The 144,179-nt window shown below is 45.9% G+C and overlaps 1 protein-coding gene across 1 annotated transcript; it reads right to left on the bottom strand.

Annotated features, from left to right (window-relative positions):
* Nucleotides 1-44,082: 44,082 nt before the first annotated feature.
* Nucleotides 44,083-122,038, bottom strand: AQP3 (aquaporin 3 (Gill blood group)). The gene is made up of 6 exons (XM_069217646.1): nt 121,840-122,038; nt 62,960-63,086; nt 60,031-60,168; nt 56,938-57,056; nt 54,466-54,683; nt 44,083-46,040 (listed from the first exon to the last, which is right to left on the bottom strand). The coding sequence occupies exons 1-6, from the start codon at nt 121,945-121,947 to the stop codon at nt 45,872-45,874; spliced, it is 879 nt and encodes a 292-aa protein (XP_069073747.1). The 5' UTR covers nt 121,948-122,038; the 3' UTR covers nt 44,083-45,871.
* Nucleotides 122,039-144,179: the final 22,141 nt, after the last annotated feature.

Genomic DNA, 144,179 nt, shown 5'->3' with positions numbered 1-144,179 from the left:
CTTCGTCCTCAGGATATTAGTCGATTCTCCATCAGCAAAGATAGGACAGGGCAAGTCTCAGCAGGACATAGTTAAGAATAGGGCTCTTCCCTCATAAAGAGGAGAAGCAAGTATCAGGAAAGAGCGAACTGAGGACGTTAAAAATATTAGAACAGCAAAGTCTCAAAAGTCTAATGGCAAGGAATGGTGAAGGATGGCGGGAATGTCCCAATAATGGCTGGCTTCTCCTTGAGTCGTGCGATTATTTTAAAACAGTCGGACTAGTCCTTAATTTTCCATTGGATCAATTTTGGTGCATCTTTATCTCTGTCCAATAATTCTCCACACACCTTACTAGAAGCTTCACCTAACACAGTTCTCATGCAGTCGATTGGCTCCTGTGATTGACGTCTTCATCGGGTGGAATTTCAGGTAAGAAAAGTTACACTTTACGCCCCAGTCAGTAGTTCCATTGTCTTCTCCTAGTCCAGGCGGCCTTGCACCTGTTGTGAATTACACTGTTGCATTCGGCAAGAATGTCTCCTTGAGCAAGTCGGGTCCCATGAGAACAAATTTACTACGGCTACACACACATATCTCTAGCTTCTGGAAAAGTACAGCTTCGTGTTCTTCAGGAAAGCAGCAAATTGCACGTTAGAAAAACACAGTTAATATGAGAACAGGCAACTAGGCCCAGACCCTCGCTAAGCTAAGGCCTAGTAATTTAGTTTAGCAAAACCCCTAATACATAACTCTTAAGGCTAATACAAAGTCATACATTAGTACATTATTAATTCATCATTAATCAGTTTCATTAATCATCGTATACATTGGTGGCCTCTCCATGTGGGCACATTTCAAATGCGTACATTATTTTCTATGTTAACATATTTTCTATGCAGCTTCATTACACATTATATTGCAAGCTTTTCATGTTAATATTAATTTTAAAGGTCACACTCCAACAGGGGCATGGGCCAATTCACTCATGCCAACCTCTCTTTCCACATATATTCTAAAGACCTCTCTGCAGGCAATGTAAAGCCACCACATCGAAGCACTTGCATTAGGAGAGGGTCAGCTGAGCAATTATTCCTCTCAGAAATGTTTCCTTGCAATGTAAAGGTACCAGACTGAGTAAGCATTAAAATGTTTGACATTGCACCTCGAGATCAGTCCGACCTCTTGTCAGATGCCAGTTCAGGTTTTTAAGCTGTGGGCTGATAGAATCCATTTTGGTTTTTAAAAAAACAATTGAGCTGCTGGTTTTCGACCTGTCTACAGATGCCGAATGTGTTACCAAGGAGACTTGTGTTTAATCATGTCTGGCATGAAAGGGAGAACTTTTCTCCATTAGCAAAGCTCCAAGAAGTCTTTTTGCACCACTGCTGCTATGTGGGAATTCATGCCCAGGTAAACCTTTTTTATGGGTCTGGAGGGATCCAGAGGATGAATCCTGTAAACTGTCAGGACCTTGGTGTTTGACTCATTTATTTTCATTTTGGTAATCCACCCCTAGTGGGAGGCACAGGACATAAACATGAAATGTCAAGAGCATTGTGAACGAAGCCACATAGCATCATAATCTAAGAACAGATCCACTACAAAGTAACAATTATAAGCAAATGCAAGAATAAGGCGATGATTATTTGGTATTTTTTTAAAACACAAAAGCAGATACAAATAGCAGGAGGTCCCTCCCTCATTTAAATATTCAGGGACAAGGACCTAAAATGAATCTTAGCAGAAAAGGACAAGGTCTGACCCAAAGCTAGGCCTGCATAGCGAAGATTATGAGCCCATACACACTAGTCGAGTGGTTCCCAACCTTTTGACTTCTGTGGACCCCCTCCTTATCCTTACTGGAACCGGGGGACCCCCCAGTGAATCAGTATTGGAATCCGGGGACCCCCCACTGAGTCATTACTTGAAGCCAGGGACCCAGGCCTATACATTGTTGATGATTTGAACTGCCAAACAATACACAAAAATACAGAAACAAGCATTCCATCAAACACATACACAAATGATGACACATTTTATTTAATTTACAAACAAATACATTTAAGGAAGTTTGGAGCTTCAATTGCAGCCACACATCACCCATAGTATATTCTGTCTGACACACCTGCACTGCTCCCACAAATCAATCTAAGGATACTAATTTAATTTTTTGTCTCTAATTTAAAATTCCTTGAAATTTACATTACGTTTTAACCACTTCAATGCGGGTGTCGGCCACTGGCCGACGCCCGCACTACCTCCCTGGTGCAGGTCACGACCAGTGGCCGACACTAGAGAGGGGGTTAATAAATCCTCGGTGCATCGCACACGAGGATTTTTTTTTTTTTTTTTTTGCCCCAGGGAGACACGGAAGCTCTTCCGTGTCTCCCCCCGCCCCTCACCCGCCCCTCACCCGCCCCTTTGTGACGTCAGCGCGCCGCGAGGCGCACTGACGTAACAAAGTTAATTTCCCCATCGGAGCAGGAAGCAGCCTTGCGGCCGCTTCCTGCTCCAATGGGGAAAGCGGCCTTCCCCACGTTCGGGAAGGCCTCGTAAGAAAGGGGAGAGTCTCCCCTTTCTTACGAGGCCTTCCTGAAAGTGTTTCCTGGCCCCCGATTGCAGCACAGCGGCGATCGGGGGCCAGGAAACCGTTTCAGGAAGGCCTCGTAAGAAAGGGGAGAGTCTCCCCTTTCTTACGAGGCCTTCTGAAAGTGTTTCCTGGCCCCCGATCGCAGCACAGCTGCGATCGGGGGCCAGGAAACACCACTAGACGCCAGGGATTTCACTTGGGGGGGTCCGCCCCCTCAGAAAACGGGCATCCCCCCCCCGGGGGCATATTTGTTTTTTAAAAAAGGTAGGTGCCCCCTGGGGGGGGGGGGAGGGGGCGCGATCGCGCCCCCCCCAGGGGCAACATTTTTTGTTTTTCAAAAAAAAAAAATACAAAAAAAAATGGACAGGGGGTCGCCCATGGGCAGGGCGACCCCTGTGGGGGCAATATTTTTTTAAGTTGTTGTAGGGTTTCCCTGGGGGCCATTTTGGCCCCCAAGGAAACCATACAACAACTAGAAAAAAATATATATATATATATATATATAGATCTATATATATAGATATATCTATATTTATAGATAGATCTATAGATATATATAGATATATGTATATATATATATATATATATATATATATATATATATAGATCTATCTATAGATATATTTATGTAGATAGATATATACAGGGAGTGCAGAATTATTAGGCAAATGAGTATTTTGACCACATCATCCTCTTTATGCATGTTGTCTTACTCCAAGCTGTATAGGCTCGAAAGCCTACTACCAATTAAGCATATTAGGTGATGTGCATCTCTGTAATGAGAAGGGGTGTGGTCTAATGACATCAACACCCTATATCAGGTGTGCATAATTATTAGGCAACTTCCTTTCCTTTGGCAAAATGGGTCAAAAGAAGGACTTGACAGGCTCAGAAAAGTCAAAAATAGTGAGATATCTTGCAGAGGGATGCAGCACTCTTAAAATTGCAAAGCTTCTGAAGCGTGATCATCGAACAATCAAGCGTTTCATTCAAAATAGTCAACAGGGTCGCAAGAAGCGTGTGGAAAAACCAAGGCGCAAAATAACTGCCCATGAACTGAGAAAAGTCAAGCGTGCAGCTGCCACGATGCCACTTGCCACCAGTTTGGCCATATTTCAGAGCTGCAACATCACTGGAGTGCCCAAAAGCACAAGGTGTGCAATACTCAGAGACATGGCCAAGGTAAGAAAGGCTGAAAGACGACCACCACTGAACAAGACACACAAGCTGAAACGTCAAGACTGGGCCAAGAAATATCTCAAGACTGATTTTTCTAAGGTTTTATGGACTGATGAAATGAGAGTGAGTCTTGATGGGCCAGATGGATGGGCCCGTGGCTGGATTGGTAAAGGGCAGAGAGCTCCAGTCCGACTCAGACGCCAGCAAGGTGGAGGTGGAGTACTGGTTTGGGCTGGTATCATCAAAGATGAGCTTGTGGGGCCTTTTCGGGTTGAGGATGGAGTCAAGCTCAACTCCCAGTCCTACTGCCAGTTCCTGGAAGACACCTTCTTCAAGCAGTTGTACAGGAAGAAGTCTGCATCCTTCAAGAAAAACATGATTTTCATGCAGGACAATGCTCCATCACACGCGTCCAAGTACTCCACAGCGTGGCTGGCAAGAAAGGGTATAAAAGAAGGAAATCTAATGACATGGCCTCCTTGTTCACCTGATCTGAACCCCATTGAGAACCTGTGGTCCATCATCAGATGTGAGATTTACAAGGAGGGAAAACAGTACACCTCTCTGAACAGTGTCTGGGAGGCTGTGGTTGCTGCTGCACGCAATGTTGATGGTGAACAGATCAAAACACTGACAGAATCCATGGATGGCAGGCTTTTGAGTGTCCTTGCAAAGAAAGGTGGCTATATTGGTCACTGATTTGTTTTTGTTTTGTTTTTGAATGTCAGAAATGTATATTTGTGAATGTTGAGATGTTATATTGGTTTCACTGGTAATAATAAATAATTGAACTGGGTATATATTTTTTTTTGTTAAGTTGCCTAATTATTTTGCACAGTGATAGTCACCTGCACACACAGATATCCCCCTAACATAGCTAAAACTAAAAACAAACTAAAAACTACTTCCAAAAATATTCAGCTTTGATATTAATGAGTTTTTTGGGTTCATTGAGAACATGGTTGTTGTTCAATAATAAAATTAATCCTCAAAAATACAACTTGCCTAATAATTCTGCACTCCCTGTATATAGAGATAGATCTATATATGTATATATATATATATATGTATATATATATATATATATATATCACTTTTGTCAATATGTGTGTGGTTTCCCTGGGGGCTGCGATCGGCCCCCAGAAAAACCAGACCCACATATAAAAGTGATATATATATATATATATATATATATATATATATTTATATATAGATTTGCCACCAGTTGTCTTGCAGTTGCAGCTTGCGTCTTCAAAGCAATGCACATACTTCAACTGACGCTTTTCAACTGTAGCTTTTAGGCAGCAATAAAAAAGTCAAGTAAGTATTGTGACTATGTTTCTGCTACAAAAGGGTCAGACTTGTCTAGTGGCAGTTTTAGTGCCATAAAGAAGCGCAGAAGGTTTATATGCCTACTGCAAAGAGCAAATCTGTATTTTATGTAAATAGCTGAGTACATTAGTAAAGTTAGCCATTACCTGCGCTATAATACAAATGAAATGTATGTGCGGGGTGGAGGGCGGCTATGGAGAGATGAAGGGCACTTTTGCTGGGTGGTAATGAGGGAATCCGAGGAGGAGGGAGTGGGAGCACCAATAATGATTGTTGGACTGGGCGCAGGAGGTGCTAATGACTGTGACGAATGGTATGTGACAAGGTGTTTTTTGAGTGTCTTGAAAGAACGTGCTGATTGAGGGAAGAAGCGCAGGTAAGGTGGCCTCTACTGTTGCACGTATCTCACACACACCATCGATTTTGTGACTGTCTACCTAGGCTAGTGTTTTAGAGCAACAGTTTAGCCAATAGCAGAGATGGCATCTTGATGGATGACTGCTGCCGGCACTCGGGTTATAGAGGACATCTCTGACATAGGATCAGAGACTGAGACATCAGATACTGAGACAGCATCTGAGGGATAGGACAATGGCGCAGACTCTGGGAGTGATTTTTCAGTCGGAGGAGTCCCATTCGATAACTCCTGTTCCAGTACATTATGAGGGAGGTGATGAGGACAGTCCTGCTGTCCCTTCGCAAGCAGTCTGTGCAACTGGTTAATAGTGGGTTAGCCCAACCCAGAGAGCAGGTGAATGCGGATGCAAGCAGAGAGAGAGAGAGACTGCTCCAATTTAGTTCAGCCCCAAATTCCACCGCCCGAATCGTATTGTGGAGACATAAAAATTATCTATCGCAAAACAAACTGGTTTTGTAAGGCAGGCACCTGTGTTTTTGGTCCTGGGTTCGGCGGCCATATAGAGAAACACACTAAACCCAAACATTTCTGGAAACTAGACATTCGGGGGAGGCCACAGAGGTGTGACTTGTGTGGATTCCCCAAAGTTTTCTTACCCAGAATACCCTGCAAAGCTGAAATGTTGAATAAAAACTCTATTTTTCTCGCATTTCTGTCACACAAACTACAGGAATATGCAGGGATCCACAAAATTCCTACCACCCAGTGATTCCTCACCTGTTCCGATAAAAACACTACCCCACTTGAGTGCCTACACCTAGTGCTTGCGTCAGGAATGGATCACCCCAGGGTCAACAGCTGCCTCATGTAAGGACCAACATTGACCGTTGTGGGATCTATTCCTGGCGCGGGCACTAGGCCTACCCACACAAGTGAGGTACCATTTTTATCGGGAGACTTGGGGGAATGCTGGGTGGAAGGAAATTTGTGGCTCCTCTCGGATTCCAGAACTTTCTGTCACCGAAATGAGAGGAAAAGGTGTTTTTTTGGTCAAATTTTGATGTTTGCAAAGGATTCTGGGTAACAGAACCTGGTCAGAGCCCCACAAGTCACCCCATGTTGGATTCCCCTGGGTTTCTAGTTTTCAAAAATGCGCTGGTTTACTAGGTTTCCCCAGGTGCCGGGTGAGCTAGAGGCCAAAATCCACAGGTAGGCACTGTTTTCTATGAAAACATTTGATGTGTCCACGTTGTGTTTTGGGGCATTTCCTGTTGCGGGCGCTAGGCCTACCCACACAAGTGAGGTATCATTTTTATCAGGAGACTTGGGGGAACGCTGGGTGGAAGGATATTTGTGGCTCCTCTCAGATTCCAGAACTTTCTGTCACCGAAATGTGAGGAAAATGTGTTATTTTAGCCACATTTTGAGGTTTGCAAAAGATTCTGTTTAACAGAAACCTGGTCGGAGCCCCACAAGTCACTCCATCTTGGATTCCCCTAGGTCTCTAGTTTTCAAAAATGCACAGGTTTGGTAGGTTTCCCTACGTGCCGGCTGAGCTAGAGGCCAAAATCTACAGGTAGGCACTTTGCAAAAAACATCTCTGTTTTCTGTCAAAAAATGGGATGTGTCCACGTTGTGTTTTGGGGCATTTCCTTTCGCGGGCGCTAGGCCTACCCACACAAGTGAGGTATCATTTTTATCAGGAGACTTGGGGGAACGCTGGGTGGAAGGAAATTCGTGGCTCCTCTCAGATTCCAGAACTTTCTGTCACTGAAATGTGAGGAAAACGTGTTTTTTTAGCCACGTTTTGAGGTTTGCAAAGGATTCTGGGTAACAGAACCTGGTCAGAGCCCCACAAGTCACCCCATCTTGGATTCCCCTAGGTCTCTAGTTTACAAAAATACACAGGTTTGGTAGGTTTCCCTATGTGCCGGCTGAGCTAGAGGCCAAAATCTACAGGTAGGCACTTTGCAAAAAACAGCTCTGTTTTCTGTTCAAAAATGGGATGTGTCCACATTGTTTTTTGGGGCATTTCCTGTCGCGGGCGCTAGTCCTACCCACACAAGTGAGGTATCATTTTTATCTGGAGGCTTGGGGGAACGCTGGGTGGAAGGAAATTTGTGGCTCCTCTCAGATTCCAGAACTTTCTGCCACTGAAATGTGAGGAAAACGTGTTTTTTTAGCCACGTTTTGAGGTTTGCAAAGGATTCTGGGTAACAGAACCTGGTCAGAGCCCCACAAGTCACCCCATCTTGGATTCCCCTAGGTCTCTCGTTTTAAAAAATGCACAGGTTTGGTAGGTTTCCCTATGTGCCGGCTGAGCTAGAGGCCAAAATCTACAGGTAGGCATTTTGCAAAAAACAGCTCTGTTTTCTGTCAAAAAATGGGATGTGTCCACGTTGTGTTTTGGGGCATTTCCTGTCGCGGGCGCTAGGCCTACCCACACAAGTGAGGTATCATTTTTATCGGGAGACTTGGGGGAACGCTGGGTGGAAGGAAATTTGTGGCTCCTCTCAGATTCCAGAACTTTCTGTCACCGAAATTAGAGGAAAACTTGTTTTTTTAGCCACATTTTGAGGTTTGCAAAGGATTCTGGATAACAGAACCTGGTCAGAGCCCCACAAGTCACCCCATCTTGGATTCCCCTAGGTCTCTAGTTTTCAAAAATGCACAGGGTTGGTAGGTTTCCCTAGGTGCCGGCTGAGCTAGAGGCCAAAATCCACAGCTAGGCACTTTGCAAAAAACAGCTCTGTTTTCTGTCAAAAAAATGGGATGTGTCCATGTTGTGTTTTGGGGCATTTCCTGTCGCGGGCGCTAGGCCTACCCGCACAAGTGAGGTATCATTTTTATCGGGAGACTTGGGGAACATAGAATAGCAAAACAAGTATTATTGCCCCTTATCTTTCTCTACATTTTTTCCTTCCTAATATAAGAGAGTGTGTAAAAAAAGACGTCTATTAGAGAAATGCCCTGCAATTCACATGCTAGTATGGGTACCCCGGAATTCAGAGATGTGCAAATAACCACTGCTCCTCAAAACCTTATCTTGAGCCCATTTTGGAAATGCAAAGGTTTTCTTGATACCTATTTTTCACTCTTCATATTTCAGCAAATGAATTGCTGTATACCCAGTATTGAATGAAAACCAACTGCAGGGTGCAGCTCATTTATTGGCTCTGGGTACCTAGGGTTCTTGATGAACCTACAAGCCCTTTATATCCCCGCAACCAGAAGAGTCCAGCAGACATAACGGTATATTGCTTTCAAAAATCTGACATCGCAGGAAAAAGTTACAGAATAAAACATAAAGAAAAATGGCTGTTGTTTTCAGCTCAATTTCAATATTTTTTTATTTCAGCTGTTATTTTCTGTAGGAAAACCTTGTATGATCTACACAAATGACCCCTTAGCTTTCCGGGATCCAGCATTGGTTTCACACCCATTCCTGTCACTAACTGGAAGGAGGCTGAAAACACCAAAAATAGTAAAAATGGGGTATGTCCCAGTAAAATGCAAAATTTGTGTTGAAAAATGTGGTTTTCTGATTCAAGTCTGCCCGTTCCTGAAAGGTGGGAAGATGGTGATTTTAGCACCAGAAACCCTTTGTTGATGGCATTTTCAGGGAAAAAACCGCAAGCCTTCTTCGGCAGCCCTTTTTTCCCATTTAAAAAAAAAAAATTACATTTTCACTGTATTTTGGCTAATTTCTTGGTCTCCTCCAGGGGAAACCACAAACTCTGGGTACCATCACAATCCCTAGGATGTTGAAAAAAAAGGAAACAAATTTGGCGTGGATAGCTTATTTGGACCAAAAGTTATGAAGGCCTAAGCGCGAACCACCTCAAATAGCCAAAAAAGGGCTCAGAACTGGGGGGGAGGAGAAAGGCCCAGCAGCTAAGAGGTTAAAAATTTCAATTGTAAATGTAGCCACTTTATTTATATATACTTTATTAATCTCTTAATATTAGTTAATTTTCTAAGCAGTCACGGGTGCCCTGAGGAGGCTTCACCGATCCCCCGGGGTCCCTGGACCACAGGTTTGGAACCACTGCACTAGTCAAATCAGTAGGGAGTGGAAGAGCAAAAGATTTGATACCTTTGAAAATAATACATGAGTAATGAGAGTGGCATCGGTAGGTGTAGTTGATAAGAAGTAATATAGACAGCATACTTAAGGACCAATAAATTCCATACAGAAGAATAGACTGATATGGGAGAAGAGCATATTGAGGAAATTCAGGGTAGAAAGAACAGGTGACTAAATAAGAAATGACTCAATGTTTGTGAAAGCAAAGGCGTGGGGAAGCAGAAGTATTTGCTGTCTGAAGATTAATGCAAAGTCAAAGATGATAGGGTTGAGGGCGGTGGCAGACACGTGGGCGTCTGCGGGGAGGTGTGCCAGGTGGTTGCTCCCTCTGGATTTAGGTACAGTCTGGTGTGCAGGCTCACAGTGCAGCGTAACACTACAGTCGCCCTAAAGTTACACTGCCTCAGGATGGATGACGTTAAAACTATATCCCCCCCTGAAAAAATGACCATCCCTGCCCCCCAAAACAAATTCTGCAGACCCTCATGGGTAGACGGCATACGAGATGCTGGAAGAAATAAAACAACAGAAGGAGTGGGGAAGGAATCATTGGTTTGAAAAAGACACATCTCAGTCGTAGCTGGTCTCAGTGGTGAAAATGGAAAGCCAGACCAGCATCAATAGCAGTGAAACAGAGAGAGAGAGACTGACACTGATGGAGCCAGCGAACGAAGGAAATGAAAACTAGATTTGAGTGCCGTCTGCATAGAAATGCACATGAAAAACAAAAAAAACATATAATGGATGGAAGAGGTAAAGAATAAATGACCAAGAACCCACTCCTTGCTGTAAACCAAACTGTAGTACAATGGAGCGGACATAAAACCTTTCCAGGTCACAAAAAAGAGACAACCAGCCAAGAGGCACGGCTTCAGCGTGCAACAACAGCATCAACAGCACCAACTCCAAGAGGCATGAGCTCAGCTGGTAGCATCAACATCAATACCAATACCAACAGCAATAGCAATAATAGTACAATCAAAGATAACAATTCATTGACAAAGTGCGAGAAAAAAAGGTTAAAGACAAAAAATGCTAAGGCAGACTATCCTATGAAGGAGTTGGAGTCAGCACCCCTTCTTAGGGGAGGAAATGACAGACAAAGAAAACAGCAAGGGCAATCCTCTGTCTGATATTTGAGAGAATATTACCCATAGGGGAGTAAGACATCGAGAATCCAAGGCCACTGGGGAGAGGGCCGGGGCCCAGGACAAGAGGAAGCATGTGAGGAACTTCGGCCGCCTCAATTAGCCTCCCCCGCTGACCAGGGAGTGGAAAGGGAAGTACACATAGACGCAGCCTGCCCGGTCAAGCAGGCAGAATTAAATGAACCACATGTCCATGACCATGGTGATAAATGGGGACTTCAATGTCCACCATCTGGGAATGGTGGTGGTCAATAACAGGAATAGTACACCTGCAGAAAGAGCACTTAGTACCTTCCTTCATGCCTATGATCTCATTTCAGCAGAGGCCTGGGCCAATGAATTACATCTGAAGGCACCAAGCATCCTCTCCTTTAATAACTGGGCTACCATTGACTACACCTACGAACATCAAGCAATGGATGTCAGATTTCGAGATTTGTAGCTATGAATCAAGTGATCATGCTATGTTCAGAGTAAAATTAAAGCTTCACATTAAGCATCGGAGGAAACCAAGGCCATTAGCCACACTTAGCCACACTAAGGACGTACAGGACAATAAACTGTTAAGGAGGATTAAATGGAATTTAGTTAACTCAGCAAAACTGGAGAAATGGATATTGACGAAGGGAAATTGGAGAAAAATAAATAATCCCATTCTTCCTATTCAGAGTTGGGGTACCTGGATAGCAGACTTGCACACTGCACTTCTAAGGGGTGCTCGGATGTCTACACACAAAAAGAACTGGAAGTCTGGGAGTATTCTAAAATATAATGATGCCTGAGGGACAGCTTAAGGCATGCAAAAAGGAGCCATCAAAAAATCGAGATACAAGAGAGTGGGAGGGCCTATAAGCAAGCCAACCGAGGCCACAAACATCTCACTTGGAAATTAAAACAAAGGTACATGGAGGAGGAATGGATCAAAGTATATGAGCTGTGCAAAAACAGCAAACAGAAGCAATTCTGGAAATATGTGGCCAAGTTAAAGAATGCTAAAATAGACAGGTGCAATTCAGCGACTGCGGAAGCTTGGCTCGCTCATGCAGTGAGAATATACACAATTTACCCAGAGGGACCGCGGCAAGGGATCAGTGAGACCCCACTGATAGACAGTGTAACACCAGGCGCAGGATACCCAAAGAATGGAGGATGTAAGGCGCAGGAAGAGCAGGATGTCACAAAAACTATAAAAAAGATAAGCAGGGATGGGGCACCTGAGCCCAAGGGCCTCCCTGGTGAGATGTTCAAAGAAGATGCAGCATAATGGGTGGTGATATTGTCTACTTTGTATACAGAATGTAGGATTCATGCAGATGTCCCGGACTCTTGGAGAGGCTCCTTGCTGCAGCGGATATACAAGAAAGGCAATAAAGTGGATCCAAAGAACTACAGGCTAATCGCCCTGTTAGATATAAAAAGGAAAGCATATGCCAGAACCTTCCTAAATGAGCTAAAAGACTAGGTCAAGGATAATGACATCCTACCCTTCTATCAAACTGTGGTTCGGAGAGGTGGTTCAACTATTGATAATATACTAGCCCTGACCTACATAGCACAGCAAGCGAATATCAAGAATAACCTACCGGTGTTCGCCTGTTTTGTGGACTATTTGGCGGCGTTCAATGGTGTGTCTAGACACAAACTATGGAAAAAAATTGAAAAGCTAGAAGATGCCTGACAAATCTCCTGAAGGTCATTATTGCTTTATACAGTAACACTTGTGTGAAAATAAAACTGGCCATGGATACGGTCTCCCAAAAGCTGGACATGCATCGAGGCTTAAAACAGGGCTGCCTCCTAGCCCCGACACTTTTTAATCTCTACACAGCTGACCTAGGCAAGGCCCTTCAAGGAGCCACCTTGGTTACCCAAAACTCGGTTCCCACAGATTGCATCTACTGCAGAACGCGGATGATCTGGGTATTTTTGTTCACACCAGAGTTGGCCTACGAAGGGACCTGGATGCCTTGAACCTATGTAATGAGGATCATGAGCTAGTAGCCAACGCATGCAAGACCAAAGGGCGGTATTTGGACAACACGTAAGAAAAGTTCTCCTTAGGTGGAGACTGGGCACTCAGACTATAGGAACAGTAAGAGCTTATACTATCTAGAGGCATGGATAATCTATACTGGTCAGGCAATAGCACAAGAGTAGAAGATGAAGGTCAAAACAGAAGCAACTATATATGCCCTATATAAATTACAGGTGAGATTATGTAGCCCAACCATGGTGCAGATCAGGAGAGTAATAAAATCCAAATTGCTTGCTGGCACACGGCACGATCAGAAAGTTTTCCCAGGTCAAATGGAGACAGCACTAGAAAAAGGTCAGTGCCAGGACTACAAATGCATCTTCTGCCTACTAAAATACACATGCAATTGCTTGATCCGCCTTGAGTTCGGACTGGTCTAGCAAACGTACGACTGCATGAGCACTCAGTTGAAATACTACAATCAGATACTTAAACCTCATACAAGATCATTAAAGGAAGTGCTGAAAGTAACATTCGAAGTGGGACTAAACCCCTAGAACAGCTACATGCAAGGAGTGGTGTCAAAATTGAATCTAGCAACAGCTAATTGGTCACTGGAGGAAGTGAATTATGGGGCAATAAAGAAAGCAGTAAATAAGCAAATATCTCAGCTATCGAGGGAAGAGGATATGGCCACATATAAGGGAAATGGAGGGCTGCTAGGCCTAATTGCCTCCTACAAGGCAATCTCATCCAGCCATATTTGAATAACGCACTGGGTAAGAAATGCCTGAAAGACATTCAATGGACCTGGACAGTGTAAATTCCAATTAAGGAACTGAAGCCAGGATGGAAATGCTTAATGACGGTAGTTGAATGCTGATTTTGCTATTATAGAGTGAAGTCCCTGCTACACCTTGTATGCTGCTGCCCTGCCTTTCTCCAACAAAGATGAATGTTTTTAAGGCCAATGTTCCTATAGCATGGGGTTAGGACATGGGCAGAGGCAGTTTCATGGTTCCTCGCCTGCGTAGTGCCCTCGGAGCTGGCCAAATTTGGAAGGTACATGAGAGCGGTTCGAACTGAGTTGATTAAGGCAAAAGGTTCCAACAGGTAAAAGTAAACATTAAAAAACTGAAAATGGCTCAAGCATGTTGGAAGTGGCATAGGAAGCCAGCCGCCAAGCGCAGGACACCCCGCTACCCCCACACCCCATGGGTGGGACAGCAAATATAGAGCACTTGTCCATAGCCAGGAAGTGCAGGCGTGTTGCCTGAACTTTGAACTTTGTGTTCCCATGCAGCGGGTGACAACTGGAAATGCTGAACATCTAGGAACCAAGCAAGTGATAAGTCATCCTTTGAACACTCGCACCCAAAATGTGCATATGGGTATTCGTTATCTAGAATAACGCACTGGGTAAGAAATGCCTGAAAGACATTCAATGGACCTGGACAGTGTAAATTCCAATTAAGGAACTGAAGCCAGGATGGAAATTGCACATTACTATCTCCATTGAAGTGGTGGGAGGGCGCGGAGATAGTTAAGCCAAATCATAAAGCTCACACATCTTTTATGCCACATCCAGCTACAGTGGTAAGGTCTGGGGTGGGTTTTATTACTGTGACTACATCGAAAGTGGTGGGATGGATCTCCCACGGCTACGCCAAATCACAAAGCACAAGCACTTTACACGTTAGGACCATCTGAACGCAGAAGGTGGTCTTCTGGGCCAGCGTTGTGTTTTTTAACTTGATTGTGATGGGACGCAGCCGTAAGATAGGAAACACAGATGCATTGGCGCGCTTTCTCATCTTCTCTTGTACTTTTAATCACAGAGATCTTTAACATCATCTGTTTGTACATGTGTGTATTTGCAATGCTTTTAAGCAATTATGCAATAAAAATGTTCATTCATTCATACTCTGAGTTATTATAAAGATAGGAAGAGAACCTTGAAAGAATGGAACCCTAAATCCCTAAAGAATGGACGGAAGAGATGGCTGATTGGTGGTATCAAAAGCGGCAGAAAGATCCATAAATACCAAAATAGAAGGGTTTGTTTTGAGATAAGTGGAAAATAGAATTAAAAACAGCATGACGGACAGTTTCGGAGAGTGGCGAGAACATACTGGAAGGCAGGCAAAAAGACTGTGAAGGGGAAATATATTGAGCACCAAATTGGGAACAATGCATTGAAAACATTTAGACAAATATAACAAAGAGAAATGGAAGAATAATTAGAAATAGGTGCAGGATCCAAAGAAATGTAATAAAAAGAACACTAACAGTGGTAGATTGGAATGAAGAGGGAAAAACACATGAGAAAGAGAGCTTCAACAGCAAAGTAAAATAAAGCAGAAGTAAGGGATAAACAATGCTGCTAAGAGTTGCAAATAAAGGATTATATCGACCGGCTCTGGGATTTGCCCGACAAATAAATTTGGAATTTTAAGATCAAAGACAAAAGTAGAATTTCAGAAAGACAAGCCAAATAACTAAATGATCCATTACCATTGTACATTATGGCTCTGCGTAAGAGAAAATTAAGCAAGACTGAGATCAATTTTGACATAAAGAAAACTCTTCAGTAGAGATTGAAGAGGAAAGAGAAGGACTAGGAGGCAAAGAATCCAGGAGACGATTTAGAGTTGAATAGAGATTACAAGCCTTAGGCTTATGATAGAGGAGTGCAAGACATCGACTATAGGCACCCCATCAATAAATGATGCACACAACTCAATAAGGAGAGCCACACCAATTTATGCACTTATTTTTCTATAAACTTAGGCACCATTTACAGGTTTAAAAAGTCGACACAGAGCAATTTGTGAAGCGGTAATGTTAACTTGTGAAGGAAAAGCATATACTGCAAACAGGTACTTCACAGCGACCTACAGGACCACACCAATGGGTCACCTCAGGCGGCACTGGGTCTGCTGGGTGCAGAGGTGCAGTTCAGCATCAAGTGCCCTGCTGAAGTCAATGGGTATGGGTCCAGTCAGTAAGAGGCTTCAGGTCGGGATTGGAAGGCCAGTCCGGACAAACCAGTGGGGGGGTTGAGATCTTGTGATGCTCGGGGATGTGTATTGGTTCTCTGAATACAAAAAAGGTTTTTTCAAATGTGGCCAATGTGGGGTCTGCAGGTGGGCATGTCATGGTAAGAAAGACTTTGGAAATATTGGCAATCCGATGTTTAAAATTGAATCCAACATCAATTGTAGTACGACCTTTGTGGTGTATATCATATTATGTAATTGTGAACAAATGTACATTGGGAGCACGATTCGCCCCCTCAGAGTAAGGATTAGTGAACATTTGAGGGCATTGAAAAAGGACGATAAACAGTATCGAATTGTACAACATATGAGGATATGTGAGAGACAAGGAGCAAGTAAAGTTTTCAGATTTTTGGGGATTGAGCATGTACCCAAAGATCCTCAGGGTGGTAACAGAGAATTGCATTTTAGGAGGAGGGAATTGCTATGGATCATGCGTCTCAGGGCAGTTGAGGATGGATTAAATATGGACCAGGAACTGGAGTACTTTTTGGGAAAATAAGATTGTTTATTTTAATTGGTTTTCACAATATAGTAGGGGTGCACAGCAATCTAAATATCAGCAGTAAGATTAATTTAATGTCTGAACTTTTGACATATGTGTTAATATGAACTATGAATTTGAACTTATATTCATGAACTATATGCACAATCATGGAGTTAAATGAATATGGAAGTTGACCACAAAATACATAATTTTAACAGATAACATACTCTATATCCAATGGGACACGGAGAGGGCGGTTGGCTCATAACAGTATTGGTGAATTTAGGCAATTATGGAGGTAGTTATTCATTTATTTTAATTTTTCCTTGTTATAGGTTGGGATTAGGAGACAACATTAGGTTATCTTGAGGAGAATAGTTAAGCTTGTAGCTGTTTCGACGATGTTAGATGTCACTATCATATTTCTGGCATATTGTGGAAATGGGGTGGCTATTGTTATGGTTGCTTTACAATATGGGGACCTTGTGAGGCATGAAATTAGTTAGGGTTCTTAAGTGTATGTTTTTGGATAATCTTGGCGTAGGGTTAACTAGTAATTACTTTTTCTTCTAAATAGTTATTATTCAGAATTTAAACAGGCATTTATGTACTGTCTTATAGTGTGTGAAATTGGTCCTAAATGTATGGGTTATCACAATCACTAGGCTAAGATGGCGGTGATGTTCTGTTTCATGATATAGGTGCCTGGAGGAATTAGCCCTATTTTTATGTCTACTATCCTTAAATGTGGGTCTATTCAAAGAGGGACTATTCCCTAGAACGGCATTACGGAAGCGTACTTGCGGCTCATTCCCCTTGTGGATAGGAGTTCACTGGTAGGCCCATATTTTATGATAATATCATGAGTTAGTAGATTATGGCATGAGGTTTTCTGTTTTTTTTTTTAATAGGTTACTAAGAAATTCAGTTAGTGACGAATTTGTGAAGAGATAATATTATCTTAAAATGCAAATGTTGTGATTATCAATGTGGAGCTATATGAATATCTGCAGTAGGTAACTGGTGGTTAGGCGACATGCTGTTAAGTTAGTAATGCTTCGTTATGAGTGGCATTAGGGGGCATCTTGTTTCAAATGTGACACATGAGTTAGCAATGTTGGTCATGCATGTGGGATAATGGCATTTTAATGGGTTTGCTTGCAGATACAGTTTCCTAATGGTTCAGATTTTGACTGTGGATTGTGGCAGTCATTACATCTGGGGTAAGGTTTCATATTTGTTGGTCAACCCCTGTTTTTTCAAGCCCTATTCAACAAGGTATTAAGATCATTTACTTATTTTGACAGTAATTTTGCATAACTTTGGAGATATGAGGAACTAAGGAATGGGAGATACTGGGTTCTTATACTGTTTTGGGACTTAAAAATAAACAGGTATTGTCCATTGGATATGAGGATGCTACTGTTTTCTGTATAAGCACTTGTGGTTAATGTCTATAGTGGTGGCATTTGGTTTATACATGTTTCACATATGTGTGGATGAGCGTTTTTGTAACTACACTTGTTTTACTGGGAATATTGTGTTGAATTTGTTCTGATGCATGAGATTCTGGATTTATATAAGCTTGTTCTATGTAGAGGTTTATATTTACATGTGTTAACCACAGTGGTGTTCACACGGATGATTTACTATGGACCAGTGGATTTATACATATGACAATGTACACTGATGCATGAACATTTATTGACAACAAAATGTTTGTATGTTTGGTCTCCATGTACACTGTCACTGGTAATAGGAACATATATGATTACTTATAGTAATGTACGATATTACTAAATTGTCTAAATAATATTTTCAGCCCTGATGTAGTCAGTGGGACACTTCCCAAGACGAAACATGTGTTGGCTGATTTGAATTGAAGAAATTGAATTTTAAATTGGAATCTGAATGTTACAAGACAATGGAATTGGACATTTAATGTGAAATAAACATCATCCTACATATGAACTACTCATTAAAAAAAGATAATGTCTCAGATTTATGTCTAGGCATGTGCCTTAACGTAATGTTGCTGCTGTTGACAGTCATTGATTGTTAATGTTTGGGGGTTGTGGGTGTGTTCCCCCTTAAGAGCACCGCCTCATAAGAGATTCGGATCACAATTATAATTATTGTTACTAAGGACTGTGTGATTGTGAGTGCCACTTTCCCCTAAGACCCACCTTCTGTGTTAAATTCTAAATAGTTTGGACTTGGGAACTTAACCAAAGGCCCTAAAAGTTAGTTTAAGCAATGTAGAAGAAATTGAAATTGGAAAAAAATTATTTTAACTAAAGTCAATTTTGGATTTCTGTTAGACCTGACAGCCTTAGAGTGGTCATCCCCCAACATTTTGCCTGCCTACCTACGCTTTTCTACTTTTCTGACACTGTTTTTGCTGGATTTCGGACTCTGCGCACTTTACCACTGCTAATCAGTGCTAAAGTGCATATGCTCTCTCCCTTAGACATGGTAACATTGGTTCATGCCCAAATGACATATTTGATCTACTTGTAAGTCCCTAGTAAAGGGCCCCACATGTGCCCAGGGCCTGCAGAGTAAATGCTACTAGTGGGCCTGCAGCACTGGTTGTGCCATCCATATAAGTAGCCACTTAACCATGTCTCAGACCTGCCATTGAATAACCTGTATGTGCAGTTTCACTTCGACCTGGCAGTTAGATGTACTTTCCAAGCCTTAAACTCCTCTTTTTCTACATTTAAGTCACCCCTAAGGTAGGCCCTAGGTAACCCATAGGACAGGGTGTGATGTAGGTAAAAGGCAGAACACATACCTGTGTGGTTTATATCCTGGTAGTGGAAAACTCCTAAATTTGTTTTCCACTACTGTGAGGCCTGCTTCGTTCATGGGCTAACATTAGGGCTACCGTCACATACTGTTTGAGTGGTAGATCCTGATCAGAGAGGGGTAAACAGGTGATGTTTAGTGTTAGAAATGGGGTCTTTGGTTGACAGTCAGGTTACCCCCTGTTCAAGCAAGACCCTCACTCTAGTCAGGGTAAAAGAGAATCACCCTCAGCTAGCCCCTGCTTACCCCCTTGGTAGCTTGGCAGAGCAGTAGGCTTAATTTCAGAGTGCTAGGTGTAAAGTATTTGTATTAACTCACACATTAACTTAATGGACACAGACAGGCAGAGTCACAGATGTGGTATAAGCAAGAAAATTTACACTTTCTAAAAGTGGCATTTTCAAACACACAATCTTAAAATCAACTTTACTAAAAGATGTATTTTTAAATTGTGAGCTCAGAGACCCCAAACTCCACATGTCCATCCGCTCACAAAGGGAATCTACACTTTAATCAGATTTAAAGGTAGCCCCCATGTTAACCTATGAGAGGGACAGGCCTTGCGACAGTGAAAACCAAATTTAGCAGTATTTCACTGTCAGGACATATAAAACACATTACTATTTGTCCTACCTTAACTATACACTGCACCCTGCCCTTGGGGCTACCTAGGGTCTACCTTAGGGGTGTCTGACATGTAAGAAAAGAGAAGGGTTAGGCCTGGCAAGTAGGTACACTTTCCAAGTTGAATTCACAGTTTAAACTGCACACACAGACACTGCAGTGGCAGGTCTGAGACATGATTACAGAGCTACTTATATGGGTGGCACAACCAGTGCTTCAGGCCCACTAGTAGCATTTGATTTACAGGCCCTGGGCACCTCCAGTGCATTTTACTAGGGACCTACTAGTAAATCAAATATGCTAATCATAGATAAACCAATCAACCATACAATTTACACAGAGAGCATATGCACTTTAGCACTGGTTAGCAGTGGTGAAGTGCCCAGAGTTCCAAAACCAACAGCAACAGGTCAGACAAAATAGGAGGAAGGAGGCAAAAAGATTGGGGATGACCCTGCATAAGCAAAAAAGTCCAACATTTAGTATGGCCAGAATAGTAATAGAAAATCCTGCTTATTGATGGGGTTGGATTTTGTATTACTATTTTAGAAATGCCACTTTTAGAAAGTGAATATTTCTCTGCACTTAAAATCCATCTGTGCCTTACAGCCTGTCTCCAATCCACGTCTGGGTTGGGCTGGTTGACAGCTCCCTTTTGCATTTCACCCAGACAACCACAAACACAGGATACTCAGTCACACCTGCACTCATCTGCATAATGAATGGGTCTTCCTGGGCTGGAAGGATGGAGGGGCCTGACACTTACATGTTAAAGGCTAGTGGCCTGCCCTCACACAATGGACTGCCAAACCCCCCACTGGGACCCTGGCAGACAGACCTGTACTGAAAGAGGACCTTGTGCACCTCAAAACCACTCTTTGAAGACTCCGACACTTCAAAGGCATTTTGGGGTATATAAACTGGGTCCCTGACCCCACCAAATCAGACTTCTGGACCAGATCCTGCAACCTGTCAAGAGGAGCTGCCTGGCTGCGCAAAGGACTCACCTGGACTGCTTTGCTGTGAAGGACTGCTGCCTTGCTGTTGCACTGCTGCCTTGCTGGCCTCTGACTTTGCTGAGAAGTGCTCCCCAAGAGCTTTGATTGAGCTTGCCTCCTGTTTCTGAAGTCTCAGGACCAAAAAGACTTCCTCTGTTAAAGGAAGCTCCTTGTGCGGCGAAAATTGACACACAGCCTGCCAGAAACGATGCGCAGCCTGCTCAGCGGCGAGAAAATCACTGCATCGCTGAACAAGTACGACGCAGCCCAGCTCCCAGAGTGGAGATTGACGTAGCTCCTGCGTTTCGACCGGAACTTCGACGCACAGCCATACCAGATTGCTGCACAGCTGAACCGGAACGACGCAGCCCGACTTCCTGACTGAAGAATCACTGCAGCACCTGCTGTGCAACACAAACAATGACGCATCGCACCTGGATCGACGCAGCACCTGTGACTTCATCCCACACACCCAGGATTTCCATGCATCGTCGCTGGGCATCAAAAGACTCCGCATTGCAGTAAGAATCCAAGACTGCACGCCGGAAATCGACGCAAAGCCCTTGCAGCGTGAGAAGAAACAACGCATTGTCTCTGCTGTGTCGGGGAATCCGATGCACACCTTCCTTTTTCCATGCATCTCCTCCTCTGTGGTCTCCGTGCGTGCAATGTTGACGCAGAACCAGGTACTTTGTGCACACAAGAGACAATTGTCGTTTTTTAAAGACTTGAGACTCTTCTTAACTTTGCAAAAGTGATTTTTTACCTTGTGCTTATTAAATCTTGATCGTTTTTTATCTTAATTTAATCAGATAAATATCTTAGATTTTTCAAAACCTGTGTGGTGTATTTTTGTGGTGTTTTCACTGTGTTATTGCATGATTTATTGCACAAATACTTTACACATTGCCTTTTAAGTTAAGCCTGACTACTCAGTGTCAAGATACCTGAGGGAAGGCCCTGGATAATTTGGATTGTGTGTGATTTACCCTGACTAGGATTGTGGTCCCTACTTGGACAAGGTGTATACCTCTGCCACATAGAGACCTAATTTCTAACAATTCCTTAGTGCAATCACTTATTAACCGAGTTGTACAACAAATGTCAACTCCTGTACCCAACGGCTGCCACCAATGTAGGAAGCTGGCTCTTTGTATAGTATACCAAATGAGGTATACTGTGCAAAGAGTCCAGGCAATCCCTAGTAAGTGGACGGGGGCTTACTCTAGCAATCCCAAGGTGCTCTCTTAAGGGGTAGTGTGGTAGGACAGCATTGGGCTTATCAGAGAGATGTAATGATGCACATGACTCAATAAGGTAATCCACATCAATTTATAAAAAATAACATTTATCTTTATATAAATGTATACACCAAAATCATCACGATCAAGTAAGTACGTTTTGAGATAGATATTCTTACTGGTTGAAAAAGTCTACACATTGCGATTTCTGAAGCAATACTGTTAACCTATGGAGGAAAAGCGCATACAGCAAACAGATACTTCACAGCAACTTACAGGACCAATCTTTCAGGTTTAAGGTTAGCATGCGGCAGGGTCCTAGGCCCCACCAATAGATCACCTCAGGCATCACTGGGGCAGCAGGGTGCAGAGGTGCACCACAGAAGTAAATGAGGATCTGTCCGATCAATAAGAGGCTGCAGTTCAGAACTGGAGAGCCAGTCTAGCTGAACCAACATGGGGGTTAAGATCTTGTGATGCTCGGGGATATGGGAACACCTTTGATCCTCTTCTCCTTGGGTGAGGGTGGCGGGTGTCCTGAAGCATCAGGTTTTTGTCACCAGAGGTGGTCGGTAGAGGGGGCTTGCAGAAGGAAGCTGAAGACTGGGACTGGGGATCCAGATTGGCTGAACCACCAAAAGGGCTCAGATCTCATGAGGATCGGGGACATGGGGACACGTGGTGCTTTCCTGTGTCAAGTTTTGGTGATCCAGAGTCCCCTTTGATGTGCCTGCAAAATGCAGGGGTGCAGTTCTGCGACTACACTGGAATTCCTGGTTCTTGGGTGAAGGCTGGCACTCCTCCCAGGCTTTTGGAGGCACAAACAATTGCAGGGCAAGTTGCCCTTGGCGCAATTGTCGAGGATAAATGGCAGGCTGGCAGGGTTGGCGCCAAGTCAGATGCTGGTCTTCTGTTTGTGCTTTTACATCTCTTCAGTGTCCTTCTTTTTTCAGGTCTGCAGGATCTGATTTCCTGGTACCAGGGGCTTCCCAAAATATTGGATTTAAGGGTGTTAGGGGAGTGTAGGGTACTACCCAATGGGCTACTTACCCCTGGGTGTCACTATGCCCCTTCATGACCAAACCCTGTTGCAGACTTCCTAGTTCTGCCATCACAAAGATGCCAGACTTTCAGATTTCATTACCACATTATGTAGCTCACCTTAGTGGTAGAACTAGCCTAAAGGTGGACACGCCTCTCTGACTACTAATTTTCCTGCCTGTCGAGGCATCAGATGGGCCCTGGTCAGCAGGGTCAGCATCCCCTCACCTCTGAGGGAAGCCAGATTTGCATACCAGAGACTGCTGGCTCTTTGAAGCCCCCCTCCCTTGGAATGCTAATCAGATCATCCTGGTGGATGCAACAGAGCAGGCTTTGTTCCTGACCACCTGAGTGGAGGGTCTCACCCCTGGGGGTCAGAAACTTGCCTATGGTGGCAGGCTGGTTATGACCAGTCCGTCATCACACTAGTTGCCGGTAGATTTACCAAAGGGCACCTCTAATGTGCCCTTTGGGTGAATGTATTAATAAATCCATCACTGGAATCAGTGGGGGTTTATTAATATGAGATGTTTGACACCAAACATCCCTGGTTTCTGTGAAGCCATCATTGAGCTGGGGTATTGACCAGTGTCCAGCACACATACTTAACAATGGCTTCCCTGATTACTAACGAATCGACAAAGGCATAATAGGAGCATATCTTGACTTGAAGATATGTCCATACACAAAATATAATGCTCCCTGCCTTTGGACTGGAAGGCCTGCTGTAGCAATGACTTACATATATTGCATGCAGTGTTACTGGGCTTGGCACACAGGCTGTGTGCCATGTGTTTTCACTTTAACTGCACCAAGACATGTAGCCTGCAATGGCAGATTGCATAATCTAGGCGAGGGGTCTCTTAGGGTGGCACAGTACATGCTGCAGCCCTTAGGGACCCTCTTTGTTACCACTGTCCTAGGTACCTGGGGTACCGTTTACTAGGGACTTACAGTGCTGCCAAAAGTATTGCTGTTTGGGGAATAATTGTACAGTTTAGGGAAAAAGATCTGGAACTAGGGACTGGATATCAGGTACTCAATGCACTTTATGTCACAATCACATCGATTACCAGGCAAAATGCGGGGTGAGCATGTCAAAAAGGGACACTTTCCTACAGTCGGTATCCAGGAGGGTACCTGATGGCCCTCATATGTTGAAGCTCCTGTTTTATCTGACACATACTCCTCGGCTCTCTGCTCCACTGTCTTTCTTTTGGATATTTGAGGGCTTATTTACAAGGCCCTGTGCACCACCGGAACGTCACTTTTAGTGACCTCCAGCGGTGCACACTGCAGGGCCATACCTACAAGGCCACGTAAAGCCACGCTGCGTGGCTTTTGATGGTCTTGTAGATAGGGACTGAGGCAACACAGTGCAAGTCGCTACATTACCTCACCCTGTGACAGGGAGGTGTGCCGTGCCATTGGTATTACGTTGGCATTCGCGCGTAACCCATGGCGTTTGAAACATTCCCAGATTTATGAGATTTCGTAAACCTGGGAATGCGTCAAAAGCCTACGCCTCCCCAGGGGAGGCGTAAGGGAGGTGCAAAGAGGAGAAATGCCTTTATTTCTCCTTGTTTTTTCTTTTTCTATGTCTGCTGCATTCTCCCTCCTTTGTGATTGGTTTTGTGCAGGAAGGTATCCTTTCCTGCCCAAAAAACAATCACCCCTGCAACGCAGACACCCTTGCACCATGATGCAAGGGTACCTGCGTTGGCGCATGGAAGCCCATTGTGATCCAGTGCAGGGAAAAAGGACAGGAGTGCACCGTAGCTCATAAATAACGGTGCATTCCTGCCATTTTCTTTTGATGCAGGGTAGCGCAGCAAGAATCCTTGCAGACTGCTCTGTGCCAGAACTTCATAAATGAGGCCCTTGGTTTTGAAGCTGAAAGTGTTGCTTGGTTGAAGTTACCAGACGATTAAATATGCTAAATTTAGCAGTTACGCAGAATATTTGTTCCTTGCCACAATAAGTCTTCACAGTGAGTTTTAAACTGTGTTTGTAGGCTCATGGATGAACTGGTGCTGTCTATGTAAGAATTGTGGAAAAGCAATAGTTTTCTATTTATTTGTATTTTCGCTGCTCTGCACAAGGTCAACACAAGGACTCTTTGGGAAAGATTTAGGAGCCCCTAGCGCCTCCTTGTGCCACATTAGTGTCATTTTTTGTACGATAATGTGGCCCAACAAGGTCAAAATCGCAGCCCCAAATTTACAAAGTTGCGCAATGCATGCAGTGCGCCACTTTGTAACCCTTTGCGCTACATTATACCTGCGCAAGGCAAATCTAAGAGATTTCTTTGTGTCATTTATTTTTTGCCATTATTAACGCCTGCTCAGAGCAGGCGTTAAAAGGAGCCACACCATTGTTTACAATGGGCCTTAATGGACTTTGCAGGATTTGCGTCAATGTTTTTGACGCAAATCCTGCAAAGCTCTGAGCTAGCGTCCATAATTTTGACGCTAGTTCCCTAACTACCGCCATGGTGAGCCGTATCTTAGATACAGTGCACACGTGGTGGTGGTAGTGGGACGCTAAGGGACGCAAGGAAAGTGGCACTGCACTGGGTGAAGAGTCACTTTCCTTAAATAAGCCCCTTAGTCTTTCCTTATTTTTGAACATGTTGCATGAACGTCACCCCCAAAAAACAATGAGTTTGCATAAATACTCATTGTCCTCCGGTGAATTGCTTATAGTTTTTCCTTCTGAATTTGTGTTGATGTTTGAATTACACAAAGTCAGCTTTCTGAAGAAAGTAAGTTACTTAAATTAAAAAGGCATTATTGATAATAAGTGAAAGACATCTAGAAGAGATACTTATCAGCTTATTCTGCCCCTCCTTTGGAGTCTTCAGTAAGCCTCCACTGACTATCAATGACAGGGTTAAAAGGCAATGAACAATGTTTGGTAGGAGTATGATTCTGGTTAAGGGAGTGAAGAGTTTGGGGCAAAGAATTAATTCAAGTATTGAGTATGAAACGTAATGTTTAAGTATGTGCCTTAGAGGTTTTGAAAAAACAGGTGCAAATATTCGCCGGTCAAACTGTCTATTCCCATTCCCCTTCTTCCCTGTTTTTCCAGTTGTGCAGTCTTGAACAGTACCCTTAGTGGTTGAACACTGAAAATTAGGGCAGTAGGTTGATCTACGTGTAGTTCTGAGAGTGAAGCGTTCCCACGAAACTTGGTACACCTGATTGCCCTGGATCCACCGGGTGTTACATCAGATGATTTAGCTAAAATGACAGGAGTCACAGAGAGAAAAACATGATTTGTGAAAAGAGTATGTCCAGTCCCATGTTTCCACCACTGCATTAACACATAGGTGAGACCACATTTAGGCAGTAGCTTCCTCGATTGCAGGAGTTAGTCAGTGGTCCTTGCCTTCTCTGGTAGATCTCCAACTGTGACCTTTTGCATCCTCCAGTATTTGGAAAAAACTGGTAATTAATAGCACGGCAGGTATAGGCCAAGAGTCCCACATACCTACATAGAGTTAGTGGTTTTATGTCTGTGGAAGTACCCACACTGGCAGTCATTGGAGCACAGACTCTTCGTGTGATAACACCTCCTGTAATTCCATTTGCCCCTCCATAATGATTTTAAGTGATGTGAAAACATTTGGAATTTTTATAAATCAGTGTTAACTTCATTTTCTTTGGAGACCCAGTACTTTTCCAGATAAACAGTATAAGGTAGCGTTTGATCAGTCTTATCTGGGAGGAGTGGCTGTATTCTGATCTATTCCACTGATTGAGACAGTTAACATATTATTGCACAATTTTTCAGCAATCAAAGAGGATAATGAGTTGTTAAGTTGGAAGCAAGGAAAGTAAGATCTGATAACCTATCTACCAACCTTTGATCCTCTGGCTGCTGAGGCAAACTAACCCGAAGAGAAAAGTGCCTCAAATTTTATAGAGGGTTAAAGGATGGGTTAAAATACCTGTTGCCTCAAATTGTGGTTCCTCCCATGTCTTGTCAGACTTGATAGATTTCTATTAAATCAAAGGTTGCAATAGCACAAAGGAGAAAAGGCAAGACAGAGACTAAATTGGTTATTTTTTGTGAGCATAAGGGTCCAATTTCAAAGGACCATGGATAGAGAAAAAGAAATTAAAGGTTAAGTCTATATTGTTAAAAGGGTGATTAATTCAATAAAACTGTAGTAAATATTCCAAAACAACTTCAGTAGCCTCAAGTTTGTATCCAAAAGTGCTGGGAAAAGACAAAACTCTATTATCGCTAAGATCCTATCATCAGGTCTAAGAAACAGGGTCTCACAGCAAATGGTGCAATCTATTCAGAAAGGGCAGTCACATGTAATTCTTTCGGCATAAATAGAGTTTGCAGAAAAGTAATTCTAATTCAAGTAATGGTAGACTGCAGGGCTACCAGTAATTTCATTAAGCAGACTTTCGCCAGATTGTGGAAGGTCCCTAATTGTCTCAACAATAAAAACAAACTGATCTGAGCTATTGATGAGCATAAGCTGACTTCTGGTCTTATAACACACCATATACAGTTAATGCATTTGAAAAATTCCTGGAAACCATTATGAAGAAGTTGAAGTTCACCTAATTGGCACACCTTATTTCCAAATCATTTTGAGGTGAGCGTGGTTACACTTACACAACCTCCAAAATTGATTGGCAAAGTGAAAAGATTTCTTAGCTATCAAAATATTGTCAAACTCATTGTCATTAAAAGGATAAAGGATGTGATGTAAGTCCAGAAAGACCTTCCAGCCAAAAAGATATTTAGATCCAATCACCACAACAGTATCAAGACTTTTGGAATGTGTTCAAAGCCAGTTCTCTTTCTCCACATCCGGAATTGGACTGTAGAATTGACTTACAACCTGGAGCAAAGATCCTGTGGAACTGGATTTATGATGTGACTGAACAAAACAATGAATATTTAAAAAGTACAACAGAGAAAATATTGCTAAAGGTTTTATTTGCCATTCCAGATCGCCTGCATACTCTTCATTGTTCTTTGTGCCTAAAAAAGGGGGAGGATTGTGCGAGTGTAGAGATGTGTGTGTATAAATTGTTGGGTGCTAAATTAGGTCACCATTAAAAAATACATCTCCTTTACCGCTGATATCCACATTACTAGCTCAAGTCAAAGTTACCAGGATTTATTCCAAATTGGATCTAAGGTGGGCCTGTAACTTAATCAAGTCAACTCAGAAGACCAATGTAGGACAGCCTTCAGTACCATATTTAGGTTATATGAGTATAACTTCTTGCCTTTCAGACAATGTAATGCTCCTGATGCATTTAAATTCTTCATTAATCTTGTTATGAAGGAGTTTATTAATTCATATGCTATGGTTTACTTGGATGATATACTTATCTTCTCTGTCTCCAAAGAAGAACATGTACAACAAGTCAGCAGTGGCAGCTGGTGACATTTGAAAGTGGTTGGGCACAAACATTGTGGATGTGTGTTGTGTCATGAGGGAAGCCCGATTGATTAAAAGGTAGCTGGAGGGGCTCTTGCTCCAAGAAAACTTTGAAACAAAAATAGCAAATATTAATTTAAGGTATATTTCAGAAAGTGACAATATTTATAAAGTGAGAATGTGAAGTCTTGAAATAATTAAACAAATAAAAAACTATCCCATATCTTACTGCATTCCTGCTTCCATCCATGCCATCAATTTAGCCTGCCTCAATATTATTAAACAGTTTGTTTGAACATAATTGCCCTATGGACATGTCACCCTTGATTTAGCAACACACAGGCTGCCTTTAAAGATGCAAGTTAAAGAGAAGTAGCTCACGAATGGCATTGTCACGCCCTACCAATTGCCTACCTTATAGAGTGGTCTACCTTGGACTGGAAGAATCCCCCATGGGCCCTTCACAGCTCAGCAGCTCTGCTGGAATCAAATGTTTGTTTTCTTTGTAGCGAAGCATAGACAACTTCAAACAAATGTGGGCCATGTCAAAGATTTAATTTCCATTAACATGATGATTCCATCATTCTTTTTAATTTATTACTGTTGCTGGCACAGTGCATTTGTTGCTTAAATCATTATCTGCACTGCAGTGCTGCTGCTCTCACGTTTACAGGGAGCAGCGTGACAAGCAGAGGGCTGGGTTGGAGGTTATTAGTGCCTAGAGGGCTGGGTTGGAGGTTATTAGTGCCTAGAGGGCTGGGTTGGAGGTTGGCGCTATGGATGACTCTCCTGCCCTATATTGGTAGAGTGAGAGGTATTAGTGCCTAGAGGGCTGGGTTAGAGCGAGACTGGTGCTATGGACGACTCACCCGTCTGCACCTGATGAAAGAGTGTCCGGAGTCAGTCTATGGGGTGCTGGAAGAGGGAGCAAGGAAGAAGAGAGGAGAGGGAGGAAGGAAAGGAGGGAGAGCGGAGGGATAGAGAGGAGGGAGAGAGCAGGGACAAGAGGAGGGAGAGAGCAGGAAAAGGAGGAGAAAGAAGAGGAGGAAGAGAGAAAGGAGACAGAAGGGAGAGGCCTGGTGTATAACACAAGGTTGACCTTGAGACAGTAATTATTAAATGTAATTGATTGGCATTTTTGCCTGTGCAATCTGCTTGTTAGAGGAAACCAGTCAGGTTTTGCCTAAAAAGTATAGGAAACGCCCAGGTTGGCCAAGCAGACGGACACAAAGCAGTGCTTAATTTGTGCTTGTTGTTTCTGGTGCTGAGCACCGGCACTTATTTTTGAGGGCCGGGGTTTATTCTTCTGCCTCAAGCATTTGCTGCGAGCAAAAGACACATTTGGGAAAGACAGAGGAAGAAAAAACGGAAAAGTGTCACAAAGGGAAAAATTAGAAAGCTACTAGAGTGAGCTCAAGGGGCAGGGAGTGGCTGTAAATGGATTGAACAGGCCCCAGATGGCTTCAGGACTACGCCGCCTCAGTATTCAACGTTCACACATTTAATTGCGGTAGTAGCGTGTTTAAGAGGCGGGCTTTGGGCACCAGCACCTTTTTACTTACAAATTCAGCACTGACACAAAGCTTCAAATTAAGAGACACGTTTGGCCAAGCAGACAACACAAAGCTTCAAGCTAAGAGAGAGGAGGCAGGGCATTGCAGAGCATCTGAATGAAAATGGCCTATGCTCTTCATCAGCGGTCTGGAATAAAAAAAAAATCACTTTCCATTAAGCTCTCTCAGTGCGAGTGTTTCACGCAAATGTTCACTAGATCAAGTTTCACTCTTCTAAATACCTCTTAAGTACGCATTGGGGACAGTTCACCAGCGCTGTACTTGGCTTTTCAGCCACTTCGGAGCATGTAAGCAAGCATCCTCGCCAAGGCAGCTGCCATCGCTAACCACATCAAGGCCCAGATCACACATGCTGAACCACTCTCAGGGCCAGATGTAGGTACAGAAAAATTTGCGAGTTGCAAATTGCGAGTCATACCGACTCGCAATTTGCAACTCGCAAAAGTGCATGCAGAAAGGTGTCTCTGACACCTTCTGCGACTCGCTATGGGGTCGCAAAGACCCACCTCATGAATATTAATGAGGTGGGTCGCATTTTGAGACCCCATAGCGAGTCCATGCACTCACAGGGGTGGTGGCCTGCTGAAGACAGCAGACCTCCATGTCTGTGACTGCTTTTTTAATAAAGCAGTTTGTTTTTTTCTTTTTGCAGCCCGTTTTCCTTAAAGGAAAATTAGTTGCAAAAAGAAAAACTTCCGAAGAGAAAAGTGCCTCAAATTTTATAGAGGGTTAAAGGATGGGTTAAAATACCTGTTGCCTCAAATTGTGGTTCCTCCCATGTCTTGTCAGACTTGATAGATTTCTATTAAATCAAAGGTTGCAATAGCACAAAGGAGAAAAGGCAAGACAGAGACTAAATTGGTTATTTTTTGTGAGCATAAGGGTCCAATTTCAAAGGACCATGGATAGAGAAAAAGAAATTAAAGGTTAAGTCTATATTGTTAAAAGGGTGATTAATTCAATAAAACTGTAGTAAATATTCCAAAACAACTTCAGTAGCCTCAAGTTTGTATCCAAAAGTGCTGGGAAAAGACAAAACTCTATTATCGCTAAGATCCTATCATCAGGTCTAAGAAACAGGGTCTCACAGCAAATGGTGCAATCTATTCAGAAAGGGCAGTCACATGTAATTCTTTCGGCATAAATAGAGTTTGCAGAAAAGTAATTCTAATTCAAGTAATGGTAGACTGCAGGGCTACCAGTAATTTCATTAAGCAGACTTTCGCCAGATTGTGGAAGGTCCCTAATTGTCTCAACAATAAAAACAAACTGATCTGAGCTATTGATGAGCATAAGCTGACTTCTGGTCTTATAACACACCATATACAGTTAATGCATTTGAAAAATTCCTGGAAACCATTATGAAGAAGTTGAAGTTCACCTAATTGGCACACCTTATTTCCAAATCATTTTGAGGTGAGCGTGGTTACACTTACACAACCTCCAAAATTGATTGGCAAAGTGAAAAGATTTCTTAGCTATCAAAATATTGTCAAACTCATTGTCATTAAAAGGATAAAGGATGTGATGTAAGTCCAGAAAGACCTTCCAGCCAAAAAGATATTTAGATCCAATCACCACAACAGTATCAAGACTTTTGGAATGTGTTCAAAGCCAGTTCTCTTTCTCCACATCCGGAATTGGACTGTAGAATTGACTTACAACCTGGAGCAAAGATCCTGTGGAACTGGATTTATGATGTGACTGAACAAAACAATGAATATTTAAAAAGTACAACAGAGAAAATATTGCTAAAGGTTTTATTTGCCATTCCAGATCGCCTGCATACTCTTCATTGTTCTTTGTGCCTAAAAAAGGGGGAGGATTGTGCGAGTGTAGAGATGTGTGTGTATAAATTGTTGCGTGCTAAATTAGGTCACCATTAAAAAATACATCTCCTTTACCGCTGATATCCACATTACTAGCTCAAGTCAAAGTTACCAGGATTTATTCCAAATTGGATCTAAGGTGGGCCTGTAACTTAATCAAGTCAACTCAGAAGACCAATGTAGGACAGCCTTCAGTACCATATTTAGGTTATATGAGTATAACTTCTTGCCTTTCAGACAATGTAATGCTCCTGATGCATTTAAATTCTTCATTAATCTTGTTATGAAGGAGTTTATTAATTCATATGCTATGGTTTACTTGGATGATATACTTATCTTCTCTGTCTCCAAAGAAGAACATGTACAACAAGTCAGCAGTGGCAGCTGGTGACATTTGAAAGTGGTTGGGCACAAACATTGTGGATGTGTGTTGTGTCATGAGGGAAGCCCGATTGATTAAAAGGTAGCTGGAGGGGCTCTTGCTCCAAGAAAACTTTGAAACAAAAATAGCAAATATTAATTTAAGGTATATTTCAGAAAGTGACAATATTTATAAAGTGAGAATGTGAAGTCTTGAAATAATTAAACAAATAAAAAACTATCCCATATCTTACTGCATTCCTGCTTCCATCCATGCCATCAATTTAGCCTGCCTCAATATTATTAAACAGTTTGTTTGAACATAATTGCCCTATGGACATGTCACCCTTGATTTAGCAACACACAGGCTGCCTTTAAAGATGCAAGTTAAAGAGAAGTAGCTCACGAATGGCATTGTCACGCCCTACCAATTGCCTACCTTATAGAGTGGTCTACCTTGGACTGGAAGAATCCCCCATGGGCCCTTCACAGCTCAGCAGCTCTGCTGGAATCAAATGTTTGTTTTCTTTGTAGCGAAGCATAGACAACTTCAAACAAATGTGGGCCATGTCAAAGATTTAATTTCCATTAACATGATGATTCCATCATTCTTTTTAATTTATTACTGTTGCTGGCACAGTGCATTTGTTGCTTAAATCATTATCTGCACTGCAGTGCTGCTGCTCTCACGTTTACAGGGAGCAGCGTGACAAGCAGAGGGCTGGGTTGGAGGTTATTAGTGCCTAGAGGGCTGGGTTGGAGGTTATTAGTGCCTAGAGGGCTGGGTTGGAGGTTGGCGCTATGGATGACTCTCCTGCCCTATATTGGTAGAGTGAGAGGTATTAGTGCCTAGAGGGCTGGGTTAGAGCGAGACTGGTGCTATGGACGACTCACCCGTCTGCACCTGATGAAAGAGTGTCCGGAGTCAGTCTATGGGGTGCTGGAAGAGGGAGCAAGGAAGAAGAGAGGAGAGGGAGGAAGGAAAGGAGGGAGAGCGGAGGGATAGAGAGGAGGGAGAGAGCAGGGACAAGAGGAGGGAGAGAGCAGGAAAAGGAGGAGAAAGAAGAGGAGGAAGAGAGAAAGGAGACAGAAGGGAGAGGCCTGGTGTATAACACAAGGTTGACCTTGAGACAGTAATTATTAAATGTAATTGATTGGCATTTTTGCCTGTGCAATCTGCTTGTTAGAGGAAACCAGTCAGGTTTTGCCTAAAAAGTATAGGAAACGCCCAGGTTGGCCAAGCAGACGGACACAAAGCAGTGCTTAATTTGTGCTTGTTGTTTCTGGTGCTGAGCACCGGCACTTATTTTTGAGGGCCGGGGTTTATTCTTCTGCCTCAAGCATTTGCTGCGAGCAAAAGACACATTTGGGAAAGACAGAGGAAGAAAAAACGGAAAAGTGTCACAAAGGGAAAAATTAGAAAGCTACTAGAGTGAGCTCAAGGGGCAGGGAGTGGCTGTAAATGGATTGAACAGGCCCCAGATGGCTTCAGGACTACGCCGCCTCAGTATTCAACGTTCACACATTTAATTGCGGTAGTAGCGTGTTTAAGAGGCGGGCTTTGGGCACCAGCACCTTTTTACTTACAAATTCAGCACTGACACAAAGCTTCAAATTAAGAGACACGTTTGGCCAAGCAGACAACACAAAGCTTCAAGCTAAGAGAGAGGAGGCAGGGCATTGCAGAGCATCTGAATGAAAATGGCCTATGCTCTTCATCAGCGGTCTGGAATAAAAAAAAAATCACTTTCCATTAAGCTCTCTCAGTGCGAGTGTTTCACGCAAATGTTCACTAGATCAAGTTTCACTCTTCTAAATACCTCTTAAGTACGCATTGGGGACAGTTCACCAGCGCTGTACTTGGCTTTTCAGCCACTTCGGAGCATGTAAGCAAGCATCCTCGCCAAGGCAGCTGCCATCGCTAACCACATCAAGGCCCAGATCACACATGCTGAACCACTCTCAGGGCCAGATGTAGGTACAGAAAAATTTGCGAGTTGCAAATTGCGAGTCATACCGACTCGCAATTTGCAACTCGCAAAAGTGCATGCAGAAAGGTGTCTCTGACACCTTCTGCGACTCGCTATGGGGTCGCAAAGACCCACCTCATGAATATTAATGAGGTGGGTCGCATTTTGAGACCCCATAGCGAGTCCATGCACTCACAGGGGTGGTGGCCTGCTGAAGACAGCAGACCTCCATGTCTGTGACTGCTTTTTTAATAAAGCAGTTTGTTTTTTTCTTTTTGCAGCCCGTTTTCCTTAAAGGAAAATTAGTTGCAAAAAGAAAAACTTCCGAAACCATTTGGTTTCGGTTTTTTCAGAGTAGGCAGTGGCCCTATGCCATTTTTTTCGGCATTCACAAAGGGGAAGGGATCCCATGAGGACCCCTTCCCTTTCGCGAATATGTTACCACCCACTTCAAGTGGGTGGTAACTGCGAGTTGGTTTGCAACCGCATTCGTGGTCACAAAGCAACTCAGCATGGCGATGCGGTCGCATATAGGAAGGGAATAGGAAGGGAACCTATTTGCGAGTCGCATCCTCAAATTGCGAGTCAGTACAGACTCGCAATTTGAGGTTGTGCATCGCGATCGGCCTTTTGCATGCCGCAAACTGCGTTTTCGCAGTTTGCGGCATGCAGAAGGCTTCCTACATCTGCCCCTCGGTCCGTTGTTTGCCAGTAGGGATTCAGATCGCTCTATGCACTCGGCTCAGTGCTTAATTTGTGCTTGTTGTTTCTGGTGCTGAGCACCGGCACTTATTTTTGAGGGCCGAGGCTTATTCTTCTGCCTCAAGCATTTGCTGCGAGCAAAAGATACATAATGGAAAGACAGAGGAAGAGAAAAGCGAAAAAGCGTCATAAAGGAAGAAAGCAGAAAGCGGCAAGAGTGAACTGAAAGGGCAGGGAGTGTCTGTAAATAGAATTAAGAAGCCCGAGATGGCTTCAGGATTACGCCGCCTCAGTATTCCGTGTTCACACATTTAATTGCAGCAGCCGCGTGTTTAAGAGAAGGACTTTGAGCACCAGCACGTTTTTATTTACAAATTAAGCACTGACACGGCTGCTTCGGAAAACGGGTGCTGGCCAATACAGTGTACAGTGGTATCATCCCCTCCATAGGTTAGAGGTGGTCATCTGCTCCGGCTCAGGTGTCCTGCGCACAGGAGGTCAGCCTCAGGCTTACCGTCCATTTTCGAAGAAAGTGAAGTCTGCTTCCCCCATCCTTGAGGTTGTTCTGCTGCCAGCTGAGCCAGTCTCTGATAGATGTACGAAGCGCTGTGGGGTCAGTGGGTACACACTCTGCGTCCGTGAGAATGCTGTGCCCTGGTTCTGTGTTTCCCCAGGATGCTTGAAGACTTGTAGGTGACAGCCTCACTACAGCTCCCACTCTTCCAGGACTCACCTCTTGTGCTGTGCACTGAGCATGCCCACTCCCGCGCTGCCTCCCTTATGGGCTAGTCTTGGCCTCCTCGTATCTCTTAAGCAAATCTGAATGCTGCTTCCATGTTGTTTACATTAGAAAACAGCATGCAAGCTGCACCAAGGTTGACAGGAGCAGGCAAAACCAGCGCTCCTAAGGAGACAGGTGAGGCTGTCTCTGAAATCCCCAGCTCACTAATAGTGCAGAGATAGAAGAGGCCCCATGTGCGCATGTCAGGTTGGCTGTAGAAAGACACCTGTCCAACCTGACATGCGCACTAACACTGCAGTTAAGTGCAGAGTGGCAACTGGTGTCTGCTGTTAATAATTAAGTCCCACCTCTTCTCGCATAGCTCACGCTCATCATGATTAAAAGGCATCCGCCTGTGTGCACCCAAACAGGTCGGCGGCAGTGGGAAAAATACTCAAATTATGTAACATTTCCAATACAGAAGCCCCTTGGGGGGGGGCAAAAAACACAGGGGGCAACGCTCCTATGCCCTTATAGAAGTACCGCCTGTGCACATCAGAGAAATTCACACTCTGTTGTGTCATAATAACCTATATGCTAAACTGGAAAAATGTGGCTTTTATGCAAAATAAGTTGAATTACTTGGGTTTCTTCTTTCTCCTGAGGGTACACAAATGAATCAATAAAAAGCAGAAGCTGTGTTGCAGTGGAATGCACCCAGAAGTGATAAAGAGATACAAAGTTTTCTCGGATTCACCAATATCTACTGGAGGTTCATACAAAACTTTCTGCAATTTTAGTCCGCCAGGTTGGTACAAAAGCGGGTCACATTTGCAAGGAATGTAGAAGTAGAAAAAGCTTTTCAGGAGTTAAAAGAAGCATTTACTCAAGCTCCTACACTGCAACATCCTAACATCTCTAAACTTTTCATGGTAGAGGCTGATGGGTCACTAGTGCCCACCTGGGGTGTCTTGTCTCAGAAAGATGTACACACCAGAGAATTGCATCTAGTAACATATTTTTCCAGAAAACATTTACCCACAAAAAGAAAGTACAAACTTTTGGATCAAGAACTCTTAGCCTTCGAAACTGGTTCAGAGGAATGATGGCACTATCTACTAGGAGCTAAACACAGAGTCGCTATATTAACCAACCATGGAAATCTTCCGTTTTTGAAGTCTGCTAAGGTTCTATCAGAATGACAACTGAGATTGGCTCATTTCTTCGGAGATTATGATTATCACCCTGCTTGCAACAAGGGTAAAACAGATGCCCTATCTTGTTTTAGATCTGAAGAGGTAAACCGTGATAAAACATAGACAGCAGTCAATATTTTCCCTACAGATTGTTTTACAGCAAGTGCAAATCCAGATCCTGTGGAATTAATAAGAAAAGCACACTACAATTTGCTTTTACCTACTAAAGAATTGCAAGGACTAGTCTTAAAGAGGTGTCACTCCAATCCATTAGCAGGACATCGTGTAGAAAATAAGACAACAGAATTGTTGCAGAGATATTTTGGTTTGCCAACAATGGTTTAAGATGCAAAAAGGTTTATTCCAACTTCTACGGTCTGTGCTCAGGAGAAAGGGTCTATCAGGATCAAGTGTCTACCGCTCCAGTACCTGGGTATTTACAACCTCTTCCTCCTAGCACTTGGCAAACTATTTCAATGGATTATATTGTAAAGTTACTCCTTTTTGAAGATGCTTACACAATACTAGTGGTGGACCACTTTTCTAAAATGTCTAATTTTGTCCCTTTAAAGAAGCTACTGAAGGCATCTATCTTAGCCATCATCTTTTTGCAATAAATAGTCTGGTTGCATGGAATAGCCAATGTTATTATCTGTGACAGTGGAACACAATATGTTTCTCGGTTTTGGCAAATATTATGTAGTAAAATTGGTGTGGATGCTCTGGTGCCTTTCAATTATCACCCGTAAATGGAAGAACAAACAGAATGAGTAAATCAATTCTTCGAACAGTATCTCCGATGTCAATTGCTGCAGATGTCTAAAGAGTGGGTAGGCTTTCTGTGGATGGCTGATTTCACATGCAATAATGCTACTCACTCATTGGCCAAATATTCAGCATTTGTCTGCAATTATGGGTACCTGCCTCGAATGACAGAGTTCACAGGAAAAGAAAGGTTTTGAGTGCCAGTACTTAAGGGCAACAAAGAACGAGTTAACAGGATCCATAAAAAACAGAGAATGTAACCATTGCCAAAGATACAAAATGAATGCAGACCAGCATTTAACAAAAGCATCTAAATATTCATCAGGTGATTAAGTTTGGGTTTCTACTCATTTCATCAAGCTGAAAGGAATGTATAGGTTTAAACCTAAGTACCTTGGACCTTTTTTGATGGGAAAGGTAATAAATCAGCAGAGTGAAATTAAACTTCCTTCCAATATGGGAATCTATTCATTATTTTATGTCAATTTAGTTAAGAAGGCCGTTGATGGGACACAGTTAACAAACGTACCCCACTTGTAGTTATACAGGGATAGCCAGAATTTAAGATTCAACACATATTACACTCTAAAAGGTTTAAAGGAAAATGTTTGTATTCAGTGTATTTAGGAATATCGTCCAGAGCAAAGATCTTGGGAGCCTATCAGTCATATTAATGTACTGCTTTGACAACAACAGTTTCACCAATAAACTCTTTGAAGTCCATACCAATAGGTAAGGAGAGCCTTGGAAGGGGTGCACTGTCATAAGGAGCAGGGGACCACGTAATACTTAATGTGCCATTTAGTATTGCCTGGACTGGTCCTGTAGAGGCTGGGTCTTGTTGCCCTTTCCTCCTGAGGGTTTCCCCTTTTAGAGCAGAGGTGTGGTTCACGGGAGGACACAGCAACAATGTGGAAGAGGGTATTTTGGTTGTTGTATGTCAGAGCTCCCTGTTTAATCTGACACATACTCCTCGGCTCTCCTCAACCCTGTCTGGACCCATTATTTTGGGTATTGGATTTGAGGCCGAGTGTATTGATTGGATGAGGTTACTAGCAGATTACTAGCAGATTAAGTACCCTGAAGTCATCACATATGCATTCAAATATTTGTGGCCTGCCACAACAAGTGTTCACCTTAAGTTTTAAACTGTGGTGTTTGTTGGGTCATTGACACATTGGTGCTCTGTGTGCGATAACTGTGAAAGAGCAGTCTCAGGCCCTCATTACAACCCTGGCGGTCGGTGTTAAAGCAGCGTTAATACCACCAACGGGCCTGCGGTAAAATAAATGGGATTTGGACCTTAGCGGTAAGCGCCATCCAAGACCGCCACTTTAACACACCGACTGCCAGGGTGGTAACGGCCGCTGGGCTGGAGACTTCAGTCTCCAGCCCGGCGGCCCCCACAATCCGACCCTCGGGATAACAACCCAGCATACCGCCATTGGTTTTCGTGCCAAACTTACCTCCACGAAAACCATGGCGGTAGGCACTATGAGTGCCAGGGAATTCCTTCCCTGGCACTGATAGTGGTCTCCCCCACCTCCCTCCCCTACCCCAGAGTCCTCCCCCGCTCTCCTGCCCCCGCACATATACACACCCACACGTGCACCCGGATACACACATGCACACATGCATACCCACCACCACCCACGCATGCACACGTACATATCAACACACCACAACACACTACAACACACACCAACATGCCTTGTCACACACATGCATTCACAACACTCACAATCACTCATTCACGCACGCATTCAACGCGACTCACACCTGCTTCACGCATTCCAAAACATACACACACACCCTCCCCACATACACACAATACCCCTGCACCCCACTCTCATATTGGAGAACCCGAATTACCTGCTTCAGGGGGTCCTCCAGCTGGAGACGGTCTGCGGCGCTGCTGTCAGCAGCAGTATCCGCCAGCAAAACACCGCCAGGCCGTATCATTGGTCATGATACGGTCGGCGGTGTTTTGTTGGTATGGCGGTGCTGCTGTCAGCAGCGCCGCCTTACTGCCATCCGCCGCCATGACCGTCTGCGGTGTTTCGCCATCATTCTAGTAGTATACCATTGGCGGTCATGATACGCGTAGACGGCTGGTAGCCACGGTGGTATGTTGGCGGCCGTCGCCGTGGCGGTAGGCGGTAGTTATTGCCAATGCTGTAATGAGGGCCTCAGTCTTTTTCTGTTTCTCAGTATTTTTAGGTTGAGCACTCAAACAATTTTCTATCTGTTGTAAGTATTCTGAGGGCTTTTAACCACGCCCATCTCACGCTCATCACTTTCAGTCGTTAGTGGGCTTGCCTTTCAAAAATCCCTTGATGTCATTGGTAAATGCTTTACATATTGCAGACTGACCCTGTTTCATGTATTAATATATGATTGCCAATATACTGCGGTGTAGGTGGGAAATTTTTTCTTTTGTCTTACCCCTTGGTGCACCATGGCAGCCATGGCGCTCACAGCGCAAAACAGCAGCGCAAGCTTCATCAGCGATATTGAAGAGCTGGTCACATGTTCACCCTGTTTCCTAGTCAGAGTCATTTATTTTGGCTCTCCCCTTTCACGCTCCATAGCTTTCACAAAAACACTTGTAATTGATAAATGCTTTACGTTAACAACACAGAAATCCTCAAAGCGGCTCTCGGGCTGTGTACTACAATATTCACTGCACTCGGGGAACTCGCTCTATATTGCTTTGCTAGCATACTTTTACAAAACATTTTTGCTCATAACGCAGCCTGTGGAGGTTCTAGGACAATGGGACCCTCACCAAAACGTTCACAACAACGTGCTCTTTCTGTCTACATCATCTCTGGGTCCCCACACGGGGTTAGTGGGGACCCATAATTAATAATCCCTCCCACCATTCAGTGTCCGTTTAAGCTCTCTCATGGCTGGAACTTTTGTTTTACAGCTGAGAGTAGTTCGTGTTTTAGGGACCTTGTTTGTAATATCATTGTAGTAGGCCTGCCAGCCCTGAAAACGTGCAATGCACTACACTCTCTAGGGGTTAAATATATGCTTGTACTGCATTATTATCTGCCAGTCTGTTGTCATGTTATGCCCTCTAGGGGCTAACTATATGGTTACATGACCATGTTTTTTATTAATGCTATTTTTATTGTGATGCCCTCTAGAGGCTGTTCTAAGCATTACAGTTATACTACAGTATTAGCAATTCTCAGAAACTCGTCCCATATTGCTTTGCAGGGCATTCTTTTTTAAAAACATTTATGTCACTAACTCAGCCTGTGGTGGTCCTGGGACAATGAGACTATCACCAAAACCTTCAGCACTTTCTGTCTAGGTCAATTCTCGGTCCCCAAACTAGGTTAGTGGGGCCCTTAAAATAATAACCCCTCCTACTATTTAGTGTCTTTTTAAGGTCTCTCATGGCTGGAACTTTCGTTTTACAGCTGAGAGTAGTCTGTGTTTTAAGGGTCTTGTTTGTAATATCATTATAGTAGGCCTGCTAGTCTTGAAAATGTGTAATGCACTACATCCTATGGGGGCTAAATATATGGTTGCTCTGCATTATTTTCTGCCATTCTTTTTTTATGTGGTTATGCCCTCTAGGGGCTAACTATTTGGTTGCAAGATCATGTTTCTTAGAAATGCTATTTTTATTGTGGTGTCCTCTAGGGTCTCTACTGAGCATTACAGTCAATATACTATAATATTCGCAGCATTCTGAAACTTGCCTCATAATGCTTTGAAGGGCATTCCTTTTACAAAACATTTTTGATCATAACTCAGTCTATGGTGGTCCAATGGGACCACCTTCAAAATGTATTCACCAACGTGCTCTTTCTGTCTAGATCATCTCTGGGTCCGTGGGGATCCCAAAATAATGACCCATCCCACCAATCAGTGTATTTGTAAGCTCTCTTGTGGCTGGAACATTTGTTTTGTAGCTGGGAGTAGTTTATATTTTAAGGGTCTTTTTTTAAATAAATTCCAGTAGGCCTACTAGTCCTTTAGTTATATGCAGGGCCACTGGAATTATGTGGCACAAAGGACCAAAATATGTGACAGGGTTGACCAATCAATGCAGCAAAAGAATTCCAGTTTTAAATATACAATGCCAAGAGCGCCAACTCAAGTATATGCAAGACCTATTGCATTGAAAATGTTTGCTGCCCCTCTGTTGAGTAAGAGAGTGGTTAGCAAGGTCCTCACAGAGACTCTTTGCCTTTATTTTGAGAAGGTTGTATGAGCGTCACACACAAAAGGCGGTGGGTTTGAGTAATTACGCATTACACTGTTGAAGTGTTTAGTGTTTTTCCTTCCGAATTTTTGTTGATCTTTAAATGTCAGTATTCTGAAGAAGGTAAATTGTTTAAAACAGAGAAATCAGTATAAACGAGTCAAAGACACCTAGGAAAGATATCCCTCAGCGTATTCTGCTCCAGTCAAGAATCTTCAGTAATCTTGCACTGACTACCAATTACAGTTGAAAAGACAGGTGCCAGTGTTTGGTAGGTTTATGATCCTAGTTCGGGGGAGGGCAAAGAATTAATCCAACTAGTGAGTATTAAAACTCATGTTTATGTATGTGTCTCACAGGTTTTGAAGCTCCAGACAGTGCATGTAATCAGCTGTTGAGCTCTGGGGTATATTTAAAAAGAGTGGCACTGCACAAAGTGGACCGCTACTTTTCTTGCGCTCCTTAGCGCCCCCCTAATGCCACCATGTGTGGGTCGTATTTAAAATACACCGCACCATGGCGGTAGCTAGGGGACTAGCATCAGAATTTTTTACGCTAACTTGGAGCTTTGCAGGATTAGCGTAAAAAATGTTGACACTAATCCTGCAAAGCTCATTGAGGCCCATTGTAAACAATGGTGTGTCCCCTTTTAGAGCCTGCTCTGAGCAGGAGTTAAAAGTGCCGAAAAAAGTGACGCAAAGAAATCTGTGTCACTTTTTGATACAAAAGCGGCGCAAACTTACAAAATATAATTATTTTGTGTAAGTTTGCGCTGCTTTTGCGTAACAAATTACGCAAATGCTGCACAAAAATAGTATAAATATGGGCCTGAGAGATTCAGAATTGTCATGCTAAATATAAATACAACATAATTTTGCATAATATCTCATTCAAATACCAGCTCCTGGTCCTTCCATGATATTAAAGCATGAGCAAAGGGCATATATTTTTCTTTGAGAAATGTCACACCTTGTGCACTACTGTCTCCATATATATAAGGGGTGGATTCTTAAAACCCACTGAGGAAACGTTGGAATTTTCCTTTCATAAGATTTCTCGTAAAATAATTGTTGAATTTTCAGTGAGTTGCAAGGGATCCCGGAAATACTCCCAGGTATCTACGCTGGTCATAGATCTTAAGGATGTGCCCTGACCTGCACAGGAGAGGGAAGGCATCATGATTTGTAGCCTAGACAGCAATAGTCACCCATAGGTAATAGTGCGCATGAAAGGAATACACGTCCCATCTCATTTTCACAATTTGTTATTATGATTGTGTCTCTTCCAGATTATGCAGACACAGGAACTCAATTACTGTTCATCGTACGCTAATAAAGACGCACACACAGCTCGCCTTATTTACAGCGACATTCCCTGATGCAGTACCTAGTAGGACCCTTCAACCCTCTCACTGACTGCATGACAAAGGGAGGAAAACTATCTACACATCACAACCAATCAATGCCTCTCTTCCTTGCTTTGCTTAGGGTCTAGGGCAGCTCAATCTATCCTAACTGCATCCCACTAGTGTCTCCACACATTTCTTGGAGGATGCTCATAACAAGCAGAAAGGTAGTATGAGGGAGCCTGTGATCTGTATTTTGGTCTAATACACCTGTCACCCATGAGAGGCCCCCAAAAAGAGATGTGCCTGGAGTCCTTATATGGGAAGGTAGTGGCTGGCTTTTTGGTGGCGGCCAGGCTACTCACTGGACCTTACCCTATCTCACTCACTGAAGGGTTAGTCCAACCAAGCGGTGGCCAGTAGCTTCTTGCCCAACTACTGCTACGTAGAGGTTGTTGGTCGAGGCTTCCCTTCAACTTCCTTTAATCCTCTGGACCTCTTGAACATGGAGTGGGGACCGCGGGGTCCAGGGCAGTCTTTCTGCTCATGGCAGGGACCTAGTCTTGCGCATTTTACAGCTCTTGGGACATCAATCTGTCCTCCATAGAGAAATATTCATGCTTAGATCCAGTTGAAGAAGATATTTCTGCCACTGGCTTCTCTAAGGTATATTTTTTTTAACTTCCAGCACACACTCATACACTTCTCTCAACTCAAACACTCCTCTGCAGATATTCAGCCAATCATACACCTGCTGGTGCTGTCACTCATCCCGACTCTTCAGCGGGGCACTCCATCACCTCATACTCCCTTCCTGGAAAAGTTAACATGTTGCTGTTCTGTTCCCGGCTCGCCACAGCGGCTGCCCAGAGCCTTGCACAAACACTGCACGCCATACACATTGAAGAGATGCTAGCACTTGGCCATAACAGATTAGATGTGAAACATAGTAGATGCAGAACCAGCAAAAGCAGGTTTCAATGGAAAGGACACTTCATAGCGATGAAGTAAGATACAAGAGGCGGATGTAAGACTCACGCAAGCTGATAAAAGAAATCATAACAATGTTTCACTTTTGTAATAAAATTTATTTTTTATAAAAATGAGGCAAGAATAAACATATTCCATAGTCTGCCTGAAATATTTATAGGCCTATGGAAAATCGACCTACGACTGCAGACTAGCTGAAGCATATCTATTTAATAGGGATTCCAGGCTATCTGAAGCATGGGTAACCCAAGCGCCCTTAACAGTGTATCGCCCTGAGCCAGGCTGATCGCCAAGGGCACGAATGGTTGAAACACATACGTACAACTACCTGTGAGCATGCCGTAAAAAAACATTGATGTTGCTCCTAGTCACTGTCATACTATACATAGCAGTAGTATTTCCATATCATCAGTCCCATTACTTTATGGACATAAAACGTCATTAGGCATTTACATAAGAGCAGCCCCTATAATGAATGCTTCAATGGTGTATTCACAACTTCTGCACAACTTCTGTAGGTTTTGCAGTGTTGCGCCATTGAGAGAGATGCTACACCAGTAACACAGGAAAGCCAGCCCACGCTACCAGACCGACCACAAATATGGTCCATGAAGCTGCAAGCAGCACAAAGTGCCTGCTGGTCATCTCAACAACTAGCAGCTCGGTCCGCAGACTGCGGAAGCTTGTGTCTTTGTGATAACTTGAGAGATATCTCTGCGTCCGGTCACTAATTTATGATCCCAAATTTCTAGCAGTGTGGTGTCATTTGTGTTGTAAAAAAAACATGAATATACAATTTACACAGCCTAAGACAAGCTGGTCCTAGTGCCATAGGTAATATGTCAGTCTAACGCATTTAATACAATATGGCGTTCAGGCTTATTTACAAAGCTGCCAGGCCTCTGCAAGCACTTCTAACTAGATTGACGCTAAAGCAATATCTTGATAAATATAATGCTTTCTGATATAGCTCCTTGTTTAGAGTTTAGCGGACAGGATGCACTGTCACAAATATGGCGGATATCCCTTCCACCATATTTCAAGTGCATTGTAGCCGTTGGCTTGTAATACACGGAGTATCCAATCCGACAAACTCTAAATAAGGACTATAATCATGAAGGGTGGCGGAAGAGCTGAAACCATCAAAGGCACTCTGAGTGATAAGCTTAGATTATGCACGTAAACCTTTTGGTCTAGCAGCGGCTGGTGGCTACTGTGCTACTGAACGTCAAAGTCCGTAACAAGCGAGATTCAAGCAATCACATGAACTTTGGATGGGCAGGTGATTGCTTTTTGTCTGAAGGGGCTTCTAGGTCACTCTTCGATCCCCTGTCGGTCACTATGTACCGATCCGGAGTATACCATCAGAAAGTCTAAGCTGATGCTATTCAGTGTATTATGATCAGCTTTCAAGGTCAGTCCCTCACAGTCCGGCACGTGTTAGAATCTCAACTTCCTCTTACAGCTAACAAGAATTTTCACGGAAAATAAAGGAATTTTGAAGTTGAAGTTCTTATGCAACCTGAAGGGACACATGACCTGTGTCTATAGTAGGGATAGTGTGTCTAACAGCTAGTCAGGAAGCAACAAGGCTTCACAAGAAGAGAAATTACAAAGATAGTGCTAACATAGGTACATCAGACGCTGCAACAATACTTGTTTTGGAAGAAAATGACCTGGTGTCTTTGTGGGTAAAACAGAAGACTGGAAGAAAAGGCTTGCACACAGTTCTTGGAAGCATCAGGCTTAAGGAACAAAACTAGAATATGCCACAATGTTGAACAAGACTGTGATTCAGCGTCTTCCTGATTGTCGGCTGATGCGGTGCTGTGTATACTAAGAGTCCAGACGGCAACTGTTGGCCACTCAGATCCTCTCCTTGTGCTTGACGTTGGCCAACTTGACATTTTCCTGCTCGGTGGACTGGGGCACAGGCAGAATATGGAACCCGATCATTAGCTGGTAGACCAAAATGCCGGCGATTGATCCAAGTAAGGGGGACACAATTGGCACCCACCACCACTGTCCGCCGGCCCTGCAGGAAAGACAAAAGATGTCAAACTGAGACATTTCAGGCTCTCTGGCTACATGTTTTCTATTAAGCACAAGCTACAGTAATGATGAATAAAGTTGATGCACTCAAAAATTAATTTGTCAATGCTGGCACCATGAAAATGTAGGGTCAGCATGAGAAATGTATATTGTCTTGAAGTCACATAAATAACTGTTAAAAGGTGATTATAGCTGTCTACCTGCTAAGATGATATAGTAAAGAATGTTAGGAAGTAAGTAAAAATAATTCAACTTCTGTTAAAAACTTTAGCTAGGTGTATGTTAAGTTTATGATGCAAAGGTTAGTACCCAATGACATTCACCAGTTATAGTTAGCTATGAAACCATACCACTCCCAATTTACTGCTCATAACATAACATTTATGCTATAAAGTACATCTTTGGTGACACCCCACATAATGTGGACTTTAACATTATAGATACAGTCTCTGATGTCTCATCACAAATGATGTAACACGATAGTGGTAGGTGCAGCACCACAGGTAAGTTACCAGATGTCCTTGCAGACAGTCTATATTGAAGAACAGTTGCAGTACCAGAGGGAGGAGATAGATGTCCTCACACTTTGATTAGAAGGATGAAGGTTTAAGTACCACTAAGCATTATAAAATGTCCTTGCAGTTTGTATATGGAGAGGAAAGTCTGCATTATTTCTGACATTCAATGGGTCCTCGCAGTTATTACATGTGCTCTTCTGAGCTATCCCAATTATGATTAGCAATATGAATTACATAAGTGCTTATGTTTACACTCTCAAATATGATGGTTCTTCCTAAACAAATGGCAGAGATGCTTTGGAAGTAAAATGGCACAATTGGCCATATAATGCACCACTTTAAGGGAACATGACAAGACATCTGGGGCACTTTTGTGGAATATATTGGTATTTTCTGCAGTTGATTTACCATTTATGGTTTGTGAAAGCCTTCCTTGGACCTACATTATCCTTGAGAATATCAAGTAGCAATTGATGAAGCTGCAGCCATAAACTGCATCCCATCGCTGCAGAGGAGTCTAGGCGTTTCTACAGCCCTTCTCCCTAGATGTAGCTACTTTGAGGACGTTTGCAAATTTTCAGAGGCACTTGAGGTTTGCCTGTTCATTTAATAACTTTGTTTACTTTTCCTCTATTGAATAATTGTGAGAATATTTGTTAACGGTCAGTGGAATTTTAGTATTTTATGTGAGTATAACAAATCTGGCAAATAGTATGTTATTGAACACATCACGTATGTCTCCAGTGATGTCATTGATGATGCAATTTATGATGCCATGTGCGAGGTCATGAGCAGTGCATGGTAGTATTGTGACTGCATATTTTAGGTTGTTCCGAACCATTACACCACTTAATGGGCGTTTTTTTTATTTTTTATGTTTGATGGTATATTTTACTTTGCAATCAACCGATTGAACATCTCTTCAAGGGTGATATACAATGTCGCTCACCAGGTGAGGCCGGTAGGTACATACATGGTCTTGAGGCATGCATTCTGCCTTGTACCTCTGCCCTCAGTAACTACGAGGCATGTCCTGCAGCTGCAGCTAACAATCACTGGACACAGAAAGGTAGCCTTGCATGGCTTAGTAAATCTGATTTGAGATTTGTGGCGTAAACCCTTTGACATACCTATGCCCTGGTACATGGCCACTGCCCTCAGCACCAGCTGGACATGTTCTGTGTGCTGAGTTATTTGTTGTATCATTTTCCAGTGATTCTCGAAGAGTATTTACTGAAAATACAACATGTGACTCCCCCCCCCATAAACCTATGCATCCCGCACACACTTCAACATTCAAGTTAGACGCTCTTTGTTTTTTTTTTTAATGTTTTTACTATATGGAGCCAAAATTACAAGTGTGCAAAAATGGGTCGCCTGATGTTTGTACCAGTACAAACTAGTGATGGGAGTAGGAAATAGCCAATGGCCATGCCCTGTGTGCACTGGAGTGCAACATTGAGGTCAGGATTAGGTCTTGGCCTAGTGGTATACGGCAAAGAGAAACTCAACCTGGTGTACCATGTGAACTGCACAAATTCCGCCCCTCTGGCAAGTAGTGTAGTCCTCTCCAGGGGAGTTTAGTCATGGTGTGGATATGCTCTGTCAACCGTTTTCACTGCATGGTATCATAATGAGATTATCCAGGTTTTTGTGGGGGGTTCTCAACCAATGGCATTGCCATATTTGGTTTTATTATGTCTCGCAGATGCTGGGATATGATTCAGCAAACTTCCACTATGGGATTTTGAGTGGTATACACAAATGTTGGGCCCCACCCCCATCACATCTCCTCCCTGGAACAAGCTTCCCCGGATCCCACAGACGTGTATGCACATTTTTGTGCTTTTGTGGTGCACACTCGTCAAAAAGTGTCTAAATAAAGTGCTTCCTATGGAACGCTGAACTAAACCGTAACTTTACAGCTACTATCAACGCCTTTTTGAAAATATATGTATATCGTTATTTATATATTATATATTTCTATATTATTTCTATATGTAAATATTATTGTTCAGTCATATTCACATACGAAAGGTGTTTTAATGCTTAGAATTTCATAGTTCTCCATTGAATTTGATTTTGGAAAGGTTTGTGGTTGTTGATAAAGAGGTAAAAAAGAACTAGCGGTACGGGAAACTGTGTGCCTGTTATTTAAATTTAGTTAAGAATTTTTGCTCAAGGATCAGTAATCACTACCAAATGTGGAGCAGAAGTTAGTTCATTAATCAAAATTAAATTATTTTTTAACTGGTGAAAACTAGTCCAGTGTTTTTAAATAATAACTCAAAAAGATCAAAGAGGGAGGGACATCATGACGCCCACAAGGTGGATGAGTGACAGAGCGAGGAATCTGATTGGCACAAAATAACTCATTCCCGATTCGCTAAAGTAATAGCTCAGGTCATTAACTTAAGAAGTCAGGATATTGTGCTCTAATATTTATGTTACTGCAATAGCCCATATGCCTCTGAAAAATACAGTTTTGGGCATCAGGAATTGAGAACCTTTTCTCCAAGATTTAATGGTTATAAAGCGAGCTTTGAGGGCTTTTTACTGGGGTTCTGGGACCTAACAGCAAGAAGTTGGTCTTTTTTGGACACTTTATTTAATTCGCGAAGTCGACGGACCTCCAAAAAGTCTGCATACCTAAAGACAGAGCAAACACTAAAGAAACATGCCCTATCTCCTCTAGATACAGGTATAGGCCATGCCTAACCTATATTGGGAGAGAGGCAATGAAGGGATGCACCATAGGTGGTGTTCTTTAGTCAGTGTCAGCTGGGCATAAACATAGGCCATGCCTAGTAGTTACTACAAGCAGGGCTACTCAATGCAGGGCATGGGCAATGACTAAGCCATGTCCCCACTGCTTAGAGGGCACTGTAGGCAGGTTTAATAGCTGCAGACTGTAGCGCATGCCCTGCGCCCAGTGAGCACTGCAAGCAATGTTGGAAGACGCAAAGCATTGACAAATGCCATCCCCAATGCCCAACGACTACGAGCCCCAAGTGAGTGCCAGGCGCACTGAGTATCATGGACAAGGCTACAGGGCACAGAGCTGAAGGACATGCCCTGTAACCAGTGGTACTGTATGCAAGAATAATATGCACTGGACATAGATGAAGGCTGCAGGCTGTCTCCTGTGAGTAGAGAGGTTGTAGCCAAAGTTTAGCCTTCCAAACCATAGAAATTCAGCAAAAAACACTTGGCTAAATGAACATTATGCTAGGTTGCAAAGATCACAAACCGGTGCTTAATTTGTAAATAAAAACGTGCAGGTGCCCAAAGCCCTCCTCTTAAACACGCGGCTGCTGCAATTAAATGTGCGAACATGGAATACTGAGGCAGCGTAATCTTGAAGCCATCTCGGGCCTCTTCAATCCATTTACAGCCATTCCCTGCCCCTCCAGTTCTCTTGCAGCTTTCTGTTTTCTCCCATAGTAACGCATTTTCGTTTTTCTCTTCCTCCATCTGTCCCATATGTGTCTTTTGCTCGCAGTAAGTGCGTGAGGCAGAAAACTAACCGCCGGCCCTCTAAAATAAGTGCTGGTGCTCCGCACCGGAAACAACAAGCACAAATTAAGCACTGTCACAAACACAAAAATGCCCTAAATGAAAATCAGCTGAAGGAACGTTATTGCTACAATTCAAAACCTAAAAAGTATTAAAAGCACAGAGTTTTGTGTGGCGACTCCATCACTGTATCTACAACTGATGGCGTTGACAGCATCACTAGTGACTTCATCCAGGATACTTTATTTCAAAATCCTAACTTATGAATTTCCAACCTCTATTAGAACCCTTATCACTTTCAAAAAAGCACCCCAGACTGACTGCAGTGATTAGTAGCTACTGAATATCGAGACTATGAATATCACGATAGAAAAATATCATGGCCAAAATATCAAAGACCAAAATGTGGAGGAAGAATAGATTTACTAGTCCTAACTCCACATCAACTTACTTTGAAGATATATGTATACATATATATTCATTGAAAAAAACAAAGGCTACATGGACGTTATAGTTAGGTTGACGTTCTACCCACGCAAAGTCATAGAAATTCAGCAGTTATACTTATTTTAAGAAACCATAACTCGTGGCCTAAAGTTACTTTACGACACAACTTATAGTTTCTTCAGATAACTATAACTATCAGAATAAATATAACTGCTGAATTTCTTTGGATTTGTGTGGGTAAAAAATCAACCTAACTATAACGTCCCTGTAATCTCAGATCCACGGATCCTTTGCGCAGTTACACTGGGCGCCGCGCTGATCGCCATGGTGGATTCCCGGATCTGCCCAAAAAAATGTTTGGGCAATTTCTTGCCCGGGGTCTCTCAGGAACCCCTCCATCTGTCCTATGGGATAGGGATACCTGTATCCTGACCCTTTACCTGTTTTCCCACTGTATTATTCTCTCCCCTGGCAGAAGCAAGAAAGAGAGTGGTGGCCGCAACTTTCCTTTCAGGTTGCAGCCAGCCAATCAGGGCCTTGCTTTTTCCGAGGATCTTTCCAGTGGATCCACAAAGGATCCACAGCCCTAGATATCTATATTTTATTTCCTTTAATCCCTCTGAAACTACTGAACAGATTTACACCAAATTACAAAAAAGGCTCTTTCTAGACCAAGATCTACCTTTCTGCCAAATTTGGAGTAATTCTGTTCAGTGGTTCAGGCTGTAGCTGTGTCTAAAAATTCCCATAGACATTGCATGGGGAAAAACTGTTTTGGGACCCCCCTTTTTCTTGGCCCCCACTTGACAAATTACCACAAAATTTCTAGACAGTAGGTAAAGTAACTAGTACACTACTTTTGAAAATTTCGTGAAAATCACTCAAACGGCACCAAAGTTATCAGGAAAACAAAAAAACGCTTTCTTTATGGGAAAAGTTGGTCCAAACTATAACTACCTACTGGCTATTATATATATATATAATAAATACATAGACAAAGCGTTCTTTGTTTTCCTAATAACTTTGGCGCCGTTTGAATGATCTTCATGAAATGCTTAAAACCTTTGCTAGAAAAACAGACAATAGAGGTAAGCAAATCTAGAGTGTCGCTGGTGTTTCAGGGTGCTCCTTACTGGAGCTGCTCTCCACCTAAACTTGGGAACTACCCAGAGTTCTCTCTTCTGTTTTGCATAATGTATGCGTCACTCTAACCCTGAAAGGGTTTTGTTTTGACTTATAATAGGTGCCCTCTTGTGTCTGGACAAAGCTAAACCTCTCTAAAGAGATATAATGACACTGAAACAGGTGTGAGGGGTTGCTTTTGCTTATTCCATGATGAAAGATTTTGCTGTACAAATGGCAAAAGACTTTGTTGCTTTCTTGCTCTGCATGCATGACACTGCCAATCCTAGGCTTAAAAACTTTGCTAGAAAAACAGACATTTGAGGTGAGCAAATCTCGAATGCTGCTGGTGTTGCAGGGTGCTCCTTACTGGAGCTGCTCTCCACCTAAACTTGGGAACTACCCAGAGTTCTCTCTTCTGTTTTGCATATATATATATATACATATATATATATATATATAGTCAAGGTACATTTATGTGGAGGTAGGTTCAAAAAATCTATGCTTACTTATCTTTCTATATTTTGGATTCAGTATTTTGGCCTTGATATGTGCATAACTCGATATTCTAATTTCGATATTCAGTTATACCCTATGTAAGGATTTATGCAGAAGTGAAATTTGATTTGTAAAGTTTGGGACCAAAATCTGTGTCCGAAGATACAGTATGCTTAATAAGATAGGAATATTAAACTCAGTTCGACTTTTCATGACTCTCCTGAAAGTTCAAACTTCGAGCAGCAATTCTTCTTCATTAAATTAAGCATCACACATTACAGAGCTTATTTTTAGCCACACCCTTTTGTGCGTCATGCAAAACAGGCACCCCAGTGATGCGCAGTCAAAATTAATTGTTCAGTTTTGTAATTGAAAATGTGTTTTCCTCTGGTAGGTGATGTGTGAGTACTTTTATTGCAAATGTGTTCATTGTGAACGAGTTTGGGCAAGAGTCGAAATACCAAATAGTCTATGTAAGTGGAGCCTGGGGCATGAACCGCACCTGCGCTTCACTCCTGCACATGCCAGTACGCGCCAAGAAGCCCAACAAATTATAGGCGAGTCTGGAAGCCAGTGAAATCATGTCAAACAGTAGCTGTTGGGGCATCTCACCTACTGAGAGGCCGAAGGCTTACCAACTCTTCTTTGGATGCCAAAACTATTCATGCACTCCTCTGGGTTGACTTCACTCATTGTTCAGCAATCATCCTTTATGACATTCAAGCTCAAGGAGTGGCCAATGTTGACAATTAAAGTCAAGTTCTAGCCAAGGGCTGAAAGGCCACCTTAAGCTTAATAATGATTGGAACCCCTTCTACTCAAAGCACAAAGTAACATTCTCAACTCAGAGATGTGATGCCCTGAGAGTCTTGGGTACGTTGACATAAAAAAATTTACTTTAGGGCGTTCAACTGATTTAATATTCTGACAGTGATGCTACGCCTAGTGACACGCAAACTTTACAAAGTTGACTTTGAATTCTTCACTAATTTATAAGATTTTTTTTTTAAAATAGCCTCTTCCCTGCAAAGGATTCCATTTGTTGACTGAGGCAATCATGGTCATGTTCAGTCCACAAGCCCAAGACACTGTCCAGCTCCAAGTCAAGGGAAACGGATGATTTAGCAGTTTATCTTTGGGGTTTGGAGGTTTGTGGCGGTGGCAGTTGTTTGTTCAGTGCCTATTATGTCGAAATTGTGCAAAACTCAGGAGTTCCTTTAGATAAAGAATCAGAACAATCCTCTTGTCTCCCTCCGCCCATGCCATGGAAGACGATTAGGAAAACAAAATAAAAATCACCGCCTTTATTACGGGTAGCCACACCCACCTTCTTAGAAGCATTTGTCCCACCTTCAACCCCTATCAAAGCCCTAGTAATTACATCACTGTTGTAAAACCCACTTCTTCTGGTCCCCATCAACTCTCACTCCTTTTCCTAACCTTAAATGTCAACTTGCACTCCCACGTGCCTGACTCCAGACGCAAATCCAGACCTACGTTGCCACTAAAACGGACTGGCTTAAAAACTGAGCTTTCTACAAAGTCTACCGGATACATAAGTATCCAACCCTACATCCTCAACCTCCCACTATACACCCTACATCTAAAGAATGTAGTGCTTCCGTATTCCCCAAAGAGGCTTCTTCAATCGTGCAATCAGAACTCAGTGGCGACTCTACATGGAAAGTTGTTAAGACAAGGAGGACACTCTTTCAAGTATTTGGGGCCTAAGCTGTGCTACTCGTTGCTCCCCAGGCTAAGACTCTGTATCTCTATAGAGAGAAGCATTTGAAAACTTGGCTATTTTAACCTGGCCGGTTTTGCGTTGTTTTGTTATGCTAGCACTGGGAAGCTCTTTGGGGCAGCCATTCGCTTTATAAATCATCAATAACATAACATCCATCAAGAACTCACCATACCAGCATTTCTACGTACCATCTTCTGGTTTGGATAATTCTTATTTTCTTCTCCACTCACTTGGAATGCTTCATCATTCACCACTAAGCATTCTTGTGCCTACCTTCATGATGGTACTCAAGAAGCATCTCTTTCACACATGACTACTCCACGACCTTCCAATCATGACCATTCCTAATCCCCTTGTGCTTGCTTACCACTGTTGTGTATGTCACCACGTACTGACCCACTACCAGGATAATTTTCCTCTGTCATCTTGTTTAAATTTACTCCTTCCTTTAATCTCCTTACAAGCAGCTTGATTGTCCACTGTGGAACATGTCTCATCATAGGGCTCATCAAGGAACACATGCATGGTGAAGCCAAAGATATGGTAAGGTTCACACTTACGAGAAAACTTCAGTGCCCCAACCCGCGATGGCCGTGAACAGGCGTGGCCCAAAGTCCCTGGCCGGGTTGACAGCGTATCCTGAGTTGAAGCCCATGGACAGTCCAATGACAAGCACCACGAACCCAACGGTGAATGCCTCCAGACCACGGGGGATTGGGTTGTTGTTCGGGTCCACGATGGCGAGGACACAGACGATCAGGGCTGCGGTGCCGATGAACTGAGAAGAGGAAAGAGTAGGGCGTGAGAAACAAGTGTGTACGCACATATCATTAAAAGCACCAATTCTTATCATCTCACACAAACTACTTCCCACTGCTGCTACACTGTTTCAATCAAACTGCTACCTACTGTAGAGTAGCCAGCTAGACCAACACCGCAAAACACAGCAGCGAGACATGGGATGGGGTTTCCAGGACAAAGACTGCATTGAAATGTCAGAAGGCAGCTGGCAAGGAGACTGGGCCGGGGAGACAAGGCCATGTGCTCAGTTAGTCGGTTTATCAGGGAGCTAATGTGACACTCTGAAGAAGTCGACTTGTCAGGACTTAAGGTTATCACAAGGTAGGCCAGATAGAGACGTCAGGAAGGCAGGCTGTATGAATGGTGGCCTACAGTGGCTCGTGTGCGCCTTGTTTTAGATACTATGGACTCCAATGGCAGGTTCCATCAGTTCAGGGACTGGGTTTCAATGAGGAGGTAAAGGCAGACATTGAGACCAGCCTAAGATGCAGCTCAAGGTCGTCTACAGGGCAGTAAGAATCCCATACTGAAGAGACACCAGCAAGGATGTGGATGAACATTATTTATTGAGATTGACAGAAGGCGCACAACTGTACACTTACCTGTTTGGAAGGTGGATTAAATGAAACCTAACTACAGACAGGTTGAGCCAAAGTTTCATCACAGGGAGAGCAGGAATGTTTTTCAGACACCTCCTATACTTTTTGGAGTTCTCTAAAGTGACATTCGCTGTTCCCTTTCATTATATGCATCTTTCCTTTCTTTGAGGAAAGTGACATTAAAAAGTCGAATGGGCTTGAGACAACTTTGCTAGGTATTTTAAAATGCACTTCGAGAAAAGCACAGTACTGCGAAGACTGAGGCGTGGTTAAGGCATTATGCTTGAAAGCTGCAGAGACATTCAGGAGCGTCGGGTACTAGGCTTGACTGCAGGTGTGATCCTCGGCATCTCTGTGTCTCCAAAGACCACAAACTGCAGGTGTGGGGGGCCTTTTCTATATTGCCCCCCACCCCACCACTTACCTTCTCTGTAATTACTCTTACATTTCTTCCAGATACACAAATTCTGTTTTTAAATTCATACACATTATGTATCTTTCAAGTTCACTTCACAATGTTGAGAAAGTTACATACAATATAAAACACTTTCAAACTCGACTGTGTTAGTATTAAACTACAATCTGAATTTTCCTTTTCATTTCTCATTGGCTTACAGCACATTTCTTGAGAGTTGTCACCACTCTTGAGTTGGGAAGTGTCAGAGTCTGTAACAGTGGGAGCTCTAAAAAAAACTCTCTCTGGCTCCATTATAGAATCCATGTAACCCGGAAGTCGAAAGGCAGGCCCGCTTCATGCATGATAGAAAAGCTACCGGTAGGAATACTGAGGCTCAACCAATCATCACACGGAAATTTACTACCGTGCGGACTGATAAATTAAAAAGTGTAACAAAACACGGACAGGGACAGCACACTTGGTAAGACGAGTCATATTTTTCTCTAGAAGGTGTTAATTAATAATTATTGCCACGTGCTCAATGTTTAACAGTGGTTAATGCTAGCTTATTGAACATACTGATTGTATGACACAATCTCAGCTTTCTATGAAAGGTTGTTAATTATGCTTACGCTATGCACTCATTATGAATGGTCTGGTAAATTGGACTGGACTTTCCCCACCCAGGAGTTCCAACCCTAGAAGAGACTGTAGATCCTGAAGTGGAAAAAATCTGGCCCTTTATGAGTTGGGCCCTGAGGCTCCACTAAACCCCCGGTAATTCCTCATTTTAGGCCAGACTTTCACCCAGAAACGTAAACTGTTTTCAGCAGGTGAAATCTCCAAGTGAAAGTTAAGAGATCTGTGATATTCCTGCGGAACTAATAATTCTGATGGGACAGGTGACTCTTGTCAGTGGTGTCAATGGAATTTAGAGGCCACTTCTAAGGTGAAATTAGCTCTCCTCACTTCTCACTTAGGGCCCAAAACTGTGGGACAGGCAATCGCCAGCCATTAACGCCCTCTGTAGGGGACTAACAATGCTTAGTTAAAGTATTATTCGGAAGCCTCAAAACTAATTTTTATTACAAATGTAATAAACATGTTTTACCTAAACAATTGTTGTTTTTTTTAGAATGGATAGGATTAAAAATGGTGGCCAGTTGTCTGAGAAGATGCCTCTTAGAGTTCTGAGAACTTTCGTGTTACTCCAAAGCGGTTACTCACTGCCTCACCTGGTCAAAGAACCCGTTAAGGAGTGTCAGATGTTCCGTCGGATAGGTCGCAAATATTCCAGCCGTACCATTGGGCCCCATGACGAAGAGCTGTTCTGAAGCAAAGGCCCAAATAGCATCTGAAATTTAAATAGAACTTGTATCAGACATGTTCCATCTGCCACATAATTCAACCGCAACGTTAATGCAGACTTCAAGGAACAGAGACATGTAGGAATGGATTGTGTAGCCCATCTCTAAGTGTGTGTTTATGTATGGAGATCTGTACAGTGTGAACCTAACTAGAGAGCAGTTCATTGCTGAGCATAAGTGGGGAACCTGATGTAAAATGCATGATTGTTTAACAGGAGGCAGCATAATCATGGCTACTGATACTTATTGTATAGTTCTCATGTTGACCGGGATGTTGACCAAGATCCTGGGAACATAGATGGGGAGGGAGAGTCTTCTGGTTTTCTCTTTTCTGCCGTTTTATGTTTCAATTTTGGTAATGTTCTGGCTTCTAGAGTGGTGCTGTCTGAATGAGCCGGTAAATTTCTTGGCCAGATATTCCGTGGTGCTGTTTCTGGTGGCCTTGTGTGTGATGGAGGTGGTATTGAAGATGATGTTGGCTTCAAGGAGTACCAGTGTTGGAGGGCTAAATTCGGACTTATTCAGGCTTTTGATGGGAAATGCTGCAGCATTCAGGATAACTGTGATGGAGGTCAGGGTGTCGTCAGGGAGAACAAAAAATGTGTTACCTCCATCCAGATGTGAGTGGCCTAAGGCTTGGACAGTTACTCTAATGTTGCTTTCAGGGAGTAAAGGTTTCACTTTCTTTAGGGAGGTAGGTTGATGACATCCTGTCTTTGTTTTTATAGTGATTTGTGTTTTTGAAGAAGAGGCTGGTTTCAAAGGTCAACCCAAATTGTTCCTATTGCATGAGTGAGCGGGAGCTGAAGCATCCCATGGTCATTCTGGAGAGCCAGACTTGAATTTGTGATTGTTTGTGGCTGTGGGCAGAATAGAGGAATCCTCTTGTGGTCACACTGAGTTTTAGCTGGGCACTGGACATACAGTTCTGGATGAGACCGTGACAAAAACGGAGTCACTGAGAGGTGTGAGCAGTGGAGATTTTCAGGTAGAGTTGGTGTGCTGCCAATGCACTGATGTACCTTAAGGCTGACGTCAGTGTGTGAAACTCTAAAATGTTCCTTGTAGAGGTTGTTGATGATGGGAGTAAGGCTGGAGCCCTGGGACGCTCTGCAGCATACTGGTAGTTTCTGGGATCATGGGGTTCCCATCTTGATAAATTGGTGATGGTTGGCAAGGTGGGAAGTGAATGGCTCCAGGACCGTGTTGAAGAAACCAGTGTGTATTTCTAATTTATGGATCCATACTCGCCCGTGGACTGTCAATGACTGAAGAGAGGTTTAGTAGGATCAGAAAGCAGAGGTCATTCGTTTTGCACATAGGATGGGCGTCATCGACTATCTTAAGATTGGCAGTCTTGTTACTGCAGGACAGTAGCCATGGAAGAAGCTTGTTAATCTGCTTTAGAAGTAAATGGACAATGTCTTCTCAATTATTTTGCTGCTTATTGGGAGGTGCATGGGTGGTTGACAATATAGTCTGGGTTCATGGTAAACCTCTTCAGCTGAGGAGGATTTATCCTGCTTTGAGGCCATGTAAGAAGGTTCTTTGACTGAACAAGCATTGCCAGCATTGAGCAGGAATGGGATGACACCACTGTTGAATGTTTTCATGACCGGTGAGGGTAGAATGTTGTCTTCATAGAGGGTGATCTTGAGAGAGCTGAGGATGCTGCAGAGGTCAGTGTACAATAGGGGGTCTTGCACAATTCGGCACTGGTTTGAGGGAGTATTGAAGGTAGGGTGGATATCTGTTGAGTACTGCGGAAGTGGTTTTTGCCCTTGTTTATATCCTTGTTGAAAAAGTGATTGATTGCATTGCACTTGTCAATCAAATGTCAGAATGAAATCTCCGATAGAGAATTGACTTGGTGCTTTACTGCTTTAAAGAGTGCTTTGCTTCTACTAGAGGCTTTAATGGTGGTGTTTTTTTTAGAATTGGCCTTTGTAAGAGAAGTAGAATTAAGTTTCTTGAGTAGAAGGTCATCAGGAGGATTGACAGATAACTGCAGAGCCATCTGTCAACTGGGAAGCTGAGTTACTGTGTGTGTATCTAAGTAACCGGAACCAGAGTTTAGATACCTAGGTACAGAAAGTTGTATTTCACATTACTAGAAACGGTGTGCAATATTGGACTCAAAATTAAACAGCCAACTAAAAAACGCACACAGACATAGAACTGATGTTAATGTAATATCATGTGAAAGCCCTGGATTCTAATTGTGGTCCTATTGACCCACACATCATTTATTTTCGTGAGGATGGGCAAGCACAAGATTGATCAAGTGGTGCAGGGTGGCTGTGAAAAGAATTTGTAATTTCTCTGGTGCACCGCACTGAGGGTGATACAGTGGTGTTTGACACATTTTCAATGCGTGGGTGAGAGTTAAGCAGTGGTGTGTTTGAAATGAAATTATCTGAATATAAATTAAGTCAGCTTCATCTGACTGCGGTTTGATGAAGCATACCTTGGCAAAAATCCACCAAACCAGTAGACAAAGTAAATAAAGTTACCACAACAAGTTATTTCTATCAAGTGAAGGGGAAAATAGTTATAAAAATGTAAGTTTTGGGGTAAGGTAAGGCTAGGTGTCGGGATAAGGTGTAGGTTTAGAGTAAGGAAGGATTAGGATTGGGTTAAGGGTTACAGTGAGGGTTAAGATAAATGTTATGGTTAGGAAAATGGAAGAGTTTGTAAAGGGTTAGCATTAGGGTTAACTGACGGGTAAAGGAATATATATGTTTAGGATGAGACTAGGAATAGCAGAAAAGCACTGTGGTTAAGGTGAGGAGGACCTCTGTGCAGGGGAGTCATTGCCAAAGACATTGCATGTTAATTAAAACAAAGTTGTGGTTGATTTGTGATTATGGATTCTCTATTTAGGTAGGTTGGTGTCATTAAGTGTCATTAACCGAGTACTTTCATAGTCCAAGTGACAATAGTAATACTTCACTCACTTACCATAGTACAAGCCGTAGACAATGCCAGCGCCAAGAAAAGCGCCGAGAGTTTGCGCCAATGTGTAAACGGGGAATTTGATCCACGGTTCTCGTGCCAGGAAACATAAAGCAAATGTCACTGCCGGATTCAGATGGCCACCTGCGGAACAAAACAACACGATGAGGCATTGTGCCAAAGAACTCATAACGTAGAAATCTGTTTATTACTTGATTTTGTGCCCCTGGGTGATAGGGACCCTGGCTGGGTTCCAATTTTCTTTAAATGTGTTATGGTTCGTAAATGTTCTGTCCTGTGCACCAATCACTGAGCATTAATAGTATGTTCAGAGGAGGCACTGATTGGGCAGTGTTAGGGCCCTGGGTTCATCTTTACAAATGTACACATTGATGGATATGACAAGCACATGAATGAGACATATGCTGTAAGCTGCAGAACAGGAGTTCAAACCCTGGCGATGAGAACATAGCTTTACATTTTAGTAAGGTAAGTACATCTAGTGCCATTAAATGTGGTGCTCTAACCAGCAGTTATTTCGAGTAATTGGAAACTGCAGTGATTTGAGATCAAGCACTATTTACAACAAGCACTAGCAAAGTCAGCAGGTCTGTCTATACTACTCATGGAAATGCTTTTTCATTGATGGTTGAGTTTTGTTTTATGGTTGTTTGGGTGTGTGAATTAATGTGAGAATGGGTAGTTGGAGGAGTGAATACATGAAGGGATGGATGAGTCAATAAAGGCATTGATATTTAACGGATGAGTGCATAGATGCATAGCTGAAAAAGAGAGTGGATGGATGGATGAATTATAATGCATCAAAGTGCTGTACAGTGCGAATGAATTTGAACCCTGCAGCGGGAATATGAACAATGCACCTGGATGGTATGGCTTAGAGCCCCAGCACAGGCAGAATACACATAGGCCCTCATTCCGACCCTGGCGGTTTGAAACCGCCAGGGTGGAGGGCAACGGAAGCACCGCCAACAGGCTGGCGGTGCTTCCAGGGCTATTCTGACCGCGGCGGTAAAGCCGCGGTCAGAAAAGGGGAACCGGCGGTTTCCCGCCGGTTTTCCCTTGGCCCAGGGAATCCTCCATGGCGGCGTTGCTTGCAGCGCCGCCATGGGGATTCCGACCCCCTTCCCGCCAGCCTGTTCTTGGCGGTAAAACCCGCCAGGAACAGGATGGCGGGAACGGGTGTCGTGGGGCCCCTGGGGGCCCCTGCACTGCCCATGCCACTGGCATGGGCAGTGCAGGGCCCCCCTAATAGGGCCCCACCATGATTTACACTGTCTGCTATGCAGACAGTGAAAATCGCGACGGGTGCTACTGCACCCGTCGCACCCCTGCAACTCCGCCGGCTCCATTCGGAGCCGGCTTCCTCGTTGCAGGGGCTTTCCCGCTGGGCTGGCGGGCGATCTTCTGGAGATCGCCCGCCGGCCCAGCAGGAAAGTCAAAATGACCCCTGCGGTCATTTGACCGCGGTGCGGTCTTTGGGCGGTTTCCGCCCGGCGGGCGGCGCCCGCCGCCCGCCAGACTCGGAATGAGCCCCATAATGTCTCTGCCAGCTTGATGTTGGGTGATTTGTCTCACTCTGTCAGGTTGATGTTGAGAGGGGTTTGTTGTTTCAGGGTGACAATACCAGTATTTGCTTTTCTCTGTAAAGCTGGTCTTGAGGTCATCTATCTAATTGTGTCGGACCGAAATTGAGGGATGTGTGTCACTCTTCCAGGGTGATGTGGGGGGGCCGTCGCACTCTGTCAGGCTGATGTTGGTGATTTGACTAACTCTTAGATTTATGTTGGGGGCAGGTGGTCCCATTCTGTTGAGGTATCTGCTTTGCCAATTGCACCCTCATATGATCCAACTATTAATACTGTAGACACTCAGAGATGGGCCGCCCAAAAGAGTCTGGAAGGCAGGGCCTGCTTTGGGGGTGAGATGGGTTCAGGGATATAAACCTCATCAAGGCCATTTAACAATGCACACTAAGGCCCATATTTATACTTTTTTAGTGCGGCATTTGCGCCGCTTTTTGACACAAAAATGGCGCAAACTTTCAAAATACAATTGTATTTTGCAAGTTTGTCCCGTTTTTGCGTCAAAAAATGACGTAAATACGGCGCTAAAAAAGTATAAATATGGGCCTAAGTTATTATCTCATTGACAAATACATGATTTGCTGCTGAAGAGAAATAATACTCTTGGGTACTGTGCCTGAGAAAGTATCGCAATATTTTAAAAGGTGCTCTTCAGAATACCCTGTAAAACTGATACTTTTGTAGGCAATATACTTTCGAGTTTATGTTGAAAAGTAAATAACTTTATCCATTAATGAACAATATCTTGTAGAAGGCAGGCCTTGCTTGTGCAAAGACCTCCTTACCTTCAGGAAACTCCTCAAGACCTGGCTGTTCGGGCAGTAGCGGCACCTTCCCCCCCCCCCCTCCACCCCCAGAGCCTTGAGACCTTCACAGGTGAGTAGTGTGCTTTACAAATTCCTGATTGATTGACTGATTGAGTACCCTTCCGCTTGGTGCTCTTTGCAGCTGTTATGAAAAGCTTTTGCAGAGTTGTTCTTATCTCCAAGCCCGGACCTAAAATTGTCTTATAAACTGGCACACCCTAGAGTGCAATAGCAGTGATTAATGCCAGAAAAACTGTGTGCGTCAATTACCATAATTATTAATTGTCCACAGTGTTATTAAAATATGAAAAAGAATACTTTTTTGTTTTAAAAAAAATCACATATGCATTCTGAAATGCTTAGAATCGGAGGGCCGTATGTACGAACACATTTTCCCATTGACACAGAATGGGAAAAACCCTTGGCTACATCTGGCCCGGAACTCTCACAAATTTGACATGTGTGATTGTTTATAGTGCCACACGGGCACAGATACCTGAATATGTACGTGAACAAAGCACACACCTGACACCTGCCCTGAGATAAGAATCCCAAGCATGACGGCGAAGCCGAAGGCCATGTTTACGGTCATGAACTGTCCGTGGGTGCCCTTGCTGAGGACGACCTGCGCCACCGACCCGCAGCCGAACATCTGAAAGGCAAAGGGAGAAAGGCAAAGTGTTAGAAAGCGCCTTGAAGCCCATCTTATGTTCAACGAAAGAGCATGTGCAGCTATGAACGCAAGCATGTTGGCAGCCTCACCTGGATGCTACAGGGAAGCACATGAGCGTCCCACGCCCTTTGCAAAGGGTGGACGAGGGACATTTTCCTGGCGCGCCTAGAAGCCACTGTAGAAATCCTGATTCAATCTATTGGGGCCTGGTTTGGGGTTTTATGGTAATGAAAATTCTACAATTTTCTGGATAAAGTGCAAATATTGGCCGATAAACCATCACCGGAATTTTTTCTCCCACAGAGATAGTCTGACTCTGAGGCAATATATTGCACCAAGGGATTCTGATCTTTAATTTCCATCAAATGTGGTCTTGAGAGAGGGAGTGAGTCAGATCCGGTTAATTTAAAATAATATCAACATAGGCAGTCCTAATACAAGCAGGGGAAATAGCCCCCTACTCCGGCCTGCTGGCTGTTTATAAAACACAGCCATAATTGGGGTGCAGTGGGGCCCCCAGACCCTTGGGCGTTAGTACCACTGCACTTTCAGCACCTGGCACCGTTAAGTAGCAAGTAAAAGCAGATGGTGGAAATGTGTATGTTCAGAGCCTGCTTTTATTCAGTGGGGATTCCTGAAGAACACAGGAGAAGATGGGAGTTTGCAAGTTAACCAAATGGTGGTGATGTTGCTGTGATTCCTGCAGAGATGAATGTCTCACACTCATTGGCAGGACTGTGTGCTTTCTTAGGGGAGGCAGTAAAAATGGTTCCACAAAATACCAGTGGATTTCTCCTCCATCCCACTAGACACGTAACCGTCCCACTGAGCGCCCCACAGGTGATGGACAGAGAAGGTGCCCTTATGTCAGTGCACTGTATCATTTTACATTGCACACTGACATATATTTACACCACCGTCCACATATTCACAAGTTGAGGCACGCACAGTGAGATGATGTATTCTGCTCAGAATCACACAATCATCCAAATGTCAAAGCTGTGATTACAACTGACATCTACCAGGTTCCAACTATGACGTTCCGCCCCTAGGCCACATCCTCCTTTTTAATGTTTATCTGCCTACTTTGGTGGTTTGCGTGAATACACGTCTTGCAGTCACTTCATCGCATTAAATTGTTTTACTCAAACTAGCGAGTCTTTATTTTTCTTTTTTTGGTTTTTGTTGTTTTTTCTTTACATGGGAACTGTATGCATATTGTTCCACTAGGAACGCTGAAATGGTTAACTTGTGTACTCAGTTAAATGGCGTCTAATGTGGTTCTGAGACTCCATTCATTTCTGATTTCTTGAGATTCTCAGTCACATGCGGCCATCAGAGGACATTCTTCAGGACATAGGGTTTCAGCATCTGGGCCACCCATTATACAAAAACTCAAAAATGTTCTAGTTTTTAGATGAATGAATTCCTTTTTGTTTCCACATACTGCAAAATACTGGCATTAAAGCGTCGACGTCCTACGATTTTCCACACTGCAAAGGCAAGACAAATTTAATTAGTTTTCCTCACCCTTGCCAACATCCCATGACATTAAAAATGTCTCTAGAAGATCTGTTATAAGAGACTTTATTGCACTGACAGCGGTTTGAAAGCCTCACAGTCCTCACAATGTTGTGAAAGCAGGAACCGTGGTTTACTCAAATTTCTTAATCTCACTGGCATATTATTTTCGAATTAATATAAGCATATGAATGAGAGTTTATTGGGTAGTTGGATTACTTGCCATTTGCAGTGCTTTGAAGCAACAGAATAGCAGTAAGAGGCGCTATAGAAGAATACACTTTTATTGACATTATTAGTATGTGCTATGATCATTTGCAGGGTGCTTCTGCTGGTAGTATGGCCTCTTAGTGTTTTGAGGTGTCTGACAAGTGTGTTTCAGCATGGGTCTGCTTGGTGGGCAGTCAGGATCCCAATGTTTCAGGGAGTGTGGAGTGCTGCAGATATACGGATTGGTAGTGATTGGTGGTGTGTCCTATTTCGTCTTTGAGTGATGCATCTTTGCTTGCATGGGTTCACTGTGGTCTTATAGAGAGCCACTGTGTGGTCCCGATGTGTCTGTGCTTGCTCGGAGTGCTACCATCTGTGCCATGTGTGTTTTTTTGTTTGGGTGATTGAACTGTGTCTGGGTGGCGGACTGTTTAGCAATGTTCCATATGGTTTGGGACTTTCTTGTTGAGAAGAGTCAGCATCATGCTGTACCAGTGTGTCTGACTTGATGCAATCATTGACTGGTATTTCGGTGTGGTTGGTGGCTTTGTCTGTGATCTCTGTATTGGGCTCAGTTGCTTGCCTGGTTTCATTCTGCTCTTCTAAAGGGCAACTGTGGCCAGTTCTGTCTAATCTATCTTTGATTGTTGTATCCTTCTGTTGGGTGGTTTTGTGTCTGGGTGGGTAGGCTGTGCGATGTATGTTGGTGATGGTTGTCCAATGTATGATAGGTTGTACTGATGGGAAGCATCACATGGTGGTGATTTAACTAACGATAACTATTGGTAACATAGCTTGTAGGCAAGGGCGCAATGTATGCCAACCACTCAAGGACCGTGTACAGAAGTGGGTAAAAAAGGGGTGGGTATGGTCTTTGGTTGAGGCTTGGGGGTCAGAAGAACTAGATTGTCCTCTGTGGTGGGTTAGGGCCCCCTGAAGAACAGAGCCTTCAACGAGTTAGAAAGTGTAGGCGCCAAAGGGCCAAGCCTCACATGTGGTGGGATGGCACTAACACAATTGGGCCCGAATTTAAGAAAAGTGGTGCAGCATCCAATGCAGCACCACTTTTCATGCACCCCTTAGCAACTCCCTACCACCACCATATGTGCGTCGTATTTAATATACAGCACACCATCGCGCAGGGTAGGGGAAATAGTGTCAAACATTTTTGACGCTATTAATGTACTGTACAGGATTAGCACGAAAATGTTGGCGCTAATCCTGCAGAGTACACAGGAGCCCATTGAAAACCAGCGTATGCCCCCTTTTAACACTAGCTCTGTGCAGGCGTTAAAAATACCCACTAAAAATGGTGCAGTTGAATCTCTTAGATTCCATTGTGCCATTTTTGCAGTCCCCCTAACAGGGGAATGCCCCCCTTGCATATATTATGCCTGGCGCAGGCATAATGTGGAGCAAGGGGATAAAAAGTGGCGCAATGCATGCATTGCTTCACTTTGTAAATATGGCGTGGTGAAGTTGGCCTCGTTGGGCCACATTAGCATCATAAGAATGACGCTAGTGTGGCACAAGGAAGCACTGGGCCCTCTTAAATCTGGGCCCTGGCGTGTAGGTTGGAATGTCGTGTTTCTTTGGTGGAAGGCTTTGGAGCTAAGTAAGGCTGCGAGATTGACCTGGCAACCGTGCTCACCATGCAAGGGAACTTAGCAGACAGTGCTGGGTGTTATGGCATATCAGCAGCAGGTTGCAGCTGAGGGTGGCACCAGCAGAGGGCACCAAATTCCAGACTGAAGCATCAGATGTGACCCTATTGCCAGAGGAAGACACCACAGCTATGGCGTCTGAAATATGTGCACTGGCCTCTCTCTGCCTTGCTCTCGTGTCCCCCAGTGCTCCACAGTCCTTCCTTTGTATCTGCTTTGTTTTCAGTGTATATCCTGAAAGTCTGTTCTGTTTTAAAAAGACACGAGTTTCTGCACCTTACACAAGAAAGAATGTGGGACAGAAACACATCCGGGATCCGTGGAGGCGGATATAGCCATGTTTACCAGTTTTCTGGCTCTTTTCCCGCAGCGTTTAGTGTGGAGCTGGCCAAGCACGGGGCAGCTCTTTGTTTTCAGAACTGGTTCCACCAGTGCACACATAACATGGCGGGAAAAAACTGCAGTGTTTGACCAAGTATTCGATCAATAGCAAGTGGTCTGAGACCCAAAGCTGGAGAGACGTGCCGCTGCACCAGCAGAGGAATACAGAAGTGATGGGTGGGATGTGTAAATTAATCTCAGTCACTGGCAATTACTCTGGGCTGCATTCCAGTCCATCGCTTTATTGCCCACTGATCTATTACAAACAGAGACCAAGTTTACGCAAATCATGCTTGGGTCTGCTCCATCTCAAATGCCAGGCCACATGCCTTCCGAAAGAAACAAAAGCAGCCCCACTCAGTGCCAGCAGGCCCCACTGCTGCCATGTTTGCTGAAGAGCACAGCGCACATCCACGTGCGTGGTTGTGCGTCGCACAGGGCAGCCTATCTAGAGCACAAGCATAGGGGGAAATAGCAGCAGGACGCCAGCCTTAATAGAGGTGGCTCAGCAGGGCCAGGTTTAGGACGGTGCGAGTGGTGAGGCCGCAATGGGTGCTGACCTGGATTGGGGGGCGCTGACCCTTCATTTTAGACCCTAGACCAGTGGTCTCCAAACTTTTTAATGCCGCAGCCCCCCCAGTTGAAAAATCAAAATCATTGGGCCCCCCCTCAGAATTTTTCACAATTGTTCTATAAAAATGGCAATGTTCAAATATGTCTACACCTATTTAAACATTGCATTTAAGTACTGTTACCTTTTTAAAAATGCAATAACAAGCTTCTGCTTACAACAAAGGTATGTTATCTGTATAATGCTTCTTTTGGCCAGTGTCTGGTGCCCCCCTGTGATCACTTGATGCCCCCTAAGGGGGCCCGCCCCCGAGTTTGAAGACCTCTGCCCTACATGTACCTCATCAGTGCTTAGTTTGTGCTTGTGGTTTCTGGTGCAGAGCACCAGCACTTAATTTTGAGATCTTACACTTATTTTTCTGCCTCAAGCATTTACTGTGATCAAAAGACATCTGAGCAAGACAGAGTAAGAGGAAAACGAAAGAGCATCACAGAGGAAGAAAGCACAAAACTGTTTGAGTGAGCTGAAGGGGCCCGCAGTGGCTTTCAACAGATTAACCCCTTCTGTGCCGCGGACGTAGTGGTTACGTCCTGCGGCACAGTGCTGCTGTGCCGAGGACGTAACCACTACGTCCTCGGCACACAGCCCAGAGGGAGCGCTCTCGCTCCCTCTGTGGGGTTCCCCCCCACCCCCCCAAGTCAGGGATGGAAGGGGAAGCCCTTCCCCTCCCACCCCCGACCCCCCCCAACCCCCCCTGTGACGTCAGCGCGCGAGCGCGCGCTGATTAGTCACAGGGTCTCCCCCATCGCGCTGGAAGCAGAGCTTCCAGCGCGATTGAAAAAGAAATGCTTTTGCATTTCTTTTTCAATCCCATGGGGGAGGCCCCGAGAGGCTTCAAAGGGAAGGAAATGTATTTCCTTCCCTTTGAAGTCTCTCACAGGTTTCAAAAGCTGGATTGCTTGCAATCCTGCTTTTGAAACCCCACTAGACACCAGGGATTTTTTTTTTTTCTTGAAATTGGCAAAAGGGAGCGACCCCTTGGGCAAGGGTCGCTCCCAGGGGGGCATTTTTTTAGGAAGGCCTTTTCTGCACCCCCTGGGGGCAGATTGGCCTATTATTAGGCCGATCTGCCCCCAGGGGGGGCAGAAACCTCTAGGCACCAGGGACCTTTTTTTTTTTTTTTTTTTTTTTTGTGATGAATTCTTTTTTTTTAGGTGGGGAGCGATCCCTTAGGCAAGGGTCGCTCCCCTACGGGGCAATATATATTTAGGCCATTTCTGCCCCCCTTGGGGGCAGATTGGCCTATTTTGATAAGGCCAATCTGCCCCCAAGGGGGGCAGAAACCATTAGACACCAGGGAGTTTGTTTTTGCGCGCGAATGTCACGCAACAAAGCGACCCCTTTGGCAAGGGTCGCTCCCAGGGGGGGCAATTTTTTGGGAAGGCCTTTTCTGCCCCCCCTGGGGGAAGATCGGCCTATTATTAGGCCGATCTGCCCCCAGGGGGGGAAGAAACCTCTAGGCGCCAGGGCAAATTTTTTTTTTGTGTTTTTTTTTTTTGTTCTTTTTTTTTTTTTAGAGATGGGGAGCGACCCATCAGGCAAGGGTCGCTCCCCTGGGGGGCAAATTGTATTTAGACCATTTCTGCCCCCCTGGGGGCAGATTGGCCGATTTTAGGTCAATCTGCCCCCAAGGGGGCAGAAACCACTAGGCACCGGGGATTTGTTTTTTGGCGCCAATGTCACGCAGGGGGAGCGACCCCGTAGGCAAGGGTCGCTCCCGGGGGGGGGGGGTTTTGGGGCAAATTTATTTTAGGCCATTTCTGCCCCCCCGGGGGACAGATCGGCCTATTATTAGGCCGAACTGCCCCCGGGGGGGGCAGAACACTCTAGGCGCCAGGGCAATTTTTTTTTTTTTTTTTTTTTTTTTTGTTGTTTCTTTTTTTAGAGATGGGGAGCGACCCATCAGGCAAGGGTCGCTCCCCTGGGGGGGCAAATTGTATTTAGACCATTTCTGCCCCCCTGGGGGCAGATTGGCCAATTTTAGGTCAATCTGCCCCCAAGGGGGCAGAAACCACAAGGCACCGGGGATTTGTTTTTTGGCGCCAATGTCACGCAGGGGGAGCGACCCCGTAGGCAAGGGTCGCTCCCGGGGGGGGGGGGGTGTGCCGGTTGGGGGGGCAAATTTATTTTAGGCCATTTCTGCCCCCCCGGGGGACAGATCGGCCTATTATTAGGCCGAACAGCCCCCGGGGGGGGGCAGAACACTCTAGGCGCCAGGGCAATTTTTTTTTTTGGTTTTTTTTTTTGTTGTTTCTTTTTTTAGAGATGGGGAGCGACCCATCAGGCAAGGGTCGCTCCCCTGGGGGGGCAAATTGTATTTAGACCATTTCTGCCCCCCTGGGGGCAGATTGGCCAATTTTAGGTCAATCTGCCCCCAAGGGGGCAGAAACCACAAGGCACCGGGGATTTGTTTTTTGGCGCCAATGTCACGCAGGGGGAGCGACCCCGTAGGCAAGGGTCGCTCCCGGGGGGGGGGGGGGGTGTGCCGGTTGGGGGGGCAAATTTATTTTAGGCCATTTCTGCCCCCCCGGGGGACAGATCGGCCTATTATTAGGCCGAACTGCCCCCGGGGGGGGGGGCAGAACACTCTAGGCGCCAGGGCAATTTTTTTTTTGTGTTTTTTTTTTTTGTTGTTTCTTTTTTTAGAGATGGGGAGCGACCCATCAGGCAAGGGTCGCTCCCCTGGGGGGGCAAATTGTATTTAGACCATTTCTGCCCCCCTGGGGGCAGATTGGCCAATTTTAGGTCAATCTGCCCCCTAGGGGGCAGAAACCACTAGGCACCGGGGATTTGTTTTTTGGCGCCAATGTCACGCAGGGGGAGCGACCCCGTAGGCAAGGGTCGCTCCCGGGGGGGGGGGTGGAGGTTGGGGGGGCAAATTTATTTTAGGCCATTTCTGCCCCCCCGGGGGACAGATCGGCCTATTATTAGGCCGAACTGCCCCCGGGGGTGGGCAGAACACTCTAGGCGCCAGGGCAATTTTTTTTTTGTGTTTTTTTTTTTTGTTGTTTCTTTTTTTAGAGATGGGGAGCGACCCATCAGGCAAGGGTCGCTCCCCTGGGGGGGCAAATTGTATTTAGACCATTTCTGCCCCCCTGGGGGCAGATTGGCCAATTTTAGGTCAATCTGCCCCCAAGGGGGCAGAAACCACTAGGCACCGGGGATTTGTTTTTTGGCGCCAATGTCACGCAGGGGGAGCGACCCCGTAGGCAAGGGTCGCTCCCGGGGGGGCGGTGGGGGTTAGGGGGCAAATTTATTTTAGGCCATTTCTGCCCCCCCGGGGGACAGATCGGCCTATTATTAGGCCGAACTGCCCCCGGGGGGGGGGGCCGAACACTCTAGGCGCCAGGGCAATTTTTTTTTTGTGTTTTTTTTTTTGTTGTTTCTTTTTTTAGAGATGGGGAGCGACCCATCAGGCAAGGGTCGCTCCCCTGGGGGGGCAAATTGTATTTAGACCATTTCTGCCCCCCTGGGGGCAGATTGGCCAATTTTAGGTCAATCTGCCCCCAAGGGGGCAGAAACCACTAGGCACCGGGGATTTGTTTTTTGGCGCCAATGTCACGCAGGGGGAGCGACCCCGTAGGCAAGGGTCGCTCCCGGGGGGGGGATGGGGGTTGGGGGGGCAAATTTATTTTAGGCCATTTCTGCCCCCCCGGGGGACAGATCGGCCTATTATTAGGCCGAACTGCCCCTGGGGGGGGGGGGGCAGAACACTCTAGGCACCAGGGCAATTTTTTTTTTTGTGTTTTTTTTTTTTGTTGTTTCTTTTTTTAGAGATGGGGAGCGACCCATCAGGCAAGGGTCGCTCCCCTGGGGGGGCAAATTGTATTTAGACCATTTCTGCCCCCCTGGGGGCAGATTGGCAAATTTTAGGTCAATCTGCCCCCAAGGGGGCAGAAACCACTAGGCACCGGGGATTTGTTTTTTGGCGCCAATGTCACGCAGGGGGAGCGACCCCGTAGGCAAGGGTCGCTCCCGGGGGGGTGGTGGGGGTTGGGGGGGCAAATTTATTTTAGGCCATTTCTGCCCCCCCGGGGGACAGATCGGCCTATTATTAGGCCGAACTGCCCCCGGGGGGGGGGGGGGAGCAGAAACCTCTAGGCGCCAGGGGAATTTTTCTTTTTTTTCTTTGTTTTTTTTTTTTAGAGATGGGGAGCGACCCATCAGGCAAAAGTCGCTCCCCTGGGGGACAAATTGTATTTAGGCCATTTCTGCCCCCCTTGGGGGCAGATTGGCTGAGTTTAGGTCAACCTGCCCCCAAGGGGGCAGAAACCACTAGGCACCGGGGATTTGTTTTTTGGTGCCAATGTCACGCAGGGGGAGCGACCCCGTAGGCAAGGGTCGCTCCCGGCGGGGGAGGGTGGGGGTTGGGGGGGCAAATTTATTTTAGGGCATTTCTGCCCCCCCCCCCTGGGGCCGGCTGAGCTACAGGCCAAACAACACCTCTGTTTTCTGTGAAAAATATGTTGTGTCCACGTTGTGTTTTGGGCCATTTCCTTTTGTGGGCGCTAGGCCTACCCACAGAAGTGATGTACCATTTTTATCGAGAGACTTAGGGGAACGCTGGGTGGAAGGAAATTTGTGGCTCCTCTCAGATTCCAGAACTTTCTGTCACCGAAATGAGAGGAAAAAGTGTTTTTTTGGCCAAATTTTTATGTTTGCAAAGGATTCTGGGTAACATAACCTGGTCAGAGCCCCGCAAGTCACCCCATCTTGGATTCCCCTGGGTTTCTAGTTTTCAAAAATGCACTGGTTTGCTAGGTTTCCTCAGGTGTCGGCTGAGCTACAGGCCAAAATCCACAGGTAGGCACTGCTTTTTATAAAAAAATGTGATGTGTCCACGTTGTGTTTTGGGCCCTTTCCTTTCGTGGGCGCTAGTCCTACCCACACAAGTGAGGTATCATTTTTATCGGGAGACTTGGGGGAACGCTGGGTAGAAGGAAATTTGTGGCTCCTCTCAGATTCCAGAACTTTCTGCCACAGAAATGTGAGTAACATGTGTATTTTTAGCCACATTTTGAGGTTTGCAAAGGATTCTGGGTAACAGAACCTGGTCCGAGCCCCACAAGTCACCCCTCCTTGGATTCCCCTAGGTCTCTAGTTTTCAGAAATGCACAGGTTTGGTAGGTTTCCCTAGGTGCCGGCTGAGCTAGAGGCCAAAATCTACAGGTAGGCACTTTGCAAAAAACACCTCTGTTTTTTTCCAAAATTTAGGATGTGTCCACGTTGCGCTTTGGGGTGTTTCCTGTCGCCGGCGCTAGGCCTACCCACGCAAGTGAGGTATCATTTTTATCGGGAGACTTGGGGGAACGCTGGGTGGAAGGAAATTTGTAGCTCCTCTCAGATTCCAGAACTTTCTGCCACAGAAATGTGAGGGACATGTGTTTTTTTAGCCAAATTTTGAGGTTTGCAAAGGATTCTGGGTAACAGAACCTGGTCCGAGCCACACAAGTCACCCCTCCTTGGATTCCCCTAGGTCTCTAGTTTTCAGAAATGTACAGGTTTGGTAGGTTTCCCTAGGTGCCGGCTGAGCTAGAGGCCAAAATCTACAGGTAGTCACTTTGCTAAAAACAGCTCTGTTTTCTGTGATATGTCCACGTTGTGTTTTGGGGCATATCCTGTCGCGGGCGCTAGGCCTACCCACACAAGTGAGGTATCATTTTTATCGGGAGACGTGGGGGAACGCTGGGTGGAAGGAAATTTGTGGCTCCTCTCAGATTCCAGAACTTTCTGCCACAGAAATGTGAGGAACATGTGTTTTTTTAGCCAAATTTTGAGATTTGCAAAGGATTCTGGGTAACAGAACCTGGTCCGAGCCCCGCAAGTCACCCCTCCTTGGATTCCCCTAGGTCTCTAGTTTTCAGAAATGCACAGGTTTGGTAGGTTTCCCTAGGTGGCGGCTGAGCTAGAGGCCAAAATCTACAGGTAGTCACTTTGCTAAAAACAGCTCTGTTTTCTGTGATATGTCCACGTTGTGTTTTGGGGCATATCCTGTCGCGGGCGCTAGGCCTACCCACACAAGTGAGGTATCATTTTTATCGGGAGACTTGGGGGAACGCTGGGTAGAAGGAAATTTGTGGCTCCTCTCAGATTCCAGAACTTTCTGCCACAGAAATGTGAGTAACATGTGTATTTTTAGCCAAATTTTGAGGTTTGCAAAGGATTCTGGGTAACAGAACCTGGTCCGAGCCCCGCAAGTCACCCCTCCTTGGATTCCCCTAGGTCTCTAGTTTTCAGAAATGCACAGGTTTGGTAGGTTTCCCTAGGTGCCGGCTGAGCTAGAGGCCAAAATCTACAGGTAGGCACTTTGCAAAAAACACCTCTGTTTTTTTCCAAAATTTAGGATGTGTCCACGTTGCGCTTTGGGGTGTTTCCTGTCGCCGGCGCTAGGCCTACCCACGCAAGTGAGGTATCATTTTTATCGGGAGACTTGGGGGAACGCTGGGTGGAAGGAAATTTGTAGCTCCTCTCAGATTCCAGAACTTTCTGCCACAGAAATGTGAGGGACATGTGTTTTTTTAGCCAAATTTTGAGGTTTGCAAAGGATTCTGGGTAACAGAACCTGGTCCGAGCCACACAAGTCACCCCTCCTTGGATTCCCCTATGTCTCTAGTTTTCAGAAATGTACAGGTTTGGTAGGTTTCCCTAGGTGCCGGCTGAGCTAGAGGCCAAAATCTACAGGTAGTCACTTTGCTAAAAACAGCTCTGTTTTCTGTGATATGTCCACGTTGTGTTTTGGGGCATATCCTGTCGCGGGCACTAGGCCTACCCACACAAGTGAGGTATCATTTTTATCAGGAGACGTGGGGGAACGCTGGGTGGAAGGAAATTTGTGGCTCCTCTCAGATTCCAGAACTTTCTGCCACAGAAATGTGAGGAACATGTGTTTTTTTAGCCAAATTTTGAGATTTGCAAAGGATTCTGGGTAACAGAACCTGGTCCGAGCCCCGCAAGTCACCCCTCCTTGGATTCCCCTAGGTCTCTAGTTTTCAGAAATGCACAGGTTTGGTAGGTTTCCCTAGGTGGCGGCTGAGCTAGAGGCCAAAATCTACAGGTAGTCACTTTGCTAAAAACAGCTCTGTTTTCTGTGATATGTCCACGTTGTGTTTTGGGGCATATCCTGTCGCGGGCGCTAGGCCTACCCACACAAGTGAGGTATCATTTTTATCGGGAGACGTGGGGGAACGCTGGGTGGAAGGAAATTTGTGGCTCCTCTCAGATTCCAGAACTTTCTGCCACAGAAATGTGAGGAACATGTGTTTTTTTAGCCAAATTTTGAGGTTTGCAAAGGATTCTGGGTAACAGAACCTGGTCCGAGCCCCGCAAGTCACCCCTCCTTGGATTCCCCTAGGTCTCTAGTTTTCAGAAATGCACAGGTTTGGTAGGTTTCCCTAGGTGGCGGCTGAGCTAGAGGCCAAAATCTACAGGTAGTCACTTTGCTAAAAACAGCTCTGTTTTCTGTGATATGTCCACGTTGTGTTTTGGGGCATATCCTGTCGCGGGCGCTAGGCCTACCCACACAAGTGAGGTATCATTTTTATCGGGAGACGTGGGGGAACGCTGGGTTGAAGGAAATTTGTGGCTCCTCTCAGATTCCAGAACTTTCTGCCACAGAAATGTGAGGGACATGTGTTTTTTTAGCCAAATTTTGAGGTTTGCAAAGGATTCTGGGTAACAGAACCTGGTCCGAGCCACACAAGTCACCCCTCCTTGGATTCCCCTATGTCTCTAGTTTTCAGAAATGTACAGGTTTGGTAGGTTTCCCTAGGTGCCGGCTGAGCTAGAGGCCAAAATCTACAGGTAGTCACTTTGCTAAAAACAGCTCTGTTTTCTGTGATATGTCCACGTTGTGTTTTGGGGCATATCCTGTCGCGGGCACTAGGCCTACCCACACAAGTGAGGTATCATTTTTATCAGGAGACGTGGGGGAACGCTGGGTGGAAGGAAATTTGTGGCTCCTCTCAGATTCCAGAACTTTCTGCCACAGAAATGTGAGGAACATGTGTTTTTTTAGCCAAATTTTGAGATTTGCAAAGGATTCTGGGTAACAGAACCTGGTCCGAGCCCCGCAAGTCACCCCTCCTTGGATTCCCCTAGGTCTCTAGTTTTCAGAAATGCACAGGTTTGGTAGGTTTCCCTAGGTGGCGGCTGAGCTAGAGGCCAAAATCTACAGGTAGTCACTTTGCTAAAAACAGCTCTGTTTTCTGTGATATGTCCACGTTGTGTTTTGGGGCATATCCTGTCGCGGGCGCTAGGCCTACCCACACAAGTGAGGTATCATTTTTATCGGGAGACGTGGGGGAACGCTGGGTGGAAGGAAATTTGTGGCTCCTCTCAGATTCCAGAACTTTCTGCCACAGAAATGTGAGGAACATGTGTTTTTTTAGCCAAATTTTGAGGTTTGCAAAGGATTCTGGGTAACAGAACCTGGTCCGAGCCCCGCAAGTCACCCCTCCTTGGATTCCCCTAGGTCTCTAGTTTTCAGAAATGCACAGGTTTGGTAGGTTTCCCTAGGTGGCGGCTGAGCTAGAGGCCAAAATCTACAGGTAGTCACTTTGCTAAAAACAGCTCTGTTTTCTGTGATATGTCCACGTTGTGTTTTGGGGCATATCCTGTCGCGGGCGCTAGGCCTACCCACACAAGTGAGGTATCATTTTTATCGGGAGACGTGGGGGAACGCTGGGTTGAAGGAAATTTGTGGCTCCTCTCAGATTCCAGAACTTTCTGCCACAGAAATGTGAGGAACATGTGTTTTTTTAGCCAAATTTTTAGATTTGCAAAGGATTCTGGGTAACAGAACCTGGTCCGAGCCCCGCAAGTCACCCCTCCTTGGATTCCCCTAGGTCTCTAGTTTTCAGAAATGCACAGGTTTGGTAGGTTTCCCTAGGTGGCGGCTGAGCTAGAGGCCAAAATCTACAGGTAGTCACTTTGCTAAAAACAGCTCTGTTTTCTGTGATATGTCCACGTTGTGTTTTGGGGCATATCCTGTCGCGGGCGCTAGGCCTACCCACACAAGTGAGGTATCATTTTTATCGGGAGACGTGGGGGAACGCTGGGTGGAAGGAAATTTGTGGCTCCTCTCAGATTCCAGAACTTTCTGCCACAGAAATGTGAGGAACATGTGTTTTTTTAGCCAAATTTTGAGATTTGCAAAGGATTCTGGGTAACAGAACCTGGTCCGAGCCCCGCAAGTCACCCCTCCTTGGATTCCCCTAGGTCTCTAGTTTTCAGAAATGCACAGGTTTGGTAGGTTTCCCTAGGTGGCGGCTGAGCTAGAGGCCAAAATCTACAGGTAGTCACTTTGCTAAAAACAGCTCTGTTTTCTGTGATATGTCCACGTTGTGTTTTGGGGCATATCCTGTCGCGGGCGCTAGGCCTACCCACACAAGTGAGGTATCATTTTTATCGGGAGACGTGGGGGAACGCTGGGTGGAAGGAAATTTGTGGCTCCTCTCAGATTCCAGAACTTTCTGCCACAGAAATGTGAGGAACATGTGTTTTTTTAGCCAAATTTTGAGGTTTGCAAAGGATTCTGGGTAACAGAACCTGGTCCGAGCCCCGCAAGTCACCCCTCCTTGGATTCCCCTAGGTCTCTAGTTTTCAGAAATGCACAGGTTTGGTAGGTTTCCCTAGGTGGCGGCTGAGCTAGAGGCCAAAATCTACAGGTAGTCACTTTGCTAAAAACAGCTCTGTTTTCTGTGATATGTCCACGTTGTGTTTTGGGGCATATCCTGTCGCGGGCGCTAGGCCTACCCACACAAGTGAGGTATCATTTTTATCGGGAGACGTGGGGGAACGCTGGGTTGAAGGAAATTTGTGGCTCCTCTCAGATTCCAGAACTTTCTGCCACAGAAATGTGAGGGACATGTGTTTTTTTAGCCAAATTTTGAGGTTTGCAAAGGATTCTGGGTAACAGAACCTGGTCCGAGCCACACAAGTCACCCCTCCTTGGATTCCCCTATGTCTCTAGTTTTCAGAAATGTACAGGTTTGGTAGGTTTCCCTAGGTGCCGGCTGAGCTAGAGGCCAAAATCTACAGGTAGTCACTTTGCTAAAAACAGCTCTGTTTTCTGTGATATGTCCACGTTGTGTTTTGGGGCATATCCTGTCGCGGGCACTAGGCCTACCCACACAAGTGAGGTATCATTTTTATCAGGAGACGTGGGGGAACGCTGGGTGGAAGGAAATTTGTGGCTCCTCTCAGATTCCAGAACTTTCTGCCACAGAAATGTGAGGAACATGTGTTTTTTTAGCCAAATTTTGAGATTTGCAAAGGATTCTGGGTAACAGAACCTGGTCCGAGCCCCGCAAGTCACCCCTCCTTGGATTCCCCTAGGTCTCTAGTTTTCAGAAATGCACAGGTTTGGTAGGTTTCCCTAGGTGGCGGCTGAGCTAGAGGCCAAAATCTACAGGTAGTCACTTTGCTAAAAACAGCTCTGTTTTCTGTGATATGTCCACGTTGTGTTTTGGGGCATATCCTGTCGCGGGCGCTAGGCCTACCCACACAAGTGAGGTATCATTTTTATCGGGAGACGTGGGGGAACGCTGGGTGGAAGGAAATTTGTGGCTCCTCTCAGATTCCAGAACTTTCTGCCACAGAAATGTGAGGAACATGTGTTTTTTTAGCCAAATTTTGAGGTTTGCAAAGGATTCTGGGTAACAGAACCTGGTCCGAGCCCCGCAAGTCACCCCTCCTTGGATTCCCCTAGGTCTCTAGTTTTCAGAAATGCACAGGTTTGGTAGGTTTCCCTAGGTGGCGGCTGAGCTAGAGGCCAAAATCTACAGGTAGTCACTTTGCTAAAAACAGCTCTGTTTTCTGTGATATGTCCACGTTGTGTTTTGGGGCATATCCTGTCGCGGGCGCTAGGCCTACCCACACAAGTGAGGTATCATTTTTATCGGGAGACGTGGGGGAACGCTGGGTTGAAGGAAATTTGTGGCTCCTCTCAGATTCCAGAACTTTCTGCCACAGAAATGTGAGGAACATGTGTTTTTTTAGCCAAATTTTTAGATTTGCAAAGGATTCTGGGTAACAGAACCTGGTCCGAGCCCCGCAAGTCACCCCTCCTTGGATTCCCCTAGGTCTCTAGTTTTCAGAAATGCACAGGTTTGGTAGGTTTCCCTAGGTGGCGGCTGAGCTAGAGGCCAAAATCTACAGGTAGTCACTTTGCTAAAAACAGCTCTGTTTTCTGTGATATGTCCACGTTGTGTTTTGGGGCATATCCTGTCGCGGGCGCTAGGCCTACCCACACAAGTGAGGTATCATTTTTATCGGGAGACGTGGGGGAACGCTGGGTGGAAGGAAATTTGTGGCTCCTCTCAGATTCCAGAACTTTCTGCCACAGAAATGTGAGGAACATGTGTTTTTTTAGCGAAATTTTGAGGTTTGCAAAGGATTCTGGGTAACAGAACCTGGTCCGAGCCCCGCAAGTCACCCCTCCTTGGATTCCCCTAGGTCTCTAGTTTTCAGAAATGCACAGGTTTGGTAGGTTTCCCTAGGTGGCGGCTGAGCTAGAGGCCAAAATCTACAGGTAGTCACTTTGCTAAAAACAGCTCTGTTTTCTGTGATATGTCCACGTTGTGTTTTGGGGTATATCCTGTCGCGGGCGCTAGGCCTACCCACACAAGTGAGGTATCATTTTTATCGGGAGACGTGGGGGAACGCTGGGTGGAAGGAAATTTGTGGCTCCTCTCAGATTCCAGAACTTTCTGCCACAGAAATGTGAGGAACATGTGTTTTTTTAGCCAAATTTTGAGGTTTGCAAAGGATTCTGGGTAACAGAACCTGGTCCGAGCCACACAAGTCACCCCTCCTTGGATTCCCCTAGGTCTCTAGTTTTCAGAAATGCACAGGTTTGGTAGGTTTCCCTAGGTGGCGGCTGAGCTAGAGGCCAAAATCTACAGGTAGTCACTTTGCTAAAAACAGCTCTGTTTTCTGTGATATGTCCACGTTGTGTTTTGGGGCATATCCTGTCGCGGGCGCTAGGCCTACCCACACAAGTGAGGTATCATTTTTATCGGGAGACTTGGGGGAACGCTGGGTAGAAGGAAATTTGTGGCTCCTCTCAGATTCCAGAACTTTCTGCCACAGAAATGTGAGTAACATGTGTATTTTTAGCCAAATTTTGAGGTTTGCAAAGGATTCTGGGTAACAGAACCTGGTCCGAGCCCCGCAAGTCACCCCTCCTTGGATTCCCCTAGGTCTCTAGTTTTCAGAAATGCACAGGTTTGGTAGGTTTCCCTAGGTGCCGGCTGAGCTAGAGGCCAAAATCTACAGGTAGGCACTTTGCAAAAAACACCTCTGTTTTTTTCCAAAATTTAGGATGTGTCCACGTTGCGCTTTGGGGTGTTTCCTGTCGCCGGCGCTAGGCCTACCCACGCAAGTGAGGTATCATTTTTATCGGGAGACTTGGGGGAACGCTGGGTGGAAGGAAATTTGTAGCTCCTCTCAGATTCCAGAACTTTCTGCCACAGAAATGTGAGGGACATGTGTTTTTTTAGCCAAATTTTGAGGTTTGCAAAGGATTCTGGGTAACAGAACCTGGTCCGAGCCACACAAGTCACCCCTCCTTGGATTCCCCTAGGTCTCTAGTTTTCAGAAATGTACAGGTTTGGTAGGTTTCCCTAGGTGCCGGCTGAGCTAGAGGCCAAAATCTACAGGTAGTCACTTTGCTAAAAACAGCTCTGTTTTCTGTGATATGTCCACGTTGTGTTTTGGGGCATATCCTGTCGCGGGCACTAGGCCTACCCACACAAGTGAGGTATCATTTTTATCAGGAGACGTGGGGGAACGCTGGGTGGAAGGAAATTTGTGGCTCCTCTCAGATTCCAGAACTTTCTGCCACAGAAATGTGAGGAACATGTGTTTTTTTAGCCAAATTTTGAGATTTGCAAAGGATTCTGGGTAACAGAACCTGGTCCGAGCCCCGCAAGTCACCCCTCCTTGGATTCCCCTAGGTCTCTAGTTTTCAGAAATGCACAGGTTTGGTAGGTTTCCCTAGGTGGCGGCTGAGCTAGAGGCCAAAATCTACAGGTAGTCACTTTGCTAAAAACAGCTCTGTTTTCTGTGATATGTCCACGTTGTGTTTTGGGGCATATCCTGTCGCGGGCGCTAGGCCTACCCACACAAGTGAGGTATCATTTTTATCGGGAGACGTGGGGGAACGCTGGGTGGAAGGAAATTTGTGGCTCCTCTCAGATTCCAGAACTTTCTGCCACAGAAATGTGAGGAACATGTGTTTTTTTAGCCAAATTTTGAGGTTTGCAAAGGATTCTGGGTAACAGAACCTGGTCCGAGCCCCGCAAGTCACCCCTCCTTGGATTCCCCTAGGTCTCTAGTTTTCAGAAATGCACAGGTTTGGTAGGTTTCCCTAGGTGGCGGCTGAGCTAGAGGCCAAAATCTACAGGTAGTCACTTTGCTAAAAACAGCTCTGTTTTCTGTGATATGTCCACGTTGTGTTTTGGGGCATATCCTGTCGCGGGCGCTAGGCCTACCCACACAAGTGAGGTATCATTTTTATCGGGAGACGTGGGGGAACGCTGGGTTGAAGGAAATTTGTGGCTCCTCTCAGATTCCAGAACTTTCTGCCACAGAAATGTGAGGAACATGTGTTTTTTTAGCCAAATTTTTAGATTTGCAAAGGATTCTGGGTAACAGAACCTGGTCCGAGCCCCGCAAGTCACCCCTCCTTGGATTCCCCTAGGTCTCTAGTTTTCAGAAATGCACAGGTTTGGTAGGTTTCCCTAGGTGGCGGCTGAGCTAGAGGCCAAAATCTACAGGTAGTCACTTTGCTAAAAACAGCTCTGTTTTCTGTGATATGTCCACGTTGTGTTTTGGGGCATATCCTGTCGCGGGCGCTAGGCCTACCCACACAAGTGAGGTATCATTTTTATCGGGAGACATGGGGGAACGCTGGGTGGAAGGAAATTTGTGGCTCCTCTCAGATTCCAGAACTTTCTGCCACAGAAATGTGAGGAACATGTGTTTTTTTAGCCAAATTTTGAGGTTTGCAAAGGATTCTGGGTAACAGAACCTGGTCCGAGCCCCGCAAGTCACCCCTCCTTGGATTCCCCTAGGTCTCTAGTTTTCAGAAATGCACAGGTTTGGTAGGTTTCCCTAGGTGGCGGCTGAGCTAGAGGCCAAAATCTACAGGTAGTCACTTTGCTAAAAACAGCTCTGTTTTCTGTGATATGTCCACGTTGTGTTTTGGGGCATATCCTGTCGCGGGCGCTAGGCCTACCCACACAAGTGAGGTATCATTTTTATCGGGAGACGTGGGGGAACGCTGGGTGGAAGGAAATTTGTGGCTCCTCTCAGATTCCAGAACTTTCTGCCACAGAAATGTGAGGAACATGTGTTTTTTTAGCCAAATTTTGAGGTTTGCAAAGGATTCTGGGTAACAGAACCTGGTCCGAGCCCCGCAAGTCACCCCTCCTTGGATTCCCCTAGGTCTCTAGTTTTCAGAAATGCACAGGTTTGGTAGGTTTCCCTAGGTGGCGGCTGAGCTAGAGGCCAAAATCTACAGGTAGTCACTTTGCTAAAAACAGCTCTGTTTTCTGTGATATGTCCACGTTGTGTTTTGGGGCATATCCTGTCGCGGGCGCTAGGCCTACCCACACAAGTGAGGTATCATTTTTATCGGGAGACGTGGGGGAACGCTGGGTGGAAGGAAATTTGTGGCTCCTCTCAGATTCCAGAACTTTCTGCCACAGAAATGTGAGGAACATGTGTTTTTTTAGCCAAATTTTGAGATTTGCAAAGGATTCTGGGTAACAGAACCTGGTCCGAGCCCCGCAAGTCACCCCTCCTTGGATTCCCCTAGGTCTCTAGTTTTCAGAAATGCACAGGTTTGGTAGGTTTCCCTAGGTGGCGGCTGAGCTAGAGGCCAAAATCTACAGGTAGTCACTTTGCTAAAAACAGCTCTGTTTTCTGTGATATGTCCACGTTGTGTTTTGGGGCATATCCTGTTGCGGGCGCTAGGCCTACCCACACAAGTGAGGTATCATTTTTATCGGGAGACATGGGGGAACGCTGGGTGCAAGGAAATTTGTGGCTCCTCTCAGATTCCAGAACTTTCTGCCACAGAAATGTGAGGAACATGTGTTTTTTTAGCCAAATTTTGAGGTTTGCAAAGGATTCTGGGTAACAGAACCTGGTCCGAGCCCCGCAAGTCACCCCTCCTTGGATTCCCCTAGGTCTCTAGTTTTCAGAAATGCACAGGTTTGGTAGGTTTCCCTAGGTGGCGGCTGAGCTAGAGGCCAAAATCTACAGGTAGTCACTTTGCTAAAAACAGCTCTGTTTTCTGTGATATGTCCACGTTGTGTTTTGGGGCATATCCTGTCGCGGGCGCTAGGCCTACCCACACAAGTGAGGTATCATTTTTATCGGGAGACGTGGGGGAACGCTGGGTGGAAGGAAATTTGTGGCTCCTCTCAGATTCCAGAACTTTCTGCCACAGAAATGTGAGGAACATGTGTTTTTTTAGCGAAATTTTGAGGTTTGCAAAGGATTCTGGGTAACAGAACCTGGTCCGAGCCCCGCAAGTCACCCCTCCTTGGATTCCCCTAGGTCTCTAGTTTTCAGAAATGCACAGGTTTGGTAGGTTTCCCTAGGTGGCGGCTGAGCTAGAGGCCAAAATCTACAGGTAGTCACTTTGCTAAAAACAGCTCTGTTTTCTGTGATATGTCCACGTTGTGTTTTGGGGTATATCCTGTCGCGGGCGCTAGGCCTACCCACACAAGTGAGGTATCATTTTTATCGGGAGACGTGGGGGAACGCTGGGTGGAAGGAAATTTGTGGCTCCTCTCAGATTCCAGAACTTTCTGCCACAGAAATGTGAGGAACATGTGTTTTTTTAGCCAAATTTTGAGGTTTGCAAAGGATTCTGGGTAACAGAACCTGGTCCGAGCCACACAAGTCACCCCTCCTTGGATTCCCCTAGGTCTCTAGTTTTCAGAAATGCACAGGTTTGGTAGGTTTCCCTAGGTGGCGGCTGAGCTAGAGGCCAAAATCTACAGGTAGTCACTTTGCTAAAAACAGCTCTGTTTTCTGTGATGTGTCCACGTTGTGTTTTGGGGCATATCCTGTCGCGGGTGCTAGGCCTACCCACACAAGTGAGGTATCATTTTTATCGGGAGACGTGGGGGAACGCTGGGTGGAAGGAAATTTGTGGCTCCTCTCAGATTCCATAACTTTCTGCCACAGAAATGTGAGGAACATGTGTTTTTTTAGCCAAATTTTGAGGTTTGCAAAGGATTCTGGGTAACAGAACCTGGTCCGAGCCACACAAGTCACCCCTCCTTGGATTCCCCTAGGTCTCTAGTTTTCAGAAATGCACAGGTTTGGTAGGTTTCCCTAGGTGGCGGCTGAGCTAGAGGCCAAAATCTACAGGTAGTCACTTTGCTAAAAACAGCTCTGTTTTCTGTGATGTGTCCATGTTGTGTTTTGGGGCATATCCTGTCGCGGGTGCTAGGCCTACCCACACAAGTGAGGTACCATTTTTATCGGGAGACTTGGGGGAACATAGATTAGCAAAACAAGTACTATTGCCCCTTGTCTTTCTCTACATTTTTTCCTTCCAAATATAGGAGTGTGTGTAAAAAAGACATCTATTTGAGAAATTCCCTGTAATTCACGTGCTACTATGGTCACCCCGGAATTCAGAGATGTGCAAATAGCCACTGCTCCTCAACACCTTATCTTGTGCCCTTTTTGGAAATGCAAAGGTTTTCTTGATAGCAATTTTTTACTCCTTATATTTCAGCAAATGAATTGCTGTATACCCGGTATAGAATGAAAACGCACTGCAGGGTGCAGCTCATTTATTGGCTCTGGGTTCCTCGGGTTCTTGATGAACCTACAAGCCCTATATATCCCCGCAACCAGAGGAGTCCAGCAGACGTAACGGTATATTGCTTTCGATAATCTGACATTGCAGGGAAAAGTTACAGAGTAAAACGTAGAGAAAAATTGATGGTTTTTTCACCTCAATTTCAATATTTTTCTTTTTCAGCTGTTATTTTCTGTAGGAAACCTTTGTAGGGTCTACACAAATGACCCCTTGCTGAATTCAGAATTTTGTCTACTTTTCAGAAATGTTTAGGTTTCTGGGATCCAGCATTGGTTTCATGACCATTCCTGTCACTGACTGGAAGGAGGCTGAAAGCACAAAAAATTGCACAAATGGGGTATGCCCCAGTAAAATGCCAAAATTGTGTTGAAAAATTGGGTTTTCTGATTCAAGTCTGCCTGTTCCTGAAAGCTGGGAAGCTGCTGAGTTTAGCACCGCAAACCCTTTGTTGATGCCATTTTCAGAGGAAAAACCACAAGCCTTCTTCTGCAGCCACTTTTTCCAATTTTTTTGAAAAAAACGAAATTTTCACTGTATTTTGGCCAATTTCTTGGCCTCCTTCAAGGGAACCCACAAAGTCTGGGTACCTCTAGAATCCCTAGGATGTTGGAAAAAAAGGACGCAAATTTGGCTTGGTTAGCTTATGTGGACAAAAAGTTATGAGGGCCTAAGCGCGAACTGCCCCAAATAGGCAAAAAAAGGCCCGGCACAGGAGGGGGAAAAGGCCTGGCAGCGAAGGGGTTAAAGAGGCCCGAGACGGCTTCTGGTTTACGCTGCCTCAGTATTCCGTGTTCGCACATTTAATTGCAGCAGCCGCATGTTTAAGAGGAGGGCTTTGGGCACCAGCACGTTTTTATTTACAAATTAAGCACTGGACCTCAATTAACTGTGTGTTGGATCTTTTATGCCTTAGAGGAGAGAATGAGTCAAGGATAAGAGTCACTCATGTCTGTAGTCACTCTATAAAGGAATTACTTTCTGCACCAAACCCATGAGCAAAAAAGGAACACAGTTGCTAGCGGGGCGCTGGGTTTAGCAATAACATAGGAAACTTGCGATTTAAAAGCACCTGCTGAAAAGTTCCTTGTGCGTCCAGCCTTCAAGAAGCAAGTAGAGTGTCAAGATATCTCTTGTGATTAATGTTCCTGCTAGGGAGAGAGATGGGAGTTTTGTCAAGCAGCAGCTTTGACTCGCATTAAAGTAGCGTAGAGGGTTTTTGCGCCTGCTGCAAAGAACAAAACCATATTTTATCTGGATGCATGAGTGGATTAGTAACCCTAGCCTTTGCAAGCACTTTAAAACAAATGAATATATGTGGAAGGGGGGCTATGGAGAGTTGAGGGGCACATTTAAGGGTGGTAGTGGGGAAATCCGAGGAGGTGGTTATGGAGTGGGGGGGGGGGTGCCAAAAAAGACTGTTGCACAGGGCGACGCCAGCGCTAAAGCCGGCCCTGTGGCTCTGCATTGTGTTTTCCCCTTGTACAACAATGCACACAAAATGCAGTTGCTGCACTTTGGTTGTGTGAGAATTGAGTGAATGTGCCCCAGAAAGCTGCTAAGCTGGACTGATCTATAACCCCCTGCAGTACTATCAAACCCGCACTCTAGGCAGGGTTGGTTTCGAACACAGCAATTATAGTGAAACAACTATTAGAAATGAGTCAATTCAATCTACAATGTGTCCGTCAACTCTAGATTTTTGTTGGCGTACCTGCCCGTCAGTCTGTATGAATAATGACATTCCAGAGGCTTCATGGGTGGGTAGGCAATTCTCTTAGGCTATGTTTTGGAGATCTGAGGGTCAGGGGTCATCACTAAGCCCTCCCCCCCCCAAAAAAAAGCATACTTCTACAGGGTGGGACAAAGTAGCTAAACTTGCAGGAGTCTGTAATCTATAAATATCTTTGTGCTGAGTAAGCACATGTCGCCCCTGGGTGGCGGGGTCTGTTCAACTTCATCAGGGCGCTGGCCTTCCATTCCCCAACGAATGAAAAGCGAGTGGGGTCGCTTCCCTGGCTCAGATGAGGCGCAAGTGCTAAAGGGATAGCACGGCGTGTTGGTTAATATTGGTGGTGCAAATGGTCGGGTGCACTGCCGCACTTTGCGCGGTGCCCACAGGCTTTTATTAAGGTACGTGAAAGGACGCAAAGCTTTGCGTCACTCAAGCGCATCCTCTGAACGTTAGTAAATAACCCCCATGTATGTGGATGGGGCGAGAAGTGCATGCCTCTCCTCAAAACCATGTCAAACAAGTGATAGCAAAGCCAATGAGTCAGCATGGGAAGCTTTTGGCTTTGTCAATAGATGGGGATGATTTTTATAATGCTGTACAAGGGGACTTCTTTTTGTGTGTAAGTGTACTTTGTGCAGCGGCTGAATAACATCACTCACACAGAGGAAAGCCAATGGATGAAGTGGGCGGGCCCTGTGCCCTGTGTCTTGTGATGGGCGGAACAAACATGTAAATGACACGCTGACAGACCAATAGATGGAGAGAGCAGGCTTAAAGCCCCTATAAGTAAGTGTGTCATTTATTTTTTATTATAATAAAAAGTTCTTGGCTAACATCAGATCTATAACTGACTTTAGAATGCAAAATTATTAACATAAGGATTTGTCTATTGCAAAGCTTGCAACCTCTACCTGCCAATCAAATTGGCCGCTTTATGATGCCAGGTGACATAACTGTTCACAAATAATTTTCTGTTGTGTATTGAGGTCTAAGGTGCATGTACAAACAGGTAAAAGCAACAAAGGTTCTCCGGTAAACAGGTGAGATTCTTTCTCAAAGTTAGAGTTTACTGATGAGTTAGCACTAACACTCCACACCGCCCACAGACATAGAAGTAGGACTGACACTATCAGCATTATTAGGAACAGAGAAACAGTTGCACTAGTAAGTTCCACGGGAAAACAAGACACGAAGAAAGTTTTGCAGAAAGTTTTCCAAATTTGGCAGCTCTTTGTATATTCACTTCTAATGGGCTGGATGGTCTGTTTCTTCATGGGAAGCATGGCTGCTTAAGTGTACATCCTGCACAGCTTACAGTTCCTTCTTTGTAGCATAAATTGCTTTTAGGACCATTCCTGCCTTTGTTTCAGAACTGCAAAGGCAGGGAGGTGGACTTTACCTACAGACTGGTGGTGTTAGCAGGTAAACCCCATGTATGGTGTGACAGATGTCCAAAAACTGCAACTGTCTCTGCAAATCCGGCACATCTGATTGTCTTACCCAATAGCAATTGGAATCATGTCTGTCCCCCAACCTCAGCTTTTAACTGACAGAACTGCAGGGTGCACATAGTACGACTCACACCACATTCTGCAGTCCTGCATCCACATCACATTCTCAGACACAAAACTAGGAAAGCTTTTCATGCAGCAAAACAAAACAATAGTGGGTGGGATGCTTGCATTAATCTCAGCTTTTGGTATTCACTCTAAGTGGCATTCCAATCTATTGTTTTTTGCTCACTGCCACACTTCTGTGATGGGAAAGCACAGACATGGGTCAGTGCCTCCCTGTGCCATTGACCGTAAGCTACACCTCACTGATGAGAGTCAAGAAGGCTGAAACCGGTCTGTAATTGACTATTCTCCTGGATAATTGCAACTGGAGTGGACTGTGAGCTCATTTGCATAAGGTTGGTCCTTGTCTGCAGTTGCAGAGTGAATGAAATCTTAAATGTGTACCATAGAATTACGAGTGGCTGAGACTCATTTAGTCAATTTACCCATCACTTTTATGTCTGTACAGATCACACACAGACGTAGTGGTACTGCATCCTCGCCGTTCCCCTGTCCCTTCATTTTAGATCCTACACATACCTCAGTTAACTGTGTGTTGGATCTTTTGTCGGCTTAGAGCAGAGAATGAGTCAAGGATAAGAGTCACTCACGCCTGTAGTCACTCCTTATAGTAATTCATTTCTGCTCTAAGCCCATGAGCAAAAAAAGGAACACAGTGGCTAGTGTTGTTTCTGGGGTGCGGATGGACATTCGGGTACACTTTTATTCCATCCGGGAGTTGGTTCATTAAGTCATTATTTCTTACTGGTGTTGGTTGCAGTTGTCATTTTTATTCTCCTTTGTTTGTTGCTCTTGGAGTGTGTGGTTGGTGTGTGTCTGTGTGTGTATTTATCCTCATAAACACCAATAGGATCCATTTCTTAACCAGTCATTTGCCCTCTCAACCATGGAAAACAGCAATGTGTATGTACGGCCCACAAAAAAAGAGAAAGAACTGGTTACCTAAGGATATGTCTGGGGCTTGTGGGCTGCATTACAGCCTCAGTGATCCTAGTGAAAAACACAACAGTAGTAACATTAATTTCTACTCATTCAACAACGACCGGTGTAGAGCTCAGGTCATACCTTACCTCCTGGACGTCTTACCTCACCTTGTTTGTGCAAACACATTTTTGGCACATGTGGACCAGTTGCACTTAGTGGCTGAGGGCTCGGCGGGGACCCACCCGTGCTCACGCCTAATGCAGACAGGGAGTACGTCTGGGGCCTAACCTCAACTATCTGGAGAAGCTCCAGATAACAGCATTTCAGAGCCTGAGTGTGTGCAGGCCAGATGGAACAAAACAACACTTTATGAATTAACAGACTGAGAGTGGGTCTAATGGTGTTGATGGAAACATTTATGTCTCTGGAGAGCTGCACTTAATTTGAAGCCTTCACAAAGCCAAAAGGTCCTGCCTATAAGACCTATTGGCTTTGCCAGTGTTTTTAGCCATGCTGCACAGCATAGTGGTTCTGGCACAGTATAGTTAAAAAAGGAGCAAAGATGCAGCCAACCAGTAATTTTGCAGGCAAAAATGACACAAGTGTTTTTTTCTTTATATTTACTGATCTGAGGGTGGGTGGGTGGGGGAGAAAAGCACATGGGTGAGAGTGCAACATGCAGGGAGAGGAGAAGCACAGGAGGCAGACATCTGTAAAACACATGCACTCTCATGGAGTGCTTAAATAAAAAGAAAAAACAAGCAGTGGAAGCATATAAGTTCCTCTTTCAAAGAGATGGTAAGGAGACTATGGCCCTCATCACAACTTCAAAAGCCGCGGGGTGACAAAATACCGCCAGTGGTGGCAGTCTTAAGACCACCCTAATACGACTGATCTGACTTCTGCCCGAAATCGGGTGGAAATCCGCGTCCAGTCGTGCTGGCAGTCGGTGGTGCAGAGGCGGTACCACCACCAGTACCGCCACGCCAAAAAGAAACCACACACCGTATTACAACACGTAATGCAGGGGGAGGGGAAGTGTTTGTGGGTGCATGTCTGTGTGTGTGAGTGATTGTGTGTGGACGGGGGAGGGTGTGAGTGTGTGAGTGGATGGGAGTGCGTGTATGTGGTGCAGGGGGTGTGGGAATGTATGCGCATGAGGGGAGTGAATGTATGTATGCGCATGGGGGAAGGGGGTATGTGTGTGAATGTATGTATGTGTGCATGTGGGAGTGAATGTATGTGCATGGGGGAGGGGTGTGTGTGTGAATGTATGTATGTGCATGGGGGAGTGAATGCGTGCATGAGTGCGGTGTTTGTGTATATTTGTCAGTGTGAATGGGTGTGTATGTTGCGTTTGCGTGGGTGAGTGGGGGGTGTTTGTGTGTAGAAGTGTGTGAGTGCATGTCTGCGGGTATGTGGATGTGTGAGGGAAAGCAATACCCATCTAGTGGAAGAATTATTCAATGTGAAACCAGAAAACCTGGGGTCACTCCCAGCTTCCCCACTTGACTAAATTGTGTGATCCTAGGCGATTTTTTTGTTTCACATTGCCTCCTTTTTCTTTATTATCACTTACAAGAGCACCTTTAAATGAATGAGTTTGTGATGTGTGCTGTACAAACCTTCTCGTGTGTTTGATTTTATAAACTCTACTGTTGATCCAAGTAGAATGACAAGCTAGGCCACCCAGAGAGTGCATATAACAAATTGCTTGCCTCTTGGTTCACTGGTGGCATTGTTAGCAGGGTAGGGGGAGGTGGAATGTTTCTAAGTTCATGATTGAAAACTATCACTTCTAATAAATGCCTCTCACTGCAGTGAAATACTCTGATTTGCTTAGGTTACAACAAATCTGCATGTTGATAAAATACACTTTTTGAATTTTGAAGAGACTATTATATTTTCACAAGTTACTATGTTTTTAAGGAGCATTTTCCTACAGATAAATGGTGCTGGACACCTTCTTTTCCTTTAGTTAATGTGCAAAGAGGTGTACACAGTATTTGTGAATCCCTGATCTGTTGAAATTGTGTCCCTTTTTGAAAGCTTTCCCTGAGTAGAGCTTTCAGAGCACAAGAACCTGAGCTGGGACACAGCCTCCCTCCCAGTTTCCACTCAAGATCATCTGAAACGTAAAAAACTTCTCAAAGTCCAGCTGTTCCCATAAGTGCATGTGGTGTCTCTGAAGATCAACATCATTAGTGCTATGGAGCCCTGAATATGACTGCACTAAACTAATTAATTAACTAATGCTATAAGACTCAAAGAAAATATATTGTGATGACTTTATATCTCTTTACAAAGCAGGTGGCTTACTGCAAAAAACACAGGCCAATATTTATACTTTTTTTGCGCTGCAGTTGCAACACTTTTTGACGCAAAAACGGCATAAACTTGCAAAATACTATTGTATTTTGTAAGTTTGCGCCGTTTTTGCGTCAAAAAGCTGTGCAGATGCGGCGCTAAAAAGGTATAAATATGGGCCACAATATTTACTGGCTGAGCGCATAGTTGCAATGCCATGGAAGTCGACTGAAGCTTGTCTGGTGACCAGATGGCAAAGAGAGGTCCTGCGATGGGCCAGAAGCGAGAGGGTGGCATTACATGGACAAGGGTCTGGAAAGACCAGGTTGCACTACTGTGGGGTAAAGTATTACAAGCATTCACTAGAACATGGAATTAGTGACAAATCACGGATTTTTTGTGGTGCTCTAGTGGGGCCATATTGTCAACATGAGACTGATGTTTGACCAATGGTCAAATGAGGGCAGGTGGGAGTGACTTTACTTTGAGCCAAGAGTAACTGCACTGAGGAACACCACAAACGTTGGGCCATTACTTTACCTGGGCACGCTGTTAGTAATAGTATGTTAGCTACGAGTCACTTGACTTTCTGTAATAGTTAAAATAGAGTTTGACGCACACACAAGTGTCCGGATACCCTATCGGGTGATTAGCTGCGCTTTATAAATCCTGATTGATTGAGAGTATGGTTTATTTACTATTTTATAAGTGTGTTCTACAGAAGGGGAGATAAATCACACATTGGTGGGATCTGTGCTGCTTTCGTGGCTGTGATGCATGCACTTTACAACTGTTATAAACATCAAACTAATAAACGTTTAAAAAACAGCATGGGCACGAAACATAGGAGTGCAGAGCCTAAATCCACTTAACATGAATGCATTTTGCTTTGTCTTGCATATAGTGTTGTTTTTTCAGTAAATGGGTCTGAGAGTAACTTTATCAAAGGCAATATTTACACATTATGAAATCTGATGTGTTAGCCAAGCAATTGGATTGCTCCGTGGTGCAAGGGTGTCTGCATTGGCACTAGGCAGCAGACAGTGCGTCAGCAGACGAAGAGCGCATGAGCGCGCCATATCTTCGTAGATTCGGCGCATTTCCGCCCTCTCCAAATAACGCGGTGCATGTTGTCTTGCTGCGATGCGCTGCATCAAATAATGATAATTCTGGCCCTTAAGCTCCACATGCATGAAAAATAATAAATGAATGTGTCTCTTCTAATGTACCTGGTGCTCAGGTAAAGCGCTCCAATATCTGCTGGTCGAGTTCGCGATATATAAACCTGCAAACGAAAAATCTCTTGCATGCAGTTTAAAAGATTCCAGGGCCAGCTGCCTGACCGCTAAACGCTTCCCAGTAAGGGGGGTCAGTGTTGTAGGGCGTTAGCTCCACCCCCTCGAGCCCCCAACTCCTGGGGGTGGGGGGCTGTGCCCAGGAGGCCTGCTCATCCAACCAAGAGCAGCACAACAATGGACGTCGGCCCGGCTTTACGTCACATCAAAGCGCTCTGGAGCTTATATTGGGGCTGACAATATAGGGCAGTGACCTCACCGAGCCTTTGGGCGTTTCTAATCGGGTCAGCGAGGGGAAGAGACTGTGTGTGGGGGTCACTGAGGTCCGACAGACACACTTCAAAGCCAGTCACCGAGTGTGGCAAAACTGGGGGGGGGGGGGGGCAGGTGGCCTTGGGAGAGCAGAGGGCTGCGAGAGTCTTTTTAAGGCATGAGCAAAGTGGGCTCAGGCCCAGGGCCCCCGGCCTTTCGGGGGGGTGGGGCCATGACAGACCCTGCTTTGTTGTGCAGAAAAGGTTGCCCCGATGACCTGGAATAACTCTTAAACAGTTTTTTTAAATACCGTTTTCCTTTAATTTATTTTTAATGTAGGTTATGTGTGAGAGTCTATACATTTTGCAGAGAAATACTGTGTTTATGTATCATGCAACATCCATAAAAAGAGTTTCTTTTAGATCAAAACAGGCCCTCGCATATGAGAAATTGGAGGGTGTCAGGGAGATTATTCGCAGTAATACCTCAGAGCTGCTGTTGTCTTACAATATTAAAAACAGGTCACTAACCCTGAAAATTCTATGTAAACACATTTAGAACTGGGACACGTACGCCTGTGCGCTGTCAGTGATCTGGCCAAAGGGGGCCTGCAAGAGCCGAAATTGGATCATATTGGATCAAATTGGCAAATCTGGCATGGTTTACTTCAAAAAACACTTAGGGACAGTTTACAGAGCTGCACAATCCTTTAAAACATTTTGTTCCGTTTATTTTACGCTTTAATTTTATATTCGCGGTAACTAGAATGATCTGATCTTCTGGCCATGGCCTTCTCTGCACAATTTGGAACTTGCCGCGTTTACCTCACAATCCATCAACTAATGCAGTTTATGCCTATTCACCATAAACAAAATGTGTGTCTAGTTCATACGGATGAAAGGTTACCAAACAAAAATGATTCTACATATTGGCTGCCACTTTGCGTGGATTAACTGTTCAACGTTCAGTTGTTCATTGCTGGATTAAAATGTTTAACTCGTATCATTGGAGTGCACCTTTGACCAGACAGTATTGATAGCTGTTAAAATGACAAAAAACGGAATAATACTCCTTTAGACTATGAGGCCGTATGCCGCATAATTTGCCTTACTTGCCGCATAATTTTAGTGCCACTGCCACATTATTCACTCCTCCACTGCCGCACAACTTCAATGACCCTGTTTAGATTTTTTTTAAATAGGCCCAGATATACCAGCGCTTCCTTGTTACATATGATGTGATGTGTGCAGATAGGCCAACGATGGACTGTAACGTACACTGCAGCATTGTGCACATATGGCAGTACTATACTATCACATACATTGCAGTGTTCTGGAGATATGTCAGTACTTTCCTAGGACTTGCACACATGTGCCAACACTGTACTCTTACATGCACTGAGGTGTTGTGCCGCAAGGAAGGTGGTGTGCAGTTACATACATTGCAGTACTGTCCACATGTACCAACACTGTGCTCTTACATGCATTGTGATCTTGTGCATCAAGGCCAGAGCTGTGCTGTTACATGCATTGCAGTACTGTCCACATGTGCCAACACTGTGCTCTTACATGCATTGTGATCTTGTGCAGCAAGGCCAGTGCTGTGCTGTTACATGCATTGCCGTGCTGTCCACATGTACTAACACTGTGCTCTTACATGCATTGTGATCTTGTGCAGTAAGGCCAGTGGTGTGCTGTTACATGCATTGCAGTACTGTCCACATGTACTAACACTGTGCTCTTACATACATTGTGATCTTGTGCAGCAAGGCCAGTGGTGTGCTGTTACATGCATTGCCGTGCTGTCCACATGTGCCAACGCTGTGCTCTTACATGCACTTAGGTGTTGTGCAACAAGGCCGGTGGTGTGCTTTTTCATGCATTGCAGTACTGTCCACGTGTACCAACACTGTGCTCTTACATGCATTGTGATCTTGTGCAACATGGCCTATGGTGTGCTGTTACATATATTACAGGCCTTGCTGTGTTGTTCATTATCCGTTAACAGGGTCGAGGACTATTCTCTGATATGAAACTCGTGGCTCTGCTCAGGAGAAATAGAACTAGCTACCACGGTAGTCCCGGAGGACATCTCGGTAGGCTGAGCGCCTACTGCAGACACCTGAGCGTCACTCGCTTGTTTTAACACCGCCGAATCAGCATTTTATCATTTCAAGGGCTATATAATGAGCACCAAAACAGCTGGGCATAAATAAGCTATTTTATGGAGCTGTTAGAGGCAACCTCAGCTCTGATATGTGTTAAGTGAATGTCTAACTGGTCTTCTGTGGTGTGGTCTAGTTGCCCCCCTCATCTCGTTGCTTTGAATAGAAACGGAGGGAGTCTGCTAAAACATGCTGAGTCATCTCTGTGTTATCATTCACCAGGCTGTGCTCAGGCGGGACTGAGTCGGCATTTTTTAAACACTTATTAAGAGCCACTAGAGGGCGTGCGAGCACAGTATACTAATGAACTAAAGGAGGAGGAATGCACTGGAAAAGGAAACACAAACGTTATCTGAAGAATTTATCAAGTAAAGGCCCATAGTACTATAATTGCTAAATAGTTTCATTTATAGGTGCTTCTAGCTCTCTGATTCTATACAGATCATGACGCAAAACAGTAGAAAGAAATATTGTAAATATGTGTGTATAGGCTTGATAATTGCATGTGTACTAATAATAATGGCAATAGTGCTTGCAATGCATGGAAGGGGTGAGAATGAGAAAATTGATGCTTCTACTTTTGCTCCTGTTACTGTCACTGAACTAACTGCACTGAAAAGACTAGAATTAGATGAGAGACACTTGCATGATAAGAAGGAGCTTTCGTATAATGTTTTCTATCGCTTGCTAACAGAATATGTTGAGACTATGGATGCGAAAGATTGTTATGTGTGTACACAAATACCGACATCAGTAAAGGAAGGGGTGACATATCACCACATGCCTCTTACATACGGGATTACATGTAGTATAGTAATGTCTAGGTTTTATGGTCAAACTAACATACAGTATTTTTACTCGAATTATGATGTTACCTTTGCATATGTTCCTATAATAGCGCAGCTTAGCCAGATTGCTAAGGATTGGGATGCTAAAATAATGAGGGAATTTTTCGAGCCAATGCTACCTTTTGAAACGGCTCACGCTCATAGGGAAAACCTTACCTGCTTGCTCTCTGCAGTAGAAATAAGCTTTTTAGATCGCACAGATGATAGAAGAGCACAAATGAATGCGAAATTAGAAAAGGAACTACATAAGAGGACTTCAGTAGATAATTATGATTTTGCCGCAATAAAGACACAAGGGAGAATAGCTTTAGATGCTTGGCATGTAGGGAAATTTTGTATATATCGAGGTGAATCTTATTATGACAACATTTTTGTAGGAGCGAGTGAGTGTAAACAAACGTTTATCTTTAAGGCCAAATGGACATTCATGATGAACGGACTTGACCCTGTCATTCCAGGTGTATATTACATTTGTGGGTATAATGCCTATTATCGTCTTCCAAAGGGATGGTGGGGGAGATATTATTTGGGTATAGTGTTCCCAAAGGTTTATCAACTGGATGACCTATCGATGATTCAAAAGACATCTGGATCCCATCGTATCCAGAAAAGAGAGACCGCAGCTGCTGTGGTAGGAGATATATTTGGAGCCATGATTCCTTCATTGGGAGTTGTGCTGAATTCCATCAAAATAAGAAAGTTGTCTACTATAGTGGATAACATGTTGACAAAGTTTTCAGGTGCTATAATCCTGATAGATGCTGAACTTGCAGCGGAAAGAGCTATGACTCTTCAAAATAGGCTTGCTTTAGACATTCTTTTAGCAAAGGATGGCGGCGTTTGCAAAATGCTTGGTGCACGACACTGTTGTACTTATATTCCCGACAATAGTGTGAAAATTAAAACTATGCTTGCTAATCTAACAAAAGAAAGTGCAGATTTGAAGGAATTGAAAGAACCAGGAGTGTGGGAGAAGGTTGGAAAAGGACTTGCTTCAGTGGGAAATTGGATTGGGGGGAATTTGGAATGGAATATTACTAAAAATAATACAGGGAATATTAATTGTACTGATTTGCATATTTGGAATTTGGGGAATAAAAAGGGGAATAATAATGATTATGGAAAGAATTAAGAGAAGAAAGGAAGAGAAAATAATGAAAAGAATGGCAGAAGAATACAAAGCGAAAACAAGGGGAACTAAAAGGAAAAGAGAACTGACAGAATTTTAATGGAATAAAATTTGTGGGCATGGTTTGGTGTGATGACAAGTAGTCATCAGAGGAGGGATTGATGAAGCAGAAAATGAAGGTTTACATTTATTAGCGCTTAAACGTAGTACTGCAATAATCATGTGTGACTCTAACCGAACTAATAAAGATTGTACGGGGACAAAATGTGCCCTTAGAGTAGTTTGCCAACATTTATAAGCGTGCTTTATATAACGTGATGTATTAGAATTGCACTAATCCGACATAATCGTAAATGTGTGCTATGATTTGCTTGCTTGAAATGCTTTAGCTTAGCATAACTTTAGTGGAGGCTTTGGCCTAGTTGCCTGGTCTCACGGTTTAGATGCTCGTATTTTTCCAATGTGCTATTACACGTGTATTTTTGCTTGAAGCTGTACTTTTCCACTGAGATCGTTCACATGCTTATCTTAAAGTTTCGTGCCAGCTTGGCATATTTTTCTCTTTACTCCAAGGTCGATCTGCAGGTGCGGACAATGGAAGCTCTGAAAGTGAGCTAATTGGTATAAAATGTTGCAACTTGCGTACCCATCTCCAAGGATAATGTATGCTTAAGTAAAAGCTTGAGAACTGTTGTTTTTGATTGGACAATTTGAAGCTAACCTATGAACCCTCCAATGGAAGACCCTACTGGATTTGAACTGTTGTCTATAAAAACCAGGTGCACGAGAAGAAATTAGATCATTACGGCCATTATCGGACATCCCGCCATTTGCAGACTTCATAGCTATTATGGCCCACTTTGCTGCGACGCCATTTTGAAAGAGACTTTGATGCTTTCTCTAATCGAGAGAAAGAGACTTTAAATGATTCTTGCCCTAGAGACTTTAACTTTGATCCCTTTGCATGAAGTAGTAGTTTTACCTTGCCGCCGTGAGGCAATTGCCCCGTCCACCCCTGCCCCCTTTGCCCCGTCCCATGCTGATCGAAACGGTACCTATGCTGATCGAGAAACGGTACCTGTGAGACGAAGACTTCCTTGTATGCTGATCGTAATTGGTAAATATGAAAGGAAATTGTACAATTGCATTGTGTTTCTTTTAGGTAACCAACTGCTGATTTTTTACAAGATCCCTAGTTAGGAGTTTTTCTAAATTAATGTTGCTAAATTGTTTTTGCATGAAGTCCCACATGCCGATGCTAATTTGAGGTTAGATGAGGATTCCTTTTGTTGCACAATGCAATTTGAGACCTTGTTATGCTGACTAAATGTATGCAATTAGCTCATTACAGATTATAGTATTAGTGATTTGCATTGCTATTATCGAATGCCTTGTTATTCAAATGCTGCATAGATTGCATTTGTTTCGCCGCTATGGACAGCTAATAATGTTCATTTATGTTTATCATTTGATGTTGAGACACATCTATATTGTGCTAGCTTTGTTAATATAGGGAAATAAATTCACTAACTTTGAATAAACTGATGTGGTTATTCCTGACTGAAAGGTCAGGGTTCGCCAAAATGTATTCTGGATTAATTGTTAAGTGTTATGTTGATCAGGGTATTGCTTATGTTCGTTATTGATTATTGATTTTAATGAAATTGATTGATTAAGAGTACGGAGAGTCCAACTTAGCCAAAAGATTCATCGGCCTAAAGAGCGTCCGAATACAGGTAAATTATTAGTACGGACCGCTCTATCAGGAGCACTGAGGCACACTTCAACAATGAGTGTACTAATTATATCATCCTCGGAATCACAAGAGTGCTGCACCAGTGACGTGATGCACCTTTGCAATGAGGGTCGCCTGTGGGTCACTGGGCAGTAACTTGGAACGATCATTGGAAGAGGGGCCTGCTGGCAGCCTAACAGGGGGGACAGGAGGGGACGAGGGAAGGCATTTAGCAGGATTCTGGCCCCCCTGAAGGCTATGGCCGCCAGCTGAACGCGGCCTCTGAGCAGCAGCCTCCTGGGGACACGGCCCCCCTCTCCTGCACCTGTGACCAGGCCCGCCAGGGCCCCTCTATACCCAGCAGCCTCGCTGATGCACATCAGTGAGATGACCTTTAACCTTCCATAAACATGGCGACCCGCAGCCACAAGGTCAACTCCCAGCAAGTGAACACAGCCCTTCATCTTTCAGAGGCTTATAAAGGGCATTTACTTAGTTACAATCATCACGTGCTATTGACAGCGCCTAGAAACGCCACGACTGCGACCTGAAGCGCTCAATAAAGGACGTTATTATTACGAGTGAAGTGCGTTATGTTTGCTATTCAGGAACCAGTGCATCCATTCGTCAGTTGTAGTCTTTGTACAGTGCAGTGTAATTTTCTAATTATTTGCATATATATTAGGCATATACAGCCAGGATTGTGTCATTCTGAGCCCGGCCACTGGTAGCCCGTGCCCTCCCACTGCCGGCGCTATATTGCTGACAGCAGTCCGGTGCCACGGGTTGGCACATAGTAGAGTAGGCGCTGCCCTCTGCCACTTGAATGAGTTCAAAGACTGAGGTTGCCCGGCCTCAGATAGCTACAGAGATGCTGCAAAGCCCGCACTGCACTCAGAACCGTGCCCCATAACAACAAGTGCTTGAACAAGCTCCGATTGTGTTATAGTTCTTTGTTTACTCTCCGTAAGAAGCCCTTCTTTTGCTTGCTAATTCATTACTCAGGCTTTAACGCCTCATTGGTTGAAAGGTGCCTGTTTTTGAAAGGATGAAGGGCTGAGTCAACCACAGGACGAGGAAAATCCATGATAACTCTCTGCAGAGAATGCAGCAACCCTCTGATCGACCCTACTGATCTGTAGCCGCCTAGTAGCACGTTCTCCATTTCGGTTTTGGAATAAACTAAAACACTCTGACATTGCCTTTTACTTAGTTTCTATATTTGTGAATTGATTGTCAGCCCCGCACATCGCTCTGTGCTGTTGGTACATGAATCATCTGCCTTACATCTACATAACTGAACTTTCAGCACCAATTGTGTCATAATTGGGGCTAATGTCTGACAGCACAAAGGGCAGTGTGTGTTTACCGTCCTCACTTGTTTACAGCTTCTACATTGGGGAAGAGTTATCAAACTCTGCCAGTTCTTATCAAGATGGCGATATTGCCTTTTGTCGGGTTAATTTGTAAATAAAAAGGTGCGGGTGCCCAAAGTCGCCCTAAACATGCGGCTGCTGCATTTAAATGCGCGATGATAGTATACTGAGGCAGCGCAATCCTGAAGCCATCTCGGGCCTCTTTAATTCACTATCAGTTACTCCCTGCCCCCTCAACTCACTCTGGCAGCTTTCTGCTTTCTCCCACTGTGACGCTTTTTCGTTTTTCTCTTCCTCAGTCTTTCCCAGATGTGTCTTTTGCTCGCAGTAAATGCCTGATGCAGAAGACTAAACGCCGACCCTGAAAAATAACTGCCGGTGTCCAGCACCGGAAACAAGAAGCACAAATTAAGCACTGCTGCTCAGACTTCTTAAGGTGATTCATCAAGCCAGGCTAATGCCAGCAGAACCAGATGCACATAAAGTTATATGAGCCAGGGTCTCTGCCGCTCTACTGTCCTTGCCCCTTAATCCAACTATAAATCGACAATTAATGGGCTGGCGCTTTGGGCTAGTCCCCCTGAAGGCCTATTGGTAATGGCGGAGGAACTCAGCAGACGAGGACAGGTATTGTCGCCTTTGTGCAAAGAGTGAAGCGCCTTTGACCCATGTGCTATGCGTCTGCGAGGAACTGAAGTTTTGGCTTCGACCACTTTGGCATATTTTAAACGCTCATACTAGCCAAGGAGCCTTCGAGGTTTGCTTGAGAGGGGAATCAGCGCTAGGGGCAGCACACTTTGTGAAGTTTATGAAAACTGTATCCACATTGCTGGCCCCTCTACAACCACTAAGGTTCTTCTAGCGGATAGAAGTTCACAGTGTCTGCCCGCTTAGTTACAAATTCCGCCCCCCCCCCCACCCCCGCCCGAGACGTCAGACTTTAAAGCTCAAATCATTAGATTTGTGTTATTGTATGATTCATCATGGCAGTGTTTTTAACTTTTTACAGTGGTTTTCACCAACTGATAAAGGAGTTTTCGATTGTCATGATTTTAGTAATCGCACAATAAATAAACAAATCTGAATCGTAAGGGATTCCTGCACTATCTTTCTTGGAACCGTGACATCAGTCTCCTGGTGAACTTTACCTCCCAGCATTTTCTGGATGAGCCTCTGGCCATGTTATCTGCTGTAGAATCCTTTCCAAGGTACAGACACCAGTTTGCCTCCATCCAGCTCAAGGTGTGTTCTTCACATGAAGGCCAAGCCCCCAGAAGCGATCCATTCATTCATGGGTGCCCTGGTTTGGCCATCTCAGTCCACAGCCAAACTCTCTGCCATTGCGCTCCAGCCACACTCCGGCTCCACACCAGCCTTGTCACTGGAAGGTGAGCAGATATATTTATGTAGCTCTCAGATTGCTCAACAGCTCCCTGGACTTTACAACCTCACATCCAAACCTCTCTAAGCCCCTTCAGAAACCTGCATGCTTAGAGCATGGCGTTTCCTCCAGTGGGCTATGATGCTGGGATTCTGGAGGAGTAGATGGATCTGACAAGAGACGCATTAGGATAGAGCAGGAAAAGCCTGCATGATCCAGCGGGAGACTATGGTGTGAGATGGCAGGAGAAGTCAGTGTGATCTACCAGGAGAAGATGGTGTGACCCAGCAGGAGAAGGTAGTGTGATTTGGTGGGAGACTCCAGTGTGATCCAGAATGAGAAGATGGTGTGACCACGCAAGAGAAATGAGCATGATCCACCAGGAGAAGATGGTGACCTGGCAAGAGAAACCAGTGTGGTCCACCAAGAGAAGGTGGTGTGGTCAGGCAAGAGAAACTGGTGTGATCCACCAGGAGAAAATACTTTAACCGGACAAGAGAAACTAATGTTTCACAAGAGAAGGTGATGTGAATGTGCAAGAAAGACCAGTGTGATCCACAAGGAGAAGATGGTTCAATGTAGCAGGAGAAACCAGTGTGATCCACCGGGAGAAGATGGTGTGATAAGGCAAGAGAAACCACTGTGAGATATACCTAGCCGTGATACAACCGATCTTTAGCACTAGGAGTCTCTAACCAGACCTGTGTACAACTCCACTCCACCCCAAATGCCGCCTTTTCCACACCATGCATTCTGGAATGAGTAGAGGACAAATCTGCATTGAATTGGCGTCAGTGATTATTAGCTATTGCCTCTGCAGTGCATTTCTAGTTGGCAACGGACAGTGCTACCAATGGGGCGTGCCAGATCCTTGGGCGGTCCTCATGTAGAGAAAGGTGGCAGGTGGTATACGTCATCTTGGGCAACAAAATTAATTGCACCTCCACTCTCTCACCACTCTTTCCATTTTCCTCCTTCATGTCGCATTTTTCCTCCTCCTCTGAAGCATCAGCCTTGGCAGACATTTGTCTCTTCTTCACATGAGCATCTGTTGCTTCAAACTGTTCTGCTCTATCATTTGTGGGTGCGACAAGGAGCAGGCAATCGCTGAGTCAAATTGTAGTCAGTCTCTTATGTATGGTTTCTACATGATTTAATTTGTGCATTAGATTTTGTGGATTTACTAAATTGCCAGAGGGAACATTCCATTGCTTTCCAGTTGCATCTTGGAACTGGGTTTTGGTCCTATTCGTTGAAGGTGGTATTTCTATTTCAGCAGTAGCCTTCAACTTCTGTGTTCTCCTAGAACGACGTTACTCAAAGTACGGCCCGCGGGCCGCCAGCGGCCCCACGGACCTATCTTGGCGGCCCGCGGACGTCCGAGAAACGCCATATATTAATGGCCACAGTACATAAACATAGAAGAGGGCCGCGGGAGCATGTGCAATAGTGGCTACTTCGCGCATGCTCCTGCAGCCCTCCTCTATGTTTACCTACGGCGGCCATTAGTTATGGCGTTTCCATGACGATCCTGGCTAGTGGTGGGAAGCCAAAGCCCCTTAAAAGTTAGCGCTTGCAGCTAACTTTTACGGGGCTTTTTTGTCTGCTTCCTGTCACCGTCTCCACGTCTGCCGCCCGCCCGCCTGCCATGCCGTTGTACATTTGTGGCATCTTTACAGTGCTTTATTAAGGCAGGTAAGGCTCTTTGGTTATTTATTTATTTGTTTTTAATGTGGTGTGTGTGTTACTGGAGTAGGGGTGAGAGCAGATGGCGCAGTGTGTGTGCGCTGTGTGTGTGTTACTGGGGTAGGGGTGAGAGCAGATGGCGCTGTGTGTGTGCGCTTTGTGTGTGTTACTGGGGTAGGGGTGAGAGCAGATGGCGCTGTGTGTGTGCGCTGTGTGTGTTACTGGGGTAGGGGGGAGAGCAGATGGCGCTGTGTGCAGATGGCGCTGTGTGTGTATGGCGCTGTGTGTGTTACTGGGGTAGGGGTGAGAGCAGAAGACGCTGTGTGCAGATGGCGCTGTGTGTGATACTGGGGTAGGGGTGAGAGCAGATGGCGCAGTGTGTGTGCGCTGTGTGTGTGTTACTGGGGTAAGGGTGAGAGCAGATGGCGCTGTGTGTGTGCGCTGTGTGTATTACTGGGGTAGGGGTGAGAGCAGATGGCGCTGTGTGCAGATGGCGCTGTGTGTGTATGGAGCTGTGTGTGTTACTGGGGTAGGGGTGAGAGCAGAAGATGCTGTGTGCAGATGGCGCTGCGTGTGATACTGGGGTAGGGGTGAGAGCAGATGGCGCAGTGTGTGTGCGCTGCATGTGTGTTACTGGGGTAGGGGTGAGAGCAGATGGCGCTGTGTGCAGATGGCGCTGTGTGTGTATGGCGCTGTGTGTGTTACTGGGGTAGGGGTGAGAGCAGATGGCGCTGTGTGCAGGCGGCGCTGTGTGTGTTACTGGGGTAGGGGTGGGAGCAGATGGCGCTGTGTGTGTGCGCTGCGTGTGTTACTGGGGTAGGGGTGAGAGCAGATGGCGGTGTGTGCAGATGGCGCTGTGTGTGTGCACTGTGTGTATTACTGGGGTAGATTTGTAGTTATACCTGGATTCAAAATGCAGCATTGTTTAGCAATGTTTTGAAAAAGGGGGTGGGGGGCTGTGCCCCCTATAAGCGCACGCCCCACCCCCGCTGGATGGAGGAAAAGATTGGATGAAGAGGACAGGAGGTCAGAGGTGACCCTCGAAGAGGGGGAGCTGCGCACTAGTGGGAGTGAGAGCGAATGGTGGGATCGGCAGGGGCGGGGAGTGGCTAACCCTGTCCGTCAGTCGTTACAGGTGTCGCAGGTGAAGAGTCAGTCGAAGGCGGCACGGGAGAGATTGGGAGAGCAGCGGAAGGTTCAGGAGCGGCCCCCGCTTTTGTCTCCAGGTAAGAGTTCGGTGGTTTCAATGGTGTCTGTTGCGTCGGAAGCGAGGGAGGAATCAGTACGCTTGGTGAAAGGGAGATATGTTCAGGATACGGGGGTGTCGACGGACGGAGCGCTGGGTGGTACAGTGGCTGCTGGTGAGGAAGAGAAACTGGTTGGCGGGGAAAAAGCGGGGAAGGCGAAGGAAGAAAAGGAGAAGGAGCCGGTATCGAAACGGGTGAGGCTGCCTTACATGGGTACGGCGAAGCCGCTGGGGGCGCACTTAACAACGGCCACGAAGGAAAAGATCTGGAAAGGGGAATACGTTGATATTCTTAAATTATTACACAGGGAGGTCAGGACAAAAGAAGGCTCCAAGGAGGAAGAGTGGGAGCTCTCAAAGAGGCCAAAAGTGCCGGTAACCATTGAAAACTGGACGGCCGCCTTCTTGATTTTTGCCAGTGTTTACTGCGAGAGGTTTCCAGAGCGGTCGGTGGCGTTGTTTAAATATATGGATATTATACGTAAGGCACAACTCAACTACGGTGGTTATGCCTGGCGGCAATACGATGAAGAATTTCGGGCGCGTTTGTCAGCAGATCCAGAAGTGCAGTGGGGGGAAATTGATTCGGACCTGTGGCAGCATACCATGGGTCCAGCGAAGTTTGGCAAGACTGTCTTTACGGCAAGTGGCCTGCCTATAATTTATCGGCCCTTTCGGGACCGCCCCACCCAAGGGGTGGGGTCAGGAGGCTCCAGCCCAAACAGGTCCACCAGCGCCGGGTCGGGTCGAACGGGAGCTTGCTGGGATTATAATAAGGGACTTTGCACCAGAGAGTACTGCAAGTTCCGTCACAAATGCTCTAAGTGTGCAGGGAGACATCCAGTCACGCTTTGTGGAGGCCAGCAGAATGCTACGGCTTTGGGAGGGGCGCAGAGCGGAGGTCCGGGCAACGGCTATGGCGCGCGAGATGGACAGCGACAAGGGGTGCCGAGTAAGGGCTCGTACGCCGGTTAAAGTGGATTGTTTGGAGAAGTATTTGGTGGGTTATGATAAGCCGAAGGAAGCGCGTTTGTTGGTGAGGGGTTTTCGGGTCGGCTTTCGGTTGGGTTATCGCGGTCCCCGGGAGCGGCGTTGGGCGGAAAATTTGAAATCGGTTCACGGCAAAGAGGGGTTGGTGCAAGACAAGCTCGACAAGGAGGTGCGAGAGGGTCGCATGGCGGGCCCCTTCCCGGTCTGGCCACTGGAGAATCTCATTGTGTCCCCTATTGGGGTTGTGCCCAAAAAAGAAAAAGGGCAGTTTCGGCTCATCCACCATTTGTCATGGCCCGAGGGCACATCGGTGAACGATTTTATTCCAGAGGAGTTTACCAGGGTGTCCTATGCATCCGTGGATGTGGCGGTTGAGATGATTGAACAATTGGGCTCGGGTGCCCTGATGGCAAAGACGGATGTGAAGTCGGCATTTCGATTGCTCCCGGTTCACCCGGACGACTTTGGGTTGTTGGGCATCCAATTTCGGGGCAATTGGTATGTGGACAAGGCCCTGCCCATGGGTTGCTCCAGCTCGTGCGCGCTGTTTGAGCAATTCAGTACGGCTCTCCAATGGATTTTTCAGAAGATTACGGGTCACCAATGGGTGACACATTATCTGGATGATTTTTTCTTTGCTGCGCCGGCGGACAGCACGCTTTGCGCGGCGGTGCTGAGCGGCTTCGTGAGAATAATGGGAGACCTGGGAGTACCCCTGGCTCCCGAAAAGACAGTTGGGCCAACCACAGCACTGTCGTTTTTGGGTATAGAGCTGGACACGGTGGAGGGCGTGGCCAGACTGCCGGCTGACAAAAAAGCAGACATGGTGGAGCGGATTCGGAAAATGGTGGCAAAGAATAAGGTGACGGTAAAAGAGGTCCAAGTGCTGTTGGGGCACTTAAACTTTGCATGTAGGGTGGTGCGCGCGGGCCGAACATTTTGCAGACGACTTTCGTTAGCACTCTCAGGGCACGCACTTCCACATCACCATGTGCGGTTGAAGCTGGGGGTGCGTGAGGATTTACGGATATGGGCAAAGTTTTTGGAAGTTTTTAACGGCATACCGTTGAAGGTGTGGAGGAGTTGCGACTGGGACGTGCAGTTGTTCTCAGATGCGTCGGGAGCTTATGGTTTGGTGTGTATTGGGATGGACAATGGTGTGCTGAAGAATGGCCCATCGAGTGGAAGCATGGGGGCCGCAGTATTGCGTTTCTTGAGCTCTTTCCGCTGATAGTGGCGGTTTGGCTATGGGGTGTGGAACTTCGTCATTCGCGGGTGCTCTTCCGGGTTGACAACATGGCAGTGGTGCAGATGGTGAATCGTCAATCGGCGCGCGAAGTGGGGGTTTTGCAGTTGCTGCGTGTATTCGTCCTTCAGTGCTTGCGTCATGACATATATTTTAGAGCGCGCCATGTGCCGGGGGCGGATAATGACATAGCGGATGCTTTGTCTCGTTCGCAGTGGCAGCGTTTCCATGGATTAACCACGGGCGTCGCGCTGAAAAGAATACGCATGCCGGAAGTGCTTTGGAAAGTAGGCGATCGCGGATGTTACAGCTGGTTTTGAACTCCTTGGCTCCGTCTACACGGCGAGCGTATGCAAAAGCTTGGAGTGAGTTCTTACAATCAGGGGCTCGTCGTCGGGCAAGGCAAGAGGACATTATAGAGGATGTGGTCCAATTTATTATGGAGTTGATTGGTAAAGGGCAGACCAGGGTGACGATTTCCGGTAAGTTGTCGGCGCTCGGTTTTATGGGGAAGTTATTATGGGGTTACCCCCCCTCGGCGGGAGAACTGGGCTTAAGGATCCTACAGGGTTGGGAGAAGTCGTTGGGAGCGACGGGACGTGTCAGGCGACCAATATCTATGGCAGTTTTGAAATTATTGCTTCAGGTCTTGGGGGACATATGTTATGATGCTTATGAAGCGCTAACGTTCAGGACATTGATGGCGTGGTTGTTTTTTGGGGCCTTTCGGGTGTCTGAGTTGCTGGGAGTACGAGAGAGAGAGGGGATTAGATGGAATGAAGTGCAGCGAAGGGAGGACAGTCTGGTGTTGCGAGTCCGACAGTCGAAGACGGATCAAAAAGGTGCAGGGGCGATGGTATACCTTAGGCCCTATCCGATTAGATTTGTTTGTCCGGTAGGGCTGGGGGTCCGTCTGAGAGAGAGGGCTTTATCGTTAGAGGGTCCGGTTTTCTGTCATGCGGATGGTAGGTGGGTTTCCGCAGCCCAACTTTTGGCAGTCTTGAGAAAGGGACTGGCTAGGATCGGCCTGGAGCCAAAGGATTTCGGCACGCACTCCTTTAGAATTGGAGTGGCCACAGAAGCAGGGAACAAGGGATGGAACAGAGAGGAGTTGATGGCTCTGGGACGGTGGAAATCAGATTGTTTTAGGCGCTATGTGTGGGGGGGATGGTTAAAATTTTAACAGGTGCGGAAACTACTTTCATGCTTGTTTTTCCTTTTCAGGTGTGGTCCTGGGGCCAGACACGGAGTACCTGGAAATATGGGTCATTGGACACTCATTTATAAAGTGGGCGCAGCGGCAGGCGCGGAGAACATCAATGGGAGACAACTTGGGGCTAGATTCGGCGCGGTTCAGGGTTAGGTGGATAGGAAAAGGGGGCATGTTGTGGGAGGAGCTGTTATCAAGGCTGCAAACGGTTAAGGGCAAGGCACATTGTCCGGATGTGTTGCTTATTCATCTAGGGGAGAATGATTTGGTGCGAACAACAGGACTCAACTTATTGAAAAAGATGAAGGGAGATTTACAGGTGGTATCAGAACAGTGGAAAGGTTCCCACATAGTTTGGACAGCGTTTGTTCCGCGTCGGTTTTGGAGAGGGGCGAGGAAGCCCGGAGCGATTGAGAGAGCCAGGCGGAAGCTGAATAAGGAGATGAAGGGTTTTTGCGTCTGGCGTGGAATAACATTTTTAGAGCACTTAGATTTGAAATTCGAAGACGCCGAGTTCTTTAGGGATGATGGAGTGCACTTATCGTTTATAGGGATGGAGTTGTACCTTTTGCAGATAAAAGAGCAGTTGACGAAGGAGCCCTAGGGGGGGGGGCAGAAAAGTCAGGGGCCTTTTCTGGTGGCGGGGACAGCTGCAGGGCAGCTAGTTAAAACTCGGGTGGAGGACGGATTTGGCAGGGCATGTCAGGTATTAGGACGGGAAGGAGTATTAAGTAGACAGGGACAGGCAGGGGACTGATCATTAGAGGACAGGTTCAAGAAGCAGATGGGATAGGGAAAGAAAGGAGACAAGAGGAAGGAGGAGACAGGACGAGAAGAAAGGGGGGAGGGACCGGGTTAGGGGAGGGGGAGGGGCGGGGCCAGGTGATTGATGTCTAGTGAGGCTTTAGTTTTGTAAGGCAAAGGCCAGGCGGGGTAGGCTTAGGGCACCTGTTCCAATAAAGCGGCCTTTTACACACATAAGAACGCGTGTTGGTCTGGTCACTCTCTCCCAATGGGGCCTCGGGGGGGAGGACGAGGCACGAGGAATTCCCCCCCGGGGTTTTTGGGGGAGGTGGCACGACCCGCGACGCGGTTGGGCGTCCGGGGTGCCAGTTAAGGGAGGGGCGGGGGGCTTATTTATACGGACATTTTGTGTCCCCAGCCACCATTTTGTAAAGGTGACCTGGTGGCTGGGACGTTAGTCTGGGCTCCGCTTGGTTATTTTCCCGCCCACCCTCCCAGTTATCAGGTTGCTTTGTTGGAGCGGGTGCCTCTTCTTTGAGTTTGTCGCTTTGGACAGGTGCGGGCCGCGGCGGGAACAGCTGCAGGGCAGCTAGTTAAAACTCGGGTGGAGGACGAATTTGGCAGGGCATGTCAGGTATTAGGACGGGAAGGAGTATTAAGTAGACAGGGACAGGCAGGGGACTGATCATTAGAGGACAGGTTCAAGAAGCGGATAGGATAGGGAAAGAAAGGAGACAAGAGGAAGGAGGAGACAGGACGAGAAGAAAGGGGGGAGGGACCGGGTTAGGGGAGGGGGAGGGGCGGGGCCAGGTGATTGATGTCTAGTGAGGCTTTAGTTTTGTAAGGCAAAGGCCAGGCGGGGTAGGCTTAGGGCACCTGTTCCAATAAAGCGGCCTTTTACACACATAAGAACGCGTGTTGGTCTGGTCACTCTCTCCCAAATGGGTTTGAATCCTGGAAGACCGAGTCATACTTTCATCCGTCTGCGGTGTTTACTCTGAGTTGAGTAATAATTAACACCTGCTATGGATAAGACTCATACAATCTGCTATGTAAGTGTATTAATCATTAAATGCTGTAAATAAATCCATTAGAGACCAGCAACTGAAACGTCGGCCAAGGGCCCGATTTTGATACCTATGGCAAGAAAATAGATTTTGCGCGCTGAATTGCTGCAGGTTAGGTTTTCCAAACTGTGTGATCACTTCCAAATTACCAGGTCACTCACAAAAAGAGCCGGTGTGACATCACCGCCCGTCCTCTCTCATGTCCCGCTGACGGACGCCATTGCTGGCCCGCCCTGTCGGGTTCCACGCTAAAGGTTCCTTCCCACTTAAATCAGGGCGCTAAATATAAGATTACAATGTGGCTGTCAGGGCGCTTTGCTCTGCTGATTAATGACACAACAGTTTGGGAGCCGTACTTCCGGTATGGGAACTCGCAGGGTGGGCAAGGAAGGTGTCCGCGCCCTGTTTCTAGCCGCCCTCTCCCAGAAGACATGGGAACGGCGAGGACACAAACACGTCGTATGGCTCAATCCTTAACAATGCAGCGTGTGTCAGAGATGAAATATGACGATTGGGCGGCTGCATTATTTACGGCATTAGTAATGACTTACCAGAGATCAGCCACCGAGTATTTTTATTTTATTTGCTTGCACAAATATCTTCTTATGCAACAGAAAGTCCAGCTAGTTGATTCGCTCCACAGATGAATATTACACACGTAGGTCTGGCCACACCCACTCAGGGGCCATTTACATGTAGATGAATCTGCCGTTGACCTAGAAGAGTGCTGTTTCACAAGAGGCCCCTATTCGTGCAAGTGAGGGGTTGAACCACACCCAACATGGACGCCGCCCTGGCACAGACACAAATATGTCTGTCGGGAATGAACCTCTTCCAGGAGTTGCATGTCATTGCTTCCACTAAAAATAAGGGGAGAGATAGAAATATTCCAAAATACTCAAAGACAAGATAATGATGGATAGACAAGTGCCTGCCACGCCTCCCAGACCCCCCCCCCCCCCGCCCCCTACACACACCCAGTGGGCCTACCACTGACTATTAAATTGAGTAGTCTTTCTATGGTCCTCGTCAAAATGGGAGACACCTTTTCGTTCAACATGGCTACCAGAAATGAGGCTGAAAGCTGGTTCTACTCAGTTGCTCAGTGAGTTAAATCATCTGCTGAAAATTGTTGGCAAGCTGCATGTGAAAGGCTTAAAACCAGCTGCCTGACGAATTCAAAAACATGAATAACATTGAATAAGGACATATTAAAATTGTTGCTGAAATACTGTGGCAGTTCTATATAAATCATAAGCTGTCACCAACGCCAAGGAAGGAATACAAGCAGTACTCCTTGGCCATACATTTGGAACTGCCCAGTACCTTTTGGCCGTGGTCATACTCCTATCTTGGAAGATATGGGTTGAATCTGGGACCTAGAATCATGGCCATCAATGGCTGCATTCTCTTTTGCACGGTATTTAAAATATGTCTGCCTGCATTTGGGCTAAATAGACAAGGCTTCTGCCCATAGGTCAGATATGTCTCAAAGTGTGCATGCACTACTTGGAAGTTTCTAATATAAATTGGTGAGATACAATGGGCCTGACAAACATATACTTTGACCTGTATGGGAATAATATTTTATTAATGAAAGCGTGAAGTAAACTTCTGAGCTCAATTGGTGCGCAAATCCTGAGATACGAAGCCCTTTTTAACCACACCTTATCAAACTCTTTAGAGGTCAATTTCAGATGGATCTTAAACCCTTGTAAGTTGTGCCCTGTTCAGCTCCAGCAAATCATTGGTCTGTTGCAACGGGTCTTGAATCCAGGAGGAATAAATGCACATAAGGCCAACTCATGGGCCTAAAAACACTAAAAGTCAAGTCCTCATGAGAAACTCAACAGTTGCTTACGAAAGGTGCATTACATTACACTTGAGGGCAAAATGGTTGCAAAAGTCCTGATTTTTACATGAAAGCCCAACTCAAATACAACTGAGTGACCTTTGAGTATTTTTGCAGTTTTTGTGAGACTTGCCACCTCGAGACTAAGTCCTCTCACACCTTTAACTAATGAACTGCTTGTTGGTCTTACCTGAAACCCCTACCAGCCCAGGCTTTCTTCACCCTTAACTCATTAGTGATCTCTTGTGGCAGATGCCAACAGCGAGAGAGAACTTTAGAGATCCCTTGAAACTGGAGTCAAACCACTATAGGCTTGCCTCAAACGCAGAGAGACAAGACCATATTCTCTGCCAACTAACCAAGAGCAATCTCTTGAGACAGACGTCATTAAAACCAAACCGCCTTCCACTTAAAACTCATGGGTGATGTCTATAGACAGGCGACAATCTTATAGACACCAAACCTACTTTCACCCACAGCTCATGGGTGGTGTCTTGAGACCAACGCCAACTTCATAGAGTCCAAACCTTCTTTCACTCACAACTCATGGGTGGTGCCTATAGAAAGGTGCCAGCCTCATAGACTCCAAACCTTTTTTCACCCACAACTCATTGGTGAGCTTTTGAGACAGGGGCCAACCTCCTAGACACCAAACCTTTTCTACCCACAACTAATGAGTGATCTATTGAGATAGGAACCAAATCCCGCAATACCAAACTCTTATCAATGGCAACTCATGAGCCGTCTCTTGAGGTAGGCACCAGCCTTATTGAGACCCAGCCGCCCTCCATCCTCAACCCATGGGCGATCTCTTGACAGAGGTTTCAAACTCTGAGAGACTGAGACCTCTTGTAAGGCACCTCATGTCTGCTCTTTTGTGACAGGTGTCAGAGTCATGGAGGCATTTATTCTTTCATCTGTGGCTCATAAGTCGACTTATGAGAGGCCAGGCTCCCTTCCAAACATATTTCAAGAGCGATCTCTGGAGACAAAAGACAGAGTCCCTCATGGCGCTTCCAACCCCAGATCATGAATGCTGCCCTGAGGCAGGTGTCAGAGTCAAACAGACGTATTTTAGCATCCGCCACTTACATGTCATGTTAAGGTCCACATCGGAAACCTTGGGTTCATGGTTGAGGTTGACCTGAAAGCTTGGGATAGAGGGCAGTCTTTAATCCCAAGAAACGATAGACTTTTTTCAGCTGGGTTGCAAAGCCAGAGAGAGCAGGCCCTGTCTCGTGTGCGCTCTGCCGGGGAGTGACGCTGTTTACCAGAGCAGCATATTAATTTAAAGTGACATGCTCGGTTCCCGCCTTAGGGAGTCCTGGGGTGACCTCTGCCTGCTGGCACGCGCACCCCGCCGCAGTGTGCTCACCACAGACAGGCACCCGCCGCTCGTGCAAGGGGAGAAGGGAGCCCGTCCTGGGCCTGTGCTCTCGGGGTGCTGCCGCCCTCACCTCGGCAAACACCCATGGGTCTGGCTGAGGGCCGAGTGGGCGCTGCTGAGGGCGCTCCTCCAGCGCTTGCATCCGGCCTGTCCTCGGTGAACGGCCTTTTACTGCTCGATAAGACCCACCCGAACCTTTCAAAAGGCACGTGCCGAGATGGATGTTTATCCATTAATATTGTGAACAGATGTCTCACATATATGGTACGGTTACGTAAAGTGTGCTACGGTACGGTATTGCATTGTACGGTTACGGTATGGTCTGACACGGTACGGTATTGGATTGTACGGTTCCGGTATGGGCTGGCTCGGTAGTGTGCGGTATGGTACGGTTATGGTATGGTATGGTCTGGCACGGTACGGTATTGCATGGTACGGTTACGGTATGGTCTGGCACGGTACGGTATTGGATTGTACGGTTCCGGTATGGTCTGGCACGGTACGGTATTGCATGGTACGGTTACGGTATAGTCTGGCACGGTACGGTATTGCATTGTACGGTTCCGGTATGGGCTGGCTCGGTAGTGTGCGGTATGGTACGGTTATGGTATGGTATGGTCTGGCACGGTACGGTATTGCATGGTACGGTTACGGTATGGTCTGGCACGGTACGGTATTGGATTGTACGGTTCCGGTATGGTCTGGCACGGTACGGTATTGCATGGTACGGTTACGGTATAGTCTGGCACGGTACGGTATTGCATTGTACGGTTCCGGTATGGGCTGGCTCGGTAGTGTGCGGTATGGTACGGTTATGGTATGGTATGGTCTGGCACGGTACGGTATTGCATGGTACGGTTACGGTATGGTCTGGCACGGTACGGTATTGGATTGTACGGTTCCGGTATGGTCTGGCACGGTACGGTATTGCATGGTACGGTTACGGTATAGTCTGGCACGGTACGGTATTGCATTGTACGGTTCCGGTATGGGCTGGCTCGGTAGTGTGCGGTATGGTACGGTTATGGTATGGTATGGTCTGGCACGGTACGGTATTGCATGGTACGGTTACGGTATGGTCTGGCACGGTAAGGTATTGGATTGTACGGTTCCGGTATGGTCTGGCACGGTACGGTATTGCATGGTACGGTTACGGTATAGTCTGGCACGGTACGGTATTGCATGGTACGGTTACGGTATGGTCTGGCACGGTACGGTATTGCATGGTACGGTTACTGTATGGTCTGGCACGGTACGGTATTGGATTGTACGGTTCCGGTATGGGCTGGCTCGGTACGGTATTGCATTGTATGGTTCCGGTATGGGCTGGCTCGGTAGTGTGCGGTATGGTACGGTTATGGTATGGTATGGTCTGGCTCGGTACGGTATTGCATGGTATGGTTACGGTATGGTCTGGCTCGGTACGGTATTGCATTGTACGGTTCCGGTATGGGCTGGCTCGGTAGTGTGCGGTATGGTACGGTTATGGTATGGTCTGGCACGGTACGGTATTGCATGGTACGGTTACGGTATGGTCTGGCACGGTACGGTATTGCATGGTACGGTTACGGTATGGTCTGGCACGGTACGGTATTGCATTGTACGGTTCCGGTATGGGCTGGCTCGGTAGTGTGCGGTATGGTACGGTTATGGTATGGTCTGGCACGGTACGGTATTGCATGGTACGGTTACGGTATGGTCTGGCACGGTACGGTATTGGATTGTACGGTTCCGGTATGGTCTGGCTCGGTACGGTATTGCATGGTACGGTTACGGTATGGTCTGGCACGGTACGGTATTGCATTGTACGGTTCCGGTATGGGCTGGCTCGGTAGTGTGCGGTATGGTACGGTTATGGTATGGTATGGTCTGGCACGGTACGGTATTGCATGGTACGGTTACGGTATAGTCTGGCACGGTACGGTATTGGATTGTACGGTTCCGGTATGGTCTGGCACGGTACGGTATTGCATGGTACGGTTACGGTATGGTCTGGCTCGGTACGGTATTGCATTGTACGGTTCCGGTATAGGCTGGCTCGGTAGTGTGCGGTATGGTACGGTTATGGTATGGTCTGGCACGGTACGGTATTGCATGGTACGGTTACGGTATGGTCTGGCACGGTACGGTATTGGATTGTACGGTTCCGGTATGGTCTGGCACGGTACGGTATTGCATGGTACGGTTACGGTATAGTCTGGCACGGTACGGTATTGCATTGTACGGTTCCGGTATGGGCTGGCTCGGTAGTGTGCGGTATGGTACGGTTATGGTATGGTCTGGCACGGTACGGTATTGCATGGTACGGTTACGTTATAGTCTGGCACGGTACGGTATTGCATGGTACGGTTACGGTATGGTCTGGCACGGTACGGTATTGCATGGTACGGTTACGGTATGGTCTGGCACGGTACGGTATTGCATTGTACGGTTCCGGTATGGGCTGGCTCGGTAGTGTGCGGTATGGTACGGTTATGGTATGGTCTGGCACGGTACGGTATTGCATGGTACGGTTACGGTATGGTCTGGCACGGTACGGTATTGGATTGTACGGTTCCGGTATGGGCTGGCTCGGTAGTGTGCGGTACGGTACGGTTATGGTATGTCGTGGCAGCCGGTATTTTGTACGGTGTTCTGGTATACTGTGGTAAGAATGGTGGCATTTCAAGGTATGATATGGAACGGTATGGTGTGTTGCGTTGTGGTGTGCTGTAGCTTGCATTGTGGCATGGTATAGAGTGTCATGCATTTTGTGTTAGGATGCGGTGTGTTATGTTATGTTTTAGCATGTTACTATTTGATACATCAGGCTATAGCATGTTGTCTACTGCCCTCTTGTGCATGTAACCGGGCGCCATGCATCCTCCGGGCAGTTGCAATGACTGCAATCATGTGTTGATGCATGTCAGCGTTCACGGCGAGGTGCCAGGGTTAGGAGTCTCCATATGGTTCATGCTAAACCCTCCTGCTGTCTGGGCCGAGATCCCAGCGTTACTAGGAACCCTCTTAACGCTGCGCTGTGCCCGGGTGTTTCTTATTAAACCAGACACCCATGTTCAGCCACCTGACCGCCCGGGGAGGTCTGGGGGACACACTTTGCAGTTAAAGTGTTTCTAACCGCTATGTTAAAGCGGGATTTAGCAACCTGCGGTAGGCGGCGGGGTGGATTGGGGGAGGGCATTTTCCTAACATTGGGCAGCGGGGCCTGGGCTCTGCAGTGGTGGGGTGAGGAAGATGTCTCCGCGGGCCGCAGCTACGGAATGTTATTGAATACTTTCAATAAATGTTGCCCGTGCACTCCTCAGGGTGGCTTTTCTACCTCTGGCTGCTGCACAGGATGCAATGGGTGACCTACCGCACGCCCACGGTGCTTTACAGTAGATGCATTAACCCACCGATCTGTCCCTGGGGTGTGTGACAGGCCTCCCGCCAGTGGCCCTTGAAGCAGCACATCTTCACAGACGCCTGCACTGCACACTGCACTACGATGGGAAATGCCAAGCTTCAGCCTGCGATATCAAAGACTCTGCCCCAACCCCACCGACCCCGCAGCAGGGGAAAGGTCCTTTCGTCTCCTCACCGGCTGTGAGAGCTGCTATCTCAAAAATAGCTCTGGTGTTTATAAAAGACAAGGCAGGAAACATCGATTATTTGGGCTGATAACATCCGGAGACGTCTTCCTCACCAGCAGCTGAGTCTGCAGTGTGCAGGGATACACCCCCGTGCAGTGAGTGTGTGAGGGGCACCAGTGTCTCCCCCGTGCAGTGTGGAGGGGGTATCGGCGCCTCTCCGGTCAGTGTGGAGGGAGGTATCGGTGCTTGTCTGCTGCAGTGTGAAGTGATGCAACAGTGCCTCTCCCGTGCAGTGTGGAGGGGGGCACCAATGCCTCTCTCATGCAGTGTGGGGGGAGGCACCAGTAGCTCTCCGGTGCAGTGTGGGGGGAGGCACCATTGCAGTGTGGCGGGAGGCACCAGTGTCTCTCCCGTGCAGTGTGGGGGGAGGCACCAGTGTCTCTCCCGTGCAGTGTGGAGGGAGGCATTAATATCTCTCCCGTGCAGTGTAGAGGGTGGTATCAATGTCTCTCCCGTGCAGTGTGGAGGGGGGCACCAATGCCTCTCTCATGCAGTGTGGGGGGAGGCACCAGTAACTCTCCCGTGCAGTGTGGGGAATGCCCAACATGTGAGCAGTGTGGCTACTAGAAACCGTTGAGTACTACGCCACCCCAAAAGTTTACTTCCCCGTTTACTTCTTGCTACTGCTCTATACTTCTTTGCCCATTTCGGCACTGAGCTGTGTGCCGCGCGCGGGCGCCGGCCCTTAACATCGTGCTGCAGGACTCCACACTGCATGTAGCATCCAGTGGTGCATTCCACAGCTCAGCGCTGCCAGCATGCCACAAGCCATGCCACACAGAGTCATGCCATGGGCACCACACCATGCCAAGGCCCTGTGGCACGCCACGCTCCTCTCTGGAAGGAGAGGTATCCTACTGCAGCGCCGAGATCACATTTGTGCTGGGGACGTGATCAGGGGGTGGCTGCACTCTGCTGCCTCGAGGCGCCACACCCTGTTAACTGTGCCAGTTTATGCCAATTTACACACTACAGCGTCTGTCTCCACCCCTTGGCACGAGTATACGCGGTGTGGTTTGTCTGTGAGGGTGATGGGGTGTAGTGGGAGGTGTCCACAGGTCTTCAGCCCGTCCGACCTAGCCAATATCTACACCGATGCAGTGTAAGGGCTTGCGACGCCACCCCCTACCATAAAACCACCACTCGGTGTCATCCCTCAGATATCACACCACCTGAACTGTTTTTTGTATTCTACAAGTTCAGTGCATTTTTCAAAGTCCCAGGAGCCTGAAAGAACGAGCTGCACGTGTGCAATATATATACATATTTCCCAGGAGGAAGAATTTGAAAATAATGTAATAAAGTAGGCAGGTATTTAACTCCCCCCATAAGATGGAAAAAAAAAAAAAATATATATATATATATATATATATATATATATATATATATATATATATATATATATATATATATATTACCGTTTCACTTGTGCTACAAACGGCCAAGAGAGCCGTATTTGTTAGAGCACATGAAGACATATAGCGCCCAGAGGCTGGGCCAGTGCTCTGTGCTGTGCATGCAGCCCTCGGTGGTCCCCGGAGGACGGTGCTGCGGCCGGGGCATTGAGCGCATTCCACGGGAGGTGCCCCGGCACGTCCAGCAGCCCCCGGAGGGGTGTTTACCACCAGCGGTGCGTGTATGTGCAGGACGGCTCTCCACACCTGCTGGTGAGACGACCCCTCCCCCACCCCGGCTACCCACTGGGGGCCCCTCAAAGCAAGGCTGTTTCCCTATTCAGGAGGCCACTCGGCAGTGGGCGCGGTTTAAAGGGGTCTGGCGGCTTTGAAACCAGGCGGACTGGTTGTAATCCCAGCTTCACCACAACAGAGATGTGTGATCGCAGGCAAATCTATCTGTTTGCCCCGGTGACCCAGTTCCCGTGCACAGAAGCATTCACAATTGATGTGCACCCCAACATGATGCGTTTTGATGTGAAAACGTGATCATTCTGTTGAGTTTGGATGCGCCTAGAAACGAACCGCTTCGCGTCGCTGTTGTTCCCAAAACTCCGGGCTAAACTACAGTGAAAGTCACCCAATTCACAATAGATGACACCTGTAAAATTCGTTTTTTTGCAAAAACTTGTCGAAAAAGTAAGAGCATGAGCAGTACGATGTAATTATAATTGAGATAAAAAATATATTCCGTACATCCTATGCTTTGAATTGTTTGAACTGTGTGCTCTTGCCCAACCATATGGGTTTATTAACTTTTCCGTTCGTATCATGTTTTTTCTACGATGGCTTCAACGGTTAGTTTTTTATGTACTCTGTTGTCCGGGAGCCCAGAAGCTGGATTTTGCGAAACGCAGAGCTTTATTGACACCAATAGAGGTAACTATTTAAAGGTCTTAAAAATCAGTGTGTGAGGCTCTGAATGTTAGGCGAGAGAGGCGGATCACGAAGGAGACGTCGTAACGAATATTGTTCAGCTATGTGTTGCTATTTGGTTTAGCGCCAACTGCCTTTCAGACAATTCAGCGCTTCGACGTTCCGGACAGAAGAGCAGAGCGTACTCGATTGTTTGCCAGAAGGATACACATTAATATATTATTAGTCTACTGATATTATTTTGTATAACGTCAACATGGGGACTTCAAGGCACTTGAGAATACTTCGGGAATCTAGAGCTATAGCAGGAGCTAGGCACGTCAGGCTGTTTTCTTGAACAGCAAAAGCCATTTTAATGTAGTTACTGGTATTTTGTGTAGCGCCAGCACTATGCCTTCAGGCACTTCAGTGCGCTTAACTAGTCTGCGCCCCTTGTTGAAAAGTTAGGCACGCTACCTGTATTGTTTTCCAACTAGTGACACTTGTATTCATTGTTATTCTGTGTAGCGCCGATGTGTTGCAGTCCATGCTCTTTAAAACGATTCGAAACACTGGCGGGTGGAGGGGTTGGGGGGCTCACGCTGACCCTCAGGGTAAAGACACAGGTTTATTTACTGTGCATTCTTTTGGCTCTAGTGTAGCGCCTTTACCCCACTTTGGGACTTTGGAGACGGGCCGGAATAAGAGCAACTCGCATCCCATCTTTTAGATACAAGAAACATGTATGTATTCTTCTTTTTTGCTTCTTTTTCGGTGTACTTTGCACCATGGATGGCCTTTCGTAATATGCATAGCGCCTGCATGTTGCCTTTAAGACACTTCAGTGTGCTCCCTTTCCAGAAGACATAGTTGGGAATAGTAGATTGTTTTTTTAGCTGGACGCATGCTTATTATTTATCAGGTCTGTTCATAGCGCCAACATGTCACCTCTCAGACATCTTAAAGTGCCTCGCGATCCTTCAGCGAGTAAAGGAAGAACTACATTGTTTTCCAGATGGACACACGTTTATTAGCAGTTCTTTGCACAAGGCGCTTAGAAGCCCTGCCGTGAAGGAGAGGAGGAGGGGAGGCAGGCGGCTGTGGAGGATGTGGACGCGCGGAGCAGGAGAGGGGGCGCTTCGCACACAAGGGGTCTACCCTGGAGATCTTCTTCAAACACACCGAGTCTTCAATACAGCGCCCAGCTGTGCCACGGTGTGAGCTCTTACACGCTCCCATGCACACCGGCTGGCACGGCGCACACTCCCAGGCGCTCGTTAATGCAAAGACAGCCCTTACCGGGCACACACCACCCCAGGGCCCCGTGCACACGAACTCACACTGCTGCACGGGCTGGGCACCACTGCAAAACCCATGCCCACCGGGTGCCAGGGCGCAATCTGTGCTGTGCCAGTGAAGGGTGCCTTTCCAGGGCAGACACCACGCCAGGGTATCGTGCACACGATCACACACTGCTTCACGGGCTGGGCACAACTGCAAAACCCATGCTCACCGAGTGCCAGGGCGCAATCTGTGCTGTGCCAGTCCCTTGCCGGGCACACACCACCCCAGGGCCCCGTGCACACGAACACACACGGGCTGGGCACCACTGCAAAACCCATGCCCACCGGGTGCCAGGGCGCAATCTGTGCTGTGCCAGTGCCTTTCCAGGGCAGACACCACGCCAGGGTCTCGTGCACACGATCACACACTGCTTCACGGGCTCGGCGCCACTGCAAAACCTATGCCCACCGGGTGCCAGGGCGCAATCTGTGCTGTGCCAGTGCCTTTCCAGGGCAGACACCACGCCAGGGTCTCGTGCACACGATCACACACTGCTTCACGGGCTGGGCACCACTGCAAAACCCATGCACACCGAGTGCCAGCTCGCAATCTGCCATGTGCTCGTAAAGGATCCAGGGCAGACGACACACTAGGGACCGGTGCACACATCACACACCGCTTCACTGGCTGGAACCACTGCAAAGCCCATACCCACCGGGTGCCAGGGCGCTATCTGCAAATTGCTCGTGAAGGATGCCCTTCCAGGGCAGACACCACACCAGGGCCTCGTGCACAAGACCACACAACGCTTCACGGGCTCGGCGCCACTGCAAAACCCATGCCCAACGGGTGCCAGCGCGCAATCTGCCATGTGCTAGTGAAGAATGACATTCCAGGGCACACACCAGGGCCCCGTGCACACGATCACACACCGCTTCACGGGTTAGGCCCCGCTGCAAAATCCATGTCCACCGGGTGCCAGGGCACAATCTATCTTGTGCTAGTGAAAGATGCCCTCTCAGGACAGACACCACACCAGGGTCCCGTGCACGAGATCACACGCTGCTTCACGCACAGACGGGCTGATCAGCCCTGCAAGACCTGCACAGGGTGGGCGCAGTCTGCCGTGCTTTAGTTGATGTGACGGCAGCTCTCCCACGAGAAACACCACATCAGGAGCCGTGCACACGATCACACATCGCTTCAGTCACGCGCACTCACGCACACACGAGCTGAGCATCACTGCAAGTCCCATGCCCACCGGTTGGCACGACCCATGCTACCATGGGCTTGTGAAGGATGATGCCCTCTCAGGGCAGACATCACACCAGGGCCCCGTGCACAAGATCACACGCCGCTCACGCACGCACACTGCACGTGAACGCAGCCAGTGACAGCAGGGACTGCAGTCTATGGCAAGGAACAAGTCTGTCCTTCCACCTGCACCTGCTGCCTGCCAAGTTCACTGAACTCCTGTGTGTGAATATGTGGCCAGTGTACGAATACCCACTCGCTGAGATGCCCAGCACCGGTGATTTGTGTTCCTTCAGCTGGAGATGCGGGTACTGATAGCAGCACCCCTCTATTTACCTTGAAGAATAACACCTGCTCAGAAAGGGACGCTTTGCGCAAACTCGAGATGCTCACATCTGCTCGGGTTAGGAACAGAAATCTGCCAAACGTCATGCATTCTTTTACATGACTTTTAAAGGATCTCCTTTCTAGTTTTAGCTCAGCTCTGCGCGCCACTTTTCGGTTAAATCATGGCGCATACATCTCTTAAATCAATCTGCATAGCGCCGATCACGGATCGGATACCGCTTCGATGTGCTATAAATAATAATAAGGGAAGAAACATTATGCACTGCAGGACGGGTACTTTTAAGATCAATCAGTTGTTTCAAAGGCAGCGGATAAGGAAGGGACGAGGCGATTCTCCTAGGATGGGACACTTGCGGATACACTAGAGCTGTGCAACAGGTGCTAAACCCGGGGAGCTATCTCTGTAACCGGGCCGGCGCACGCTGACTGTTCGAGATCCAGCTGGGGCTCCGCGCCTCAGCTGCTGCCCTGGGCCAGGGGCGCCCCCGCACACTCACTTACCACCAGGATGAGGGTCCCCAGGCACTCGGCCAGAGCCTGCCTCATCAGCTTGCTGTGGATCCTCAGCATGTCCCCGATCTTGTTCACCAGATCCTTCTGACGCCCCATCTTCTTGGGAGGTTCACCTGGTTCCTCAGTGCTGCTGCTCCGGCCTTCAAGCGCTCGACCCGTCGGTCCAAATGCCACTCTATCCGCCCCAAGGGTGCTTATAACTAAGAGCCGACACGGAGAAGTGCCCTCCCCTTCCTGGCCACTCCCACGGAGGCCTCCCCGGCAGGGCGTGGGAGGGACAGGAGGCGCTCCGCGGCCGGCTGTGGCCAGGTTGGCGCTGTTTCACTTCCATAGTCTTTACGCACGGCGGACCGGCCGGTGGCTCTGCACAGGCCTGGCCAATCGTTGTGGTCAAAGTGTCCGCCACAGGCAACACATCTGAGGGAAGAGATGTCAGTGCACAGCCCCACGTGCAGCTAATAACCTCACACACCCACTACTCGCAAAGATGCACGCCTGCCCCATTAAAAGAACATCATATGCCTGCCAAAGGAGACTTCATATGCCTGCTCCATTAAAACAACTTCACGTGCCTGCCAAAGGAGACTTCATATGCCTGCTCCATTAAAACAACTTCACGTGCCTGCCAAAGGAGGCAACTTCACATGCCTGCTGCAGGAAAACAACTTCGTATGCCTGCTCCATTAAAACAACTGCATATACCTGCTCCATTAAAAGAATTTCATATGCCTGCTCCAGGAAAACAACTTCAAATGCCTGCTCCATTAAAACAACTTCATATGCCTGCCCAAGGAGCCAACTTCATATGCCTGCTCCATTAAAACAACTTCATATGCCTGCCCAACAACTTCATATGCCTGCCCACGTAGAAAACTTCATATGCCTGCCCAAGGAAACAACTTCATATGCCTGCTCCAAAAAAACAACTTCATATGCCTGCTCCATTAAAACAACTTCATATGCTTGCCCAAAGAAACAACTTCATATGCTTGCCCAAGGAAACAACTTCATATGCCTGCTCCAGGAAAACAACTTCATATGCCTGCCCAAGGAAACAAATTCATATGCCTGCTCCATTAAAACAACTTAATTTGCCTGCCCAAGGAGACAACTTTATATGCCTGCTCCATTAAACAGCTTCATATGCCTGCTCAAGGAGAAAACTTCATGTGCCTGCTCCAGGAAGCAAACTTTACAGACATGTTACATGCATATTACGTACACATAAAAATAACTACACATGGCTGCTCCTATCAAGCAAGTTTAGATGCATATCACTGGCAAACACACATGCCTGCTTTTAGAAAATAACTTTACACACTTGCTCCTAGCAATGATACACGAGTCTGCTTATAGAAAATAATTTACACACTTGCTCCTAGCAGTGACACAAGCCTGCTCCTAGAAAATAACTTTACACACTTGCTCCTAGCAATGATACAAGCCTGCTACTAGAAAATAACTTTACACACTTGGTCCTAGCAAAGATACAAGCCTGCTACTAGAAAATAACTTTACACACTTGGTCCTAGCAAAGATACCCTTACACCTTGAAAATAACTTTATGCACTTGCGCCTAGCAATGACACAAGCCTTCTTATGGAAAATGACTCTACACACTTGCTCCTAGCAGTGATACGAGCCTGCTCCTAGAAAATAACTTTACACACTTGCCCCTAGCAATGATACGAGCCTGCTTCTAGAAAATAACTTTGCACACTTGTTCCTAGCAAAGATATCCTTGCTCCTAGAAAATAACTTTATGCAGTTGCACCCAGCAATGATACAAGCCTTCTTATGGAAAATGACTCTACACACTTGGTCCTAGCAGTGATGCAAGCCTGCTCCTAGAAAATAGCTTTACGCACTTGCTCCTAGCAATGATACGAGCCCGACTTGCTCCTAGTACTGATACGAGCATGCTCCCAGAAAATAACTTTACACTCTTATTCCTAGCAAAGACACCCTTGCTTCTAGAAAATAACTTTATGCACTTGCGCCTAGCAACTATACAAGCCTTCTTATGGAAAATTACTCTACACACTTTCTCCTAGCAGTGATACAAGCCTGTTCCTAGAAAATAACTTTACACACTTGCTCCTAGGAATGATACTAGCCTGCTCCTAGAAAACAATTTTACACACTTGCTCCTAGCAATGATACAAGCCTGCTCCTAGAAAATAACATTATGCACTTGCTCCTATCAATGATACAAACCTGCTCCTAGAAAATAACTTTACATACTTGCTTCTAGCAATGATATGAGCCTGATTCTATAAAATAACTTCATGCACTTGCGCCTAACAATGATACGAGCCTTCTTATGGAAAATAACTCTACACACTTCTTCCTAGCAAAAATGTGAGCCTGCTCCTAGAAAATACCTTTACACACTTGCTTCTAGCAGTGATATGAGCCTGCTCCTAGGAAATATTTTACACACTTGCTCCTAGCAAAGATACCCTTGCTCCTAGAAAATAACTGTATGCACTTGCGCATGATATGATATGAGCCATCTTATGAAAATTACTCTACACTCTTGCTCCTAGCAGTGATACGAGCCTGCTCCTAGAAAATAACTTTACACACTTGTTCCTAGCAATGATACAAACCTGCTCCTAGAAAATAACTCTAAAAGTTTGTTCCCAGCAAAGATATGAGCCTGGGCCTAGAAAATAACTTTAGATGTCTGTTCTAGCTTGCAGTGTTACATGCCTACTGCTGGCAAAGATATACACCTGATCCTGGAAAATAACTGTTCTTTCCTGCTTTAAGCAAGTGCACTTATATGCTTGTTACTGCCACATATAAATGCCTGCTCATACCTACTCCAGGAAAGCAACATTATCTGCTATTTACTGACAAGTACTTGTGGAAGGACTGGACCTGCACCTTGAACCCAGGACCACCAGAGTGCCTCCAAGGGCTAGCTGGGTGGCCTCCTGTTCTGAGCTACAGGGACACAACAAGTGCTCTAACATCCTTAAATCCCGAACCTGGACTCTGCCTGCTTTGAGTACTAACCCCACAAGTGGTGCCTTCCCAGTCCTGGACTCTTGGAAGTGGGGATAAAGGAGGTCTGCTAGCCCCGCTGTAGTTCCCATCAGAACTGACACAGCATGATGCAACCCATTGCAGCCCTTGCAGCTCATCTTCAGAACTGATGCATCGCGACTCAACTCGATGCGGAACTCGCCTCTCAGCCCATGCAGCTCCTCATTGGAACCGACGAAGTGTGATTCAACTCGATGCAGGACCCTGCATGATCAACGAAACCGTTGTCACGCTGACCAACACCCCTCATCAATGACACAAGATAGAATTCTCAGCAGACCTAAACTGGTCCCTGTATCTGACCCACACTCCATCACATTCTTCCTGAATTTGTGACTCTGTCCTGGTCTGGCACGACTAGATGAACACAGTTGGCGCTTTGTGCTTTTAAGCGCTATTTTTACCTAAACCCTTAAAACTTCATAACTCTGGTTCTCCTGATTGGGTTTTTGTCATTTTGGCCAGCCGTCTCAGGATGGCCAAATTGACACGCCCACTAGTCTTCAGCCTGAGCTGCGTTGCCGGATTGGAGACAGCAGTCACATGCTCCCAGTCACTCTGGGAGCACAAAGCCAGGGTGCTCAGTCCAATCCTGATGCTGCTCTCATGCTGCCTGCAGCATGAAAGCAACATCTGGATTGGCCGCAGGGGAGTTTGGGAGCCTGTGCTGCAGTGGAGAGGAGCAGAAGAGCGTTAATGCGGTGGGCGGCAGGTATGTTCTTTTATGTTTTTTGCTTGTGTGAGTCCTTTTGGTGTTTTTTTTTTGTGTTCGTGTTGTGCAGTCCCCCTGTTCCCCCATGCCACTCTGCCCTGACACCAGCCGCTACTAGTGTCTGGGTTCCCACAAGCATCCCATTCTCCCTCTCCCGCCATCAATGCGGGCAGTATTTCTTGGCGGAGACTGTGGTTCAAATGAAGACTTTCGTCTATGGGACCACCAGCATCTAAATACGGCAGCACATGGATTTCCAGTTGGAAGTTGACGGTGGGATCGTTACCACCAAGATCTACATCAAGCCCATAATCTAAACTCACAAGAATGACTAAAGCAAGACACTAACAAAACCAAGAGGTCTGGCATTGGCTGCCAGCCTTTTAATTTTGCCAATGCTTTTTTGTTTTTCATTGGTTTTGCAGATTGTTATTGTTAGGGAAGGTGCTGAGCTCTCATCAATCTAAAAAAAAAAATGGATAAAAGTAAAAATATTTTTTGGGGTCTCAAAAAGCACACATTGTCATATTAGTCCTTCAAAGTAAGGGCCACATGTACGAAATTCAGGTTTTGCAACTCGCAATTTGCGAGTCGCAAAACCTGATGTACAACAGTGTCAATGACACTGTTTGCGATTCCCTATGGGGTCGCAAATGACCTATCTCTTGAATATTTATGAGGTAGGTCGCAATTTGCGACCCCATTGGGAATGGCCACCCTCACAGGGAAGGTGGCCTGCAGGAGACAGCAGACCACCATGTCTGTGACAGTTTTTAAATAAAGGCCTTAAAGGAAAACAAGATGCATTTCAAATACAAAAAATGAAAAGTTTTCTTTTAATTTTTTCAGAACAGGCAGTGCTCCGTGGGACCACTGCCTGCTCTGAAAAAATATTTTCGCTGCCATTCACAAACCGGTTGTGTGTCGGAATAACGCAGGTCTTTAGCACGCCTGCCTTAAGAACACGGCCAAAACCACAAATGCGTCTCTGCAACGCATTCTTTTACCACGCAAGTCATTACAATGACTTGCCTTGGAGAAAGCGCTGGACTTTGGAATAGTATAGTTTACTATTCCAACTCCAGTCAGCGCCACAGTAGGGAAAGTGTTGGACTTAAAGTCCAACATCAGTCCAACAACACTTTCCTTAAGGCAAGTCGTTGTAATGACTTGAGTGGTAAAAGAATGCATTGTAAAGACGCATTCGTGGTTCAGGCCACGTTGTAAAGGCACAACGTGACTCGAGCCGCTTTGTTAAGGCTGTTTCCCTCCCTTCCCGTTTGCGAATGGGTTAACACCAGTTTGAAACTGGTGCTAACTGCGAATGCTTTGCGACCGCATTCGCGGTCACAAAACAATCATACATGGGACTGCGACTCGCAATTAGGAACGGAACACCCCTGCCTAACTGCGACGTGAAAAACCCTTTTTGCGATTCGGTAAATAGATTACCGAATCGGAAAAATGGATCTGTACATCCCAAAAAGCATTTTTCAAGTCGCAAACGGCCCAATTCGCCGTTTATGACTTGAAAAATGCTTCGTACATCTGGCCTTATCTACTTTGTGTATGTGCTCCTTGTTAAAGGGTCAAATGGTGTTAATTACAGTGAAGTTAGCCAATGGCTGAAATGGGCTTATCTGTTGCCTCATCCTGCATGCTGTAATAGGTGGAAGAAAAATGTGAATGAGATAATACCAGACCAATGGATGAAGAGGGCTGGCTGAAAGCCACTATAAGTATGTTATGCATATCGATTTAATAAAAGCAAAAAACCTTGGCTTACGCCAGACTGAACAAGGATAAAGTAGTAATAGAAAAAATAGTTGGCAAAGTAAAGTATTGGCCCACCAACTGTGGCACTGAAGTTTACTTTTGCATATGTGATCCAAAAAATGCTGTCACGGTGCAAGAAATACATTAACTACAGTGGCTTCACCTTTTGCTCCATGCTGTATGGTACGATGGTGGAGTTAAACTGTGAATGACAGTCAAAGAAACCAATGGATGATGAGGGCCGACCCAAAGCACCTCTATGCATGTAGTTTTTATTTGTATTTTTTAAAAATACCTGAAGCCAGTGGGAGAAGAAAACCTATGTGTAGGCCAGACCTAGAAGTAAACATTATGGGGGTCATTTCGACCCTGGCGGACGGCGGTGAAGAGGCGGTAAGACCGCCAACAGGCTGGTGGTTTATAAATGAGATTTTGACCATGGCGGTTACCGCCATGGCCAACCGCCGCTTCACCGTTCCGCCCGCCGGGCTGGAGACCTGGGTCTCCAGCCCGGCGGTCGTCACTATACCGCCGGCGGTATCACAACCCGCCTGACCCGGCTTACCGCCATGGATTTCATGCGGTTTGGGACCGCCATGAAATCCATGGCGGTAAGCTCTATCAGTGCCAGGGAATCCCTTCCCTGGCACTGATAGGGGTCACCCCGACCCACACCCGACTCTCTCCCCTACCCCCCCCACCACCCCTGCCACCCCCCAAAGGTGGCAGGACCCCCCTCCCCACCCCGGTCCCCAACATTTCTACACACATACACGCACGCAGGCATACACGCACTCATTCACATACACACACCACCCCCGCATTCATGCACGCACTCATTCACATACACACACCACCCCCGCTTTCATGCACGCACTCATTCACATACAAACACCACCCCTGCATTCATGCACGCACTCATTCACATACACACACCACCCCCGCATTCATGCACGCACTCATTCACATACACACACCACCCCCGCATTTATGCACGCACTCATTCACATACAAACACCACCCCCGCATTCATGCACGCACTCACACGCCCCCTCAACATACACACACGCACACCCCCTTGCATGCACACAACACACGACACCCCCCACCCCCCTTCCCTAACGGACGATCACCTTACCTGTTCCGGTGATCCTCCGGGAGGGAACGAGACCCATGAGGGCAGCTCCGCCGACACCGCCACACCAACAGAACAACGCCACAGCGAATCACAGGACGTGATTCGCTGGGCGGTGTTCTGTTGGCGTGGCGGTGGAGCTACCTCCACTTCCCCGCCTGCCACCAGTATGGCTGTTGGCGGCTCTCCGTCCGTAAAAGGACGGAGCGCTGCCAACGGTCATAATGGCCCGTGCGGAAGACCGCCAGCACTGGCGGTCTTCCGTACGGCGGTCCCTCGGCGGTCTTCGGAAAAGACCGCCGAGGTCGTAATGACCACCTGTATCCTAAAAAGTGAGGCAATTCCTGCTTCTCATAACCCAGCCAGATCGTAGAAGTTCCCAAAAGAGAAATAATTAAAACATGTATGTGCGATTAGTACATACATTACAGCACAGATGCCCTGGTAGATTACTCATGTTGTATGTAGCACGCGGCAAACATTTGAACGCACGCGCAGAGGCTGTGCTTCTAACTTCCAAAGCGGGCCTGCTGCCAGGGCATCTCCCTGCCTCGGCTGCACATCTGTCTGTTCCCGCACATCTGTCCTGAGGACCTGCAGCCCCTGGTCTGTCACTGCAGCGGTGCACCCTGGGGGGGTCTGTGCACGAGGAGGCGGAAGGGTGGATAAAGTTTACCTTTGTTTCGTAGTACACAAAGGAGTATAGCGGGATTTAAGTAGGGTGACCAGAATTTTGAAGACTCAAACAGGGGCATTTCACAAAAACAGAAGGACTACAATTTTACATTAACCGAGCTCACAGAATGACTGCGCTCGACAGCGCAGACTTACAGAAGGGGCACTAGGAACATAAATAAAATGCAATTTTTAAAGCCTGTATTATGCCTGTTAATTAGATTGCTTCTTATGACATCTGCCCACTATCCCTGTTTTGGAAAACATAAAAAGGCACCTCCCAGAATTTTCAGTCAACCCTGTATAAAAACCGGGGCATGAATTAAAATTCCCGAAATCCCGGACAGCTGGTGAAAAACCGGGACTGTCCCGGCAAATCCGGGACGCCTGGTCACCCTAGATTTATTGTCATTTCCTGTGTGTCGCTTCTCACGTCCTCTTCTTTCCAGCCTGCCCGGTAAGTTAGGGGCGCCGAATCACAACGCCCCTCGCTGCTTTTTTAGCACATTTGTGGGAAATCACAAAAGAGAGGCACCGTGCCCATGTGCCTGGGTGGGAAAGGCTCGATAGTTCTTTGGTGAAGGCCCAGCTTAGGTCCCGTCCCTGCCAGTGCGCCTCTGGTACTTGGTGCCAAGGTGAATCACACCCACACACACAATGGAATTTGTGGCGCCTTTCAGTTCTGCCACAGTCATGCCAGACACAGTTGTCCGGATGTATTTGTTGGCAAGTGTTACACAGAGGGTGTGAAGCTCTTGAGTTCCTCAGAATGAGTGGGCACACATACAAGCCTTAGCCCGGATCATGCCAAGTGCAAGAAATAAATTCACTCTCTAGTGCATGGGAGTTTTGAAAGCGGAGCATGGAGACGTATTCTGCCTTCGCGTAACAGCAGGACAGGCCCACCCGGTTACTACCCTCACACACACGTTGTTAGTGCCTCAGCGAAATGGAAGATTGTGCCTGACAACTCACATGGTACCACCATGTCTCACACAATTTTGTTTCCCTTCACACAGTCACCTAGTGAGGAGCCGATATCACACGATGGCAGGGAAGACAGCTGGAAACCACTGCGCAAGATGGCTTTCCAGCTTGTCTTTGGAGGCTGTAAGCAGCTGATGTCTATTGGGGGGGGGGGGGGAGAAAACACCCCAGAATATCGGCAACAGCATTTGCAACCCTTTGTTGTATCTTTTGTTTTTGGGGAGGGGATGCAGGGACTGGTGGAGGACAGATTACCTCTTAGGTAGCTCTCAGCATGAGGCCCGCTCCTCCAAGGCTCCACCCCCTCCTCATTTGGTGAAATCTATTTATAAGTTGGCAGGTCTCTGATTGACACCCATGCAGGAACCGCCTCTAGAATGTTCAGGCTTTCAGTGGGATGAAAAAAGTAGGAGGTGTCTAATCGAGGCGTGGCCTAAGAAGCTTAAGCAGAACTTCTTTCTAAAAGGTGTGGCCTATGTATATAAGAGTGTGGCTTCAAAGAGGTAATCTAAAATACTGCACATCCTTCCTCTTCCCTCCTGACAAGTATTTTGGTGTCTCTCTCTGAACTTTCTCATATTACATCGAGACATATCACACAATAACAAACATGCACCTAAAACAAGTCGGACCTATTGGCTTTGCCAGTGCTTATTAGCAGTATCAGATTAATGGGTAAATACAATGGTTTTGTTGTGAATAATTAGAATTGAAAATATTTCATTTACGAAAATATTAGACTGTAAATTAAATATTACTTAGGTCTGTGGAAGGGTTAGTAGGGTGTCTCAATCACTCCCGTTTTTCCCTTCACACCGCTTTCCTCCGCAGTCTCTCACTCTGTTACACAGTTACGCCCTTTTTCTCCTCGCATATTTTTCAAATGCCCCATCTGCATATCTCACACCACTGTCTTTTCAGTTCAGCATTTCTCTCTCCTCTGCATGTACTTTCTTGCATCTCCTTCACTTCACCAATGACCCACACACGCTCTACCCACACTCATCTTCAAGCAGAGCATTTTTTTTTACATTTGCCCTGTCAGCATTTTGACAGCTGTGTACCTCCTTCATACATTTTCGCATGGATTCACTGTATTGCTCTGTGAACAAGGATTGGTTGAGCATGTATTCTAAATACTTTTATGTCCTACTGACAGGCACTGTGAGAAACTTGCACTATCCTCAGCCCCAACTACAGAGGCCTCAATCGTGGCCTATTAGAAGCAATCACCCAGAACCTGAGCTCATACGGACACCAAAATTAATTTCAGTTCACAGTATGCACCATTGAAGAGTAATATATGACACAAAAATATAGAAATACAACATTCTCTAAAAACAATCACTCTTATGGAATGCAGGATTAATCAAAATATGTACGGGAACTACCTGGCAGATATGGATTACCTTAATGGGTTTTACAATCACTGTTCAGAACTCGATCCATGTTATTTCCTGTAAAGCTAGGGGCGTGAATATAGGGCCCGACAGGGACCCTTTTCAAGGTCCGGTTTTAATTACTAGTGTGAAGTTCCATCCAAGAAAGGTTCCAGAGCCGACTGTGAGGGTCTAGACCTAACAGATCACCAAGAAGCAGCTGCTTTTAGGAGCACAGGCCCTCACCCATTGATAGTGGCATGCTTCATCATCGGGCTGTCCTACTCATTGGGCTGGCACTGCAATGCCCAATGGGCTCCCACAGATGGGCACTCTCCCGGATATCTTTTTATGACTAGTTCCAAGTGCTTCCCATAAATGTAGATGTGCTGTCTTGTTTGGCAAGTGATGCTATCGCCATGGCGAGAGATCTTGTGAGGCCAAATAATTCCATGTAGTTGTTAGTGATGATGGCAGTGGGGGTAGTTGGCTGCTGGAGTGAAGTCACCCTCTTGAAGCCAGAATATTCAGAGATCATGTTGATTGTGTGTTGTTGTTGAGGACGGTTGCAGTACTGGTGAGACCGGATCAACAGATGGCTGCAAAATGTTAGCTTTTTCAAAGATGCAGTGATGCTTGTAATGTGTTGAGTGATGGCCATGGTTCAGGTAGGACCCTCCACATTTGGATAACTACAAAAACTGCGTCAAAAACCATTTGCTCCATTCCACATGAACATTCTATAAAGGTAACATGACAGGGCGTCAAATCCCCAGTAGATTTCCATGTAGAGAAAGATCAACTAAAATAGTGTGGCCTGACTTTGCATGATGTCCTAATTCTAAATGAAAGCAGAGACACACAAGGTGTAAGAAGTATTGTGTGATATTCCTACAAGTGAAAGGTGTAATTGCAGAAGAATTACACCTCTTGCATGATTTACTCTATGGTAGTTCTCTGCATTTTGGAATTAGTATTGAGTGGTTTACCTCGTGCAAATTTCAGGCAAGACATTGCTCATTCGTCTTTGTCTTTTAGCACAATGCCAAGCGTTGCTCTAAAACAACTTTGTAGTATGACATCACCAGTGTGAAACTGTTGTTAAATATGGTGCTGCTCATTTTCTCACGCAGAGATGAATTGCCTGAACAACAGTAAATATAGGCACAAATTGCAGAAAACATCAGGGCACATTTCTGAAAGCAATACTCCAAAAAGAGATGCAAACTGGTGCAAAATGTTGCTAAAGTATTTACTTTCCAGTGCAACACCTTTTTATGCTGCAAAGAAGCCATAAAAGTAATACAAATAGCACTTTGCACTATTTTGGGCCACTTTTCGTCAAGGGGAACACAGGTGGAACATGGAAGTACCCACTCTACTTCCCATGGTTTTTAATGCTGGTAAAAATGAAACACATAAAACACAACATCTAGCTTGCATTGGATACAAAATACCAAGCAGCAGAGCAAACTAGTTAAAAGACAATTGTCACTTCAACTTACAGAGCTCTGGCTAGAAAAGGGTCGGTTGGAGCATTATGGTAAAAAATAACCCAAATTTAGGACAGTTTATATAGGTTTTCTCTCAATACACATCTATGGAGACTAACCATGTGTTAGAAACTTGTTACTTTCAGCAAAAACCTATGGTGGCAGGATCTTCCCAAGAGGAACCATATGACATCCTTGAGAAGATATCATTCATGAATACAATACTGAGCTCATATTTCTCCAAATATCCCACCTCCAGTTGTCAGGACTGGAAACCAGGTTAGGCTTTACAGAAATGTGCAAATGAACAACCATCACTAAGGTGGCTTCTGAGTCTTCTAGAACCATGAAATTTGGCAGATAGCATATTTGAGCCTAATGGCTACTTCAGACCAATAAGAAATGACATCCATACTTGTTTACAAGATATACTGCTACACTCTTTGTCATACACACATATAAAACAATAATCTATAATACATAGGACTACATGATTATGTTTTCATAAGACAAAGCCCTGTATACAAACACTGGTAGACAGGGCTTTTCACCAAACAAAATGCCTCGCAAAGCAGGCCAACAAGGAGAATTTGTTTAATTTCTCCTAACTCTTCAAACATTGCTTGTGTCCTCCACTGTACAATATGGGAAACATTTTAAGGTATATTTTACCATTGCAATTAGGCTAGATGAGGCCCATCTAGTAAATAAACTTATGCTAGACACCATGCACATACCTTTACACTATGGTGCAAAGGTGTGGCACTAGGCAGCCTGAAAACGTGATAGTGCTGGGGAAAAGAGAAGCAATGCAATACCCTAGTATATATAGTGCTGCCATGCTCTCCTCCTAGCACAAAACAGCACACAGGAAGCCCCCCCACCCCCAAACAAAAGGAATAGCAAGTGAAGAGAAGGATTGAGGGATTATGGGAGAATAAACATGGGAGAAAAAAACAGTGAAAAGAGTGAAAATAGTTTTGGGTGGGGATTCTCCTTCCTAGATCAGAACCTTTAAAATAAAATGAAACGTCAACCAGTGATAGGGCTGAGGAAGGGACAGAGAGACGAGGAAAAAGACCAGTGCAAACCCTAAACGGAAGAGCCCATTTTTAAGATTAATGGCGTCAACATCTGTATTAAGCGTGCAAAACGCAATTCTGAAAAGGTTCAATCTATCAAGTCGTTTCTACCAACTGGCCCTATAAGCGTCATTCATCTTGAAAATTTCATTCAAGCAGTTTAGGTGGAATGGATTCTCGGAACTGGTTTTCTGTGAATTTATTTTTTCTATGAAATCACATGCAAAACGTTGGGGGTTAAATATTGGCGCTGGCACAATGTTTGATCAACTGAGGCTGAATGATGAAGCAAGTGAAAGAAGCAGATATTACTGTGGAGTGGATCTAGTGTCAAAAGATAGAATGTCTGTTACAGGTGAATTCGTGTGGCCATGTATGAGAGTGCTTGCACTGTTCACACTTAGGGCCTGATTACAACTTAAGGTGCTACTTATTGCACCTGATAAATAAGAATACCACATACTATGTTACGTATTGGGTGCGATAAATAACACCTACTACGAGTTGGTGGGGAATAACAGGCAGTTAGAAATGTGATTTCTGGTTGGCTAAGGTATGCACCTCAGTCATGCAGGACCTACCACTCTAGTCAGGGTAAGTCAGACACACACCCTAAATCAACCTGTGCATACCCTCTAGTAGCTTGGCACAGATCAGTCAGGCTTAACTTAAGAGGTAATGTGTAAAGTATTTGTGCAACCTATATGCAGTAATCACAATGACAACACCACAAAAATACCCCACATGGGTTTTGAAAAAATAGAGATTCTTTATCTGACGTAGTCAAGATCAAAACATTACAAATCCAGTCACGATATCAGATATTATTTACTTAATAAAACATGAACACAGTGCTTGAAGCAGGGCTCATTTACGGTACCTTGGAGAATAAGAATTGAGAATCTGGATGGAAGTCCGTTGTTACAGCCGCTCGGGCTCAGGCGTGGTAAGTAGGTTACTGTCCGGAGGTTTAAATGTGTGAGCGTAGGGTCGTCGCGACTGACCCAACCCCAAGAGAGACAAGGGGAACCTTGGATGCGAGGGGTGCATCGGAAACCTGTAGGTCACCGGGTGGAATGACCCAGCAAGTAGGTGCCCCTCTCTTACTGGGAATAGAGCGCCGCTGGGAACTTCTCCCGCTTTACGTGAGGTGAAGGGGCCGCTGCTGAGAACTCCAGGATAGCAGCATGGAAGGCGCACTGGTTTGCCTCTGCTGAATTGCGGGAAGCATGGCAAAGTGAGGTCCGCCCATGATAGGGGAAGGGGCCTGCAAACTCTCTGCCCCGCCAGCTGGTTCCTCAGGCTGGGCCGGGTTGTGACATACAGCAGCTGTCTGACCATTCCTCCAGGGCACTTCAGCACTGGAGAATGGAGCACGCTCACAGTAGGTGCTCGGGTCACACTGGCGAGGATGGGGCTCCCTGGGTCACTCAAGAAACCGGCACGATCGCCCGCTGCCTCGATAGTCGGATTGGGTCTCCCGTCCTCGGAGTTCACCAACCTGACATGGCCCCTCCAGAATCTAGGAGAGCCGCAAAGCCGTGTAGAACACAACACACAGCGCATTTTCCCAGGCGCTGGGCAGCACGGTGGCTCCATGAGGGGGGGTGCAGGTCTTTAGCTTACGAGGTCTTTGATGTCCCTGAGACCTAAAAAAAACCAGGGGCAAGCCAGCAACCCCTTGGAGTCACTCTGGGGGGTTCTTGGCAGGGCAGAGAGCAGCAGGCAGTAGGACAGCAGTTCCTGGGAACAGTCAGTCAGTCAGAGTTCTGAGGGCTCTCACTCCTGAAAGGGGCTACCCCCATGTGTCTTTGAGACCTGCACGCATGCTTTTAGTTTTTGCAGGAACTGCATACTTACCTTTAGTTATAAAGAGGTTTTAGATGCCAAGTAGGGTGGCAGTGAGGCTGCACACACAGGCTCTGCAGTGGCAGGTTTGAGACATGTTTACGGGGCTACTTACGTGGGTGGCAAATCAGTGCTGCAGGACCACTAGTAGCATTTAATTTACCGGCCCTGGGTATGTGGTATACCACTCTACAAGGGACTTGCAGGTAAATTACAATATGACAATTGGGAATACACCAATGTTACTAGCTTTTAGGGGAGAAGCGCATGCTCTTTGGCACTGATTAGGAGTGGTAAAGTGTCAGAGTCTTAAGGCCAACAAAAAGATACAGCAACAAAACAGGAGGTTAAGGCAAATAGTCTGGAGTGAGACCACCCTAAGGATGACAGGTCTAACACATGTGGACTTTTGTGTTTAACTCATCAAAATATGCATGATACAGTAAATACTGTACGCTTTTCCCATGTTAAATTTTATCAGGTTTGACCTGCTGAAATTTAATGAAGGTTGAGGTATTTAACGCATTCGATTGGAAGCGTTAATTACCTACCAACTCGTAACTCCAACATGTACATTAATAGTGGTTTACCCACAGGTTGGAATGTAATACCCAGCTTATAATCAGGGCCTATGAGTGCAGCACTAAGGGACATATTTAGAAGTCCCTTGCGCCACCTTAGCGCCGCCATGGCATAATTTTTTGGACGCTAAGGCAGCGCTAAGATGGCTTTTCTGCCGTGCCATATTTACAAAGTGGCACAATGCTTGCATTACGTCACTTTTCGACCCCTTGCGCCTCATAGTGGGCATAGTACGTCAGGCATAGTGTATGCAACATTTCACTGCACCTGCTCATTTTCAGTGGGCCTCCCTGTGCTTTGCTGCACTAGTGTAAAAAATGTTGACGCTAGTATAGCAAAGTGGCACAATAGCGTCAAAAATTATGATGCTATTGTGCTAACGGCCGCCATGGTGCGCTGTATTGTAAATAAGGCACAACCATGGTGTCGTTAGCTGCCGGTGGAGGAGGGGTGCAAGAAAAGTGGCGCATCGTCTATGATACACCACTTTCTTGCAAATATGCCCCTAAGTTTAAAATCAGCTGCAAACAATGTTTTCAGCTAATTCGCTCAGCCTCGGGTTTTTTGCACTTGGAGTTTCTTTCGGAAAATAAAACTGCATCTGCAGAGCAAACGTTGCAAGTTGCAACAACTGATTGCAAGGGCAATTTGTGGACGTCACTTGACGCAGATTGCACTCTCAGCCTCATACTGTGCACTAACGGTGCTCCCTGGAGTTTTTTGCACTGCTCCCAGACGAGCTATAGGAAAGCAAGACTTTGCGACAGTTTCCTTCACCAAGGCTTTTTACGGCAGCCACAGGCCAAGCCGGCTCCAGTGTCAGGACCCTCTTCCGCACCACACGCCTCTCGGTGCTAGAAACAGAAAAAACGCAATATTGGCAGCCTGTAAAAGCAAATGATGATTCTTGCCGTTATTATTGGGTTTACACATTAAATCTGCTTCTCTTTGATCGTGATAGGTTTTGCTTTGTGCCAACCCAGAAGACTGTACTTGTTGTGCGCCAAGAAGCACTCCCAGTTACCTGGAAAGCATTACCATTCCACGTTTGCATCACCAAGGTAGCTCTGTTGTACAGAGAGGTGAGAAGTCTTCTCAGCCATTCATAGTCTATAATTCTGGTTTATTTAAAAGCTACGTAAGTCGTTTTGCGATAAATTATTTTGTTAACTGTTAGTTTATTTTGTGAGTTGTATTTAAGGTTGATTGTTAGTTTATTTTGTGAGTTGTATTTAAGGTTGATTGTCTTCTGTTTTGTGCTTCCTTCCTGTCAGAGTGCTGGATGTGTCTTGAAGCAGGATCAAGGCTGGACTGAGCATAGGCCGATTTTGCTGCTGCAGAAGATTAAAGCGCTTTAGTAGAATGAAAAACACCGAAGTCAAAATGTAAAAAAAAATTGCTTGAGGGAAAAGCCCTTCAATCCACCCTTTGAAATGCCCAGGAGCACACACCCATTTTCCAGCCATGCTTTTGAGGTGGGCTAACAAGCCCTGCCTGCTGGCCATCTTTTTTACAGGCTCCAGGGGGCTCCAGGGCGCTCCTGGGCTGGGGCTTAGGGCGGTGTCACTGCAGGTGATCCCCGGCCCTCCCTACCCCCCACCTGAGCAGAACCAATACCCTGTACCGATGCTTCATTAGCACGACTGAACACACAGGGCCCGGTTATCCTGAGTGATGTGTGACACCCATTGAGCTACAGACGCATGTCGCCCCCCCTCAACGCCCCACAATACACACAACACTGTGAGGAATGAGCTCCCAGCTATTCTGTGCTGAGAAACATTTTAAATGCTTGAGAGAATAAATTGTAGTTGTCAGTCCGTCTGCTAGCGCCAAGAATACGACAGTTGATTTGTGGCGCTTTATAAAAAGCTAATAGTTCTCGCTTTCTATAGCTAAGAGGTGTTCTGTGTCTTTCATGACAAGAAGAACAGGTAAATGATGTCAAGAAGCAGGTGGCCGCGAGTGTAGGGAGTCGACTTCGTGCCCTTTTAGGGTGTCACCTTGCGCCCCAGAACCCCAACCGCCTGTATTTACAAACACCTTGAGTGCAGCCTATCCTTGGGGTCTTTTAAACCCCCTCCCCACTGGCATCGTACTCTTTATTTCTCAAGATGCCCAGCAGGGAGATTTCTTTCAATCACTTGTCTCAGAAGTTACAGAAAACTTCACTCCGTTATCACTTCCACTGCCTAATGAACTGCAAATGTGGGGCGCTTTTATGCTTCAAAGCTGCCACAGAAGACCAGCAGAAAACAAACAGGCCTTAACACCAAGTTTTACTATTAAAATAAAAATACCAGCGCATTTTGTTTACTCTCTAAACGCAGTTTTGAGATGGTACCACAGATCTGTTTGAAAATAGCGTCCCTTTCAGTAATTTCTCAGCTCGATCACTCATTGATAAGTGGAAAACTTACAAGTGACTCATAAAAGGTTATTTTATCTTATCACATTTTCGGGCGAGTAGGTTCCCTTGTTTTTGTAAAATATACCCGATCAATTGTAAACTGATATGTAGTAAATGTATGACATTGCTTAATGTGACGTCACTTCCTTACGAACCGAGGGGCATATTTTTACTTAGGGGCATATTTATACTTTGTTTGCACTGAATTAGCGTAATTTTTTTTAACGCAAATTCAGTGCAAACTTAACTCCATATTTATATTTTGACGTTATTTAGACCCCTCTGGTGTCAAAATGTTGGAGTTAAAGTCATTTTTTGAATGCGTGAAACCACCTTGCGTCAATGAGGTGCAAGGTAGATGTTCCCATCCAAAGAATGACTCAAAGCCCCTAGCCTCTTATTTATCCTACTGTGCAAAAAAGGTGGACAGGGAGGAGGCAAACCTAAATAATGTCGCTAAGCCTGCTCAGCACCGTTATTTAACGCTTGGGTCAGGGCAGGCGTTAGTGGACCTTTGGTCCCATTTCCATGGTCAAACAGCATGGAAAGAGCCAAGAGGTGCCCACCCTAATCCCCAGGAACACACCGACCCACACCAGAGGGATACCAGGTAAGTAAGGTAAGTAGCGATAAGTATTTTAAGAAGTTGTTTACAGTGCCGTTGGGGATCCCGAAATGGGCCCCCTACATGGCACTGGGTGCAATGGCCATGCCCATGCCTTGTCCCCTGTGCTGCCCATTGGGGTGGTGGGCATGACTCCTGTCTTTAATAAGACAGGAGTCATGTGGTATGAATGGTTTTGTGTCAGAAACGACACAAGGCCAGTGAAAGGCAATTTTTTTGCCTCTAAAAAGCCTAGCGTCATTTATTGGTGCAATACCTCCTTCCCCCATACTGCCACCCCTGCCCGGCTAATGTCATTTTCCCAGACGCTAGCCCACCCTTTGTGCCGGCTTGCGGGATTCCATAAATTTGGCACCCAGTTGGTGCTCTGGAATGACGCAGGGTCTCCCATTACGGGCAGGAATCCGACTCCGTCGGCCTGGCTGACGAAGTTGAAGAGGCAGTTCCAGCACCGACACGCCAACAAGACTCCTCCCACCGTATCACGATACGTAATATGGCGTGGCGAAGTCCTGTATGACGGTGCTGGTGGTGGAAAACGCCTGAACCCATCCCCTCCCAGATGACCACTGCACCGGAAAAGGTAAGTTGATCATCCGAAAGGGGGTGGGTGGTGTTGGGTGCATGTGTGTGGTGTGTGCCTGAATGGGTGTCCATGAGTGCATGTCTGTGTGGATGAAGGGGGTGTGTGTAGATGAGTGTGGATTAAGGGGGGTATGTGGATGAGTGTGAATTTGGAGGGGTGTGTTTGCATGTATTCTGATGAGGAGGGGGGTGCATGGGGGTGTGTGGACGTGTGTGTGTATGTGCCGGTGACAGGAATGGGGATTCCTGTCGCCCGGTGCGTGATCACCAGGCTTTTTGTGGCGAGGTGACCGCCACAAAAAGCCTGACAATTTGCAGCCTCGTAATACGGCCGGTGGCACTGAGGCTGCCACCCGCCCGGAGGTGCTCATAGCCATCCGCGTCGGTGCGACCGCACCGGCGGGTCAGGCAGTGTTGAGGTGGTTTGGCTGCGGCCAAACCGCCTATCTCACCGCCGGGTCTATGGCAGGGAGACTGTCGCCCCGAGGCTTGCAGTCTAAAGAACACCAGCCTTGTAATGAGGGCCTATGTAACCTGGTGATAACTTTGCTGTCAAATATCTGAGGTTGTATGTAACCTAATTGGTCGCTCTGCTGGAATAGCGCTGAGTCTGTAATATGTGTGTAAAATAATGGATGGTTTTGTTTTCAACTATCCGCGCCTTTACATTTTTTGAAAACTGAGAGATGGCTCTGTTTCCTTAGGCCTGAACATGTAAGATGTATACATCTGATAACGTAGAGAGGAGGTGCTGTTACAGCTAGGGCTGCTGTCTATAGAAGCGGGGAACCAGGTTCGAGTCTTGGCGTCAGCTCAACATCCTGTGATTCTGGGCAAAGGACTTGTTTTCGTCAGGACTAAAAAATATGAATGTGACCTTGGGGAATGTAACTAGTTCTCATGTAATGTGCTCCAATACCTTTGGGTTGAGTATGCGCCATATAAAACAGCAAAAAAAAAGCACCCCCTGCCATGACTATAAGACTATTGCAAGTCGAGGAGGGGTTATGTGACCATATAGATGTTAATGATATTAATTTAAGGTCATTAAACTCTAAGGCTATTTGCCCGCTTAAGGTACAGCAGAGGGTATTTGGGGTCCTGCAGGGGTCTGCATTAAGCCCCACTCTCTTCAACATTTATCTGCAACCATTAGCCGCCATGGTCAAGGAATTTGGTGTGTCTTTCATATCCTATGGTGTGACATGCAGCTGGTCGTCTCCCTCACCCCTAGTAATGATCTGGCTCAATGGATGGCAACCTGTTCTCTGAAATGGAACAAAGACAAAACAGACCTATTAATGGTGGGGAATAATGCATCTCCTTTGAGCAAACTAGGCTGGCCGAATAGCCTAGGGCAGTGGTTCCCAACCTTTTGACTTCTGTGGACCCCTACTTTATCATTACTGGAACCCGGGGACCCCCACTGAATCATTATTGGAATCCGGGGACCCCCCACTGAGTCATTATTGAAAGCCGGGGACCTAATCTGCTAATATTTTTTAATTTTCTAAGCAGTAACAGACCCGAGAAGGCTTCAGGGACCCCCAGGGGTCCCCAGACCACAGGTTGGGAACCACTGGCCTAGGGAACCCTCCAGTGCTATCGGACCCTATAAAACACTGGGAATATAGTTGGGCAGCTCCCTGTCTATGGAAGCACAGGTAAAAAAACTGACCTGCACGTTTGCCCTGTTGAGAACATTGCACAAAATAGTCAACCTCCTACCTAAACTAGCCAGAAGAATCGTGGTCATGCCTGGACTACAGAAATTCCCTTTATGTGGGCTCACCTAAAACAGTTCTAAAGAGACTCCAAGTGGTTCAAAATGGTGCATCTAGGACTAACTTTAAACTGCCCAAGCTCGCTTCAGCCAAGGAGGCCTTGGCATCTTTGCATTGGCTCCCTATGGAAAAAAGAATAAAATTCAAGATGCTGTGCATTACTCACAGGGCAGTCAATGACAGGGGACCGAAGATGATCAGGGATCTTCTCACTCCTTATGCCCCCAATAAGAAATTAAGGCCCTCTAACACTGGTCTACTGAAGGTCCCTCGCATTCCCAGATGAGGAGGAAGATCTTTTTCCAATAAATCCCCCAAATTGTGGAATACTGTTCCTATTGGACTGAGAACAGAGCCCAATGATATCAAATTTAGGAAACATTTCACCGACTAATTGAGGCATATGGTTACAGGCCTAGTCAATGCTTTTTCCCACACAGCGCGGGGAAGCCTCACTGTAGCCATGCACTCTATAAATCCACATAAGATAAGATAAATATTAAATTTTCACTGATAACTGTTCATTTAAAGGAAAAGAACAGATCCGAAGAAGTATGAAAAGGCAGTTCTCCTTTCTGTTGTTTAAACTGCAGCTGTAATTATACTCTGTGACCTTCCTTTTACCTTTGCTGCTGTGAGTAGGCATCATGACGTCACAACTCAACTGTAATACATTATTACAGTTGAAAAACGGCATCATTTTGTGTGCTAAGGAAATTAGAAACTTGCTTTAATACAGGGATTGCAGGTTCCCATATATTATATGTTAGATAAGGGATTAGCTGTGCGAAGCCCAAGTGTGTGATATCTGTATAGTGTAAAGGTTAGTCTGAAACCTCTACCTGTAAGATCATTATCCTAAGAAGTATGTTTGCCTTCCAAAGTCCTAAAGAGCTACGTAGTGGTGGATAGTTCTGCTGTCTGATGTCCAAAACTGTACATTCTCTGTACCCCTCATGGCATACATCCTGGTCACATTTTGCAAAGCACCTCCCTGGCAATGCATCAATAGTTCAGAGAAAGGTCCATTGGAAGACCTGTGCATGTTAATGCACGATGAGGCACATCGCAATAAAAGTAACCCCCACTTCTAGGAGGCGCCTCACACAGACCTTAATTACAGTTTAACATGCTCCTTCCCATCCTGCTACCTGTTCTGTGTCTGAGAAACCTTGCCCTGGTGTTGCCTGATGTCTGCCTGTTATGGGTAAGGTATGCTTGTACTGTTGCTGCCAATGTTGCACCTGTTCTGGACTTGAGGCCTCTTGCTCTGCCCTTGCCTGTGTTTTGTCTAATGTGTGTGGTGGATACTTGTACTGCTCCTGCCGTGTATACAAGGATTCTTGCATTAAAGCTACCTGCACTGTACCTGTGTGAAACAAACCTTTGCATCCTTTGCTTATACTGTTTCTGTTCCACATATGTAAAAGACATTTGAGTCACAACCAGTTGTGCTGTATCAACTGTGTACGATGAAAGTTTGCACTGCTCTAGCTGTTTTCTGTGCATGACGCACATCCAAATCCTGTCACATATGGTATATGCAGGGCATAGGCTAGGCCAAGCTCCCTGCGTTTTTCTTTTTAACACCTATAAGGAGGCCTCTGCTGCCACTGCACCTGGGTACTTTGTATATCATCTGCTCCATACAGTGGGTAAATTCAGTTGCTCCCATGAAGATGACTCTTCAGGGCACGCCCAATGTGTGAAGGCGAAACCAACTGGAGGCATAGAGGACAGGCACAGCAGGGCATCCATAAGCTTCCCCCATGGCACAGGAAATGAGACAGACCTGCGCATTCCTTTAGTCCCAGTAGTTCTTTAAAGAGGTCCAGGATGCCTCGGCTTGGATCGAATAATATCAGGCAGCACCTGGGACAGGAAGTGTCAGGAGTTAGTCCAAATATCTTCCACTTGACAGAACCCCTGGCACCGAGGTTGCTGCCTCATCAGAGGATAGCGGTTGGTGCCTCTTCACATTCCCATATCCAAGATACGTGCAAAGCGGCCATTGCAATGGCAGCAGCCCTGCATGGTTTGACCCCGTCTCCTGTTGCGGGAGACATGACAGGCTGATTTGCACGGTCGGACTCCAATAATGACTCCTGTATTGGGCCCTTGGTTACTACGCAAACAGAAGTTGAGATGTGAGAGCGTGAAGGTCCATGATTTACAATCTCTCATTTGATTGATCTTTTTAA

Source organism: Pleurodeles waltl, chromosome 1_1 (assembly GCF_031143425.1).
Source record: "Pleurodeles waltl isolate 20211129_DDA chromosome 1_1, aPleWal1.hap1.20221129, whole genome shotgun sequence".
Lineage (NCBI taxonomy): Eukaryota > Metazoa > Chordata > Amphibia > Caudata > Salamandridae > Pleurodeles > Pleurodeles waltl.
The sequence above is the reverse complement of the archived record's forward strand: the minus strand, read 5'-3'. Positions and strand labels throughout refer to the sequence as shown.

Bases quoted from the DNA above. Each gene is read 5' to 3' on its own strand.
- AQP3 (XM_069217646.1), bottom strand. From the start codon at position 121,947: ATGGGGCGTCAGAAGGATCTGGTGAACAAGATCGGGGACATGCTGAGG. The intron at 57,057-60,030 runs GTAAGTGAGTGA...TTTAAATTTCAG, and splicing joins TGTCTACGGCTTGTACTATG to ATGCTATTTGGGCCTTTGCT. The intron at 54,684-56,937 runs GTGAGGCAGTGA...TCCTCTTCTCAG, and splicing joins TTAACGGGTTCTTTGACCAG to TTCATCGGCACCGCAGCCCT.